The 121,896-nt window shown below is 44.1% G+C and overlaps 4 protein-coding genes and 1 pseudogene across 6 annotated transcripts in view; 2 read left to right on the plus strand and 3 right to left on the minus strand.

Annotated features, from left to right (window-relative positions):
• Positions 1–3,749, minus strand: part of SYF2 (SYF2 pre-mRNA splicing factor) — a 5,599-nt gene extending 1,850 nt beyond the window's left edge. The window contains exons 1-5 of the mRNA XM_055398449.2: positions 3,663–3,749; positions 3,333–3,443; positions 1,749–1,874; positions 1,223–1,340; positions 817–907 (exon numbers count right to left, since the gene is read on the minus strand). Of these exons, the coding sequence (XP_055254424.1) occupies positions 817–907; positions 1,223–1,340; positions 1,749–1,874; positions 3,333–3,443; positions 3,663–3,689 (473 nt within the window). The 5' untranslated portion in view covers positions 3,690–3,749. The remainder of the gene's footprint in view (positions 1–816; positions 908–1,222; positions 1,341–1,748; positions 1,875–3,332; positions 3,444–3,662) is intronic.
• Positions 3,750–18,544: 14,795 nt separating this feature from the next.
• Positions 18,545–22,487, minus strand: RSRP1 (arginine and serine rich protein 1). 3 transcript variants are annotated; one of them, XM_088843605.1, is made up of 5 exons: positions 22,331–22,487; positions 21,600–22,135; positions 21,060–21,211; positions 19,527–19,610; positions 18,545–19,011 (listed from the first exon to the last, which is right to left on the minus strand). In XM_088843605.1, the coding sequence occupies exons 2-5, from the start codon at positions 22,084–22,086 to the stop codon at positions 18,892–18,894; spliced, it is 843 nt and encodes a 280-aa protein (XP_088699731.1). In that variant the 5' UTR covers positions 22,087–22,135; positions 22,331–22,487; the 3' UTR covers positions 18,545–18,891. The 3 variants fall into 3 exon arrangements, with proteins under 3 accessions (XP_088699731.1, XP_088699736.1, XP_088699735.1); XM_088843610.1 differs by having other exon boundaries at positions 22,267–22,480; XM_088843609.1 differs by having other exon boundaries at positions 22,285–22,479.
• A 4,570-nt stretch (positions 22,488–27,057) lies between these two features.
• LOC148778465 (mitochondrial import inner membrane translocase subunit Tim22 pseudogene) lies at positions 27,058–27,642 on the plus strand (annotated as a pseudogene).
• A 34,452-nt stretch (positions 27,643–62,094) lies between these two features.
• On the plus strand, positions 62,095–78,046 carry TMEM50A (transmembrane protein 50A). Its single transcript, XM_055397962.2, has 7 exons — positions 62,095–62,254; positions 64,407–64,511; positions 66,228–66,340; positions 67,406–67,473; positions 69,599–69,691; positions 72,493–72,553; positions 77,539–78,046. Exons 2-7 carry the CDS (start codon positions 64,419–64,421, stop codon positions 77,582–77,584), a joined length of 474 nt encoding a protein of 157 aa, XP_055253937.1. The 5' UTR covers positions 62,095–62,254; positions 64,407–64,418; the 3' UTR covers positions 77,585–78,046.
• A 1,952-nt stretch (positions 78,047–79,998) lies between these two features.
• Positions 79,999–119,385, minus strand: RHCE (Rh blood group CcEe antigens). The gene is made up of 10 exons (XM_055397961.2): positions 119,238–119,385; positions 108,907–109,093; positions 103,669–103,819; positions 100,419–100,566; positions 98,436–98,602; positions 97,574–97,711; positions 94,632–94,765; positions 87,692–87,771; positions 83,264–83,337; positions 79,999–80,123 (listed from the first exon to the last, which is right to left on the minus strand). Exons 1-10 carry the CDS (start codon positions 119,383–119,385, stop codon positions 80,097–80,099), a joined length of 1,254 nt encoding a protein of 417 aa, XP_055253936.1. The 3' UTR covers positions 79,999–80,096.
• Between the last annotated feature and the right edge of the window lie 2,511 nt (positions 119,386–121,896).

Below are 121,896 nucleotides of genomic sequence, written 5' to 3' on the forward strand. Positions count from 1 at the left end.
ATAACCATGTGGTCAGCTTAACTGCTGTGGACGAGCAGTAAACAGGGTCATCAAGACCTGAAACTATCCTCATACCGTTGATGAGCATTTCTCTGGTGGTCCTGCTGCTGCTGCTGCTAAGTCACTTCAGTCGTGTCCGACTCTGTGTGACCCCATAGACGGAAGCCCACCAGGCTCCCCCGTCCTTGGGATTCTCCAGGCAAGAACACTGGAGTGGGTTGCCATTTCCTTCTCCAATGTGTGAAAGTGAGGCCAGTCAGTCGCGTCTGACCCTTAGCGACTCCACAGACTGCAGCCTACCAGGCTCCTCCATCCATGGGATTTTCTAGGCAAGAGTACTGGAGCTCTGGTGGTCCAGCAGTTAAAAATCTACCTGCCAACGCAGGGGACACAGGTGTGATCTCTGGTCCGGGGAAGACTCCATATGCCACGGAGCAACTAACCCCATGCCCCGTAACTACTGAAGCCCACATGCTCTAGGGCCCATGTGCTGCAACTACAAAGCCTGAGTGTTGCAATTAATGAAGCCTGTGCACCGAGAGCCAGCCACCACAATGAGAAGCCCACACACCTCAATGGAGAGTCGCTTCAATGGAGAGTAGCTCCCACTTGCTGTAACTAGAGAAAGCCCCCCTGCAACAAAGACCCAGCACAGCCAAATACTAGCAACAACTAAAAAAACCCAGCTACTGATAATCCATGCCTGAGCACTACAGTGTGTACTTATGCATATATGTTTATGTAAACACACAAGTTTTAACACATCAGTATCACTTCAGGATGAAAACAGGGCTTGCATTAATCCTGCCAACTTACTGTTTTTCTCTCAGTCTCTCATATGTTTCCATGTCTGGTTTGATCTGTTTGGTCAGCCGATGATATTGGCGAAGTTGGGCAGCAGCATAATCTAAAAATAAAATGAGAATTGGAAGTGATATATTACTTTATTTGATCATTACTATTCAGAGAAAAATCAAAATTATTAGCATAGCCTGTATCCTGAAGATTCTGACCAAACAGGCTTTAATATTAGCACTGAATAAAGGAATCCAGCTGATTCAAGTTGTTCACTTCTGCCATATATGATATATTTGTATTTTTCTTAGGAATATAAGTGTATTATGGAATATTCCACAAAGAGGCATATCCTTTCTTAAAACCAGAAACACTGAAGGCATGCTTATCTCAGAGGCCTATTCAATAAAGTAAAGTTCAGTCTTACCTGAAAATCCCAGGTCGGGGTTTTTCCTCCTCTTTTTTCTCTCCCATCTTTCTGCATCTTCTGCACTGATTTCTAGCAACTTCACTTTCTCATAGTCTTCCCCCCTCGCTGCACATTCCTAAAAAGAAAGGGAAAAAAGCTAATGCTTGCCCTTATGATACAAGCAATTATTTGCTCTATTTTAAGTGAATATCAAGCAATACATTTAAAATAACCATTACTATGTGAAGGAGAAATTTGGTTATCTGCTATTGTATATAAGAAGTGAGTATATCAATCTAAAAAATAATAATTATTCAACATTTATCCAGTGTCAGACCCTCTCTTAAATGTTCCAAATGCACTGACTCATTTAATTCATAATTAACTCAAGTAATTATTACAGATCCCATTTTACAGATGAGAAAACACAATCACAGGGAGATTAAATTACTTGCCCAAAGTGGTGCAGCTGATAAAGAGCTTTTTTTACTATCTCAATACAACAGAACAGATCACTTATGAAGACAACAGAGCAGTTCCTAACCTTTTTCTTTTCTTCTTCCTGTAGTTCCCATTCCAAACGAGCTTTTTTGGCTTCCCAATTTGCAGGTAACTTAAGTCTTTTATCTTCTTCAACAACTTCCTGGTGATTTAATTTACGAGCTTCATTCTAAAACCATAAACACAAAAAGGTTGTTGGCTGAAACATAAAAATAAATCCGAACAAATTTTTCCCACTTTAAGGAAGGCGAAGTAGACACATTAACAAAGGACTCCATTTATCCTAAAAGCAAGAGGACCATCAAAGGATTTTAAGCAAGGTCTTACATTTGTATACAGTCAAAAAATGTGCTGAGCTGTACTGGAGTGCTATTCCAGATGCCTGGGGGTTAATGTCTCACATTATGAAAAAAAATATTCTACTTTCAATTCCCTTTAAATCCTGACTAATTCAAGGAAGAAGCCTCAATTTGAGGCTTGCCCTTTAATACCTATCATAGTATCTCTAACCTTTCCCAAGTACTCCTGCTCTTTAGATATTTCAGCAGTTTACATTATGGCAAATGAAAGGCACTCCCCATTTAAATTACTGTATGAAGAGTCTGTTTTAAAATAAATTTAACTGCATAAACCAAAACAAGTATACTATCTCAGGGACAACTTAAGTTAGATGTTTGTTGGGTCACATGCTGGAGGCAGTTAGTCCAGGAAGATGCGTCTTAATTTCCAACCCCATGTTCTTTACACAGTCCCTCCAAGTAAATATATAAGTGTGTTTGATTCTGTATCAAATTTTTCTGGGAAAGAAACAGACTTCTCTCAACCTGTCATTCCTGCCATCCAGACACCAAGAACACATGTGTGGTCAAAGCTGAAGGTGCTACGCTGAAGCAAACAGCAAACCACGGGGAACTGGAGACATTTCAGTGAAAAGGTGTTAGGAGGAGCTACCTATGGAATCTGAGTCTTATCAGGTGACTGCAGGGAAAGGTTCAAGGAAGCTCTGGCTTAGGTAGGGTCAGAAAGTCAGGGCATACTCTGATTGTTTTTATGAACGTACTTAAGTTTCCATACAGGAGGCAGGAGTAAGGGAGTGAGGCTAGGGCCGTATTTGTCACTGGTCTTAGCAGAAGACGGTGCTGTGTGGTCATTTCTGTGGTTTGTACAGCTTTGTTTTTGTCACACTGTGGTAGTCAGTGTGGGTGAGGATTTTGTGAAACCATGGCCAAGCTCTCAGTCAAGACCCTCTAAGTTGAAACAGTCAAGAACTGCTTTTTTGCTTCTTGGCTCCAACTGCAGCCAGCTGTTTGCTGGACTCTTACCCCTGACATGAATTCCTTTCCTTTGCATGCGTTCCCTCTGTTTGGAAGAGTCTACTGGGGTCATACTGCAGAGAGGCTGTTAGTGAGAGACCCCCCCCCCCGCCAAACTCGAAAAAAGGTTTGGAGAAAGTATGCCCGTTTCAAAAAGTGACTCCAATGTCCTGCCAAGTTGAGAACCACTGGGACAGAACTTCACCCAGCTCTGCCGATGTGTCACACGCACAGATGCGCCTTCCTCTTCCCTCCACAAACGTGCACGGGCCTGGCCAGGTGACAAGTGTCAGGTGGCCTCCGGGACAACTCACCCGCTTCAGGTGCAGCTCCCGGAACTTGCGCAGTCTCTGTTCGCGCTTCTGGGCGGCCAGCTCCTCGGCTCCTGTGGGAGGCTGCTGCTCCTCCGCTCCACCCACCGGCACCTATATGGCGGAGGAGAGGCTGAAGTAAGGGCCGGTTCGGCTCTCCCGGTCAGCCCAGGTGAGTCCCCGCGGGCCGGGCCAGGCGCTCATCGCCGATCCAAGCCCCACATTATCTGCGCCTTCCTGACCCGGCACACAAGCACTTCCTCCACTTCTCGCCCCTGCTGCCCTCAGAACCCTCCCCAACTAAGAACCCTGGGTAGAACCAGCGGCACGTACCTGCTCCGCAAGGGTCGCAGCCGCCATCTCAAGCTTTCCTTGCCCACTTCCGGAAACAACACCGAGCACTTCCGCCGACCTTTGGACTGCCGCGTCAATACATAATAATAGCCTACCATAAACCCCGCCTCTTCCGGCAGCCTCAGGAATTTAGGGCCAATCCCTGCCCGCTTTGGTAGTGAGCCATTCCCAATTGGGCAGAGTATTGCGCAGCTGCAAAAGGCCGTAGAGGCGGGGGCGGGCCCGGGGGCGGGCCCGGGGGCGGGCCCGGGGGCGGGCCCGGGGGCGGGCCCGGGGGCGGGGCGAGGCGGGGCGGGAGGGTTTCGGTAGCCGGCGGGTCGGGGAGCATAGCCAAGCAAGGAGCCTTGTGGAATGTTACCTCAACTGTGTACCTCGCCCTCAGGCAGAAAGTGTTTTCCCTTCAGCGCTTAGACTGTGTCACCTCCTCCAAGGCAGGTGTTCCGCTGACTACCTTGTCTCTCATAGACCCTTAGTACTGTCGTATGGCACCATTTTCATTCTCTTCATTGTATACAAGAGATTTTTCAAGTCTGTTTAATTTTTTTCTCCCCAGTTCAGTTCAGTCGCTCAGTCGTGTCCGACTCTTTGCGACCCCATGAATCACAGCACGCCAGGCCTCCCTTTCCATCACCAACTCCCGGAGTTCACTCAAACTCATGTCCATCGAGTCCGTGATGCCATCCAGCCATCTCATCCTCTGTCGTCCCCGTCTCCTCCCGCCGCCGCCCCATGCAGGAGAGCAGGGCGCATCCCATCCTGTTCGTTCCAACGTGCTTAACGGTGAAACTGCGCCAGAATTAGTAATAGTGCCAAAAAGTTAATATAATTCAGTAAGGTGCTGGATACAAGAGGGGTGCATGAAAATAATTTTTTTCTTTACTTCAACCATTAATTGGATGTGGAAATGAAAAAGTAGTCCCCTAAAAGAGTGATACTGTATAAGACTTAAACGGTAACATGAGGAAAACTGCAAAATAGTTTTAACTTTAAAAAATTTCAATAAGTGAATAAGGATTTTCTGGTTGGAAGAAAAAAGAAACATGTATTATCACTAAGGAGTATCTCCAAAAAGTATAAATGTTATTTAATCAGAATCTCAGTGGATTGTTTTTATTTTAGAGATGAACCTGTGACAAAAATCTCATAGTTCAATGACACACTATTGGTGAGCCTTTGAAGAAACATGAATTACTATATGGCCGGTAATATTACAGACCAGGAAGGGTTCTTGGACTCTTTTAATCAATAGAAATTGGTAACAGGCCAGATGAATTCAACCAAAGCATTATTGGAAATCTTGATGCATAAGGGGGAAGTGGAAACAAGTAACAGGTACACTTCCTGGCTCCCTGAGGTGGGGAGAGCTGAAGTGAAATGAAGTTGGAAGTCCCTCAGTCGTGACCAACTCTTTGCAACCCAATGGACTATGGAGGCCATGGAATTCTCTAGGCCAGAATACTGGGGTGGGTAGCCTTTCCATTCTCCAGGGGATCTTCCCAACCCAGGGATCAAACCCAGGTCTCCCTCTTTGCAGGCAGATTCTTTACGAGCTGAGCCACAGGGAAGCCCAAGAATACTGGAGTGGGTAGCCTATCCCTTCTCCAGTGGATCTTCATGACCCAGGAATCAAACTCAAGTCTAATTCTTTACCAACTGAACTGTCAGGGAATCCCTGATGATGAAAAGGACGTCTTTTCTTGGTGTTAGTTCTAGAAGGTCTTTTGGTCTTCATAGAATCGTTCAGCTTCTTTGGCATTACTGATTGGGCATAGACTTGGATTACTGTGATACTGAATGGTTAGTTTAGGAAACAAACAGAAATCATTCTGTCATTTTTGAGATTGCACTCAAGTACTGCATTTCGGACTCTTGTTGACTATGAGGTCTACTCCATTTCTTCTAAGGGATTCTTGCCCACAATAGTAGATACAATAGTCATCTGAATTAAATTCGCTGTTCCAGTGCATTTTAGTTCACTGATTCCTAAAATGTCGATGTTCACTCTTGCCATCTCCTGTTTGACCACTTCCAGTTTACCATAATTCATGGACCTAACATTACAGGTTCCTATGCAATATTATTCTTTACAACATCAGTTCAGTTCAGTCGCTCAGTCATGTCCGACTCTTTGTGACCCCATGGACTGTAGCATGCCAGGCCTCCCTGTCCATCACCAATGCCTGGAGTTTACCCGAACTCATGTCCATTGAGTCGATGATGCCATCCAACCATCTCATCCTCTGTCATCCCCTTCTCCTCCCACCTTCAATCTTTCCCAGCATCAGGGTCTTTCCCAATGAGTCAGCTCTTCGCATCAGGTGGCTTGAAGCTCAACATTCAGAAAACAAAGATCATGGCATCTGGTACCATCACTTCATGGGAAATAGATGGGGAAACAGTGGAAGCAGTGTCAGACTTTGTTTTTTTGGGCTCCAAAATCACTGTGGATGCAGATTGCAGCCAGGAAATTAAAAGACGCTTACTCCTTGGAAGGAAAGTTATGACCAGCCTAGATAGCATATTAAAAAGCAGAGACATTACTTTGCCAACAAAGGTCCGTCTAGTCAAGGCTATGGTTTTTCCCGTGGTCATGTATGGATGTGAGAGTTGGACTGTGAAGAAAGCTGAGCGCCGAAGAATTGATGCTTTTGAACTGTGGTGCTGGAGAAGACTCTTGAGAGTCCCTTGGACTGCAAGGAGATCCAACCAGTCCATTCTAAAGGAGATCAGTCTTGGGTGTTCATTGGAAGGACTGATGCTAAAGCTGAAACTGCAATACTTTGGCCACCTCATGTGTCGAGTTGACTCACTGGAAAAGAGTCTGATGCTAGGAAGAATTGGGGGTGGGAGGAGACGGGGACGACAGAGAATGAGATGGCTGGATGGCATCACCGACTCGATGGACATGAGTTTGAGTGAAGTCCAGGAGTTGGTGATGGACAGGGAGGCCTGGCGTGCTGTGATTCATGGGGTCACAAAGAGTCGGACACGACTGAGCAACCGAACTGAACTGAACTGAATGATGGGCCTATACAGATGGCCATATAAGTGCTGTTAATAAAGGTATATTCAGTGTACTGTACTGTGAATAGGGAAATTGTAACACTGGTACATTCATACAATTAAAGAATGAGATAGATCTACACTGATGAGATGCTCTTATCTATATAAAGAGGGGTTTGTCCGGACATAAAAAATCCAGGATGTATATCATACTATTTACAGTGATTGCCTCTGGAGAATGGGAACAGAAGTGGTAATTTTACTTAGACTAATTTTTTAACTTAATATGACACAAATGCACAGCCAGGCAGCCCAATCTTATCAAGAGTAATGAAATGACAGTTTTTTTTTTCTCCAGTATTTTCAAAGAAACATTTAATACATTTCAACTAAGGGAAAAGGAGCTGAGGGAAAAATTAATAGGTTTCATAGACATGATACTGACCTGGGTTTAAAAGACAAATAGATTTCTACAGAGGAGAAAAGCACTCCCAAGAGCCAACCAAAAATCAGATGTCAGTATGATCTTTGATGGAGAAGGCAATGGCAACCCACTCCAGTACTCTTGCCTGGAAAATCCCATGGATGGTGGAGTCTGATAGGCTGCAGTCCATGGGGTTGCTAAGAGTCTGACGACTTCACTTTCCCTTTTCACTTTCATGCATTGGAGAAGGAAATGGCAACCCACTCCAGTGTTCTTGCCTGGAGAATCCCAGGGATGGGGGAGCCTAGTGGGCTGCCGTCTATGGGGTCGCACAGAGTTGGACACGACTGAAGCAACTTAGCAGCATGATCTTTGAAGGCGACTGGGTGCATGGTGAAAGCCACTAATTCAAACAGGCAGTACTGTAATAAGCTCGGTATAGGAAAGGTTCATTTTGAAGCACTGAGGCAAGCATTGCAAACTGGAGTTCAGAAAATTGCTAATCCTCAGTTAGTAGATGATAGTTAAAGGCAGAATGGAGGAAACTGGCAACAGAGGTTAAAGGAGTAGGCCAAGGATAGAATCCAACAGTGGGCAAAGAACAAAGAGCCACTGTAGACAATAGAAGAGGTCAAAGACAAATGTATAGCAATCTGCCTGAATGACAGAAAAATTTGAGAAAGGTCTCCATAACGAAATAGTGAAAAGTGAGCCCTCATAAGAACAAGTTTTATTTTACTTGGTAAGCTTGATGTTTCAGCAAAGAAAACCAAAGGACAGCATGCTGTAGTTAGTTCAGTAAGCATGACTTCTCTGCTGCTGCTGCTAAGTCACTTCAGTCGTGTCCAACTCTGTGTGACCCCATAGACGGAAGCCCACCAGGCTCCCCCATCCCTGGGATTCTCCAGGCAAGAACACTGGAGTGGGTTGCCATTTCCTTCTCCAATGTATGAAAGTGAAAAGTGAAAGTGAAGTTGCTCAGTCGTCTCCAACCCTTAGCGACCCCACGGACTGCAGCCTACCAGGCTCCTCCATCCATGGGATTTTCTAGGCAAGAGTACTGGAGTGGCTTGCCATTGCCTTCTCAAAGTATTACAGACCGAAGGGCTTTCCTGGTGGCTCAGAGGTCAAGAACCCACCTGCCAATGCAATGCAGGAGACGTGGGTTCCATTTCTGGGTTGGGAAGATCCCCTGGAGATGGAAACGGCAACCTACTCCAGTATTCTTGCCTGGGAAATCCCATGGACAATGGAGCCTGGTGGCTTGGACATGACTTAGTGACTAAACAACAGTATTACAGACCTGAACCTAACATCTAGGGCTGTGCTTTTTTTTCATAAGCACAGTAGCCATCTACCATATGTGACTAGCTACCAGCTGAAATGTGGCTAGGGCCAACTGAGGTGTACTTTAAGTGTAAAATACACATTGAATCACACCACCTTACCAAAAAAAGGTAGGATATCACCTCTTTTTACATTAAATGTTGAAACATTTTTAAATATACTGGGATAAAAAATGAATTGACCTCTTTAATCTTTTTCATTGAGGTGAGGCTTTCCTTTATATTGGACAGCACTGAATCTAGTCTCTTGGTACAATTTCTCACTGTCAGCACCTGCTTGCTATTTGTTCACAGTTTATGATGACATGGTTTATCACACCTAGGCAACTGCATCCCACTTACATAATGACAGTCTGGGAATATGCAGTTATCTTTTGTTATAAAGCTTCCGTTCCGTCGCTCAGTCGTGTCCGACTCTTTGCGACCCCGTGGACTGTAGCCCAACAGGCTTCTCCGTCCATGGGATTCTCCAGGCAAGAATACTGGAGTGGGTTACCATTTCCTTCTCCAGCTTAGAAGAGACTGAACACAGTAGTCATGGCCACACCCAAACAAGGTCAACTTAAAGACTGACAGGACTTCATGGGGTGATTATGAAAAAATGGAGAAAGTATATTCTTTTCAGCATTAGGAGTTAGGAGTATTAGTCGCTCAGCAGTGTGTAACTCTTTGTGACCCCATGGACTGTAGCCCGCCAGGCTTTTCTGTCCATAGAATTCTCCAGGCAAGAATACTGGAGTGGCTAGCCTTCTCCAGGGGATCTTCCCTACCCAGGGATCCAACCCAGGTCTCCTGAATTACAGCCAAATTCTTAATTATCTGAGCCACCAGGAAAGTCCTCTTTTCAGCATTCAGTTCAGTTCAGTCGCTCAGTCGTGTCCAACTCTCCGTGACCCCATGAATCACAGCACACCAGGCCTCCCTGTCTGTCACCAACTCCTGGAGCCCACTCAAACTCATGTCCACAGAGTCAGTGATGCCATCCAGCCATCTCATTCTCTGTCGTCCCCTTCTCCTCCCACCCCCAACCTTTCCAGCATACCAGATAGTAAAAAGAAAATAAGACAAGATATTTGGGTCATGGTGGCGAGTTCTGTCTAAATGTGGTCCACTGGAGAAGGGAATGGCAAACCACTTCAGTATTCTTGCTTTGAGAACCCCATGAACAGTATGAAAAGGCAAAAAGATATCACACTGAAAGATGAACTCCCCAGGTCCATAAGTGCCCAATATGCTACTGTAGAAGAGCAGAGAAATAGCTCCAGGAGGAATGAAGAGGCTGAGCCAAAGCGAAAACAATGCCCAATTATGGATGGGTCTGGTGGTGGAAGTCAAGTCTGATGCTGTAAAGAACAACATTGCATAGGAACCTAGAATGTTAGGTCCATGAATCAAGGTAAACTGGAAGCGGTCAAACAGGAAATGGCAAGAGTGAACATCGACATTTCAGCAATCAGTGAACTAAAATGGACTGGAGTGGGCGAATTTAATTCAGATGATCATTGTATCTACTACTGTGGGCAAAAATCACTTAAAAGAAATGGAGTAGCCCTCAAAGTCAACAAGAGTCCAAAATGCAGTACTTGGGTGCAATCTCAAAAACAACAGAATGATCTCTGTTTGTTTCTAAAGCGAACTATTCAATATCACAGTAACCCAAGTCTATGGCCCAACCACTAATGCCAAAGAAGCTGAACAGTTCTATGAAGACCTACAAGACCTTCTAGAACTAACACAAACAAAAAGATGTTCTTTTCATCATAGGGAACCAGAAGGCAAAAGTAGGAAGTCAAGAGCTACCTGGAGTAGCAGGCAAGTCTGGCCTTGGAGTACAAAATGAAGCAGGGCAAAGGCTAACAGAGTTTTGCCAAGAGAACACACTGGTCATAGCAAACACACTCTTCCAACAACACAAGAGACTACTCTACACATGGACATCACCAGATGGTCGATACTGAAATCAGCTTGATTATATTCTTTGCAGTCGAACATGAAAAGACTCTGTACAGTCAGCACAAACAAGACCAGCAGCTGACTGTGGCTCAGATCATGAACTCCTTATTGCAAAATTCAGACTTAAATTGAAGAAAGTAGGGAAAACCACTAGACCATCCAGGTATGACCTAAATCAAATCTCTTACATTAGATAGTGGAAGTGACAAATAGATTTAACAAATTAGATCTGATAGAGTGCCTGAAGAACTATGGACGGAGGTTCATAAAATTGTACAGGTGGTGGTGATCAAAACCATCCCCAAGAAATGAAAAAAAGGCAAAATGGTTGTCTTAGGAGGCCTTAAAAATAGCTGAGAAAAGAAGAGAAGCTAAAGTCAAAGGAGAAAAGGAAAAATATACCCATCTACATGCAGAATTCCAAAGAATAGCAAGGAGAGGTAAGAAAGCCTTCCTAAGTGAACAATACACAGAATACACAGAACTATACAAAAAAGATCTTCATGACCCAGATAACCACGATGGTGTGATCAGACATCCTGGAATGAGAAGTCAAGTGGGCCTTAAGAAGCATCACTACGAACAAAGCTAGTGGAGCTGATGGAATTCCAGCTGAGCTATTTCAGGTCCCGAAAAATGCTGTTAAAAGTGCTGTACTCAATATGCCAGCAAATTTGGAAAACTCAACGGTGGCCACAGGACTGGAAAAGGTAAGTTTTCATTCCAAACCCAAAGAAAGGCAATGCCAAAGATTGTTCAAACTACCACACAACTGCACTCATTTCACATGCTAGCAAAGTAACGCTTAGAATTCTCCGTGCTAGGCTTCATCAGTACATGAACCATGAACTTGGAGATGTTCAAGCTGGATTTAGAAAAGGCAGAGAAACCAGAGATCAAACAGCCAACATCCAATGGATCATAGAAGCAGCAAAATTCCAAAGGTCTGTTTCTCTTTCATTGGCTACGCCCAAGACTTTGACTGTGTGGATCACAGCAAACTGTGGAAAATACTTAAAGAGATGGCAATACCATTCCATGGTATTCCCACCTTACCTGCCTCCTGAGAAATCTGTATGCAGGTCAAGAAGCAACAGTTAGAATCTAGCATGGAACAAAGGACTGATTGAAAATTGGCAAAGTACTACATCAAGGCTGTATACTGTTGCCCTATTTAACTTATATGCATAGTACATCATGTGAAATGCCAGGGTGGATGAAGCACAAGTTGGAATCAAGATTGCCAGGAGAAATGTCAGTAACCTCAGATATGCAAATGACACCATCTTTAAGGCAGCAAAGAGGAACTAAAGAGCCTCTAGATGAAGGTGAAAGAGTGAAAATGCTGGCTTAAAACTCAACATTCAAAAACCTAAGATCACGGGTTGAGAAGATCCCCTGAAGGAGGGCATGGCAACCCACTCCAGTATTCTTGCCTGAATAATCCCATGGACAGAAAGGCCTGGTGGGCTACAGTCCATAGGTCGCAAAGAGTAAGACATGACTGAAGCAACTAAGCACAGCACAAGATCATGGCACCCAGTCCCATCACTTCATGGCAAACAGGTGGGGAAACAATGGAAACAGTGACAGACTTTATTTTCTTGGGCTCCAAAATCACTGCAGATGGTGACTGCAGCCATGAAATTAAGACACTTGCTCCTTGGAAGAAAAGTTGTGACCAACCTAGACAGCATATTAAAAAGCAGAGACATTACTTTGCCAACAAAGGTCCATCTAGTCAAAGCTATGATTTTTTCAGTAGTCATGTATGGATGTGGGAGTTGGACCATAAAGGCTCACCACTGAAGAACTGATGCTTTTGAACTGCAGTGATGGAGAGGACTCTTGAGAGTCCCTTGGACTGCAAAATCAAACCAGTCAATCCTAAAGGAAATCAATTCTGAATATTCATTGGAAGCACTGATTCTGAGGCTCCAATACTGGCCACTTGATGTGAAGAACTGACTCATTGGAAAAGACCCTAATGCTGTGAAAGATTGAAGGTAGAAGGGGACAACAGAGGACGAGATGGTTGGATGACATCACTGACTCAATGAGCATGAGTTTGAGCAAGTTCTGGGAGATGGTGAAGGACCGGGAAACCTGGCATGCTGCAGCCCATGGGGGTCACAAAAAGTCGGACAAGACTAAACGACTGAACAAGACTGAAAGGCAAGATCACTGCAGAAGGGAAACTCAGAAGTGGTACACATCCATAGCAACAGATTTGGCTAACCTGTTATATAGGATTGGTTAAAGAGGTTACATGACTTGTATACTTAGCTATTAAAGGCTGTATTTGAACACAAATCACAATCAAAGCAGGTGCTTTTCTATAACCAGCTAAGTGAAGGTGAAAATCATCTCAGCGTTGTCATCAGCTTATTGCAAAAATCTCCCTTAGAAAGAATACCTTGGAGAGCTGTAACCTTGCTAAGGATATACCAACAAATTATACTAACTGGGTGTTCATGTTATCCACATTTTCAAAAAATTACAAACCCTAAAACCAATCCTGTTTTCTTATACTTTGATGTAACTAGGCCAGTCTTATCGATATTCTCAGGTCTCCTTAGAATAAAAATGAACCTACTATTTAAACTCTCACGGATTAGAAGCAAATTACCCTCCCAATAACCACTGTTAAACTAAGTGGAAAAGAAACCAGAAAAACCCTTTCTCCCAGGAAATTCCTTGTTCATATCAAGTGCTGCTGGCTTAAAGGATGAGAATGTGACCAAGACTACCTAAAAGATAGTAACAAATTTGATGTCCAGGGACATATATACCCAAGTCTTTGCACATTTACATTTTTAATAGGGTCAAATTTAAGAGCAGCTCTTATCCAATACGATATTCTACACAGAAGTATTTATTATCTGCACTTCCAGTAAATGGTTACTTAAAATTCAGTTCTAAGCTTCCGGTTCAAGATGGCAGACTAGGATATACGCTCATCTCTTTCTGCAAGAGCATCAAAATCACAACTAGCTGTTGACCAACCATTGACAGGAGGATGCTGGAACCGACCAAAAAGATACCCCACATCAAAGACAAAGAAGCCACAGCAAGACAGTAGGAGGGGCGCAATCATGATAAATTCCATACCTGTCAGGTGGGTGACCCACAAACTGGAGAACAGTAATACTGAATTAGTTCTCCCACTGTTGTAAAGGTTCTGGACCACACCTGAGACTTTCCAGGCTGGGGATCCGACAAAGGGACTGGGAATCCCCAGGAGATCTGGCCTTGAAGGCCAGCGGGATTTGATTATCGGATTTCCACAGGACTGGGGAAAGAGACTGCAACCTTGGAGGACACAAACAAAATGCTGCATGCACCAAGACCCAGAGAAAAGGAGCAGTGGCCCAAAAGGAGAGCTGAGCCGGAGCTACCTCTCAAGTACTGGCAGCGTGTCCTGCAGAGGTGTGAGTCAGCAGGGGCTCACCACAGGAACAGGGCCACTGGCAGCAGCAGTCCAGGAAGTTACCCCTTGGCAGAAACCCTCTTGGAGGTCGCCATTAACCCAAAGAGCCCTAACAGGGAGGAAGTCCAACCCCACCCATCAGCCAAGAACTGTATCAAAGCTTTACTGAGCGAGAAGGCCCTGCCCACCACAATAAGACCATTTTTTCCCACGCCAGTCCCTCTCATCAGGAAGCTTACTCAAGCCTCTTAGCCACCTCCGGCGGGCAGACAGAAGCAAGAAGAACCACAGTTTCACAAGAGCTAGAACAAAAACCACATTATTGAAAGCTAATCAGCATGAAAAAGCACAAAGTTATATCCCAGAGGAAGGGACAAGATAAAACCCCAGAAAAACCTCTAAACAAAGTGGATATCCAGGCAATCTTCCAAAAAAAAAAAAAATTAAGAATAATGACACTGAAGATGACCCAGGATCTCAAGAAAACAATGGAAAAGATGCAAAAAACATTTACCAAGGACCAAAAAGAATTAAAGAACAAATAGATGAATAATATACTAGAAGGAATCAATAGAATAATGAGGCAGAAGAAAGGATAAATGACCTGGAGGACAGAATGGTGGAAATCACTGCCACAGAACAGAATATAGAAAAAAAGAATGAAAAAGAATGAAGACAGCCTAAGAGACCTCTGGGACAATAAATGCACGAACATTTGCATTACAGGGGTCCCAGAAGGAGAGAAAGTACCTGAAAAAATATAGTAACTGAAAACTTCCCGAACAAGGGAAAGGGTAATCAACCAAGTCCAGGAAGCATAGAGTCCCAGGCAGGAAAAACCCGAGGAGGAGCACACCAACAGCAAGACATGGTAATCAAATGGACAAGACTGAATGACAGAGATAAAATATTAAAAACAAGGGGAAACAACAAATAACATACTAGAGAACCCCCATCAGGTTATCAGCCAAAAGGGAATGGCAAGACATATTTATCAGTGATGAAACGGTAGGACCTACAACCAAGAATACTTCTACCTGGCAAGACTCTCATTCAGATTTGATGGAGCAGCTTTCCAGACAAGCAGAAGTTAAAAGAGAATTCAGAACCACTAAACCAGCTTTATAACAAATGCTAAAGGAACTTCTCTAGGCAGGAAACAAACAAGAAAAGACTTACAGAAAATCAGTTCAGTCAGTTCAGTCGCTCAGTCGTGTCCGACTCTCCGCGACCCCATGAATCACAGCACGCCAGGCCTCCCTGTCCATCACCAATCCCCGGAGTACACTCAAACTCATGCCCACAGAGTCGGTGATGCCATCCAGCCATCTCATTCTCGGTCTTCCCCTTCTCCTCCCGCCCCCAACCTTTCCCAGCATCAGAGTCTTTTCCAGTGAGTCAACTCGTCGCATGAGGTGGCCAAAGTATTGCAGTTTCACCTTTAGCATCAGTCCCTCCAATGAACATCCAGGATTGATCTCCTTTAGAATGGACTGGTTGGATCTCCTTGCAGTATAAGGGACTCTCAAGAGTCTTCTCCAACACCACAGTTCAAAAGCATCGATTCTTCGGCGATCAGCCTTCTTCACAGTCCAACTCTCACATCCATACATGACCATGGGAAAAACCATTGCCTTGACTAGACGGACCTTGGTTGGCAAAGTAATGTCTCTGCTTTTTAATATACTATCAAGGTTGGTCATAACTTTCCTTCCAAGGAGCAAGTGTAATTTCATGGCTGCAATCAGCATCTGCAGTGATTTTGGAGCCCAAAAAAATAAAGTCTGACACTGTTTCCACTGTTTTTCCATCTATTTCCCATGAAGTAATGGGACCAGATGCCATGATCTTTGTTTTCTGAATGTTGAGCTTCAAGCCAACCTTTTCACTCTCCTCTTTCACTTTCATCAAGAGGCTTTTGAGTTCCTCTTCACTTTCTGCCATAAGGGTGGTGTCATCTGCATATCTGAGGTTATTGATATTTCTCCCAGCAATCTTGATTCCAGCTTGTGCTTCTTCCAGCCCAGCGTTCCTCATGATGTACTCTGCATATGACAATATACAACCTTGACGTACACCTTTTCCTATTTGGAACCAGTCTGTTGTTCCATGTCCAGTTCTAACTGTTGCTTCCTGACCTGCATACAGGTTTCTCAAGAGGCAGGTCAGGTGGTCTGGGATTCCCATCTCTTTCAGAATGTTCCACAGTTTATTATGATCCACACAGTCAAAGGCTTTGGCATAGTCAATGAAGCAGAAATAGATGTTTTTCTGAAACTCTCTTGCTTTCTCCATGATCCAGCGGATGTTGGCAATTTGATCTCTGGTGCTTCTGCCTTTTGTAAAATCTGCTTGAACATCTGGGAGTTCACGGTTTACATACTGCTGAAGACTGGCTTGGAGAATTTTGAGCATGAAATAAACCCCCAAAAATTAAGAAATTGGTAATTGGATCAAAATATCAATAATTACCTTAAATGTAAATGGATTAAACACATCAACCAACCATACTGGCTGGATGGATGAAAATACATGTATGCACTTTCACTTATCACTACACTTTGACTCCCTCAAACTGTATGTAATTATTTTATATTGTTAATCATGTTCCCATTATGGCTTACAATTGTAATGATCTTTTACTTTTTGTCTGGCTATTGATTGTGAAACTGATAAACACCTTTTACTACAGTGATTATGTAACTATTACTCCCTAACACATTGTATTACCAAAACTCCATTTACTAGAAAAACCTATAATCCCTTTTTAATATCCAGATGTGTATCAGCATCATCCTGGAATTTTAGGCTCACTGTATAGCACAGGGAACTATAGTCAATATAACCACCTACAATGGAAAATAACTTCAAAAATAATATATGTGTATACATACAACTCAATCAATTTGCTGTGCACCTGAAACATTAACTCAATTGTATTTCAATAAAATACACAAAGGAAAAAAATTCAGTTCCTCAGTCATTCTAGCCAACTTCCAAAGTAGTAAAAAGCACACATGGGGCTAGTGGCTGTCTTAATGGTACGTGCATGTAAATACTGGATAGCACATTTTTAGTTAATACAGTATTACATCCCACTTGAGGATCTTCACTATCTTTTTTTTAAGCTGACATCTTACATTTAAATTCAAACACTTATGCAATTAGTCAAATGCTTGGAGAGACCATCTAAAAATGGCTTATATATTTCTAGTTCTGGTATCCACTACTATATTAAGAGGCAAAATTACAAAAGTCTGTAGCTAATGTTTAAACCAACTGTCCAGATCTTTAATGTAACACTCATTTTAAAGTTTTTACATGCTTAGTTAAGTTCCTTCTCAGCTATAGTAAGAAGCATTCAAGAATTTCAAATCAATGAATATTTATTAAAACATGATGGAAAAAAATAAATGCAACTAAAGCCTCTGATTTTCTAGCTCATTGGGCAACTCCATTTCAACCTCTCTTGAGTTTACTGCCCTGATGCTCAGTTCAGGACAACACTGTGCTAATATGAAGTCTTTAAGGCCAAACTTTTCAGATTTTAATGAGGATCTACATCAACGGAGAACACGGTTGTGATTCAGTTTCTAATTCAGATCTGGGGTAGAGACTTGAGGTTCAATATTTCTCACGAACTCCCAGGGAAGGTCACTGAGCTCTATGGTATCAATCCATGGATTTGGACCTGGGAGCAGGAAGGTTTTAAAGGAGATACTGCCTCATTCTTCTTCATTAAATAAAAGCCCATTATGTAAAATATACACAATCAAGAGATCGTGCAGTCCTCCTGGGGCACAGAGACAATCAGAACCTTCCTAGGAGTTCTTAGAAGGGTCACAACGAGCCGCGTGGCACTTCCCACATCCAGTTTCCACGAGAGACATCGAATCCTGACGTTAATGGGGACTCTGGCTTCACATTCCCTAATGAAATCTTGCAGGAGAGACAGAAGTATTCCTTGAACAGTAATAAGCAATCGGTCAAGTGTCAACACCCACACAATATGGCAGCAGCACTATCTTAAGAGTCCTGCACGAACTCTCCCAGGTCGGGTTATCAGATACCTGGGACACCCCCACGGCCCCACAGCGGAGCCCAGACCGGAAGCAGCAGCAGGTGGCGGCGGACGCCCTGTGTTCAGTCTGCCTTCCAGGTGACCACCCATCTCCTGTGTGCAGATCGACTTGACCTCCAGACCAAGGCAGGCAGGGTTACAGTCGGCCACGTCCCTGGTGTCCTGATTCACGCCATCCTGGGTATGAAGCCTTTTTACCGTCGCCCTTGGAAATCGGCCACCATAGGCCTAGGTTCCCTTAAGGTTTGTACCTATACGTCCTTCAGCTTCAGTTAGTCCTTGTGACAACACCCTTCGCCCCACCGCCCTTGCTCAGGTGACGCGGCTGCTTAGCACAGAGTGCCTGGCGGTAAGAACCTGAGAGAGGAGACCCCCTCCACTGTCTGCGGCAGACGAAACAGCAGGATCCCAGCCAGCCTCTGCCTTAAAGGAGATCTTTATTAATCATGTATGGTTCACAGATGTTCTTTAAAAAAAAAAAAAACCCGACTTTCTAGAGAAGCACAATCCTCATGAGTGGCTTCAGCTTTGCATTGAGTCTTGTTTTAAAAGAAAATCAAAGTGGTACAATTTGTTTACACTATGACACTTTCTAAATAAACTCTTTTTAAAAAAAATACACAATCAAGAGACTAAAATAATAAATTTATTAACAAAATGTTTACAACACAAACAGTTCAATTACTGTTTGCTTTTAAAAATTTCACTTCTACGTAACAGATCCATATTATATAAAACATTTACAAGTGTAAATATACAAGAATCCCACCTGTGTGTAACCTGTGGTCCATCTGTGCTATCTCCCATCTGCAAGAGAAATCTAAGACATTATTTAAATTAAGTATTTACATATTTTTGTGTTGTCATTTGCAACACCACCACTAAATGGTTCACAAGAATGGAATAATGCTAGAAACACAAACTTGCACAAAAAAAAGTGCATTTCAGGCAACCTTAGCTGTTGGCTTTTTTTAGACAGGTATCCACAGTCCATATGGACTTTTCTTCTTATCTATTTTTGGGGATCCTGAAGAATTCTCTTCAGCAGTAGCTTTAGGTGATTTCTGAAGCATAGGCTTTGCTACAGAATTCTGAAAGAGAATAAATTCTTAAGTCAGCTTCCAAAACACATACATTATATATTTAAAATACCACATTAAATAAAACACACCAACCAAATGCAAAGCCACAGACCTCACTTGCAACTTGATTCCATCAAACTGTTAAGCCAAGACACTAGTGGGGGAAATCAGATACGTGCAAGGCATACTGCAATAGGGAGATATTAAGACAGTTTTGAAATTTTATTAAGCCTTTAACTATTCTAATCACAGGATATTCTGAGATTTTATTTTAAAATATTTCAACAATCAAAAAGGACAAAGGGAACAGTTAAAAGGGGAAAACTCTGAAACTGAGAATGTGCATATATTAGAGTAGGAACCTATTAGTCACTTGTGAGGACCACATAAAAAAAGTATTAAAAATTCTATTTAGTGGCTTAGTAGGCCTCATATCACCACAAGTAAGCCAACAAAAATAAAACCCCCTTAACAAATACATTCCAAGTCTAGTTTTTGAGTGATCAACGCTTAGATATACTTACGTTAGAGCTAAAAGTGATGCCTTTTTGCTGATAAGACTTTTCATTGGCATTTTTTGTTCCATCTTCTGTTAGCTTGTCCGATAACTAGACAGGTAAAAGAAAGTAAATTTTAGAAGTTATACCCTTGGAGGTATAAAAAGTAGTCCAAATGTATTATAAATTTACTTGTAGAGACATAAATCAAGCTTGATCTAACCAGGCAACATCCTAAAATAACATATTGTTAAGTTTTTCCCATAACAAAATTGATTCAATGATTTAAGACACCTTTCTCCATAAAGCAGTATTGTATGTATCTCTCTGATCTAAATTCAAGTAACTGTGAAAATAAAATCATACCAAAAAATACCTAGTTTCAAAAGAACTAAGGCATTTGCCCATCCAGTTGGGTACCTAATCACCTGAAAAATCAACTCTTATTTGTCTACCACTAATGCGTCGAGTTGACTCACTGGAAAAGAGTCTGATGCTAGGAAGGACTGGGGGTGGGAGGAGACGAGGACGACAGAGAATGAGATGGCTGGATGGCATCACCGACTCAATGGACATGAGTTTGAGTGAACTCCGGGAGTTGGTGATGGACAGGGAGGCCTGGCGTGCTGTGATTCATGGGGTCGCAAAGAGTCGGACACAACTGAGCAACTGAACTGAATGCTTAGGCAAACCCACATCTGGGTCTGCATGATAGGAGATAACCCATGGTTCCTATGTTAACTGAATGTATCAATTCCTAAATTATTGTAAACCTTTAAAGCTATGCATTTTATGCTGCACATTTCCGGAGAATTATAATAAACTTATCTGCAAATGAAGCAGGCCTCTTCTTCTGTAATCTCTCAAAACATCTGGAATATATTGCATATATTATGAAAGGGACATCTATATCAGATGCCCCGCCATTACAAAGTACACTTTCATTTAAAAATTGTCTTTAGTATCTTATCCAAATAGTGCTTGTCCCAAATTCTAGCATGCATCGGAATCTACCAACAAAAAACTAAACTTTCATTGTGTCAACACAGACTTCAAATTAGTTTAACCTCTGATGCTTTTGCGCATGTATCAATTACCAACAGACTTTCTTCATCAATGTCTGGAGACCACATTCATGATTTCTATAAGACAGAAATAAAGCAGATAAACTATACTGTATATTGAGTACAGAATCTGTGGGAACATAACCCTGAAAATGAAAATTACAGATACTCTAAAAAACTAGCTAGAAAAACTTGGTAACTACAAAGAAATCACCAAAGTACCAGCTACAATTATGGAAGTAATCAGGATTATGGCAATTCAAAATAAAGGTCATTAGTCTCCCACTTTCATGGGAAAGACCCTATCTAATATTGTCAGGTCTGTTATTTAACTCATATTAGCTAGCCATTCCAAGAAACAGTCTAGGGTAAATGAAACAAAAATGGATAATCAGCTCTTTCTGGTAGTAGTCTTCTGAAGAGCTTATTTAACATTAAGTTTAAAGATGAAGTTTGAAGATTAAGTTTATTTTTAAAGTAAACTTAAAATACTTACCTCAGACTTTGCACCCTTATTCAGTACAGCTGTTTCCTGGTTTCTTTCTTTAGATACAGGAACACTTCTGAGACTAGCTGGCAAGTCAAAGTTGGCTGTTCCTAATGCTTTTGCTGCATTGGCTTTGGCTATTTCTAACAGCTCCATTCGATCTACAAAAAGAAACACAAAATGTTCATTTATCCGGTAGCATTTATCCAGAAAAACTCAAAATCACAAAGTGTTCTTACACTAGTAATATAAAGATATTTAAAAGGTATCTCCACGTATAAAATATATTTCTATTTATGGAAAGCGAATTCTACCTCTTTTGTTTAGAAAAGTAAGCTTCCCTCAATAATCAAAGCTTGGTCAATAATTAAATAACATTATGAGAGCTAGTCCACCCAGAACTGCCCTCCACCGAGCCATTTAACACGCACGGTGTTAAGCCCTAGGCGGAAAGAAAGCGGTCCATTTTAAAACTGCGTGCCAACGGTACCGGAGTTTTAAGCCGGTGGGATCCTTCCTCTTTCCCCGAAGGCCTCTCCAACGACTCACCTTTCTCGCTCAAGCGAAAGGGGGTTGGGCTCCGCGATCTGCTCCGGGATCGCCCCCTCCAGCTTCTGCGCTCCTCGGGGTAGACGGTGCGGCCGAAGCCGTAGTAGCGGCGGCCTCGCGCGACGGCGTAGGCCCTCCGGTAATACAAGCGGCCGCGGGAGCGGCTGCGGGACCGGTAGGACCTCCAGGAGGAGCCAGAGTGTCTCTCCCGGTACCGGCGGCTACGGGATCGCGAGTGGCTCCGCGAGTAGGAGCGCGAGTAGCGCCGGTACCTCCTCTGGTGGCGCCTTCGGGAGCGAGACCCGGAGCGGCTCCTCCGCCCGGGCGGGCTGCGGCTCCGGGACCACGACCGGCTCGAGACGCTGGAACGGGACGAAGAGCGGCTCCCGGAGGCCGACGACGGCCGGCTGCACCGGCCCGACCGCGAGGACGAGGGCGAGGCCTTGGGCGGCGAACCCGGCCACAGGTCGTTCACGTAGCTGGACATCTCGGCCGGCAGTTAATTCTAGGAGTATCCCTTCCCAGAAACTCAGTTCCTGAAAACAAACAAGAAAAACAGGTTCCGGAAGTGAGTCGCGAGGGCTGCTCCGGGTGGAGGAGAAAATTAACCTCCTGGCCTCTAGGCCTTCCCGCCCGGCCACCTTCCTTCCCCACCCGCGGGGCTCACACAGGCCGGGGTACACACACGTCTTGAGGTACTCGCGGGGGCGCCCTGTGACCAGAAGACCCACCACAGGCCGTCGACGCCTCACGCAATGAGAGAAAGGCCCAATGCACGCCTTCCTGTAGAAGCTAAGGACGAAAAGGGTTTCACTGTTCTTCCCCGAAGGTTGCCAAGAATCCTCCCCGTCCGACGTCCTGACACGATTTGAACAGGGCGACAGCAGACGCGTCTAAAATACCAGGAGCGTGCGCTCGGCGCGTGCGCAGAGACGTTGCGTGGTGGGCGTGGCTCGTCTCGTCCAACTGCCGCTCTCCTCTCCGCCCGCCCGCCCCACCCTCCGCCTCGCCCATTGGCCTCTGGAATGCGCATGTGCGCCCAAGCAAGGAAGGCGGTCGCGGGCACGCCTTCGTTCCATCCGAGTATCAGCCTCTGGCTGATTGAGTTTTCGGCTTTAAGTAGGGGGAAATGAGGCAGCATCGCTCGGGTTACACTAGTCGCTGGGGCTTTTTGGCCGGTCAGTGTTGACTGGGGCGTGCTCTCTTCTGGGAAGCTGCAGGCTCGGGCTGTGCCTCTCGGGACCCTATTGGCCACTTCCTCCTGACCCGTGTCCAGAAGGTGGGCCGCCGTTCTGAGGCGTCACAGAAATCGTGTCATTGCATGCATTATCTTAGAAAATGTGTCTTGGCTAGAAAAAGTAAGAAAGGTAAAGACAGAGATACTCATAAATGACGTTCAGAATGACGTCTGAGATTATTCCAATTATTATTTTGGTGCTAGGGATTAAACACTGATGACTTTTATTTCCAAGAATGCATAGTAGGATACATGTTAGATGTCAGTCGCTCAGTCGTGTCCGACTCTGCGACCCCATGGACTGCAGCACGCCAGGCCTCCCTGTTCATCACCAACTCCTGAAGTCCACTCAAACTCATGTCCATTGGGTCAGTGATGCCATCCAACCATCTCATCTGTAGTCTCCTTCTCCTCCCACCTTCAATCTTTCCCAACATCAGGGTCTTTTCCAGTGAGTCGGTTCTTCACATCAGGTGGCCAAAGTATTGGAGCTTCAGCTTCATCATCAGTCCTGCCAATGAATATTCAGGACTGATCTCCTTTAGGATGGGTTGGTTGGATCTCCTTGCAGTCCAAGGGACTCTCAAGAGTCTTCTCCAACACCACAGTTCAAAAGCATTAATTCTTTGGTGCTCAGCTTTCATTATAGTCCAATTGTCACATCCGTACATGACTACTGGAAAAACCATAGCTTTGACTAGATGGACCTTTGTTGGCAAAGGAATGTCTCTGCTTTTTAATATGCTGTCTAGGTTGGTCATAGCTTTCCTTCCAAGGAGTAAGCGTCTTTTCATTTCATGGCTGCAGTCACCGTCTGCAGTGATTTTGGAGCCCAGAAATATAAAGTTAACCACTGTTTCCACTGTTTCCCCATCTATTTGCCATGAAGTGATGGGACCAGATGCCATGATCTTAGTTTTCTGAATGTTGAGCTTTAAGCCAACTTTTCACTCTCCTCTTTCACTTTCATCAAGAGGCTTTTTAGTTCTTCTTCACTTTCTGCCATAAGGGTGGTGTCATCTGCATATCTGAGGTTATTGATATTTCTCCTGGCAATCTTGATTCCAGCTTGAGCTTCATCCAGTCCAGCATTTCTCATGACGTACTCTGCATATAAGTTAAATAAGCAGGTGACAATATACAGCCTTGACGTACTCCTTTCCCGATTTGGAACCAGTCTGTTGTTCCATGTCCAGTTCTAACTGTTTTTTCCTGACCTGCATACAGATTTCTCAAGAGGCAGGTCAGGTGGTCTGGTATTCCCATCTCTTTCAGAATTTTCCACAGTTGATTGTGATCCACACAGTCAAAAGCTTTGGCATAGTCAATAAAGCAGAAATAGATGTTTTTTTCTGGAATTCTCTTGCTTTTTCGATGATCCAGCGGATATTGGCAATTTGATCTCTGGTTCCTCTGCCTTTTCTAAAACCAGCTTGAACATCTGGAAGTTCACAGTTCACATGTTGTTGAAGCCTGGCTTAGAGAATTTTGAGCATGACTTTACTAGCATGTGAGATGAGTACAACTGTGTGGTAGTTTGAAAATTCTTTGGCATTGGCTTTGTTTGGGATGGAATGAAAACTGACCTTTTCTAGTCCTGTGGCCACTGCTGAGTTTTTGAAATTTTTTGGCGTATTGAGTGCAGCAGACTGACCCAGACTCTCCTGTGAGTGTCCAGGAGTCCCCAGTGGAGGCATGGGTGGTGGTGGCCTCCTGCAGGGTTGGAGCACTGAGTGTAGCAGTGCATGCACGCGATGTTTTGAGGATCACCATTACCTTCATTACCTCCGCCAGAGTTTGGCCCCAGGGCTTCCCTGGGCGCTCGGAGGTTAAAGTGTCTGCCGGCAATGCAGGGTTCGATCCCTGGGCTGGGAAGATCCCCTGGAGAAGGAAATGGCAACCCACTCCAGGATTCTTACCTGGAGAATCCCATGGACGGAGGAGCCTGGTGGGCTACAGTCCACAGGGTCGCAAAGAGTCGGACAGGACTGAGTGACTTCACTTTCACTTTCAAATAGCAGGGAGGGTGTTCTACTTATCAGTGGAAAATTGGATTAAAGATTTACTGAGCATGGCCCCACCCATCAGAATAAGACCCAGTTTCCCCCTCAGTCAGTCTCTCCCATCAGGAAGCTTCCATAAGCCTCTTATCCTTCTCCTTCAGAGGGCAGACAGACTGAAAACCACAATCACAGAAAACTAACCAATCTAATCACATAGACCACAGCCCAGTTCAGTTCAGTTCAGTCGCTCAGTCGTATCCAACTCTCTGCGACCCCATGAATCACAGCACGCCAGGCCTCCCTGTCCATCACCAACTCCCGGAGTTCACTCAAACTCATGTCCATCGAGTTGGTGATGCCATCCAGCCATCTCATTCTCTGTCGTCCCCTTCTCCTCCTGCCCCCAATCCTTCCCAGCATCAGAGTCTTTTCCAGTGAGTCAACTCGTCGCATAAGGTGGCCAAAGTATTGGAGTTTCAGCTTTAGCATCAGTCCTTCCAATGAACACCCAGGATTGATCTCCTTTAGAATGGACTGGTTGGATCTCCTTGCAGTCCAAGGGACTCTCAAGAGTCTTCTCCAGCACCACAGTTCAAAAGCATCAATTCTTCGGTGATCAGCTTTCTTCACAGTCCAACTCTCACATCTGTACATGACCACTGGAAAAACCATAGCCTTGACTAGTCGAACCTTGGTTGGCAAACGAATGTCTCTGCTTTTTAATATGCTATCTAGATTGGTCATAACTTTCCTGCCAAGGAGTAAGCGTCTTTTAATTTCATGGCTAAAGTCAGCATCTGCAGTGATTTTGGAGCCCCCGAAAATAAAGTCTGACACAGCCTTGTCTAACTCAATGAAACTATGAGCCATGCCATGTAGGGCCACCCAAGATGGACGGGTCATGGTGGAGAGTTCTGACAAAACGTGGTCCACTGGAGAAGGGAATGGCAAAACAGTTCAGTATTCTTGCCTTGAGAACCCCATGAACAGTATGAAAAGGCAAAAATATAGGACACTGAAAGATGAACTCCCCAGGCTGGTAGGTGCCCAATATGCTACTGGAGATCAGTGGAGAAATAACTCCAGAAAGAATGAAGAGACAGAGCCAAAGCAAAAACAACACCCAGTTGTGGATGTGACTGGTGATGGAAGCAAGGTCTGATGCTGTAAAGAGCAATACTGCAAAGGAACCTGGAATGTTAGGTCCATGAATCAAGGCAAATTGGAAGTGGTCAAACAGGAGATGGCAAGAGTGAACATCGACATTTTAGGATCAATGAACTAAAATGAACTGGAATGGGTGAATTTAACTCAGATGACCATTTTAGACACATTAACTGTTAATAATAAGGACTTCCCTGTAGCTCAAGTGGTAAAGAAGCTGCCTGTGATGCAGGAGACCAGGGTTCAGTCCCTGGGTCAGGAAGATCCTCTGGAGAAGGGAATGGCAATCCATTCTAGTATTGTTGCCTGGAGAATTCCATGAACAGGGAAGCCTGGTGGTCTACAGTTCATGGGGTCATAGAGTCAGACACGACTGAGTGACTCACACACAGATTGTTAATAAACATGACAGTTGCCTTAAAGTAAGTTTTCATCCAATGAATATACCACTTCTGTAAAGAGAAGTATTAATAGTTATATTAGCTGCTTTGCAATTCAAGGGTGAGATTTTTACAAAGGCCACTCTTTTTGGAGGGAAGATGCAAAATCATATTCTGGATTATATAGGGTAGCCCAATCTAATCAGAGGAGAGATTCAAAGCAAGAGAAAAATTCCACCCTTCATTGCTGCTCCTGAAATGTTATGGAATATATGCAAGGACTCAGAGATGTCTGTGGGAACTAAGGGTGGCTCCCTGCTGACAGCACCAAGGAACTAGAGCTCTTAGTCCTACAGTCTCAGAACTGAATTCCTCCAATACCTGACTGAGCAAGATGTTGGGGATTTGCCCCTAGGTCTCCTGAAAGAATGCACTGGCAGCCCTGCTGACACCTTGACTTTAAACCAGGAACCCATCTCACAGAACTGTTAATAAATTGGGGTTGGTTAAGACACTATTAAGACTATTTTCCTGGGGTCCAAAAATCACTGCAGATGGTGACTGCAGCCATGAAATTAAAAGACACTTGCTCCTTGGAAGAAAAACTGTGATTGCCTAAATAGCATATTAAAAAGCAGACATAAGAACGCCAGGTTTCCGGGGCAGCCACAGTCATGGCGGCGGCCGCCCCCAGTGGTGGGGCCTCCACACCTGAGGCGGTGGCTTCCGCCGAAGCTCCGCTGCAGTACAGCCTTCTTCTGCAGTACTTGGTGGGCGACAAGCGTCAGCCCCAGCTCCTGGAGCCTGGGAACCTGGGCGGGATCCTGAGTCCCGCCAAGAGTGAGGAGCAGAAGATGATCGAGAGGGCGATGGAAAGCTGTGCCTTCAAGGCTGCGCTGGCTTGCGTGGGAGGATTTGTCTTGGGAGGTGCATTTGGGGTGTTCACCGCTGGCATTGACACCAACGTGGGCTTTGACCCTAAGGATCCTTACAGCACGCCGACAGCCAGGGAAGTTCTTAAAGACATGGGCCAGAGAGGAATGTCCTATGCCAAAAATTTTGCCATTGTGGGTGCCATGTTTTCTTGCACTGAATGTTTAGTAGAATCTTACCGGGGAAAATCAGATTGGAAGAACAGTGTCATTAGTGGCTGCATCACTGGAGGAGTCATTGGTTTCAGAGCTGGCTTGAAGGCTGGGGTCATTGGCTGTGGCGGTTTTGCCGCTTTCTCCGCTGCGATTGACTATTACCTACGGTGAGAATGCTGGTGTCCGGCATGGATGGTGGCAGACCAGGATCAAGGCTGCTCTGTGAAGGGCAGTTTCTGCACGGCTCCAGGGCACTTGCTCCAGAGACTGAAGACATTTGTTTTCTCTCACATAGTTGGTGTCGCGAGGGAGCCGCCTGGCTGCAGTCGGCCACCTCTTAGCAGCCATGCTTTCTGAACCTGGACCCGAGCCAGGCCATGCGGGGTGGAGTACCATGCCAGACTCTCTCTCTTGGGCAGTCAGGGAGTCAGTGCATTGACCTGGAGGGACTGAGTTCCCCAAAGGTTCAGTCCACAGCCTCTGGTGCTGTGGGGATGGGGGTCTTTACACACACCTGGACTTTACACTTCTACCTTGTGTGTCCACGCAGTCATCCATCTCATGCGTCAGGGCAGGGCAGAGTGGAATCATGCCATCCGACCAGTTATGTAATTTTGTTTCATGTTCTGCTATCCTTGTTATATATGTATTTATATTACAGTTAAAAAAAAAAAAAGCAGACATTACTTTGCCAACAAAGGTCCATATAGTCAAAGCTATGGTTTTTCCAGTAGTCATATATGGATGTGAGAGTTGCACCATAAAGTCTGAGCACTGAAGAATCGATGCTTTTGAACTGTGGTGTTGGAGAAGACTCTTGACAAGAGTCTCTTGAACTGCAAGGAGATCAAACCAGTCCCTCTTAAAGGAAATCAATCCTGAATATTCACTGGAAGGACTGTTGCTGAAGCTGCAATACTTTGGCCAACTGATGCAAAGAGCCAACTCATTCGAAAAGACCCTGTTGCTTGCTGGGAAAGAATGAAGGCAGGAGGAAAGGAGGATGAGACAGTTGGATGGCATTGCTGACTCAATGGAATGAGTTTGAGCAAGCTCCAGGAGATGGTGAAGGACAGGGAAGCCTGACGTGCTGCAGTCCATGGGGTCGCAAAGAGTAGGGCATGACTGAATGACCACCACCAACAAAAAGACACTACGTTTGGGGCTGGTTGTTGCTGAAGAAGTAGAATGCTAACACACTAAAGTTTCATAGCCTTCATCCATACATATCTTACACTTCCCTTGCTAAGTGTTTCCTAAGATATTGTGATGATGTTTGTGGATCCTGAATAGGGTCCTTCTTGTTGAGTGTTCAGTTTGTTTTATGTGTTTGAAAGGCACACAACATCTAGCTGTGCTGGGTGAGTAACACCTAGGTCAGTTTTTACACCCAGCGTTAAAGATTTGTTTCATTTAACAGGTAAATTCAACCAATTTACATTCATCAGAGTAACTATATTATTGACCTTATCTCTTCCATTGGAGCCTATTGTTTATTTTACTTTGCCTTTTTCACTTTTTCCTATTTTATTTTGCCAACCTGATCAAGTCTCTCTTCCTCACACTGTTCATGTAGAGGTTCTGCAGTGTTTCATCATACCATTAAAGATTTAATAGTTATCTTTTTCTCCCTATGAAAGATATTTAAACCCCATCTCTCCTTCTACAAATATTTATAGAATGTTTATCATATTAGATGCTGTTGGATATGTTAAGAAAATTTTAGTACCAAAATTAAATTTTATCATTAATTTTAATAACAGCTGATTTTGTAACAAGCAAGGAAATCCAAAGATCTATAACATAAAAGCTAATAATACATTTCCTATAAGTATGGAATCCTATAAAAGAGGGCCACATTGTTTTCCCCATAACTTAGAAAGCATGTTAACGTATTCAAACTATTTCAAACTCTCTCAAATATAATATGCTATTTTTTGTGACTACCACACAGTTGCACTCATCTCACATGCTAGTAAAGTCATGCTCAAAATTCTCCAAGCCAGGTCTCAGCAATACGTGAACTGTGAACTTCCACGTGTTCAAGCTGGTTTTAGAAAAGGCAGAGGAACCAGAGATCAAATTGCCAACATCCGCTGGATCATCGAAAAAGCAAGAGAGTTCCAGAAAAAACATCTATTTCTGCTTCATTGACTATGCCAAAGCCTTTGACTGTGTGGATCACAATAAGCTGTGGAAAATTCTGAAAGAGATGGGAATACCAGACCACCTAACCTGCCTCCTGAGAAACCTGTATGCAGGTCAGGAAGCAACAGTTAGAACTGGACATGGAACAACAGACTGGTTCCAAATAGGAAAAGGAGTACGTCAAGGCTGTATATTGTCACCTGCTTATTTAACTTATATGCAGAGTACATCATGAGGAATGCTGGGCTGGAAGAAGCTCAAGCTGGAATCAAGATTGCCAGGAGAAATATCAATAACCTCAGATATGCAGATGACACCACCCTTATGGCAGAAAGGGAAGAGAAACTAAAAAGCCTCTTGATGAAAGTGAAAGAGGAGAGTGAAAAGGTTGGCTTAAAGCTCAACATTCAGAAAACGAAGATCATGGCATCTGGTCCCATCACTTCATGGGAAATAGATGGGGAAACAGTGGAAACAGTGTCAGACTTTATTTTTTTGGGCTCCAAAATCACTGCAGATGCTGATTGCAGCCATGAAATTAAAAGACACTTACTCCTTGGAAGGAAAGTTATGACCAACCTAGATAGTATATTAAAAAGCAGAGACATTCGTTTGCCACCCAAGGTCCATCTAGTCAAGGCTATGGTTTTTCCAGTGGTCATGTATGGATGTGAGAGTTGGACTCTGAAGAAAGCTGAGCACCAAAGCATTGATGCTTTTGAACTGTGGTGTTGGAGAAGACTCTTGAGAGTCCCTTGGACTGCAAGGAGATCCAACCAGTCCATTCTAAAGGAGATCAATCCTGGGTGTTCATTGGAAGGACTGATGCTAAAGCTGAAACTCCAATACTTTGGCCACCTCATGTGATGAGTTGACTCACTGGAAAAGAGTCTGATGCTAGGAAGAATTGGGGGTGGGAGGAGAATGAGATGGCTGGATGGCATCACCGACTCTGTGGACATGAGTTTGAGTGAACTCCGGGAGTTGGTGATGGACAGGGAGGCCTGGCGTGCTGTGTGATTCATGGGGTCGCAAAGAGTCAAACACGACTGAGCGACCGAACTGAACTGAACTGATGGTCTCTTTCTGAACAAACTGATTTGAAATTTGCTTTTACAATCAGTATCCTTTAATATAAGGCATATAGATCTAATTTATTTCTAATCAGCTATCTAATATTCTATAGTCTAGAAAGACCAGAAATTAATCTATGCCTTATTCATGAACATTCATGTTTATCCAGTTTTTCCAGCACTAAAACCTATGCCTTGGACCCAAAGTCAGATTCCAAAAATGTCAGAGCATTTGCAGAGCAGAGCTCCTCCACTGGATCCTAATACATGGCTTCAGGGTCATCAGAGCCAGAATACAACCTGGATGAGCTGATTGCAATTAAAACCCAGCACTACTCAAAGGATTACTTCCGAAACACCTGAGGTAGTAGCTCAGCGGGTAAGCTTAGCTTTCTCAGAAACAGGATAAGATGAGCTTGCCACTATGGAGCTCATCTAGAGGGTGAGAATTGTGAAGAGGAAAATGGAGCTCTGAGTAATCCTGACACAGAAGACGTACTCATTTATCTTAGAGATGAGTTGAGATGAGACATCTCTGTTATTAGAGCTGCTTTAGAACCATTAGCTATAGTCAAGGCAGTTAGCACAAAGATCAATAAACTCCAGTCTGATGTGACATTCCTGTCTTCCAGGGTCTCCCAAAGAACTCCTGCCATTGGTTCCTACATTACCCCAGGTGAGCTCGCCCTTAATTGCCTGTGATAACTATTCTGTTCTGTTCAGTCCCTCAGTCGTGTCCGACTCTTTGCGACCCCGTGGACTGTAGCCTACCAGGCTTCTCCATCCATGGAATTCTCCAGGCAAGAATACTGGAGTGGGTTACCATTTCCTTCTCCAGGGGATCTTCCCGACCCAGGGATCGAACCCGGGTCTCCCGCATTGGAGGCAGACGCATTAACCTCTGAGCCACCAGGGCCGCATATAACTAGGCTGTTATTCCTACTATTCCTCCTTTTTTGAGTTTTGACTGTTTTTTGAGTTGGTAATTCTGGCATGGAAATACCAGGCTTCAGTACTATTTGGGAGGCACCCCTTGATGTAGCAACTTAGCAATTCTGCATCCTGCCGTGAGAATGTTACCTGCGGTATCACCGTGGAATCTGACCACCATGACCCCATTGCAGCCACCATCAAGAGGTGTTAGGAAGTCTCCTGTACGTGTTATTTAGCTTCTGGGTTAGGGCCAGGAAAAGCAAGCAAGCAGCACACAGATCCAGATGTGTGCCTCCCAGTGTCATTCCCGATAACCCAGAAAGCTATGATTCCTGGTGGTGTCATTACAAGATAAAGACTGATCTGTGCCTCTGCTAACTAGGAATGTGACATTTGAGCCCATGCCCAATGGCCACCTCTATTGTTCATTTGAGGCCTGTTCTACTCTGCACAGCAATAGGGCTCGTCAGTGCACACTTTTGCTCAGCAGACTGCTGTTCCTGAATCAGATGAGCTGTCTCGGCCATACTCACCTGAACATCAGAGGAACCATGACTAATCCACGTCTGTGGATCATGTTACAAGGCCTGCACAAGGAATCTGACCTCAGTAAAGGCACGGTAAGAGGCAATGTAATAACGAGAATGTCAGCAGGTCAAGAACAGAAAAAGGAGAAATACTGCACAAGGCTACTAAATAGATACTATAAGAGATTTCCTTTTCAAACTTTACATGTCTTGCAATCTACTCTGTGTCCTGCTCCCTCAAGTCCTTCGCAGCCTTTATTGACCATGCTCAAGTTCTTGCAGCTTTGGTTCAACAATAACACAATCACAGATATTACCTCACGAGACTCAGCACTTGTCTTGCCCTATGTAAAGATGATCTATTCTGCCCTCAGTCTAACAACAGGTGACCTTTATTCAAGGTACAAAGCAGTGCAACTGTGATGTTTTACCAACAGAACAGGATCTTAGACAGCAAATTGCCTCCAAATAGGCAAAGGACCACACATCGGCCGGTTTGGCCAGCTATGCTCCGAGAAGCTAGGACTGGCTACTGCCCCATGTTCAACAACCATTTCACCAAACCCTATTAATGAATAAGTCTTTACTGGGAGACTTCCTCTGAGACCTTATAGCAAGCTTTCATATGCTGGACCTAAATCTGAATTCTCTGGAATGTCCTGTGCATCTCATGATGAGACCACGTACTTGAATATTTCTTCATGACACACTGGATTACTTTCACTTCCTTTCCTCAATCCACCAGCCTGGCTTTGCAGGATAGTACACATTACATTGCTTGCAACTTCACTAGGAGCCAGGGTCACACTGAGCCACTTTAAGTACTGGTACTTTTAATGTTATATGATAAAGTCTCAAAAGTGGGATTTCTGGATTAAAAGTTCTGTGTAATTTAATATATCATCATTCTGTGTGATTTAATATATCGCTGCATTGTTTCCAAAAAGCAACAATGTCTGAAAGAAACCCTTTCTGATCCCCCAGACCAGTTAATTTTCCCCATTATATGTTTATCCTGTTTTCCTGTGCCTCATATTTGTAGCACTTCTCACAATTGTAATAAAATTTTAATTCATTTTGTAATATGTCATTTTCCTGCTGGAATATAAACTACATAAGTACAGGCTTGTTTCCACTGTATCCCAATATTCCAGACACCATATTGCACATGGAAAACACTCAATTGATGTTTACTGAATAAACAAATGAAATAGCCTTTCAAATAAACCTTGAAGGGCAGGCAGAGGGAAAGGAGAAGAAGTATGTATTTGTTCATTTATGTATGTATATATGTATGCTTTGGCCATGCTGAAGCTTGTGGGATCTTAGTTTCCCAAGCGGATCAAACCCAGGCCCATGGCAATGAAAGCACAATGTCCTAACCACTGGACCACTAGGGAATTCCCAGGAAAGGAAGGGAAATTTTTTTTTTTTTTTTGGCTGTGCCACATGGCATACAGGATCCTAGTTTCCCTAGTTTCCCAAGTTTCAACCAGGGATCGAACACACACACACACCCGGTATGGGGTCTTAACCACTGGACTGCCAGGAAGTACCAGGAATATTTTAGACATGAACAAAGCTCTTAGCAAAATGTTGGAAACAGAATTGCCCATTTTATAATTTGCGTACAGAAAATAAACCAGCATGGCTACAGCAAAGAGTCTGTGGTGGGGGATTCTGGAAGATAAAGCTGCAGAGTTAGGGCACATTATGGGGAACCATGAATGTGAACATTGTCAAGCAACAGGGGCCTAGTTTGTCAGAAACAGGTAGAATGAGGAGGGGCAGAAGATATGAAAGATCTGAAGAGGAAGAAGGCCCAATGCCATGTTTTACACTGAAAGGACTAGACAGAGCAGGACAGCTCGGTATTACTTGAAATGAGTGAGCATGAGTTCAAAAGGAGACCAGTTAGTATTACTTTTTTTCTGCAGCATCATCTCTCTCACCATAGAGATTTTCAGTATTTATGTATTTATTTGATTTTCAGTATTTAAATGAATGAAAAATAAAGTGAGTTAATACTGAATTTATGTTGCATGCCCAAAAAGAAATGCTTTATGCCAGATTTTTTTGGCGGGGGGTGGGGGTGGGGTGCCTAGAGGCTTGTGGGATCTTAGTTCCCTGACCAGGAATTGAACTCAGCAGTGAATGTGACAACTCCTAAACACTGGACGGCCAGGGAATTCCCAAGGCAGATATACTTTTATTTGAACCACTTATTTCAGAGAATTAGGATTGGAGAAGGCAATGGCACCCCACTCCAGTACTCTTGCCTGGAAAATCCCATGGACGGAGGAGCTGGCAGGCTGCAGTCCATGGGGTCGCTAAGAGTCGCACACGACTGAGCGACTTCACTTTCACTTTTCAATTTCATGCACTGGAGAAGGAAATGGCAACCCACTCCAGTGTTCTTGCCTGGAGAATCCCAGGGACGGGAGAGCCTGGTGGGCTGTCGTGTATGGGGTCGCACAGAGTCAGACACGACTGAAGCGACCTAGCAGCAGCAGCAGCAGGTCCTATGTAGCGTTGCATAAAATTAACATGGATAATGAGAGAATATTATGAAATTTGTAAAATAAAAAGTTCAAACATTAATAAGTTTAATAAACAATATATAAAGTCTTTCTGGCAGAGCTTCTACTTTTTTTTTTTAACAGTAAATATGTTCTCATAGGGCTTCCCTGGTGGCTCAGAGGTTAATGCGTCTGCCTCCAATGCGGGAGACCCGGGTTCGATCTCTGGGTTGGGAAGATCCCCTGGAGAAGAAAATGGTAACCCATTACAGTATTCTTGCCTGGAGAATCCCATGGATGGAGAAGCCTGGTAGGCTACAGTCCACGGGGTCGCAGAGTCAGACACGACTGAGCGAATTTACTTACTTCAGTTCAGTCGCTCAGTCGTGTCCCACTCTTTGCGACCCCATGAATCACAGCACGCCAGGCCTCCCTCTCCATCACCAGCTCCCGGAGTTCACTCAAACTCATGTCCATAGAGTTGGTGATGCTATCCATCCATCTCATTCTCTGTCGTCCCCGTCTTCTCCCGCCCCCAATCCCTCCCAGAATCAGAGTCTTCCAGTGAGTCAACTCGTCGCATGAGGTGGCCAAACTATTCTCATAAAGACTGCTTGCTGCAACCACAGTTACGTGCTTCGTGAAATTTTAGCTAGGATACACTACTAGTCAAGATTTTTATACTTCCCTTTTTGAAGTCTATTTGGTGTTTTGGCAGAATTACCAGCCCTATGAGCCTAGCAGTGCTTGTGATCAGACTTTGGGACCAAAGGCCCCTGTAGTCGGTCGACTGCAGCACACGGGGATGGACGCTGTGTGGCAGTGTTTAAATGCTCTTCTGTAAGCTAACGCCCCAGCTCTGTGCATTGACTGCAAACGCATCCCAGCATTACATTTTTCTTTTCTATTGCTCTGTCTCATTTTGTTTAGATAAATGGTCAAAATGAACTCCATTCCTTAATAAAAGCATAAAACAATTTAATCACTGAATATGGCTGTATGTAGGTTATTACTGTGGGGAAACTTGGTTTGGCCAAAGTGTTGTTTCTGTGAAAAACTCTGACAGACCAAGGTCTTTAATGTTTCCATAACACTTAAAAAAAAAATTAAAAATGAATGAGCTACCCAGTTACCAAGATTTCACTTACATTAATGTAGCTGCACATGTGACATTTGAGTGTAAATTTATTTTTCCAAAATTTTAAAATGATGAACGTTATTTGAATTAAAGAGAACCAATCTATTGATTATTTACAACTGATAATACGATTTTATTTCATGGATTTTTTTCCTATACAGTACATAAAACAATTAATATGAAGCCACCCACAAAACACGATGGGGATGTTTTCCTCACTACCCTTCATTTTCTAAGATGATACCATTTATAGTGATTTAAATGAGACTGAGTGGCTTAAACCACAGAAATGTATTTGTTCACAGTTCTGGAGGCTAGGCGTCCGAGATCATGGTGTTAGCTGGGTTGGTTTCGTGAGACATCTCTTGCTAGCTTGCAGATGGTTGCCTTCTCACTGTATAGTCACATGGCTTTTTCTCTGTGTGCATCTGTCTCTTCCTCTTTTTAATAATGACATCAGTCCTATTAGAGTCCCACTGTTATGACCTCACTTAACCTTAATAATTTCCCTAGAGGCTCTGTTTCCAAATATAGTCATAATGAGGGTTAGGGCTACACAGGGGGTGGGCATAGAGATATAATTCAGTCCATAACAATAGTTATTAACAAACATTATAAAATTTTAATGGATCAGATATTAGTGGACTCCCCCTGGTTACAGTGGTTAAGAGTCTACCTGCCAATGCAGGGGACATGAGTTGACCTCCTGGCCCAGGAAGACTCCACGTGCCCATGGAGCAACTAAGCATGTGCGCCACAGCTTTGAGCCAGAGTGCTCTAGAGCCTGCACACAGCAATGAAGAGTAGCCTCAGCTCGCCAAAGCTAGAGAAAGCCTTTGCCGAGCAAGGAAGATGCAGTGCAGCCAAAAATAAACAAATAAAATTATATATACATAAAGATATCTAGGATTTCAGGAGTCCCAGAACGTGAACCCACCTTACCTAACCTTACCTAACTCCCCTTACCTAACATCCAACTTCCTTGTAAAAAAAAACAAAACTATTTTATTCAGTAATTAATTTAACCAATATTTATTGAGTGCTAACTTTGAGCCTAAGATACAGCAATAAACAAACTGTACTACGTGCTTGACCTCATGAAGTTTGTTTTCTAATATAAGAGACAGACAATAAACAAATTAAGATGTAGATTGTAATGTCAGGTAGTGATACATATTTTGAATTTAAAAAAAAAAGCAAATGAGGAAGTGGACAACTTACGTGTGTAGGGGCGGCTGCTATGCAAGACAGGGTGGAGGTAAGGCCTCTCTTAAGAGGTAACATCTGAGCAGAGACTAGAAAAGAGTGAAGGCATGAGCCTGTGGCTGTGCAGAGGAGGAACATTCTAGGTAAAAGACAGGGCCAAAGGTTCTAGGGCAGGAGGGCAGTGTGTTTCAAGGGCTGCAAGGAAGCCAGTGTGATGGAGCAGAATGAGCTGGGGGCGAGTGATAAGTGATAAGAGCATGAAGCCTCTCACAGCATCCAAGTCGACAAGAGAAGAAGCCACTGAAGCATACGGAGAACAGAAGAAATAGAAACCGACTGACATTTTAAAGCCTCTCTGGCTGCTGTGTGGAGTAAAGATGAGGGAGTGGAGACCCAATATGGAACAGAGAGACAACTGCCCAGTGCCGGGCTGAATGAATCACAAGCTGGAATCAAGATTGCTGGGAGAAATATCAACAACCTCAGGCATACAGATGATACCACTCTAATAGCAGAAAGCGAAGAGAAACTAAAGAGCTTCTTGATGAGCCTGAAGTGAAAGTCACTCAGTCATGTCCAACTCTTTGTGACCCCCATGAACTATACAGTCCATGGAATTCTCCAGGCTAGAATACTGGAGTGGATAGCTGTTCGCTTCTCAAGGGAATCTTCCCAACCCAGGGATCGAACCCAGCTCTCCCACATTGCAGGCAGATTCTTTACCAGCTGAGCTACCAAGAAAGCCCGATGAGAGTGAAAGAGGAGAGCAAATAAGCTGGCTTGAAACTCAACGTTAAAAAAGCAAAAATCATGGCAACCAGTCCCATCCCAGAAGAGTAGAAAGTGGAAACAGTGACAGATTTTCTTTGGGGAGGAACTTCTTTTCTTGGGCTTGCGGACAATAACTTCAGCCATGAGGTTAAAAGATGTTTGTTCCTTGGAAGGAAAGACATGACAAACCTAGACAGCATATTAAAAAGCAGAGATACCACTTTGCCAACAAAGGTCCGAATAGTTAAAACTATAGTTTTTCCAGTAGTCATATATGGATGTAAAAGTTGGACCATAAAGAAGGCTGAGTGCCAAAGAACTGATGCTTTTCAATTGTGGTGCTGGAGAAAACTCTTGAAAGTCTCTTCGACTGCAAGGAGATCAAACCAGTCAATCTTAAATCAACCCTGAAAATGCATTGGAAAGACTGATGCTGAAGCTCCAATACTTTGACCAGCTGATGCAAAGAGCTGACTCCTTGGAAAAGACCCTGATGCTGGGAAAGATAGAAGACAAAAGGAGAAGGGGGCAGCAGGGGATGAGATGGTTAGACAGCATCACTGACTTAATGGGCGTGAATTTTGAGCAAACCCTGGGAGATAGTAGAGGACAGAGGAGGCTGAAGTGCTGCAGTCCATGGGGTTGTAAAGAGTCAGACGTGACTGAGTGACTGAGCACACAAGCCCAATGTTGTATATATTTTACTGCAATTAAAAAAAAAGATGTTTGCCATTTTTGCTTCAATTCTTTTTTACCGTTCACAAAGTTTAGAATTAGGTGATCTGCTCATAGTATTAGAGGCTACAGAGCTGATATCTGAACCCAGATCTGACTGCCTCCAAAGCCTATACTTTGACCACCCTGCCTTACTGTCCCTCCGATAGTGTCCCTGGGACCCCCTCCTCCTCTTGCATTTCACATATTCCAAGGTCTTATCTCCCTCAGAGAGCTCTTGAGATTACTAGCTCTCAGCAAATATCCACTGAGCTTTTCCTTGGTACCAGGAACTATGAAAATCCCTTTTCCACACTCATGTAATTCTCATCACAGCCCACAGTGGAAGGGGTAGAGCTTAGACCCAAACAGACTGCAGCTTGGAGAGGTTACACCACATGCTCAGTATTACAGGCCTAGTCAGTAACCAAGGCAGGCACTAAATTCAGGTACGCCTAGCTCCAAAGACAAAGCTTTCAATGACCTCTCTCTTCACTGGAAGCTACAGTATTGTTTTTCTTATTTCTGGCATTGTGTTTACCACGAGGGAAAGGTCACATCCACACTGTTAGTAGGTTGAGTCACCCTTATTCTCTGTCTACACCTGATAAATGCCTCTGGTTAATATTTGTTCTGTTTATGTCTTTTCTCTCCCCCAGAAGATCTGTGCTCCATATTTGGGGAATTTCTTTTTCACCTCGGCACCCAAGCATCTGAAGCTAGAAGGAAACTGAGTGTTCTTTCCCAAGCCTCTGTCCTCCCAGGAGTTATTTCTCAAATATGAGATCACCCAGGTACTCAGGGGAGCCAGGACTACAACTCTGTTTACATCGCGGAGGGCACGTGATGCCACAGGGCCTCAGTTTAAAGGTGGAGGAAAGTTAAGGGAGTCGATGGTGTGTGAAAAGGTCCATAAGACACCTTTAAATCTCTTTCATTAATCTTTTAATAGAACCATTCTCCCTTTTTTAGTGGGGGCGGTGGGGGAAGGCTGTGCGGCATGCAAACTCAGTTTTGGCATGATGTGTGGGATCTAGTTCCCCACCTGGGATCTAACTCTGCATTGGGAGTGCAGAGGCTTAGCCACTGGAGCACCAAGTCCCAAGAGGGAGCTCTTTTTAGTTGAAAGTTATGAACCCAGGGTTCAACACTCGGTAATCTGACTACCATCTGATAGGTTAAAAGAACCTGATGGGGCTCTTTCCATCAAGGTTCAAGTACAGTTTTTGGTTGCTGTCTTTTCTTGAATACTGTCACTGGGTTCCAGTGTGTGGGGTAGACCCTTATCAAGTGGACAGTCTCTGAAGGCCTCTTTGACATGTTGGAAATAAGCTTCTAATACAGTACAGGGTCATATCAGAGTTCATAAGAGCGGGTTGAGCATGTGTGGTTCTATCATTAAGGGCATGGGTTGCCTGGTAATGATTTCATCAGATATCAACTTCTGTTTCCCAAAAGGTGCTGATCTTACTGTCTTAAGAGTTAAAGGTAACACTTTCAGTTCAGTTCAGTCGCTCAGTCGTGTCTGACTTTGCGACCCCATGAATCACAGCACGCCAGGCTTCCCTGTCCATCACCAACTCCCGGACTTTCAGTACAGTTCAGTCGCTCAGTTGTGTCCGACTCTCCACGACCCCATGAATCACAGCACACCAGGCCTCCCTGTCCATCACCAACTCCCGGAGCTCACTCAGACTCAAGTCCACAGTGGCGGTGATGCCATCCAGCCATCTCATCCTCGGTCGTCCCCTTCTCCTCCTGCCCCCAACCCTTCCCAGCATCAGAGTCTTTTCCAGTGAGTCAACTCGTCGCATGAAGTGGCCAAAGTATTGCAGTCTCAGTTTTAGCATCAGTCCTTCCAATGAACACCCAGGATCAATCTCCCTTAGAATGGACTGGTTGGATCTCCTTGCAGTACAAGGAACTCTCAAGAGTCTTCTCCAACACCACAGTTCAAAAGCATCAATTCTTCGGCGATCAGCTTTCTTCACAGTCCAACTCTCACATCCATACATGATCACGGGAAAAACCATAGCCTTGACTAGACGGACCTTGGTTGGCAAAGTAATGTCTCTGCTTCTTAATATACTATCAAGGTTGGTCATAACTTTCCTTCCAAGGAGTAAGCGTCTTTTAATTTCATGGCTGCAATCAGCATCTGCAGTGACTTTGGAGCCCAAAAAAATAAAGTCTGACACTGTTTCCACTGTTTTTACATCTATTCCCAGACTTTAGGCCAAGGTAATACTGTGGTTTCAGTTAGTTTTGCAAATTTTCATTTTAGAATGCCATCACTACCATCAGCCATTCTTGAAGATTGAGGATGATGGTCCCAATAGTAGTGCCATTACCCTCCATCTAGTTGTTTCATAATTTGTCCAGTAAAGTGAATCTATCACCTGAAATTAAGTTTCAGTTCAGTTCAGTCACTCAGTCGTGTCCGACTCTTTGTGACCCCATGAACCGCAGCATGCCACGTCTCCCTGTCCATCACCAACTCCTGAAATCCACCCAAACCCATGTCCATTGAGTGGGTGATGCCATCCAACCATCTCATCTTCTGTCGTCCCCTTCTCCTCCCGCCCTCAATCTTTCCCAGCATCAGGGTCTTTCCAATGAGTCAGCTCTTCACATCAGATGGCCAAAGTATTGGAGTTTCAGCTTTAGCATCAGTCCTTCCAATGAACACCCAGGACCGATCTCCTTTAGAATGGACTGGTTGGATCTCCTTGCGGTCCAAGGGACTCTCAAGAGTCTTCTCCAACACCACAGTTCAAAAGCATCAATTCTTCGGCGATCAGCTTTCTTCACAGTCCAACGCTGAGCACCGAAGAATAGATGCTTTTGAACTGTGGTGTTGGAGAAGACTCTTGAGAGTCCCTTGGACCGCAAGGAGATCCAACCAGTCCATTCTAAGGGAGATTGGTCCTGGGTGTTCATTGGAGGGACGGATGCTGAAGCTGAAACTCCAATACTTTGGCCACCTCATGCGACAAGTTGACTCGCTGGAAAAGACTCTGATGCTGGAAAAGGTTGGGGGCGGGAGAAGAAGGGGACGACCAAGAATGAGATGGCTGGATGGCATCACCGACTCTGTGGACATGAGTTTGAGTGAACTCCGGGAGTTGGTGATGGACAGGGAGGCCTGGCGTGCTGTGATTCATGGGGTCGCAGATAGTCGGACACGACTGAGCGACTGAACTGAACTAAACTGAACTGACTAGATGGACCTTGGTTGGCAAAGTAATGTTTCTGCTTTTTAAGAAGCTATCTAGGTTGGTCATAATTTTCCTTCCAAGGAGTAAGCTCTTTTAATTTCATGGCAGCAATCAGCATCCGCAGTGATTTTGGAGCCCAAAAAAATAAAGTCTGACACTGTTTCCACTGTTTCCCCATCTATTTCCCATGAAGTGATGGGACCAGATGCCATGATCTTAGTTTTCTGAATGTTGAGCTTTAAGCCAACTTTTTCACTCTCCTCTTTCACTTTCATCAAGAGGCTCTTTAGTTCTTCTTCACTTTCTGCCATAAGGGTGGTGTCATCTGCATATCTGAGGTTATTGATATTTCTCCTGGCAATCTTGATTCCAGTTTGTGCTTCCTCCAGCCCAGCGTTCCTCATGATGTACTCTGCATATAAGTTAAATAAGCAGGGTGACAATATACAGCCTTGACGTACTCCTTTTCCTATTTGGAACCAGTCTGTTATTCCATGTGCAGTTCTAACTGTTGCTTCCTGACCTGCATAAAGGTTTCTCAGGAGGCAGGTCAGGTGGTCTGGTATTCCCATCTCTTTCAGAATTTTCCACAGTTTATTGTGATCCACACAGTCAAAGGCTTTGGCATAGTTAATAAAGCAGAAATAGATGTTTTACTGGAACTCTCTTGCTTTTTTGATGATCCAGTGGATGTTGGCAAATTGATCTCTGGTTCCTCTACCTTTTCTAAAAACCAGCTTGAACATCTGGAAGTTCACGGTTCACATATTGCTGAAACCTGCCTTAAGATGAGTGCAATTGTGCGGTAGTTTGAGCATTTTTAGATAGCATAGTAAAAAGCAGAGACATTACTTTGCTAAACAAGGTCCATCTAGTCAAGGCTATGGTTTTTCCAGTGATCATGTATGGATGTAAGAGTTGGACTGTGAAGAAAGCTGATCGCTGAAGAATTGATACTTTTGAACTGTGGTGTTGGAGAAGACTCTTGAGAGTCCCTTGGACTGCAAGGAGATCCAACCAGTCCATCCTAAAGGAGATCAGTCCTGGGTGTTCATTGGAAGGACTGATGCTAAAGCTGAAGCTCCAATACTTTGGCCACCTCATGCAAAGAGTTGACTCACTGGAAAAGATTCTGATGCTGGAAAGAATTGGGGGCAGGAGGAGAAGGGGACGACAGAGAATGAGATGGCTGGATGGCATCACCGACTCAATGGAGGTGAGTTTTAGTGAACTCCAGGAGTTGGTGATGGACAGGGAGGCCTGGCGTGCTGTGATTCATGGGGTCAAAAAGAGTCGGACGTGACTGAGCGACCGAACTCAACTGAACTGATTGAGCATTCTTTGGCATTTCCTTTCTTTGGGATTGGAATGAAAACTGACCTTTTCCAGTCCTGTGAGATTCCCTAAAGGGGAAAAACATTTTCTAGTAATTTCTTTACTACAGTGGTAGCATCAGCTTTCCTACATGGAAAAGCTTCTACTCATCCAGAAAATTCCATCCATGGGATTTTCCAGGCAAGAATACTGAAGAGGGTGCCACTGCCTTCTCTGAGGCATACTATTAATCACATATTGATGGCCCACAGAAGGAGGCAAAGGAATGAAATCTAAATGCAAATGTTCAAATGGTCCAGATGGTGAGGCAGAAGTTCTGGAGCCCCTTTCCTGAACTCACCCAGGTCCTGGGATTGGCTGGTTAAGCATTATGCTTCACACCATCTTAGAACAGTTATCCCAGCAGTATTGTTTCCTAATTTGAATCATTTGGTCAATCCCACAGTGAACAATTGGAGTGCTTATAATAATAGCAATCTGAGGGATTCAGGAAGCACCAGATGACCATCCAGGGCCTTCCCAAGTCTTCTTTTCATATTAAATTTGCATCTGTTCTTGGTGCTGAAGAAGGAACTCATAGGGCCTGGACTCCATCTTAGGCCTGTTCATGCTGATCATGCTCGGTCACCTCTCCAATGGACTCTGAACTCTGTGCTTAGTGCCCATGGAAACTACAATAGAAGGATAAGACCCCCTCTGGACAGGAGAGTCTTGAAGATCACATCCAGGTCACTCATCGCCTAAGAGAAAACATACTCTAATCACCCCTGCCTTAGGACAGATCATAAATTCTTTCTGTGTCTATTGGGAGTGTAACCAGGCTTATTGATTAACTGTTTGAACACCTAACACATGAATGATGGGATTATCGTGATTGTATTCACCCTTCCTTTGTTTATGTAAGTCTCAAGGAATTTGGGGTGGTGGGTTTGGACACATACACATGGGGTATAAAGATTTTCACAAATGCTGGTCGGGGTCCTTGGCTAAAAGGAGACTCTGCCTTGGGCCTGCCAGTGTAATAAACTGCACTCCACTACCTGCATTGTCCTTCTGAATGAGTTTGTTTCCCAGAACGTGTGGCTACAACAGTGCCACTCTTGTTTCCTAATACAGATACATTTGCTTGTCTGTCAAATAAGTTATCTTAAGTGATTTGGTTTGGATCATCTTTGTGGAGTTCATTCATTACAGAGTTTTGGAATATTAGGAATCTCATGAGTCGCAGCCTTAGCATCAAAGTCGTCTATAACATTTCCTTGATATTCACAGTCTGATTTGCATGAGCTTCAATTTTTATGATAGCAATTTACAAAGGCAGTAATTGAAGGAGTCTTTTGGGCCTAGAAAAGAAAACAACAGTCTCAAAGGCCCTTGCTGAATCTAACTTCGGAGAAAACAAAACAGAACTTTAGGTTGCCGCCCTGATGCTCCAGGCCGGTTGTATCTATCTGGGACTTATCACCCCCTGTCCAGAAACCTTCCAATCCCTACACCTGCCCTGAAGACTTATCACCCCCTGCCCGAAAACTTTCCACTCCCTGCACATGTCCAAAAGACTTATCATCCCTTGCCCTGTTAGGGTCCGGAGTCGCCCTTCCCTCAAAGGAACAGAGGACACTCAGGATAATGCAAGACACACAGCGAGGTTTATTTCCAGCTAGCTGGGGTCCAAGTGTCTGCCCAACGCAGCGGGTTTCAACAAGGACCCCGAGCACTCAGAGCCAAGGGGTTATACAGCATTTTCAAATCATGATATTTCTAAATTACCTAACTCACAGCTGTGCATATCTCTATCCTGGTGTCTTAACGAGATAAACTTATCAGACCTGTTTACCTAATTTTCAGTGTCGCAGCCGCCCACATTCTTGGTACTTAAGATTAACTTGTCTCCCGGGTTTTATCTAGTTCTTCTTCCCTCAAGTCACATACTCAGTAAAAATGGTTTTTCCAGCCTCTAAGATGGCCGTTCTTATGCTAACCCATTCTTACATTCCCCCCTTTTCTGTTGTTCAAACGGAGGAATCTTCCTCCGTGGGTAGAGTTTGATCCAGGGATCATTATACATCCTTATTCAAAAACAATTTTAGGAATATTTACTTAAAAACAACCTTATCTTAAAATGGAGTAACTTCGGTTTTACAAGCAGCAAGCAAAGTACAGAAGCAAAAATGCATTACAGGAGCATTAAGTTCTACATTAGGTCACAGCATCTAATCTGAAATCACACCCATAATCTCATTTTTCAGGATATCTGGGAAATAGTTATTTCCCAGGGTGTCTGAACCATAGCTACTCTATTTTGAGTTTTAATTGTAAAAAAAAAAAATTTTTTTTTTTAATAGCCAAAGCAGATGTCACCATTAATGATGTTAGTGTTTTTCTAGGTATGAGAAGATGCAAGAATTGGAACTCATAAAACCTTTTTCAGAAAAGATCTGACTATCTGAAGGCCTGTTCTGCCAGGTTTTTTTTCAGAGCACAGAGTGCCTCATTCCTGATTTTCACCCTGAACTTCTTTCAGGGGGTGTTGAAGGTCAGCAGCTTGCAATGGTCGTGACGTAATCTTTGTAGAGGCAGCTGGCAAGTACCAACTTCCAGTCAGCAGGGTCCCTTCATAGCCACATATCTGACCATGTGACACCATTTCATGGCCATTGTGTCCCACGATGCTGGGAAGGCTCATTCCCAGGTCTAGGGAAGTGATGGGCCACTCAGTGTGCTAAAATTGGACCAGGCCTTGCAAGTAGCAAAAGTCTCTGGACCACTGTCTTACTAGCCTCCTGGTCCAGGAAAATATTCCCTCTTGTTGCTTTTTCTCATACCCAGAGTCACATTATTACAATTATTGATCTCATATGGAACTGCATATCAGCATTATATCACACGCTCAGTGAAACAAGTGACATAGAAAATAATATAGCCATAGCTAGCAGTTATTAGTAAAATAAGAATTATAAGTCAAGAACTTTTATTAGATAAAGCCTGGTATACCCCAAGTCACCTGACTTCATTTGTTAATTGACTATCAGTTCAGTTCAGTTCAGTCGCTCAGTCGTGTCCGACTCCTTGCGACCCCATGAATCACAGCACGCCAGGCCTCCCTGTCCATCACCAACTCCCGGAGTTCACTCAAACTCATGTCCACAGAGTCGGTGATGCCATCCAGCCATCTCATCCTCCGTCGTCCCCTTCTCCTCCCGCCCCCAACCTTTCCCAGCATCAGAGTCTTTTCCAGTGAGTCAACTCGCCGCATGAGGTGGCCAAAGTATTGCAGTTTCAGCTTTAGCATCAGTCCCTCCAATGAACACCCAGGATTGATCTCCTTTAGAATGGACTGGTTGGATCTCCTTGCAGTATAAGGGACTCTCAAGAGTCTTCTCCAACACCACAGTTCAAAAGCATCGATTCTTCAGCGATCAGCTTTCTTCACAGTCCAACTCTCACATCCATACATGACCACGGGAAAAACCATTGCCTTGACTAGACGGACCTTGGTTGGCAAAGTAATGTCTCTGCTTTTTAATATACTATCAAGGTTGGTCATAACTTTCCTTCCAAGGAGCAAGCGTCTTTTCATTTCATGGCTGCAATCAGCATCTGCAGTGATTTTGGAGCCCAAAACAATAAAGTCTGACACTGTTTCCACTGTTTTTCCATCTATTTCCCATGAAGTGATGGGACCAGATGCCATGATCTTTGTTTTCTGAATGTTGAGCTTCAAGCCAACCTTTTCACTCTCCTCTTTCACTTTCATCAAGAGGCTTTTGAGTTCCTCTTCACTTTCTGCCATAAGGGTAGTGTCATCTGCATATCTGAGGTTATTGATATTTCTCCCAGCAATCTTGACTCCAGCTTGTGCTTCTTCCAGCCCAGCGTTCCTCATGATGTACTCTGCATATAAGTTAAATAAGCAAGGTGACAATATACAACCTTGACGTACACCTTTTCCTATTTGGAACCAGTCTGTTGTTCCATGTCCAGTTCTAACTGTTGTTTCCTGACCTGCATACAGGTTTCTCAAGAGGCAGGTCAGGTGGTCTGGTATTCCCATCTCTTTCAGAATGTTCCACAGTTTCCAACAACACAAGAGAAGACTCTACACATGGACATCACCAGATGGTCAACACCGAAATCAGATTGATTATATTCTTTGCAACCAAAGATGGAGAAGCTGTATACAGTTAGCGAAAACAAGACCAGGAGCTGACTGTGGCTCAGATCATGAACTCCTTATTGCAAAATTCAGACTTGAAGAAAGTAGGGAAAACCACTAGACCATTCAGATATGACCTCAATCAAATCCCTTATGATTATACAGTGGAAGTGAGAAATAGATTTAAGGGACTAGATCTGATTGATAGATTGCCTGATGAACTCTGGACGGAGGTTCGTGACATTGTACAGGAGACAGGGACCAAGACCATCCCCATGGAAAAGAAATGCAAAAGAGCGAAATGGCTGTCTGAGGAGGCCTTTCAAATAGCTGTGAAAAGAAGAGAGGTGAAAAGCAAAGGAGAAAAGGAAAGATATAAGCATCTGAATGCAGAGTTCCAAAGAATAGCAAGGAGAGATAAGGAAGACTTCCTCAGTGATCAATGCAAAGAAATAGAGGAAGACAACAGAATGGGAAAAACAAGAGATCTGTTCAAGAAAATTAAAGATTCCAAGGGAACATTTCATGCAAAGATGGGCTCGATAAAGGACAGAAATGGTATGGTCCTAACAGAAGCAGAAGATATTAAGAAGAGGTGGCAGGAATACACAGAAGAACTGTACAAAAAAGATCTTCACGACCAAGATAGTCACGATAACGTGATCACTGACCTAGAGCCAGACATCTTGGAATGTGAAGTCAAGTGGGCCTTAGAAAGCATCACTACGAACAAAGCTAGTGGAGGTGATGGAATTCCAGTTGAGCTATTTCAAGTCTTGAAAGATGATGCTGTGAAAGTGCTGCACTCAATATGCCAGCAGATTTGGAAAACTCAGCAGTGGCCACAGGACTGGAAGAGGTCAGTCTTCATTCCAATCCCAAAGAAAGGCAATGCCAAAGAATGCTCAAACTCCTGCACTATTGCACTCATCTCACATGCTAGTAAAGTCATGCTCAAAATTCTCCAAGCCAGGCTTTAGCAGTATGTAAACCGTGATCTCCCAGATGTTCAAGCAGGTTTTAGAAAAGGCAGAGGCACCAGAGATCAAATTGCCAACATCCGCTGGATCATGGAGAAAGCAAGAGAGTTTCAGAAAAACATCTATTTCTGCTTCATTGAATATGCCAAAGCATTTGACTGTGTGGATCACAATAATTGACTATAGCTTGGTGTTAATCTCCTGGTTGTACATTATGGAGCATCTGACCTTTATCTGAAGATTGGTTACTGAGATAAGCCTTAGAAACTAACCTAGAGTGTCCTTTTTAATAACTTAATTAAATCTTTTCGCAGTATCACGTAACAAGGAACTGTCTTAGCAGTGAGTCTTAGTAAACACTAGACCTTAATTAACAAAACTAGAAACTTAATTTAACAATTTACAAAACTTAATATTCCATGATTTTTCATTATGGAGGCATTAACCCTGTAGCCAGGAAGGCTTTAACCCATCAAATAAAAAATGAGGTTTGTCAGGGAGCTGGGAAAAGCCAAGCAGCCCTCTTGGATTTCCCATAGTCCTGACTCTGATTTCCAGCTATTTTTTTTAATTTTCCAATTTAGAAGCAGACTGTTGCCATGGTTTAAGGACATTAGGATGGCACAAGTCTAACAGAGTTTTTGTATAAGCAGAATGAGCTTTTACATGTCTACAAACCCAACAATTGGATTAATTTCTAAAACTAGCATAGGATCAGGCCTATGGTAGAAAAGCATTTGATTTATATGCAGAGGTCTAAGAAGTCAAGAAAACATTATAAATGATCATACGAGTCAGGTCCAGCATCTTGGGCAAGCTGTCTACCTCTGATGTCGTCGTCTTCTCATCCTGGTGTAGTGTAGTTTCTTCTGGAAAAAGTCCTTCCATCGAGGTTGGAGACAGTCCCTTAAATTATGTCTTTTTCTAGTCCTAGTTGCAGGTCATGAGGCATCTGATCTTCATTGAAAGATAGATCACTGAGACAAGCTTCAGAAACAAACCTAGGGTGCTCTTCAAGAACTCAACCAAATCCTATATTAATATCACATAACAGCAAAGATCCATTCAAGAAATGAATCCTAGTAGATACAGATTTCCATTAACAAACTGGGATATAACACTCATTGAAACACCTTTTTTCCCTAAAATTACTCTCATTTTTATAAAATATAACCAAATTAAGACTTGTTTACAAAATAGATCTGTTCTCAATAAACTTGACCTGATTATTTATATAACCATAGACTTTTCTTTTTTTTTTGCTTTGCTTTGCTGAAACTTTTATGGAGTCTCAAACTTAACTTTAAAAACTTTCAGGGCTAGGAAAGTCATCTCAAAGGCTTATCACAGATTTTGCCTAACAGATGTGAGTGAATTCCTCCCTTTCTTAAGGTCTCCAAAACTGAGATTTCTGTACCTGTTAGTGAGATAACCTTCTTAGTTTATCTGATAAAGTTACTGGAAGCCTAAGAGTTTCCAGTCTCTGAAGAGGTCAGATAGAGAAAAATGTTAAATGCTTCAATTTGTCTATTAAATACCATTTTACCAAATTACTGTTAAGTCATAATTAGTTTGAGGAGAAGGTTTCCTAAAATCTGGAAAACACAGATTCAAACCAGTAATTTTTCAGAAACCATTAAAGTTATAAGCATATTTGCCAGTTCATTTGGTCCTTTTGTTAACCTTTGTACAGTCATCAGGTTTCTCACTAGACTCTTTTAATTTCTTACCCAGTTCAGAAACTTGTATTTATCCAAAAGTCCTTTTTATAAATCTTCTCGAAGAGGAAGCATTTTCACAAGAAACTTGGTTAGTGCTGTGACACCACTTTAAGATAGTAATCAGAATTACGGCAACATTTTACCTGAATATATCAGAATTTGTATATAAATTGTTTCTAGGATATCTGTATTAGTAACATTTACCATACAATATACCTGAGACTTATTATTCACTTGACAGTACTTCCCATGTAATTTAACATGGAAGTTGAACCCAATTAGTGTAATATCTCCCTTTGGGATGTTTCAGGGGCCCTCTGAAGCATCCCAAAGTCAGGTAGAAGCTAAAAGTGCTTCATCAGATTGATTTAGGAAGTTTTGTCAACAAATATCAGAAAGGTTTAGAGCACTCAGTCAGATGGGATTATAGGTCACTGTGAAACAATAGCTATTCACTCAACCATAGTAACAATATAGGATTTCAGAGGCAAATATAGAACAGACAACTTAAGAGGCAAATAAACTTAAATCTATTGTCAAATGCAGTTTAACATCTCAAGAAAACGTTTATTTATACACAAAACTCTTTCCTTGGGGTCTACTTTCCACAAAACCATTTTATCACTTTCTGTACCCATTTGTTTTCCCATCCTGGAACAGCCAACTGTAAGTCAGACCTACTACCTTTTTCCTTCATAAAAGGTAACTTCATTCTTCATACCTTCTTTACTGAACACACACATCTTACTTCCCTTAAGCAACCAAGAATTGACCTTTATATTAGCATTCTATAAATTGGTGAACATAAATACCAGTGATAACTTAAAAAATTTAGCGAACATCTCAGGATGGCATCAAACATTATTTATTATTAGTCTCAAATCTCTTTAGTTTCTCTGAAAAAGGAGATTAGTGTTTAGTAGTAAATGTTTCAAAATCTTATTTTATTTGGAAATGACCTAATTATTTAGTAGACTTCCAACACTTAGCACAACCCTTAGAAATTCAAGTTATGCCAATCTGGAGAGACTATTTTAGACAGATATTCCTAAAGAATATTCTTAATAGAGCTTATCTAAAAGCTCATGTCTCATTTACATTTTTTAAAAGTTTTTTTTTCTTCTTTTTTTTCACTCAAGGTAATTTCTTTGTCGACAAACTTGTGACAGATATAACAATATGACAACATTTAACTTAAACCTAGGTACAGTGAGAATATGCTTAATGTTGATGACTCTTGCTGCTGCTGCTGCTGCTAAGTCGCTTCAGTCGTGTCCGACTCTGTGCGACCCCACAGACGGAAGCCCACCAGGCTCCCCCGTCCCTGGGATTCTCCAGGCAAGAACACTGGAGTGGGTTGCCATTTTGTCTATATTAGATAGATCAACAAACATTAATATCAGGTATTTAATACTGAATATTTTCCAGTTTACATGAACCTGGAATTTATTATTTAATTTAGAATTATTTGATTTGTAAGCGCTTACCCTTTTTTAAGCCAATTAAATAGAGCTCATTTACAAATTAACTTCAAAAATATTACTCAGAGACAAAGACATACCAAGACATATTAAGACACAGTGCGAGTCTTTAGTCATGAATTAGATATTACAATATAAAATTTACTAGTTTATAAAAACAGTTGGACCTATTCTATAGGGGGTTGGCAGAGGGGCCCCATAAACAATAAAAGGGCATAAGGAAGGAGAGTCACCCAGTCCCCGCCAGTCTCTATTGCCAATTTTGCCAATGTTTCAGCCAGGAGGGAGGATTTTCTGCCAAAGTCTGCCATATCAAAATATAGGGATATTGGTCCGGGTGGCCCTGTAATCCAGGCCGGTTGATTACGTCTCAGATCTTCTTAATAATGTCCAGGGAAAAGGTCCCCTGGGGTGGCCAGCCCACGTTAAAAGTAGGCCATTCTGCCCAGCAGAGGGTACCAAACTTACCTTTTTACTTCCACGCCGCCATAATTGCGAGCCATGGCGCGGATTTCAGGGAAGTGGTTCAGGAGCAGGGTCTTAGGTGTTACCTGAGCCTGTCCCATTATTGTTACAAAAAGAAGCCAGAAAAAGACAAGGGATACAATTCCAGTGAACACACAAATTTGAACCGAGCTTTTCAACACCCACTGGCCGGTCCGCCACACCACATTCACAGGCGCCGTCTCATTCACACACACTCAGGACCCTTACCTAGGGTTCCAAATGGCGTCCACTGTGGACGTTGTTCAGGCACCCCTTCGTCGGGGACGTCTCCCCCACGACTTCCAGTAATGGAGCCTCCAGGGTCGTAACCCGCTCCTTCCCTTCCACGAGAATTCTCAATTGGGACCAGGCAGAGGCCTGTTTCAGTCCTCCCCTCTAGGAGGTGGCCAAACCTCCTGCCGCTGCTTTTGTGCAAACCTCAGTATCGGAGGTTGTCTGTCTCTTTGAGGAGGGGTCTTGGGATCCCGGACGAGCCCCCAGATGTTAAGGTCCGGAGTCACCCTTCCCTCAAAGGAACAGAGGACACTCGCGATAATGCAAGACACACAGCGAGGTTTATTTCCAGCTAGCTGGGGTCCAAGTGTCTGCCCAACGCAGCGGGTTTCAACAAGGACCCCGAGCACTCAGAGCCAAGGGGTTATATAGCATTTTCAAATCATGATATTTCTAAATTACCTAACTCACAGGAATTTTCCACACACACACACACAGCTGTACATATCTCTATCCTGGTGTCTTAACGAGATAAACTTATCAGACCTGTTTACCTAATTTTCAGTGTCGCAGCCGCCCACATTCTTGGTACTTAAGATTAACTTGTCTCCCAGGTTTTATCTAGTTCTTCTTCCCTCAAGTCACATACTCAGTAAAAATGGTTTTTCCGGCCTCTAAGATGGCCGTTCTTATGCTAACCCATTCTTACAGCCCAAATACAAATGCCATCTCAACTAAAGAATACTCAGACCATCCCGCCTGATTAACATTTTCCTTATCGCTTCCACAAACCTCCCTATAAATATGGAGCCTCCCTGATCCCTCTCGGCACTCAGCCTGATCGTTGGGCCGACTGTTGCCCCCTCCTTGCCTGAATCAAGGTAACCTACTTCTGTTGAGGTTGTCTTTCCTTTTTCTGCCTCGGCCCGAACTATAACTTACAGTAATAATACAGACAGGCTCAGCAACCTGTGGTCCGTTTTATATAGGCATGCCATTTGATGTTAGGAATTCCTTCTGTTTCTGCAGTATACCAAAATCATAGATTAGTCCAAAATCATAGCTGACTGGTATACTTATTTATAGTTTATCTTTGGTTAACTCACAGGCTTGAGTCAGAGTAACCAATTCTGAAACTTGTGCTGAATTAAGTTGGGGAAGAACTTTCCTTTTTAATTTTGGGTATTATAATTCATCTCGGGTATTAAAAACATAAGAGTCTGATATTTTCTTGCAGAATTTTTGGCATAAGAACCATCAGCATAGAGTATTAATTCTGGATTGGCTGATGGGTTTCCTGTAAATCTAATCTAGGAGTCAAATTCTGAGGAACCATTTCGACACAGTTATACATCTCTCTTTCGTTGGGTAAATGTAGGAGAGTAGTAGGGTTTCAAGAGTTACAGCAAAGAATACACAGGCTTGAAGGAGATAAGAAGGAACAGAATCTCATAAAATGTTAGTCTCCTGATTGAGAAATTCAGTGAACGCTTGGTATGTAGTAAGCTTTCCACAGCACGAGGAACCTGTGGATATGAGTCATTTCCCTGAAAAAGTTCTGAGGACTCTACAGTTTTAGTGGTTGCAGCTGAAAAAACAATTTTTAAGACTTTTTTTTTTTTTTTTTGGATGTGGACCCTTTTTGAAAGTGTATATTGAATTTGTTACAATATTGCTTGTGTTTTATATTTTGGTTTTGTGGCCACCAGGCATGTGAATCCCAGCTCCCGAACTAGGGATTAAACCCAAGCCCTCTGTATTGGAAGGTGAAGTCCCAACCACTGAACCTGCAGGCAAGTCCCCTGTGGCTACCGCTTTCAAACAATTTGGGTCTGACTTGGTTCATGGGTCCAACTGCAGGCCATAATAGGCTATAGGTCTTTTTTTTTTTTCTTCACATTCTTGAGGACTCCTAAAGCCCAATCATTCCATTCATGGATGAACAATACAAAAGGTCTAGAATATTCAGGGAGCAATAATGTGGGAGGATTTTACAAAGCCCATTTTAATTCAGGACAGGTTTCCTCACGTTTTATTTTCCGAGGAAGAGACTTCCGAGTGCTATTTTTAGCTCACAGAGTGGGGAAGCCGATCAAGATGTTTGAGACTCAGGACCTACAATATCCCACAAGGCAAAGGAATCCCTACAGGTCTAGGATAATTCTGAATGGTATTTATACTTTCTAAAGACAGAGAGATTCCTTTTGCAGAGAATTCATGACCTAGATACTGAAGTACCTCTTTTGAGAACTGTCACGCGTGTGTATGTTCCTTGGTTCTTTGTCTCGTCACAACAAAAGTTTGGAGTGACGGACATTAAAGCCCCGTCAGCGTGTCACAGCTCTCGGGTCTTGGACAGACCGTGTTATAGCTCTTAGACAAATCAGTGTTACAGCTCTATTTTATTTAGGAGATAGCAGGAAAATCCATCTTCAAGGCGTGAGGGCACGTCGATCCAAAGACGCAAAGAGAAGAGCGCCCAGCGCATGGGAGAGAGAGCGAGCTAGCTTTGGCTCCTCTTTTTATATGCTTCCCCCCCCGCCCCCCCGCCGGGCCTGCCCTATGTAAATTGGGCCAGCCAGGAGTGTTGTTTGTTTTACCTAAAGTCCTCATTCTGGTCCTCGGACCTTCCTTTTTCTATTTTTGCGGGCTTTTCCCCTCCTTGTCTTTTGGCCACTGCCATTTTGGGCTCCTTTTCCCTATTCTACCTAATAAGAACTGAGGCTTATCTTGAGGTCTTACAGCTTTTTACAGGAGCCCCTGGTGGTTCAGATGGTAGAGTCTGCCTGCAGTGCAGGAGACCCGGGTTCCAACCCTATGTCGGGAAGATCCCCTGGAGTAGGAAATGGCAACCCACTCCAGTAGTCTTGCCTGGAAAATTCCATAGACAGAGGAGCCTGGTGGGCTACAGTCCGTGGGGTCACAAAGAGTCGGACACAACTGGGCGACTTCACTACAGATTTTATAAGCCAGTCATTGTAACAGATATGTTGAATTGATTCCGGAGTTCTCCAGGGATGAGGAACAAACAAGCACATCATTTACATATTAAATCAAGGCAGAGTCTCTGAGAACTTCCAGAAGAGTATTTAAATCCTGATGTTAAATTTGTGAAAAGTATGAGGGAGCCTCAGTAAACCCCTGATGCACTGCTGTCCAGTAAGACTGTTGGTTTCAAAGCAAACATTGACTTACTTTGTCCACAAGGATGCTGAAGAAAGCACAGCATAAGTCTACAACTACTAAAGCATTTGGACTTGGCTAGTATATTTGCCAACTAAGTAATTAGATTTGATTCCCCTAGAAACTTCAGTATCACAGTGGCTTTTGCTTATGGCTCTAAGATCTCATACAAATCTCCATCCAAAATAAAACAAAACAAATCTCCATCCCAGTCTACAGGGTTTCTTTAAAGTCAAGATAGGAACACTGCAAGAACTGATACAGGGGATAATAAGCCTCTGACTTAGTACATCTTCTGTTATGGGGTGAGCCTGTGTATGGCTTCAGGCTTCAAGGAGTACTGAGGTGAATTAGGAAGTGGTTTAGAAGGATCATTCTGAATTTTAATGAGTTTGGGACTTCTTATTGTTTCTACATCCATGGAAGAAGCCCATAGAGTATCAGGGATTTCAGAGAGATCTATCAGCTCAGTTCAGTTCAGCCGTTGTCATGTCCAACTCTTTGCAACCCCATGGACTCCAGCTCGCCAGGCTTCCCTGTCCATCACCAACTCCCGGAGTCCACCCAAACCCATGTCCATTGAGTCAGTGATGTTATCCAACCATCTCATCCTCTGTCGTCCCCTTCTGCTCCTGCCTTCAATCTTTCCCAGCATAAGGAATTTTTCTGAAGTCAATTCTTCTCATCAGGTGGCCAAATAGCATCCTTACTTTATAGAATTTAGTAGTCTCCTCAGGACAATCAGTTTGGGCTTGGAGAATACATAACGCCTCAGTGTCAGATGAGTCTGGAAATTCTAAGGTTATTTCTCCTGATGAAACTTTTACTTGGCTTTATAATGCAGAAAGCCGGTCTTCCCTCCACCCAAAACAAAAAGCTTTTTATTGAAGTATAGTTCATTTACAAAGTTGTGTTAGTTTCAGGTATACAGCAAAGTGATTCACTTATAGATATACACTGTTTCAGATTCTTTTCCATTATAGGTTATTACACGATGTTGAATGTAGTTCCCTGTGTCATAGTAGGTCCTATTGTTTATCTCTTTGTGTATAGTAATTTGTATCTCTCAACCCCAAACTCCTAAATTATTCCTTCTCTCTTCCTTTCCCCTTTGCTAACCGTAAATTTATTTTCTGTGAGCCTATTTCTGTTTTGTGAAAGCGAAAATGAAAGTAAAAGTCACTCAGTGATGTCTGACTCTTTGCAACCCCAAGGACTGTCCATGGAATTCTCCAGGCCAGAATACTGGAGTGGGTAGCCTTTCACTTCTCCAGGGGATCTTCCCAACTCAGGTCTCCCATATTGCAGGCAGATTCTTTACCAGCTGAGTCACAAGGGAAGCCCAACAATACTGAAGTGGGTAGCCTATCCCTTCTCCAGGAGATCTTCCTGACCAAGGAATCGAACTGGGGTCTCCTGCATTGCAGGGGGATTCTTTACCAACTGAGCTATCAGGGAAGCCCATTTCTGTTTTGTAAATAAGTTCATTTGTACCACTTTTTAAAGTTCCATATATAAGTGATATCATATGATATTTGTCTTTGTTTGACTTACTTCACTCGGTATGATAATCTCTAGGTCCATCCATGTTGCTGCAAATGGCATAATTTCATTCTTTTTTACAGATGAGTAGTATTCCATTGTGATCGACACAGTCAAAGGCTTTGGCATAGTCAATGAAGCAGAAATAAATGTTTTTCTGAAACTCTCTTGCTTTCTCCATGATCCAGCGGATGTTGGCAATTTGATCTCTGGTGCCTCTGCCTTTTCTAAAACCTGCTTGAACATCTGGGAGTTCACAGTTTACATACTGCTGAAGCCTGGCTTGGAGAATTTTGAGCATGACTTTACTAGCGTGTGAGATGAGTGCAATTGTGCGGTAGTTTGAGCATTCTTTGGCATTGCCTTTCTTTGGGATTGGAATGAAGACTGACCTCTTCCAGTCCTGTGGCCACTGCTGAGTTTTCCAAATCTGCTGGCATATTGAGTGCAGCACTTTCACAGCATCATCTTTCAAGACTTGAAATAGCTCAACTGGAATTCCATCGCCTCCACTAGCTTTGTTCGTAGTGATGCTTTCTAAGGCCCACTTGACTTCACATTCCAAGATGTCTGGCTCTAGGTCAGTGATCATGTTATCGTGACTATCTTGGTCGTGAAGATCTTTTTTGTACAGTTCTTCTGTGTATTCCTGCCACCTCTTCTTAATATCTTCTGCTTCTGTTAGGTCCATACCATTTCTGTCCTTTATCGAGCCCATCTTTGCATGAAATGTTCCCTTGGAATCTCTAATTTTCTTGAAGAGGTCTCTTGTTTTTCCCATTCTGTTGTTTTTCTCTATTTCTTTGCATTGATCACTGAGGAAGTCTTTCTTATCTCTCCTTGCTATTCTTTGGAACTCTGCATTCAGATGCTTATATCTTTCCTTTTCTCCTTTGCTTTTCGCCTCTCTTCTTTTCACAGCTATTTGTAAGGCCTCCTCAGACAGCCATTTTGCTCTTTTGCATTTCTTTTCCATGGGGATGGTCTTGGTCCCTGTCTCCTGTACAATGTCACGAACCTCCGTCCAGAGTTCATCAGGCACTCTATCAATCAGATCTAGTCCCTTAAATCTATTTCTCACTTCCACTGTATAATCATAAGGGATTTGATTGAGGTCATATCTGAATGGTCTAGTGGTTTTCCCTACTTTCTTCAATTTAAGTCTGAATTTCGCAATAAGGAGCCTCTTGAGAAACCTGTATGCAGGTCAGGAAGCAACAGTTAGAACTGGACATGGAACAACAGACTGGTTCCAAATAGGAAAAGGTGTACGTCAAGGTTGTATATTGTCACCTTGCTTATTTAACTTATATGCAGAGTACATCATGAGGAACGCTGGGCTGGAAGAAGCACAAGCTGGAGTCAAGATTGCTGGGAGAAATATCAATAACCTCAGATATGCAGATGACACTACCCTTATGGCAGAAAGTGAAGAGGAACTCAAAAGCCTCTTGATGAAAGTGAAAGAGGAGAGTGAAAAGGTTGGCTTGAAGCTCAACATTCAGAAAACAAAGATCATGGCATCTGGTCCCATCACTTCATGGGAAATAGATGGAAAAACAGTGGAAACAGTGTCAGACTTTATTGTTTTGGGCTCCAAAATCACTGCAGATGCTGATTGCAGCCATGAAATTAAAAGAAGCTTGCTCCTTGGAAGGAAAGTTATGACCAACCTTGATAGTATATTAAAAAGCAGAGACATTACTTTGCCAACCAAGGTCCATCTAGTCAAGGCTATGGTTTTTCCCGTGGTCATGTATGGATGTGAGAGTTGGACTGTGAAGAAGGCTGATCGCTGAAGAATCGATGCTTTTGAACTGTGGTGTTGGAGAAGACTCTTGAGAGTCCCTTATACTGCAAGGAGATCCAACCAGTCCATTCTAAAGGAGATCAATCCTGGGTGTTCATTGGAGGGACTGATGCTAAAGCTGAAACTGCAATACTTTGGCCACCTCATGCAACGGGTTGACTCACTGGAAAAGACTCTGATGCTGGGAAAGGTTGGGGGCGGGAGGAGAAGGGGACGACAGAGAATGAGATGGCTGGATGGCATCACCGACTCTGTGGACATGGGTTTGAGTGTACTCCGGGAGTTTTTGATGGACAGGGAGGCCTGGCATGCTGTGATTCATGGGGTCACGGAGAGTCGGACACGACTGAGCGACTGAATGGAACTGAGTATTCCATTGGGGTGGGTGCATTTATGTGCTGTGTATACACATACCACAACTTCTTATCCATTCAACTGTCGATGGACATTTAGGTTGCTCTCACATCTTGACTCTTATAAATAGTAAATAGCTGTATAAATAAATAAATAGTGAATAGCTGTATCTAGGAAATTCACAGGGGTAGTATCATATAATAGTAAAATATCACTTTCAGAGAAAGAGCTGACTGTTATGGGTTCCAATAAAGGAATTCTTTGAACTTGACATTACTTCAAGGAAGTTCTTCATGTATCATGTGGCTTTATTTCTTTTTATTTTAATATTTTAGAAAATTTTATTTATGTATTAGCTGTGCTGGGTCTTCATTGCTGCGTGGGCTTATCTCTAGTTGTGGCAAGTGGGGGCTACTCTGTAGGTGCAATTTGTGGGCTTCTCATTGTGGAGCAGGCTTCAGAAGTTATGGTTCCCAGGCTCCAGAGCACAGGCTTAATAGTTGTGGCACATGGGCTTAGCTGCTCTGCTGCATGTGGGATCTTCCTCCTGGACCAGAGATCTAACCCATGCCTCCTGCATTGGCAGGTAGATTCTTTACTGCTGAGCCACCAGGGAAGCCGCCATGACAGTTTTAAAGTAAATAGAGTTGGGGGGTGGGGGGCGGGAAGGAGCTCCCTGTGGGCCTAGTGGTTAGGATTCGAGGCTTTCACTGCCATGGCCTGGGTTCAGTCCCTCATGGGGAACTGAGATCCCGCCAGTCATGTGGAACAGCCAAAACAAAAAGAAAGAAAAGAAATAAGTAAATAGAGCTGCTCTGGTATCTATCAATATGGTGGAAATTCTCTATCTAAGTTTACTTTTAATTTTCATTCTTAAGTTAAAGGAATTATTGAAAGTAGCTTACTGGGCAACTTCTTGGAGCCTTATCATTGTTGACAATCATCACAAGAATCTGGGAGTGTGGGCTCTCTTACAGGGCAACTGGATTGTTAAAAGTGGGCCAATCTACCAATGTCCCTTTTGATTACAAGTATCTCTACCAATAGGGTCAAAACATGGAGTAGGAATGCACCTCTTGAAGTTGGATCAGGATTGGTATCTTGAATTTATTTGCCTGATAGCCTTTCTCTGTTCTACTGTTCTTTGAAAATGTTCAGCAAAATGTTGAAGCTCTGGGAGGGAAGTGATTTCCGATTCTAATTTATGTTCCTGTAACAAAACAAAGAGCTCTGGGTGAAGCCTATTAACAAAATGGGCACACAAGGCAAAACTAGTCCCTAGATCTTTGAGACCAGAGTATTGTCTGTGTATGCTAAGTCACTTCAGTCATGTCTGACTCTTTGTAACCCTATGGACTGTAGCCCTCCAGGCTCCTCTGTCCAAGGGGTTTTCCTGGCAAGAATACTAGAGTGGGTTGCCATGCCCTCCTCCAGGGGATCTTCTCAACCCAGGGATCAACTGAAATAGATAATCTTGTTTAGACCTCAGAGACAAAGGAGAGCAGGCCTCTGATCTTGTTTGTTAACCTTCCTGGGCCGCCTGAGGTGGGTGCATCTTGAGATTGTTGAGCCCCTAGAGGGAGTCTGGTAAACCAAGTCCCAGGCTTAACAACATTCCAAGTTTTACACGACAAAACAAACAGCATTAACAAGAAACCAGAGCTGCAATTTGCTTACAAATTGATGATGATATCAGTTTATGTCCTAGGATTATAAGTGAGAACTCCAAACTGCAGTTTTTGAAGTCTCACCCCAAGGACTGCTGCCTAGTACCTTTTCCCAACTGGGATGCCAGATGTGCTGTCACGGGACTTCCCAGCACTGTTTAAGTCTGTATGTTGGTCAAAATCCTATTTGGTGATGTATCCTTTATTAGTTCTCTTTTCTTTTAATGTTAGTATATTGAAAGAAAGCTAGATAATTCTCTGATAAGTATTAGTATTATCTATTTGTATAGAAAGAGGGGCTTATTTTGTTAACAAATCCTTTGAACTTGAGACGAAAGTGAAAACTTTCTGCAAAGCAGGGTCTTTTCAATATATTTCTTAAAGCCAATTTAAAGCATTTCCTGGACTTAGTATTATGTTAACAAACTACCTCAGCAGGTAAAGAATCCACCTGCAATGCAGGAGAACCTGGTTCGATTCCTTGGTCGGGAAGATCCACTGGAGAAGGAATAGGCTACCCACTTCAGTATTCTTGGACTTCCTTAGCGGCTCAGCTGGTAAAGAATCCACTTGCAATGTGGGAGACCTGGGTTCAATCCCCGGGTTGGGGAGATCTCCTTGAGAAGGGAACGGCTACCAAAAATGAGGATCATGGGATCCAGTCCCATCACTTCATGGCAAATAGACGTGGAAACAATTGAAACAGTGAAAGACCTTATTTCCTTGGGCTCCAAAATCACTGCAGAAGGTGACCGCAGCCATGAAATTTAAAAATGCTTGTTCCTTGGAAGACAAACCTAGACAGCATGTTAAAAAGTAGACATTACTTTGCCGGCAAGATGTCTGTATAGTCGAAGCTATGGTTTTTCCAGTAGTCATGTACGGATGTGAGAGCTGGACTATAAAGAAAGCTGACTTTCCCAAAATTGATGCTGTCCAACTGTGGTGTTGGAGAAGACTCTTGAGAGTCCCTTGGATTGGAAGGAGACAATCCAGTCAATCCTAAAAGAAATCAGTCCTGAATATTCATGGAAGGACTGATGCTGAAGCTCCAATACTTTGGCCACCTGATGCGAAGAACTGACTCATTTGAAAAGACTCTGATGCTGGAAAGATTGAGGGCAGGAGAAGGGGACGACAGAGGATGAGATGGTTGGATGGCATCACCGACTCGATGGACATGAGTCTGAGTAAGCTCCGGGAGTTGGTGATGGACAGGGCGGCCTGGAGTGCTGCAGTCCGTGGGGTCGCAAAGAGCTGGACACGACTGAGCGACTGAACCGAACCGAACTGAACTGACGTGAACAGCGAGCCGGCCCGGGCGGGCGTGAGCAGGAACTCGGCGCGGTGGGCTTGGCTCTCTCCGGCCCTCCTCCAGCGGGTCCTCCTTTACCCACGCCCCGCTGTCTCCGCCCGGTCTCCGCATGCGCGACTGAGCCTGGGGGCGGGGCTGCCCCATCCGGGTATCCGGCGGCCTGTGGGTGTTTTGTTTTCTCGGCTGGAACTTGGAGCGGTAGGTCGTAGGCTCGGCCCCGGCACAACAGCGGGCTCCGGACTTACTGCACCGGCCAGGCTGGACTGAAAATTGTAAGTACCAGGCCGGAGTCGGGGGAAGGGGAGGGGCCGGCCGATTGAGGCCGGAACCGTCTGCCCTGCTGATGCTGCCTGGGTCGTTGCGTCCATCCTCTTGGGGAAGCTGCAGGCTCAGGCCAGCGCCTTGCTGGACCCTTCTTTCCTGCCCACTTATTGCTGACCTGTGTTCGGCCGGGGGCGCGAGAGGGCGACCACCTCTGCGTTCCGGACAGTGCCCTCCCTGGACGTCGCAGGATCCCTGAAAATCGAAAATCGCCATGCTCCTCCCCCCCGCCCCGGCACCTTTAGATCTGGGGACGCTGACACCCGGGAAGGAGTTTAAGCCGGCTGGTCCCCTCGGCGAGGGACATGGCCGAGCTAGAAGAGCTAGATCTAGTTCCCACGTCTTCCCAGTCGCTGGCCTCCCTCTACAGCTCACATCCCGGAGTCTGGAGGGGCGGAGTTTGGGGTTGATTGTGCCGGTCGTAAACCTAAGAAAAACGGAGGATTCGGGGTGGCGTCATCGGGGTAGATCGAGAGCAAAAGATACTGGATTGCTGTTCCTCCCAGGGAAGAATTTTTTTAAAAAAGTTAATTTTCAAAATTAAACTTGTCCTCAAGGCCTATTAGCACAGCTTTTAATTTAATTTTTAAAAGGGAGTTTCCAACTGGATTCGTTACTTTTGTAACAACCCTGGTTGCCAACTACAGAGTAGCTTCAGAGAGGATAAGATTCACTGTAGGAATTTGTATGTTTGCTTGATTATTAGCAATTTACCCTTAAGGCAGGCTTTTTCATATTCTGAGACAGAGATGATATGGATGTGTCTCACACCGGCTCTGTATAGCCCAGCGCAAAGGAATGTTTTGTGTGATTGCCTAGAAAATCCCATGGATGGAGGAGCCTGGAAGGCTGCAGTCCGTGGGGTCGCTAAGGGTCGGACACAACTGAGTAACTTCACTTTCACTTTTCACTTTCACACATTGGAGAGGGAAATGGCAACCCACTCCAGTGTTCTTGCCTGGAGAATCCCAGGGACGGGGGAGCCTGGTGGGCTTCCGTCTATGGGATCACACAGAGTCGGACACGACTGAAGTGACTTAGCAGCAGCTGTCTGACTGCGACCTTTTGGACTGTATCCCACCAGGCTCCTCTGTCCATGGGATTCTCCAGGCAGGAATACTGGAGTGGGTTGCCATGCCCTCCTCCTCCAGAGGATCTTCCCGACCCAGGGCTCCAACCCGCGTCTCCTATGGACTCCCGCATTGCAGGCGGATTCTTTACCCTGTGATCCCTCGTGGAAGCCCCTCCTTCCTTTCCTGTCCTTTCTTTATTCCTTTTTTCCTTTTTTAATGGTCTGAATTAGTACTGACTTCAGTTTTGTCCTTTCTTTTGGCTGGAACACATGTTAGAGGTAGAGATTATTAAAATGAAATGGCTGCTCTTTACATAGAGGGCTTCCCTTATGGTTCAGCTGGTAAAGATTCTGCCTGCAATGCGGGAGACTTAGGTTTGATCCCTGGGTTGGGAAGATCCCCTGGCGAAGGGAAAGACTACCTACTCCAGGATTCTGGACTGTATAGTCCATGGGGTTTCGAAGAGTCGGACACGACTGAGCGACTTTCACTTTCACTTTTACATAGAAATGAAGCCAAAAGACAGGCTTGGGGAAAAAAATAATGAAGTGAAAGGACTGGATGTGAAGAAACATGTTACAGATAAAATGTGTAAATTGCTAAGAGAAGTATTTTTCATCTGAGTCCATACTTTAACTCAGGACCAAATTTTTATCATTTGTCTCTTCACTGTGCTAGTGCTCCTGGACTCTGAATGTCTAAAGCACATAATAACTTCGTTTCGAATTAAAGTTAATAATCATTATAAATTTGTTTCAATATTTGGATACGCACTTTTGCTTGAAATCATCTTTTAAATTAAAAAAAAAAAAACACAAGTAAATGAGTCCACACTTTGTTTTCCAGAGTTTTGTGGAAATTCATCAAAAGCTGAATCTCAAATACTCTGAAGTATATGTAGCACGTAAAGTATTTGTAACTTCATTTGTATTAAATTATTCCTGAACTGTTATTTTCTGGAAACATAAGTCAGGTTTGAAGCAATTCACTGGAAGTACTGTATTGAGTTGGTTTTGTTTGTTTGTTTCAGTGGCCTGCAAACATGTCTGGATTTCTGGAAGGCTTGCGGTGCTCAGAGTGCATTGACTGGGGGGAGAAACGCAATACTATTGCTTCTGTTGCTGCTGGCATTCTCGTAAGTGTCCTCAGTCATTTGGGCCTTCCTTAATTTGATGTGTGTGTTTTTATGTATTTTGTTTTTTGTTTTTTTTTGTTTTTATGTATTTTGAATTCTGTGTGATTTCTTTAAGTATGTACTACTTATTTTATCTTTGACCACTGAATTTTTTAAATAAATGTTGATATTTTTATTTATCAGAGGATTTAGGTATTCCATTTAAAGAGTTGACATTATGGCTTAAAATTTGATATTATTATTTTTCTTTTACTGCATAAAAAATAGTATAGTGAGACAGTATATTTTATATATTGATTCACAACATGGATTATGCCTCCTCTTAATGAGTACATGAAGTTACCAAGAAGTGTTCAAGAAGCAATCAGGTCAAAACCATTCAAAAGATATGACTGCATTGCTCCATAACTTAACTTTTCAGTCTCATTAGATAAATAAAGAGCTCATTAAAATATATTGTTGAGAAGTAATTTATAGAATAAAATTCTTATTTATATTACAAATCCTTCAAGGCATGTGATTTTTTTTGTGCTTTAATGTTGACATATACTCTAAAGAGTGAATTTCAAGTAAACAAACAAAAATCTAAGTTTAAATGTGTCTCTTTGCCTAGCCTCTTGACAGTTATAATCTATGAAAAATAATTGTCCTAAATTTTTCCAGAGTAATGTCGAAATATAAAACTACTGTGAAAATTCTGCTTTTATATTAAAAAAAAGCTTTGAATTTCAGTCTCTGAAGAAAATATCTTGAGTATGTTGGGCTCAAAGGGTTAAAAAAAAAAGGCAAAAGAATACTTGTGTTACCCAGTAAAAATGTCATTAATAGAATATAGATCTGTCTGTAACCTGATAAAAATAACTTGATTAACCTAAAATAGTTACTTATAAATAATTGCCCAAAGATGGCAGTTCCCAGAGCTAACTAGGTCAAGATTGGAAGTGGGACTAGAGAAGGGGGTTACTTTCCAAGTCTGCTAAACTACATGTCAGAATTTGGTTAAGTGATTTGTAATCAAATCAATTTGTAAGTGTCTGCTCAAGTGATAAAAAATATTTATGCAGTTTTAATGTCTTTTTTCATTTTATGTTTGCCCTTGATAATGTCCAGAGCCAAATTCAATTAAGATAAATTATAATTTTGTGTTTTAATTGAATTTAGCATCACCGCTGAAACCATCTGTAGACTGCACTATAGTTCATCAAAAGAGAAAGCAGTACTGCGCAGCACATTGTTTATTTCATAGCACCAAGAGGCTAGCTAAAATTCTATCAACAATAATTATTCCCCATATTATTTTGACTACTGTTTTTTTCATTTTCAATAATATCTTTCTGGAGGCTTTTATCATCAGCAACAGGCCACTCCTCTTGTCAGTTCAAGTCTAAATGACTTTTTTCCTTTCTCCTGCCGTGAAATATAATTTACTTCTAGTTCACAAAAATTAGATCACAGACTTTTTAAATGACAGTATAAAAGAATGATTGTAATCATCTTAGAAAAGAAGTTTGTGTTAATAAATAATAGCTGTGGGACTTTAGGGTATCTAATCTTTCATCAGATACTAAGCCAAGTACTAATTATATGCAAGAAACTGCTGGAACATTTAAGAAAATTTTGGACTTTATTAGAAGGGATCTCTTCACTTAGATTCTTTGCTTTTTAGCCAGTAAGATATGCAATAACTGTCATTTCTCCTCCTGTGGTTTGTTTTAGTTTTTTACAGGCTGGTGGATTATCATAGACGCAGCTGTCATTTATCCCCGCATGGACGAATTCAATCACTCCTACCACGCGTGTGGTGTTATAGCAACCATAGCCTTCTTAATGTAAGTGTCATCGCTAGTGACATGACTTGCACAGATTGTCCCAAGAGAAATGTGTTTTACATATAGCTGAGTAGAGTTAAGATTTTTAAATGTTACCAAATTAACGTATGGGTTGTGGTTTAAAAGTCAAATCACAGAGAAGGACTTAGGAAGAAAAACAGCGGTCCTCTTTTCTGTTCCTCTTTTTTTAATACTTATTTATTTGGCTGAGCTGGGTCTTTAGTTGCAGCATGGGAACTCTAGTTGCAGCATGTGGCATCTAGTTCCCTGACCAGGGATTGAACCCAGTCCCCCCACCCCCAAACACTGGGAGTATAGGGGCTTAGCCACGGAACCAGCGGGGAAGTCCCCAGAGCAAACTTCTAAAGAAAGCAAGGCTGTCTCAATATAGAAGGTATTCTGTGAAGCTCAGTGAAAGACGTTTTGTGTGTGGAACATGTGTCAGGGATTGACAGAGTAAGATTTTACCACTTGCATCTCTTCGTGCTGAGTATGTCTGATGTGTCCAAACAGAAAACTAGATAGGACCCAGCTAAAGATCACTCCAATCTTAGCAAGATGTAATTCTAAGAATTTCACTTTCAAATTTTGACAAGAATTGGAATCATGTAAAGGATTTGTTCAAATTCAGATTGCTGGCCCTATACCCAGAATTTCTGCTTCAGTGAACTTGGGGTAGAACCAGGGAATTCTCATTTTAAAGCATGACCAGGTAATGCAGATTCTGCTGGCCTGGGGACTATATTCAGTGCTTTACAGGATACTGATTGAGGGCCTTTCCTGTTTTTGTCGGAACCCATTACTCAGGGCTCCTGAAGACTTAAATTTGCAGAACTCTATGGTTGGATAGCATCACAAACTCATGAATTTGAGCAAACTCCAGGAGATAGTGAAGGTCAGGGGAGCCTGGCATGCTGCAGTCCATTGGGGTGGCAAAGAGTTAGACCTGACTTAGCGACTCAGCAACAACAACAACAGCTTATTGTACCTGGCAGTTTGACGTCATGGATAATTTCCTCTTAGAGTCAGAGACCCTGATCTCTTGGTTTTATTTTGTTCACACAGGATTAATGCAGTATCAAATGGACAAGTCCGAGGTGACAGTTACAGTGAAGGTTGCCTGGGTCAAACAGGTAAATAGATGCAAACAACATCTTATTGTGCACTCTTAAAATAAGAATTATACATGTAAGGGCCACTTGTCTGACTTCTTCAGATCAGGGATAGGATGGAGATGTGTCTAAGGAGAGGTTGTAGGTTCCCAGGCCTAAGATAAAAGTCACATTTGGTCAATGGTTGCCAAATAGTTCAGAATACAAAGTTTTGAGTGTATAACCCTGTCCAATAATAGTACTATGTAGATATAAATGTATACAGTGTATAGTAAAGAACAGTATATAATAAATAATACATTATACAAAGTGCAAAATAGACTTTTTAGTACTTGAAGCTTTACTATATAAAGTATTTTCTTCCCTTTTTTGACAACCTTACTTAATTGAATTAACATTTTGATTCAGCTTAGATTCTTGTTTTTTGGCATATTTCAAAATACACAACATAAAATTTACTGTCTTAACTATTTTTAAGTGTACAGTTCAGTAGTAGGTACATTCATTTTTATTGTGCAGCCAGTCTCCAGAGCTCTTTTAATCTTGCAAAACTGAATAGGATAATAGAGTTGTAGTGCTTAGATTCACCCAGGCCTGCCTTTCTCCACTAAGGAATTCATGTCCCCTGGACCCCATGGCCATGTGCCCAACGTAGGCAGAGTATAGGATGTGTGTAGCACAGCTTCCTGTAAGGTCCAATTTAATCAAAGATTTGAGGAGACAGATACTTATTGAGCATTTTAACTGATAAACTTATATCCATACAAAAATAACCCTAAATATAGGCAAGTTTCAGGTGACTTTTTTCCCCCACCCTAATGAAATAAAAAGAACTGCAGTGGTCAGTTCTGGTCTGTGTTTTCAGACTCCCTCTGGTTCACTCTCTGTTATCAATAGAGGAATTTAAGTAGAAGCAATACAGATAGACTGATACACTGTGACCTTGTAAAATCTAAATGAAGAGATAAATGTCAGCACAGCTCGGGGGTCCAGAGCTGATTGTATTTGTGTATCATATCACATCTATAAATAAGAGCTTATTATTTCAGAACTATTGTTTTATATCTTGGGTATGAAATAGAAATTTACATATAACATTATTTGCTGTGCTTTATTGAGCAAGGCAAGGTTTTTATTAAAATGCGTTTGTGCTAATTAGATAAACTCATCTCAGAATGAATTCACTTTCAGCACGCTAATGACTCTGTTTCAGTCAGACAGTTCAGTTGCTCAGTTGTGTCTAACTCTGCGACCGCATGGACTGCAGCACGCCAGGCTTCCCTGTCCATCACCAACTCCCAGAGCTTCCTCAAACTCGTGTCCATCGAGTCAGTCATGCCATCCAACCATCTCATCCTCTGTCGTCCCCTTCTCCCGCCTTCAGTCTTTCCCAGAATCAGGGTCTTTTCCAGTGACTCAGTTCTTTGCATCAGGTGGCCAAAGTATTGGAGTTTCAGCTTCAGTATCAGTCCTTCCATTGAATATTTAGGACTAATTTCCTTTAGGATTGACTGGTTTGAGCTCCTTGCAGTCCAAGGAACTCTCATAAGTCTTCTCCAACACCACAGTTCAAAAGCATCAATTCTTTGGTGCTCAGTTTTCTTTATAGTCCAACTCTCACATCCATGCATGACTACTGGAAAAACCATAGCTTTGACTAGATGGACCTTTGTGGGTAAAGCAACGTCTGCTTTTTAATATGCTGTCTAGGTTGGTCATAGCTTTTCTTCCAAGGAGCAAGCGTCTTTTAATTTCATGGGCTGCAGTCACCATCTGCAGTGATTTTTGGAGCCCAGGATATAAGGTCTGTCACTGTTTCCATTGTCTCCTTATCTATTTGCCATGAAGTGATGGGACCGGATGCCATGACTCTGTTTATTTTATGGTAAATCTTCATAAATATTATATAAATGTGATTTGTAAGTTGATTGTCTTTCCCTGTTAACGTAATTTTAATGCAGTCTAGGCACTTAGGATGTGAAGACAAAAGTCGACAGGGAAACGGCCAGTCCTTAGCACAGTTCCCACTGTTCTTGCTTTAGACTCTGATGGCAACTGCACATGTTTTTGTCTTCTTTTGGAAAGCTAATTGAACTGAGTGCTGCCATATAAGAAACAATTCTGGTAAAATATTATTTCTCTTAAGGTGCTCGCATTTGGCTGTTCATTGGTTTCATGTTGGCCTTTGGCTCTCTGATTGCATCGATGTGGATTCTTTTTGGAGGGTATGTTGCTAAAGGTAAGAGAAAACGTGGTTTACCTTTTACTTCAGTGGAATTTTGAAATTTTGCATTAAAGTTGTTTTTTTTAGAATAAAGTTTTCTTTGTATAGTTCAGCCAACTACTAGCAATGCATTTGTGCCCAGGAACCCGCCTCCCTAATCTGTATTTGTATTTGTTTTTTTGTTTGCTATGTTTTTAGTATTCCTTTGTCCTGTATTTTTTCTTCTCATCTAGAGCCTGGAAGGAATGGAACACAGCTCCATACCTTGTTTCTGTTTGGCTTCCAAAAACCTCAGAAGCAGAACACATATCTTGTCAAGCTATTTGGCAAGTCTGCACTTGCTGAATAATATTCAGGCAAAGCTTTAACATCCTAGAATTGAAATTTATTGAGCTTAGCCTCCTTGATAATATATTATCATCTTCTTTTAGATAAAAAAGTGAATTAACACTTCATGCTTATCTGCTATATAAGGCCAGTTTGAGACAAACTAGGAAGAGACCTACTCTTAGGTCCCTGGTTGAATTTTTGCCTTGAGGAACCCCAGAAAAATATGAAATTCATTCAGTGTTCTAGGTAAAATTGACTATGCTTATCATAGTAAAAAATAAAATATTAATGATTTGCCAAACCAGACCAGCAGAAATCTAATGTAGCTCATATTTTAACACTTCACTTTGTTGTCTAAGATGTAATTTCTTGGATTAAAATAATTGGTTTCCTGATTTTTTAATTCAAATTGTTTAAATCTTGCAGGTAGGAATGATAGGCAGTTTTAAATATTTGTAGTTCTTCTTTTGTTTATGTAATTTATTATAAAACCATGTTGCTAGAAATATAGAAAAGAAAGAGAAGAAAAACTAATGATCTTACTGCTTTAAATATTTTGGTATATTTTCTTTGGTTTCTTTTGTTTCTTAAATAGTTGTGATCATAGTATAAATATAGTTTTGAACCTAGCCTTTTGCCTATCATACAAAATTCCCTTGCTGCTACAAAATTTATCACCATCATATTTTAAAAACAAAAAATGTTACTTTTTTATCATGTGAATTGCATAATTCTTATTCATTGTAGAAAGCTGAGAGTATAAAAGAGCTCAAAGAGGAAAGTGAAATTACTGATAATTCTTCTATCCTGCTGCTGCTGCTGCTAAATCGCTTCAGTCGTGTCCGACTCTGTGCGACCCCATAGAGGGCAGCCCACCAGGCTCCCCCATCCCTGTGATTCTCCAGGCAAAAACACTGGAGTGGGCTGCCATTTCCTTCTCCAGTGCATGAAAGTGAAAAGTGAAAGTGAAGTCGCTCAGTCGTGTCCGACTCATAGCGACCCCATGGACTGCAGCCTACCAGGCTCCTCCGTCCATGGGATTTTCCAGGCAAGAGTACTGGAGTGGGGTGCCATTGCCTTCTCCATCTTCTATCCTAGATAACAGCTATTAATACAGAGCCCCATTTTGTAGGAATGTGTTCATCTCGTAGACTTTGAAGTTATTTTCCTAAAGGCTTCTGAAGCCAAGTTATGCTTTGAGAATTATTAGCAGCAAATCTGTAATTTTATGAAGCGCCTTTATATAGAATCTTTTTGAGTCATTCTAGTGGTAATGGTTATTTAATGTGGCTTTCTAGTACAGAGGGCCTATACAAACCAGCTATTATGGTAGTCAGATTCATTTAAAACTCTTAGGAGGAAAAGTTGCTATTCATCACGCCTCGGTTTGTCAGTGAGTGGTCACTGACAGCTCCAATAGTAAAAACTTAGGAGAATTTCAACCTCAGTCCAGGATAAAATTGAGACAGAATGGTCCTTTGGCAGTCTTTCCTATCTTAGTGGCTACTTTCTTCATCCAGGTGTTTAGGCCCAAAACATGGGTGGTTAAGGCCTATCAAAGACGACACCCCTTTCTCTTACATCCCACAGCCTAATCCGTCCTCAAATTCTGTTGGTTCTGCTATTAAAATATATCCTGAATATGACCGCTTTTTACCTCTGCTGTTGTGGTTCCATCCATGCTAGTCTCTGGCCTGGTTTCCTAAAACAGCTTGTTTGTGTGCCCCCCTCTCCCCTCACCCTGCTTTAGTCTACCAGCAGCACTGCAGCCAGAAGATCCTGTTGCAGTGTGTCAGCTCAAGTCACTTTTCTGCTCAAAACCAATCATGATTTTTTGTCCTCTCACCCAGACTGAAAATCAGAGTCCTCACCACAACTGTGAAGCTGTGAAGGATCTGCACTGCACCCCCCACCCTGCGCCTCGTCCTCCTTTGATCTGTCTCCTGCTTCCCTCTCTTGTGCCTGTGTGACTACTCCTCTAATGTACTAGGCGTGCTCCCACCCAGGGCTTTTGCACTTGCTGTTCTGCTGCTTCTGCGCAGCTCCTGCTCTCACTTTCTTTGTGTCCTTATACCTTTCCACGTGTCACCTTCCCATGAGGTCTTTCTGGCCACCTATATAATATATCATCATTCAGTACCCTTCCAATACCTTTCCTGCTTTACTTTTTCTTCTTTCTTACTCTCAACAGTGATTAGCTCCACGAAGGCAAACATTTTGCCTGTTTTATTTACTGTGTTATCCTCAGCACGTTCAGCAGCACTAGTACACAGTATGTGCTCGGTATTTATTAAATAAATGAAGGCAGCTACCGTTTATTAAACCAGAACTACAGTCTCATATGTGCTGTGTCATTTAATACCCACACCAATCATAGTTGCCAGAAAAATCGATTATGTTACGCGGGAAAACTGATATTCACCAGTTTATCAGAAACTGAATGTTTTGAGATCATGCACCTCTAACTGTTACAATTACTTTTATAGAAAAAGCCGTAGTATACCCTGGGATTGCTGTATTTTTCCAAAATGCCTTCATCTTTTTTGGGTAAGTTTGTTTTGCATTCTTCATCCTTTTTTTTCTTTTTTTAAAATAATACTTACTTTTATGTCATTTACTGTATTTAGTTGCTTAATTTCCCCGTCTGATGCCTCTCTCCCATGTTATTGTTGTAAAATATGAAGAATGAGCCTGAGACAGATATTTTTAATACATGGGTTGTTTTACTGCCAACCTTGGAAACATACATTGATTTTTTTTTTAATGCCACCACCTCCCCTTTAATGAAGAATTGTGATTCATATAAATTTAGTTATCTAGCACTGGCACTGTTCATTTAAAATTCATCTCTCTAACAGTTGCTTTTAATGAAAGCCTGCTTAAAACCATTTCTCCTTAAAATTTTGTTTCTGGATGCATTTTATGGTTCTTTCTGTCCTTCGTGCCACTAGAATTTGTGTGTGATATTTGAGGTGTAAAGCCTTGACCTTTTTTTATCCTTCTGATGTAGTGACAAATTAAAAGATTACTTAGACCCTAAAATCACCGACTCGATGGACATGAGTTTGCGTAAACTCCGGGAGTTGGTGATGGACAGGGAGGCCTGGCATGCTGTGATTCATGGGGTCGCAAAAAGTCAGACATGACTGAGCGACTGAACTGAACTGAAAAATCTTAATACTTTTATCACTAATCTTTTCTAATGTTCATTCTTTTCTGGACATATAGGGCTTGCCCTTTCTTTCCCTAGCCTCCCTTTTCACCCCATCTCCCAAAAAAACAACAGAAACTTCTCTTCATCCTGTGTATCAGGAGTTCTTAATTCCCATTCCACGGTAGGCTTCTAAAGATTGGGAACCACCAGACGTGTCTGCATGCAAGACATTGGTTTTTCTGTTGATTTCTGTGAAGAGAGCCTATGGCTTTCATCAAATTTTCAAAAATGTCCTTAATCCAGAAAAGGGTTTTTTAAAAAATAAAACAAAACTGCTGTATGTTCTAGGACAGTCTATTCTAGGACTTTTCCTTTGCTTCCTTGTCCCTTCCCACCCACCTCCTGAAAGGAAATAGATAACCCCTGTCTACTTGAACCACTCATGGAATGCTAATAGTTACCCTTAACGATAGCCAGCAGTTGGTATTCACACTTTTTCCATTCCACCACAATGCATTTTTGCAATTTTATAAAATCAGTTTAGAAATAAGAAAAATGTTAACTTACATGTGGCAAGATATATAGCCTCTTTGGGTCACACCTTGCATTTTGAAACTAGTGGAGGAAACCCAAGAGTTTTTTTTTTTTTCCTGATGTTAAGCCATTGATTTTTGTGCAGAAAATAATAACGTGCAAAGTTTCTTGAGCACTTTTTATGTGCAAGGCACCATCCTTAGTGTGTTTCACGTGTGCTCCCAGTTGATTCCCAAAGCTCTGAAAGTGGCTCCATCATTACCGTCATTTTATATGTGAGAAATAGGCACCGAGATTGTGTTCCAGACTGTGTGGCTAATATTCAGGCTATCTGACTCTGAAGTTCAGGCTCCAGGAGGATGGAATTTTGAATGAGTTTAATTAACATTTTCTCCTTCGTTGAGTCTTCAACCAGTTGCTTAATATTAGTTCTGTTTCCTTCCTGCCCTCCCCCCTCTTTTTTTTTTGAAGAATGTAATACTGTACTTGAAAAATAGCAAGTGACCCAACCTCACTCCCCAAGTTATGTAAATTTGGTAAATATGGGTAGATTTGTTATTTTGTAAGGTGATGTATTATAGCATGTGTTTATTAGAGGGACCGTGTCGATGTTTAGAATTTCCTTCCCTTTCAAGCTATAACGCTGATGCTTGAGCATCTTTAAAGAAGGACCAGGCATCTGAGCTTAGTACTCCAGAATCTCCACAGGGTTAGAGGTGCTCGTGGGAATTCAGTGTCCCACAACTTCAGCCAATGGAAGGTAGCGTAACAGGGTCAGAGGCAGGGGTCAGAAAGCTTCAGGATGGAGTGGTGGGGAGGGGATTTACCTAGAACCAGCCAGGGAAGGGCAAACAGCAGCCTTCTGTGTTATAATCATTATTTACTCTAGCAGAGGTGGAGGATAGAGTAAGTTCCACCTTGAGATGCTGTTTCTGGCAGAGAAGTTCCTCTGTCAGAGCAGGGAGGAGGAGCCAGAGGATTGAGAGATTTGTGGGAAATTTTTATCTTTTCCAATGAGGGAAGAAACATATAAGTTCATACAGTAGTTATCACATTTCACAAAACCTTAAAAATCAGTTGCTGGCTTGTCTCAAATTAGTTATAATATGTTATTTTTCTATGCAACAAGTTTGGTTAATTTCTCATGTATTGCTATTTTACTCATTAAATCCAAAAACTAATTTGGTTTTGTGAAAATATTCTAAGTGAATAGAAGTTGAATCCAGCTAATAGACACTGTTGTCAGAATAGTTGTAGCAGATTGCCTACCATTTTTGATTTATAACAGGACAGTTCTCAGCAACAAACTTAGAAACTGTTGTTTCCGAAATCAGGAACAGAAATCAGTACCAAAGGTAACCATCTGACAACGCAAGAGGGACTGACTCTTGCCTAAGAAACTCTTAAGGCTGCAGTTTGCCTCTGGTGACAAGGGTGTAAAGTTAAGCCATGCCTCTTTTAAGCTCTCTGTGGAGTAGGGGCCCCTCATACCCAACTCTGGTTTTTCTTTTTTTGTAGCAGTAGTTTTGAAATTACCTGGAAGAGCACAGATCACTCGCTTTTTGGAGGTTTATGAAATCCTTTATAAAGGAAAATTCCATGAGAGGGTATAGATGACTTCCTGGTTGCATTTTTTTTCATCAAAAAACACTCAAATGCTTACCTTTATAAAGGCCTGTGAAACCTATTTTGTTTTGGCTATGCTGAACGGCTCACAGGATATTAGTTCCCCAACCAGGGAGCAAACCCAGGCCCCCTGTACTGGAAGTGCAGAGTCCTAACCACTGGACTGCTAGGGAATTTCCTATGAAACCTTTTAAAATTGACCATTTTGATTGAGTGTATATCTTTGAGTATACACTGGAAATTGGAAAACAGATGAGAAAACAAATGAAAACCAGCAGATGCCATTGTAGTATCTACTTTTCATTTCTCCCTTGCCTTAGCCCCCCAGCATCCAAGCCCTGATGAGTTTGCTTCTGATTTGTCTTAACCTTCTTCTCTTTGTGTCCATTTCCTTCATTAGGTTCGGTCATTCTCATCCTTTCGTGAGCGCTTCACACTCTTGACTGATATCTCTCTTGGGTTCAGTTTTCCTGTGTCAGTGTTCCTTCTAAAACACTAGGAAATGGCAGCCCACTCCAGTATTTTTGCCTGGGAAATGCCATGGTCAGAGGAGCCTGATGGGCTGCAGTCCATGGGGTCACAGACAAGTCTGGCACCACTGAGTGAATAGCACTTCCATAGAAGAGATTGCCAGTTGGGGCCATCCAGCAAAATTCAAAATAGTATTGTTTTGTTTTATTGAGCTGACATTTAAAAATGAAGGTATTTTACCTAAAAATCTGAATTCTTGAAAAACCAGAGGATCTGCCTGCCCTGGGCCCTGGTTCAGCAACAATCATCTGGAGCTGAAGTTGTTTCTTTTACCCGGAGATGCGTCTCTGCGTAGTCCCAGATCCTGCATTGCCTGGGCCCAAGCTGCCTTTAGTAGATGACAGACTGGTGCCCGCCCACTTGACTCATCTGAGGCTCCCGAAGACCCTTGTGGGCAATTTGGCACTCTGGTCAATTGGCTTGCCAAATCCTGGCCACTGCCATTTCTCATTCTCCTTGTCTCTTAAACTGTACTCTAGCCATACCAATATGGCTCTCCCCTGCTCTACTACACCAGAGGTATTTATATTGAGGTATAGATGAATTAGCCAAAAACTTTGTTCAGGTTTTTCCTTAAGATCATACAGGGAAACCCAAACGAACGTGTGTGTGTGTTCTTATGCATCCGCCCTCTTAAATTGAAGCCTTAAATAGCTCTAGACACTTCCCCAAATAAAATCTAGAGTGTAGGCTCTGTGAGGGCATTTCCTGACACGTCCGTCTCTGGGGCTTTGCCTGAGGACCTGTGGTCTTTTATCCCTCTTTGCCTTTTGATGTGCCGTTTCCTCCCCTGAAACATCTTCACCATCCCACCAGCTCCCGCTTCTCCCACCCTGCCATTCAAACTCCTGCTTATTCTTCCATGCTCTAATATCACCACCTCTGTAAGTCCTTTCCTGACACATTCAGGCAAAATAAATCCCCGTACAGGATTTCCTGGTGGTCCAGTGGCTAAGACTGTGCTTGCAATGCAGAGCTCAACCTGGGTTCAATCCCTGATCTGAGAACCAGATCCCAGATCCCACATCACAACTAAGACCTGGCACAGCCAAATAAATAAATATTAAAAAAAAAGACAAACCCCCATACGTTCTCTGCTCCTTTAACATGTGGTATATGTGCCTCTCCCCACCCCCGACCCCCTTTACCTACCGGTTGTGTCATCAAGAGCATAAGCAACTTGAAGGCTGGGACTGTATCTTTACCTTTGTAACGCTAGCTTCTCGCACTGCCATCTTGACTCAGAAAAGGCTTGTTAAAGGAATTAGATAATATCAGACATATAATGGTTACAACGCTAAACACTGGTTAACTTCTTAAGAGGGACAACAGAAGTTCAGGTTGCAGGATGGCTTGTGGGTAAACAGCGCAGCTGAGTGCGTTGGCAGAGCTCACCGCCACAGAACGATCCGTTTCTGTTCTGATTCCTCCCGTGGGTTTTTTCCGTACAGCTCGTCAGTTTTTCTTTGTTGCTGAGAGAGTGAAGTCGCTCAGTCGTGTCCGACTCTTTGCGCCCCTTTAGACTGCAGCCTACCAGGCGCCTCTGTCCATGGGATTTTCCAGGCAGCAGTGCTGGAGTGGGGTGCCATTTCCTTCTTTGTCGCTAGTTCCCCACAATTCTAAATCTCTCACCGTCTTTTTTTCCCAGACTCAGCCAGTCGTGTGATATTTCTTGTTCTTTTCACAGAGGACTCGTTTTCAAGTTTGGCCGCACTGAAGACTTGTGGCAGTGAAGGCTTCTGACCCGCCACTGCCCAGCAGCCCTGCGTGGGCTTTGTTTCTCTTTGTTTTGGTTCGTTTTTACTACTCACTCCCAGTCTTTTGTAATGCCATTTTCTAAACTTCTTTCTGAGTATAGTCTCAACTTAAATTTGTATGATACTAAAATCATGAGAACTCTCTCTTTAAACAACCACCCCTGCAAAATCTATTGTGATATGTATTTGATTACATTTGATTAACTTGTAAAATGTTGAAGAAAAGTATCTCACATGAGAAATTTTTATTACATTTTATCATGTTTATAAAAATAAATCACAAAAGAAATCACGGCAGCATCTTATGAGTATTTGTCATATCCAAGGTCCAAAACTGCAATTAAAATGTTCTGAAGATTTAATGTGTTTATTTAAATGTGGCCTGTTCGGTGTCAAATATTAGATGAAATATAAACACGTTCTTGTTTTTAAAAACTATTCAGTGGTCAGAATTCTTTCTCACTGTCCTTTGTGTTTGGTTTATTAATGTATGGTTTTGCCAAACATTCTGTAAATATTTCAGTGTGAGTAGTTAATTGAGGGTCTCCCAAGGGGTGAGTGAGTGTGTTGAAAGAGAGAAGTCCCATAATCTAGCCACCAGTTTGCTCAGCAGTGGGGCAGGGCAGCAGTAGTGGCTCAGCTGTGGCCCTGGCCTGGTGGGCGCTGACAGTCACACCACCACCACCGTGGGAGGAGAGAGGAAGCGGACGGGGCGTGCTCTTCACTCCGGTGACTGACTCTCTTGTTGGTTTGGTAATAGATTGAATTCCATTTCGTTGTATCGCTACTGAACCACTAAGTGCAAAATAGATTGCCGCTGCTGGTGCTGCTAAGTCGCTTCAGTCGTGTCCGACTCTGCGCGACCCCATAGATGGCAGCCCACCAGGCTCCCCCATCCCTGGGATTCTCCAGGCAAGAACACTGGAGTGGGTTGCCATTTCCTTCTCCAATGTGTGAAAGTGAAAAGTGAAAGTGAAGCCTCTCAGTCGTGTCCGACCCTTAGCGACCCCACAGACTGCAGCCCACCAGGCTCCTCCATCCATGGGATTTTCTAGGCAAGAGTACTGGAGTGGGGTGCCACTGCCTTCTCCGCAAAATAGACTAAGTGAGGTCAATTGTAATGACAAGTTTTCAGCTACTGGGAACCCTTAGTCTGTTCCTCTTTGGAATTCTTTTATCCCCCAGGCTCCCCACTTTGACATAATAGGAATTTTTTCCCTTAATTAGCTAGCTATGTGGGTACATGTTCTTCAGAACTAATGCTTGAAATGGTCTGTCATAGTAATAAAGCTTGCAACAATTAGCAGCTGTTCATTAGCCACCAAATGCCTCTCAGATGATTTAGACTATGGTACCCTTTCTATGTCAGCCACGGTTTTCTCCCAGTGTGTATGCTTTATTTTGTTTGTTTTTAATTTTTCGTTTTTGGTTACACTGTGTGGCATGTGGGATCTTAGTTCCCTGAACAGGGATCGAACCTGCACCCCGCTACATTGGAAGCACTGAGTCTTAACCACTGGACGGACCACCAGGGAAGTCCCTACTGTGTATGTTTTGAATGTTGCCTGGTCATCAGCTACTCAAGGAAATGACTGTATCGCTGTCATCTCACCATCAAATCACTGTTTTTTTAGATCCACAGGTGTGAGAATTGGAGGAGATCTTAGGGACTGAAGTTTACCTTCTCTTTTTACAGATAAGAGAATCCAGACCATGGCGGTTTAAATGATATCCTCAGGGTCATAGGACTAGTTTTTAAATCTTGAGGCAGTCTGTCTCCATGTTGGATCACAGATGTCTTCCCTACAGTTAAATTCAGGATGTGCTCAGGGAATAAGAACTCCTTGTAAAACCACTGGAATAAAAGCATAATGTCAGCAAGGATTAAATCTGAGTCTTCAGTTTTTCCCTGTTTTACATCAGCTGCTCTGCTGATATAAGTGAGTTAGCCATGTAGCTTAATACTTTATTAAGCACAAGAAAGAATCTGGAAATTGTCAATAAAATTGAACCAAAACCTTAATGTCTTTCCTCATAGTTCATTCAGTAAAGAATCTGCCTGCAATGCAGGAAACTGGGTTCGATTCCTGGGTCAGGAAGATCCTCTGGAGAAAGAAATGGCAACTCACCCCAGTATTGTCATCTGGAGAATCCCACGGACAGAGGAGCCTGGCAGCTATAGTCCATAAGACCGTAAGAGCCAGACACGACTTAGCAACTACACTGCCACCACCATGTGTCTACCCAAGACAGTATTGATAGCATCATCTTTCATGAAACTAAACATAATGATTTAAAATCATAAGATTATTAAGTTTTTAGTCTTTTATTTTTAGTATCAAATCTATCTGACCTGCCTCATTATACATAAGGAGACTTTGCTATAACAAGTGGTTGTTGCACGCACACACACGCACACACACAAATGGGCAATGGTGAAAAGTTGTCTTGTTTTCAAACAGGCCTTGTTTCTCTTGGATGCTTTCCCTTAATATCCAACAGCCAAACGTGGAAACTGTAAAAGGAAAGCAAACTTTTTTTATTATAGATGAACCCTTACACACTCAACATTGCACACATATTGATTCTGATTTGATCTTTTGAAACTTACCTTGCCCAAAACGTTACTTTATCACAAAGGCCTTATCACAAATAAAGAAACTTTATCACAAAATTCTTTCAAAAAATCTGAATTGGAAGAACTCTTAGGTAAATCTCATTTCATACAGCTCTTTACATGGATCGTTCATGGTCAAACTGGCTTTTGTTTGAATACCTCCAGTGAAAGGAGACTCATCACCATGTGAAGTAGTTCTTTCCATAAGATCTTATGGAAAAACCTGGATGAACTTAATTGGCCAACCCAACAGTGTCATCTGTCATCCAAGGATGAGATATGGGTATCCTTGGGGTTGGTGAGTGTCCCACCCTAGGGAGCGCTGAGCATGATCTGGGCAATCAGTGAAGGGATGTCCTTCCTAACCTCTAGTAGTCTGCTTCTATGACATACAATAAGGGCATTTCATAATGTTTAAGATGTCTTTTTGGATGGTTTACCAAAAAAAAAAAATCATTCCTGGATTTATCAGCTTGGGAAGTTTATATTCTTGCATTTGAAATGCAAGCTGTAAGTATTATCCTGCTGAAAAAATGGTTCTACTCAGCTGTTAAAAAAAAAAAAAATCAGAAGATTAGGGGAGAAATAGCCGTTCTCTAGCAGCTGACCATAACACATACACACACAAACGTGTCTCTGGAGCCAGACAGACACTGATTCAGCTTCTTCTTGTAGCATTCACTAGCTCTGTCATTGTGGACAAGTGACTCATCTTTAGATGGGGAGACTTTTCTTACGCAGGGTTTTTGTGAGGATAAAATCAGATAATGTTGAAAAGCATCCAGCACAGACTCAAACAGTAGGCCTGCAGTAAGCGATAGCTGTGAGACTTAACACTTCCACTGTGGAATGTCATAAACTTTCACGTTCACATGGTGGTTTGCATTAGACACAATGTAGTCACAGATATCATGACTTCATTTGACTTTCAGAAAAACCCCCTGATGTAGAACAAAGGTTACTGTTCTTTTTTTAACCAGTGAGAGAATTCAAAGGTCTTGCCTACATCAGACCTTGCAGAGTGGTGACTAGAATCCAGGTCTTATTGTACCAGGGACATGCTGTATTTCACCTGCTCCCGCAGGGGCTAGTTAGTGTTAGATGGGGTTCCCCAGTTTCCCTTTATTTGTTCAGCAAGTATTTACTGCAGCTCAAATAACTGAGGTGGATATTTGTCCCATTTGTGGTATCTCTTCATGAGCAGAGTGCTTCCTGTAGAATAGTTGCTCAATAAATACTTGTGGAATGAATGGATAGATTAAACCAGTTTCCTGAGTCCTTTCACAGGATTACCCTGCTTCTGCTAAAGGGAAAAGAGCACTTGCAGGAGAGACTGGCTGTTGGGAGAAGCCAGTGGCTATAGAGAGAAGCTGGTTCAAGACGAGGCAGGTCAACCTCAAGACAACCACGTGGGTGATCCCAGGATAATTACACTGGGTAAAGGAAGACAGACAAGAGTACATGCTTTGTGGTTCCATTTACGTAAAGTTATAGAAAGGGTAAGTTAATCCATAGGACAGAAAGCAGTTCAGTGGTTGCCTGGGGATGGAACAGGGTGGAGTTGGGAGGAAGCAGTTTCTAAGAGGTAGGAGGAAATCTTTGGTGGTGATATGTTCTTTTGCTTCAACACATTATTTATTTATTTGGCTGTGTCAGGTCTTAATTGTGGCATTCAAGATCTTCATTGTTTATGCGAGATCTTTCACTGCAGCGCACAGCTCTTAATTGTGGCATGCGGCCTCTCTAGTTGTGTCAGGAGGGCTCAGTAGTTGCAGCACATGGGCTTAGTTGCCCGGGGACATGTGGGATCTTAGTTCCCTGACCAGTGATTGGACCAGCACCCGCTGCATTGGAAGGTAGATTCTTAACCACTGAGTCACCAGGGAAGTCCAGATACATATGTTCTTACCTTGATGTGGTCATGGTTTCAGGGGTGTATAAATATGTTTAAAGATATCAAATTATATACTTAATATGTGCAGTTCATTGTCAAGTATACCTCCAGAAAGCTGTTTCAAGAGGAAGAGGAGCACAGAGATAAAGGAAAAGGAGAACAGGTGGGTTTTCTCTGCAGGTTCTCTCAGTCTGGCCCCTACAGACCTGAACACCAAGGTCTGTAATAAGGCTGGTTCTCTGTCCCCCTAGTGGTCAGTATCTTGGCCTGCTGGATGGAGAGAGGATTGGTCTGGGACTCAGAAGGCCCACTTTCATTCACAAAGGCATCAGTAGCGCATTCATCTGCCCTCTGTTGGCCCCTACTTCCCATTTATAACTTGGCCATATGGGTCCCTGCTTGCCCAGCCAACCTCAGCATCAGTTGGAAGACTGCCTAAGGCGACACACATCAGAGTACCTGGTGAACTGCGAGTTCAGGTCAAAGGGAGGAAGGCAGTCTCAGGGCATGAACCCTGAGCTTCCTAGCCCAGTCGTGACAACAAACCCTACGGTGTCACCTAGACTGTCAGTGGCCACCAAATTATTTGAGCTTTCTTTCTCTTGACTCACTGACCCCAGATCCCTATACTGCAAGCTTTCTCATGTCCACTAGCTGTAATTTATCCCACTCCTCTCAGAACATGACTCCGCTCGGAAGTCTAGCAAATGAGGGGACTGGACTTGCTGGCCCCTGTGGGCCTTCTGGCGTTTGCAGTGCAGGATTCTGTCACCTTCATGGAGAACTATTAGCCCACTTCGGTGACTCCAGATGGGAGGAGATGTGGCCAGTGTCATTTCTCACATCCCTGACCCTCAGTGGTTTTGAGGCATCAGGGAAATGGGAACATCTACTACCTCCCCAACACACACACACACACACACACACACACGTATCAGGGAAATGGGAACATCTACTACCTCCCCAACACACACACACACACACACACGTATCATGGATTTCCTTCTCCTCCAGTGCTCCTTACTTCATTTTCATTTGTTTTTTACTTTCCTCTCCATAAACACCAAGTTAACATACATACCCCAGGGATCTTTTTAGGTCCATTCACTCCAAACCTATGACATTAATAGGTTAAAAATCTTACCTTCCAGAAAGACTGGTCATCAAAATAGTGAATCTTGTGAGTTGATTTCCATATGTTGAGGTTTAAGAGCAAACCTGTTAAAGTTCATAAATAAATGTTACACATTTAGAGGATTGCATTTATCTCAGTTAATCAGACTATCATATCTCACCTATGACAACTCAACAGAAATCTTTTTATCTTCCACAACAAGGAGATAGACACATTGAAGCACTGTCCTTCCTGGACCAGTTTAATTAATTCTACAGAGTTGCCAACCAAGGTCCGTCTAGTCAAGGCTATGGTTTTTCCCGTGGTCATGTATGGATGTGAGAGTTGGACTGTGAAGAAAGCTGATCGCCGAAGAATTGATGCTTTTGAACTGTGGTGTTGGAGAACACTCTTGAGAGTCCCTTGGACTGCAAGGAGATCCAACCAGTCCATTCTAAAGGAGATCAACCCTGGGTGTTCATTGGAAGGACTGATGCTAAAGCTGAAACTCCAATACTTTGGCCACCTCATGCGACGAGTTGACTCACTGGAAAAGAGTCTGATGCTGGGAGGGATTGGGGGCAGGAGGAGACGGGGACGACAGAGAATGAGATGGCTGGATGGCATCACCGACTCAATGGACATGAGTTTGAGTGAACTCCGGGAGTTGGTGATGGACAGGGAGGCCTGGTGTGCTGTGATTCATGGGGTCGCGGAGAGTCGGACACGACTGAGAGACTGAACTGAACTGAACAGAGATCTTTTAAAAGGAACTGTTAAGAACAATTATATCCAAAGGGTTTCGATTGCACTGAGAGGTGTATGATAGTCATGGATCTAACATGCTTCCCAAGACAGAGAAGAAGGACCCTGTTGGACAAAGCCCCACTTAAAAGCTGATTCGTTTCAACACGAGAACGACCATGGAGAGCGGCTCAAACAGTCACCTGTGCAGGCTCATGCTCCCTGGTCCAATAAGGTCCCAGTGACCTCGGCTCCAGATTCCACTGGTTAGGAAAGCAGGTAATAACATGTGCTTCTGTGCTTGTTCTTGTCAGCCATCCCACCTCTGCCCAGAGAGCTAGGGCCCTATGCATTCCCCCAGCTGCTCAAAGTGGAATTTCCAGTATATAAAGTCATGCTTACCTTTCATGTGAAGCAGGGAAATGCCACTGATAGACTTGTCTGTGCATTTTTAATGATGATCCATCCCAATGTATCAAACGGTAAGATTAACAAGAGTAGGCGTGCGCTCATTCACACTTGCCTCTTACAGTGCGTGCCTTTAACTGATCTTGGCATGGAGAGTGTAGTCGACACACCTCATTTAGCTGGAATTACTCATAAATGAACCTCTGTTGCCTACATATTATTTTTCAGATATTTCAGGCTTACTCATCACTGATGAAAATCCATCTAAAATATATTTTCTTGTCTTGTGAGACAACACTGAACACATTTAGACTTTAAAAAAAAATTGGAGCTGTTGATAGGAATATCCGTTTATCAAAGGCGCTGTATAACGTGGAGAAGGGCCACAGCTGCTGAGAGTTACTGGCCTGTTCTCTGGCAGCCCAAGCTTCTCATGTTCTTGTGCCTGGTTTTAAGAAGTCATTTTCTCCTGCTCGGCTCTTTGCTCTCACTGCTAACTTCTACCAGTGTGTCTTACCTCTGGAAACCTACCTCTAATCTGCTATTTTTAATCTGCCTGAACTGGGAAAACCCTTAACCATACTTGATAAGATTGTTTTTTTTCTCTCTCTCTCTTTTGGCCGTACCACACAGCATGTGAGATCCTACTTCCCTGACCAGGGATGGAACCTGTGCCCCCTGGATTGGAGGCACAGAGTCTTAACCATTGGACCACCAAGGAAGTCGCCAAGATTGTTTCTTACCTAAGTGCCTATAGGAGGGCTTCACAGAAAGGGGTCTCTTCACGGGTGAAATGTTTGATTTTAGGGGGTCAGTTTGGTGCCATCCTGGCTTCTTGGAGGCCTCTTTCCCCTTACATTATCCAAGGAAATTTTTTTTTAATTTGGAAAAATATTAGGGAATGTCTTTGTGGTGCACAACACATGGAAGGCTGTCTTTCTTTTTCTTTTTTTGGCCAAGTGGCATGCAGGATCTTAGTTCCCCGACCAGGGATTGAACCTGTGACACTGAAGTGGAAGTGCAGAGTCCTAACCACTGGGCAACCAGGGAAATCCTGTCCAAGTACTTTTTAATCATCAGTTTCCTCAAGTAGAAAAGAACATTTAAAGATGAAAGTTCACTGTTCTTAACTCTTAGAGGAATAATAGGAGCGTCTTTATTCTCTTTCTTGATCTCAGTGAAGCATGGGAAGCCCTCTCAGTTGCTTTACAAGGCAGCACAACTCAGCGTCATTTTGTCTATACTGGTGACAGTGGTAACTGGCGTGGGAGCCCAGGTGCAAAACTGCCAACTAAAATGCAGGATGCTCAGTTAATTCTGAATTCTGAATTGGGTGCCTTGTGTTTTCACTTGTCAAATCTGGCAACTCTCTTTACGGTTGGACTGCCCCCACCAGTAGAATGTAAACTTACGGCAGGAGGCCTTGTCTTCATCAGCATTTAATCAATCATCTCAGACTCTGTTGAAAGCTGAGGCCAATTGGTACATTAAAGCAATTCTAGCCAATCTCATTCTCAAAAATTCCAGAAAGTACTTTTGGGACTTTCCTGGTAGTCCAATGCTTAAGACTCCGTGCTTCCAATGCGGGGGATGTGGCTTCAATCCCTGGTCAGGGAACCAAGAATCCCCATGCATTGTTGTTCAGTCACTAAGTCGTGCCTGACGCTTTGTGACCCCATGGACTGCAGTATGCCAGGCTTCCCTGTCCTTCACTATTTCCCGAGGTTTGCCCAAACTCATGTCCACTGAGTCGCTGATGCCATCCAACCATGCCATGCAGCCCAAAAAAAGTACTATACATGTTTTAGGGCTGAAAGGATGCCAAATGATTAGTTATTATAATCCATCCACTTTACAGAAAGCCAGCCAATGCCCAGAAAGAGTAAAGTGACATGGTCACACCTTTCACCCAAGGTCATACCATTTTTTAGTGTCTGCTTTGGCTATTTTGTCTCTTATTTGGCATTCATTCCCTGCTTAGACACACAATATGTGAGAGTCTAACCAAGAAAAAGTATTTACCTGTAGAATAACAGTGAACAATTCTAGACAGAATGCATGTTTTCATCTTGCGTATAAGTAAGACAGGCAAATTGATGTCTCCCCAAGATTCTTTTGGGACTTCCCTGGTAATCCAGTGGCTAGGACTCTGCACTTCCAGTTTGATCCCTGGTCAGGGAACTAGATCCCACATGCCATATGTGTTTTGGGGGCTTCCCTGGTGGCTCAGATGATAAAGAATCTGCCAACAATGTGGGAGACCCAGGTTCAGTCCCTGGATCAGGAAGATCCCCTGGTGAAGGGAATGGCAACCCACCTCAGTATTCTTGCCTGGAGAATTCCATGGACAGAGGAGCCTTGTGGGCTACAGTCCACAGGGTCGCAAAGATTTGGACATGACTTAGCGACTTTCACACTCACAAGATTCTTTGCTCTTCTGTCACATTGCAGAAGTAAAAACATACTTCAGCCCTCTGCCTACAGATCTCTAATGGCCTCCATCTTCAGAATGATCTGGTTCCTTGCTACCACTCTGTCTCCAACCCCTTCCCCTCTCCTCATCTCTTCAGCTACATCAGCTACACTGACATCCTTGCTATTCCCTGAACAGGCAAAGGATGCTCCTGCCTCAGTGCCTCTGGCCTTGTTGTCCCTTTTCATGGAAAGTTCTTCTCCCAAATAAATACACAATATGTCTCCCTCCTTCTTTGCAGTCAAGTCCTTGCTTAAAGGTCAACTTCTTAGATCAGCCTTCCTTACCACCCTTCCTAATGAGCACCCCACTCTCACCATGACTCTGCATTTCCCTACCCTGATTTATTTCTCTTCATAGTGCTTATCACCATCTGATGTACCATATTTTTTTCTGTTTATGGTGAAAACTCCCTCTCCACCTAGAATATCAACTCGGTGTGACCAGGGAGTTTGGTTTGTTCACTGCTGTGTCCCTAGTACCTGGTCTATTTGCTGAACAAAATAGCAGTTTAGGTATTATCAGGGAATAAAAGGTAAGTTGTGTAAGCATCAGGGTTTCCTTAGTCTTCTGTACAAAATTCAGTGAAATCACCAGTCCTGAGCTCAAGAGGCTACAGTGTCCAGGTGACCTCATTGAAATTTTGTGATTCTGTGTTCATTTGTTTTTTTAAATCAAGATCTGAGCCCTTCACCTCATTTGGCTGGAGCTGTGGGGAGTGGGTTCACGGGGAAGGAGATGGGCACATACATGTCCAACCATGGGGCAGTTGCAGTCTTGGTCCAGACCCTGTGCCCTGGACAATGGTGGAAGAAGGTTGGTCTCACACTGACCTGTCAAGAGACCAGAGGTCACACCCATGATGATGGTGAAGCCCAGCGCCCCGACATTGATGAGTACCTGGTAGCCAAGCCTAGAAATGACAAAGCAGAGGTGGTCACATTTGGGCATTGGGCTGCAAAGGTCACTGGGGACCAAAAGGACTATGTGCATCAGTAGTGATACTGTCAGCAAGGGCCACCAGGAGGACAAATGTCCCCTCCCCAGGCAGTACCTTCCCATCATTCTCCTGCAAAACTGCTCAGACATGTAGAAGGGGAAGAAGGGATTTCAAGATCCTCTTTGGCTTACTTTAGTTCGTGGATAAGGAACTAGACCAGAATCAGAAAACCCAAGTTCAAGTCCCAGTTCTGTCACTAGCTGTGTGACCCTAGGCGCTTAAGCTTGGAGTCCTGAGTTTCCTCATTAGGCAATTAAAGATAAAGGTTTTATGTCTATCAGGGCAAGAAAAAGAAAGGTTTTATGTCTATAAGGGCAAGATAGGGTATAACTTGGCCAACAGACCCATCTCCCCTGCCCACCCCCATTGAGCATACTTCCCTGTCTTCTCTCCTTCAAAGCAATCCCAAGGCTTCACTTTAAACTATTAAATGGTGGGGTGGAGAGGGAGGTGGAGGGGGGTTCGGGATGGTGGGACACATGTACACCCATGGCTGATTCATGTCGATGTACTACAAAATCCACCACAATGTTGTAAAGTAATTAGCTTCCAATTAAAATAAATAAATAAACTATTAAGCAGCACTTGGAGGACATCTATGTGACCCTGTAACAGGCAAAAATTTCTTAAACAGGACACATAAAAACTCAACATAGAGGGAACAATGATACACTGAACTATAATAAAATTAAGAACTTTTGTTCATCAAAAGACATCATTAAGAAAGTGAAAACTAACCCACAAAATTGAGGAAGCTATTTACAGTACATATATCTGACAAAAGACCTATATCCAGAATTTTTAAAGAATTCCTAGAAATCAATAAGAAAAGGTCAGAACATACAACAGAAAAGTAAGCAAAAGAAACTGAACAGACATTTCAAAAGAAGAGGTATTCAAATGTCCAAAAAAATACTACACTTAAGTAGTCATCAAGGAAATGAAAATTAAAACAGTAAGTTTGATGTCTAGATTATATATTAGGTAAAGGAAGCACTCCGTTTCTACCCTATAAACCACAATAGAAAACTGAAAGTATCCACTGAAGCAGATTGTATGAAAACTGTATGATCCAACAGCTCAACTTCTAGGCATATATTCAACAGAAGTGCATTTGTAGGTTCAAAGAAAACTGCTAGACCATTCATAACAACAATACTAGCTCCGAACTAGAAACTACCCAAATGCTCATTGACAATGGATAAATTGTGCTGTGTTCGTATAGTGGAACTCTGTTCTATGTTTTCTTAAATTTTGTGTTTGCCACTCATTTATTGCAGGGCCAAACTAAGTGTCAACATTGTTTACCTTTCTCTCTCATGAGTCAACTTTCATTTCAAGCCCCCAGCTGCAAGCTCCAACATTTGTGTTTTCACTTCCGGCCTGTAGCGGCGTCCCTCTGTCCCTCCCCTGCCACTCTAGTCCTAAAGACATAGTCTCTGCTCCCGTCTCTCTCTGCTGCCTGGTCCCTGCATGTGGTAAGCTTTCACGTGGCCCTGCGTGGTATGCCATGCCTCTCGTTTCCAGGGCAATTGGAACATTGAAGTTTCCGTTCAATGACGCTGACCTCTCCATGTTGTCATTCAGTTGCTTTTATCAGTTAAGCCCAAGCACAAATCAATGTTATCCGCCAATGAAAATGAACAATCTACAGGATACTCAGCGACATGGATGGATCTCACAACTTCAAAGTTGAGTAAAAGAGTCCAAGAAGAACACAAGAGCAGACCTCCTATATGATTTTATGCATTTAAAGGACAAAAACAGACAAGACTGATTGCTGCTCTTAGAAGTCAGGTTAGTGGTTGCCCTGGGACAGGACACAGAGTTCTGTGTGCTGGTTATTGGCCATCTCAGAAGTCTTTAAGTGGTATTCTAATGATATATTTTTAAAAATTTTTGGTTATTTATTTTGGCTGTGCTGGGGCTTTGGTGCTACCTGGGCTTTTCTCTAGTTGCGGCGAGTGGAGGCTACTCTCCGGTTGCAGTATGCGGCCTTCTCATAGCAGTGGCTTCTCTTTTTGCAGAGCGCAGGCTCTAGAGTGCTGGCTTAATAGCTGTGGAGCACAGGCTTAGTTGTTCTATGCCAAGTGGGGTCTTCCTGGACCAGGGATGGAGCCTGCGTCTCCTGCATTGGCAGGTGGATTCTTTACCACTGGACCATCAGGGAAGCCAACCCTTATAATACTTGACTATTCTGGAAGCAGATTGTATTACAAGAAAAAAGTTTCTTAAAAAAGTAGAAAGTGGTAGAATAAACACGAAAAGCGAAAGTCACTCAGTCGTGTCGACTCTTTGCGACCCCATGGAATAGTCCATGGAATTCTTCAGGCCAGAATACTGGAGCGAGTAGCCATTCCCTTCTCCGTGTGATCTTCCTGACCCAGGAATTGAACCAGGATCTCCTGCATTGCACGTAGAATAAAGGCTAAACCCAAATCTGCTACTTACAACCCAAATTCCCTCTACCCTGCTGCCATCTGAGAGTAGAAATGGATGAGGCAGAAATGGCTCTGTTAACATTCCCTACACAGGGTGGGCTCCTTGTGCCAGGGCTTCAGCCTCTACGGTTTACCATCTGAAAGTCCCTCTTTCACAAATGGGAGGTGCAGGTCAGGAAAGTGAACCAAGGGTCCCATTGCCATGTGGCTTGGAAAGGGTGTTTCTAGGGATTCAAACCAGGCAGTTCTGTCTACCCATAAACGTGGCCAAATTTCAGCACCGGTGGGCTCCCTTCTCAGATTTGGCCAGATCTGCATTCCAGGAACACTATTATTTATTTGTTTATGGCCACGCTGGGTCTTCATTGCTGAGTGTGGGCTTTATCTAGTTGTGGCGAGCGGGGTCTACTCTCTAGTTGCGGTGTTCAGGCTTCTTGTTGCAGTGGCTTCTTTTGTGGCAGAGCACAGGCTCTAGAGCGCAAGGCTTCAGCAGTGGCAGTTCCTGGGCTCCAGAGCACAGGCTCAGTAGTTGTGGCGCTCGGGCTTAGTGACCACCCAGCATGTGGATTTTATCTCCTTCCTTGGCAGGCGGATTCTTTTCTCCTGGACCACCAGGGAAGTCCCAGGGATACTATTTTGTTTTTAATATTTTTCTTTAAAGTGAAGTCGTTCAGTCATGTCTGACTCTTTGCAACCCCATGGACTATAGCCTACCAGGCTCCTCTGTCCATAGGATTTTCCAGGCAGGGGTACTGGTGGGTTGGCATTTCCTTCTCCAGGGGATCTTCCCGACCCAGGGATCGAACCTAGTTCTTCCGCATTGCAGGCAGATGCTTTACCATCTGAGCCACCAGGGAAGCCCATATATTTTTCTTTAAGTAAACTTTTAAAAAAAAATTTAAATAAATCTATGTAAAAGGAACTTTGTGTCACTAGCTTAAATGGAAGAGAAATAGGAGGTAACCAAGATAGAATGAAAAAAAAAAATTGCTTTAATCTCCTTTGGATGCAGCAGCCGGGGCAAATCTCAGACTGAGGTTTCCTCTGCTGTTCAAGTTGGAGGTCAGCGAGGGTGGAAAGAGTGTGGAGACACGGGAGCCCTTTTCCCTGATGTAATCAACAGATGGCATGAGAACTGCAAAAGGGCGCCTGCACCTTGTGATCCGGTGCTCTTTAAGTGTGTCTTCACACCACTTAAAATCCCACAATTGGTGAAAAACGCTCCATCCAGGCTCCAAGCACAGCATCTGACTCATTTACATTCACTCATCCGAATAGGGAAATGGGCAAATACTATTCGTGGAATGAATGAAAAGTCATTCTTTGGAATGACGAGTCCGATGACACAGAGCTACTAAAGCAGCTGATCCACACTTCCTGGGAAGTGCTCTGACAACCAGCTCAGTCCTCTCACCATTTTTCCATTAAGTCCAGATGCCCTTCTTATGGAGGCAGCAGCATCAGTAACTATCCTAAAGAAAGGGGCCGTGTGTTGAGTGTTTACTACATGCCAAGCACTGTCCTGAGCCCTTTCTTGTAAGAAAGTGAAAGTGTCAGTTGCTCAGCGGTGTCAACTCTTTGTGACTCCATGGACTAGAGCCCACCAGGCTCCTCTGTCCACCGGACTCTCCAGGCAAGAATACTGGAGTGAGTTGCCATTTCCTCCTGGGATTGAACCCAAGTCTTCTCCATTGTAGGCAGATTTTTTACTGTCTGAGCCACTAGGGAAGCCTTGAGCCCTATCTTACATGTTGCTGAATCTTCACAGCAGCCCTGGGACGTGCATCTTATCATCCTATTTTACAGATAGAAAACTGAGACTTTAGAGAGAGTTTGAATACCATGCCCAAAGTCACACAACTGTTAAGTGTGACCTTGCTCTATTTGGCCCCAAAGCCTGTGCCCTTTACTTCCAGCAGACCAGAGGCCACCCGAGAGAGGTCCTTGCTGTCACTGTGCCCTTCCCTTTGCCAAGTTCCTGCAGAGGAGAGAAGACTAATATAACCAATACTTGGTCCTCAGCTATCTCATCCTGATGAGACTCGACTCGCAGACGGTGCTGGAGTCAGGCTCACGCAGACACACAGGACAACAGCTCTCATTTCCTCTCAAATCCATGCTGGGAGTGTCACTTTGGTGGCTTGAAATTGGCCACGGCGAGAGTATTGGCACCGGAGAAATCAGTAAATGCGCTAAGTCAGGGCTTTGTTTCACCAGAAAGCCAGTTGCTAATCCTTTAGCAGCGGACTGGTTGCTTGTTTTGCTTTGTTTCTATTTTTTTGCTATAGGCCAATAGTTCTCAAACCTGAACTTGCAGGAGAAGCACATATAGATAGGACTTGAGAAAACAGACTGCTGGGTCCTGCCACCAGATTTCTAATTGTGTGGGTCTGGGGTAGGGGAGGATTTGCATTTTTAACAAATCCCAGGAGATGCTGTTGCTGTTGAGAACCATTGTTCTGGGAGAGCCAGAGAATCACAGAATTCCGGGGAGGGTAGGGCAAGAGATCCTGAAGTTCCAGGTCAGCAGCCCATGAGCAGAATTTGGTCCACACATTGTTTCTAATGGGGGCATTTCCCTGTAGCTCAGATGGTAAAGAATCCGCTTGCAATGCAGGAGACCCAGGTTCAATCCCTGGGTCAGGAAGATTCCCTGGAGAAGGAAATGGCAACCCACTCCAGTATCCTTGCCTGGAGAATTTCATGGACAGAGGAACCTGGCAGGCTACAGTCCATGGGGTCGCAAAGAGTTGGACACGGCTGAAGCAACTTAGCACTCACGTGTTTCTAATGATTTTGAATCTTTTGCCAATTCTTGGGGGAGTATGTGCATAACTCTGGATTTCTGCCTTCTCTTAAAAAGTCATTAGATCTGGCAATACTGATCCCGAGTCTCTGGATGGTTTAAGCTGCCTGGCACTGAAGAACAAATGCCCATGGTTTCCTCCCCCTGCTGGTCTCATTTTTAACCTTACCTGTCTGGCCCCTACGGCATCTGAGTGTAGGACCCTGATAGATCAACCCGTCATTTTACAGAGGGGAACTCAGGGCCCCGGAGAGAGGAAAGGGATTGCCGACAGTCACACAGTTATTAAAACAGCGGCAGGAACATCTTTGGAGTCCTTTACTGAGATGTCTTGTTTCACATATACCATCCTCTCCTCATCCCCAAATGGGATCCTCGTCATCCCTAAGCAGCTCAAGGATGTATGTCTCATTTGCTCACAGATGATTCCTATAATTTTGGGCTATGGTTGTCTCTGTTGTTGGAACTATAAGGGCCCTAGCGCTCCATGATTTCTCTGAGATGCTTCCAAACACAATTCCTCATCACCCACTACTGGTGCTCACCACCTCTGCAGCCAGCTTCCAGCCACATGACTGCAGACAGCTAACTCCCCCAAAGTAAAGCTAATAACACCTCACCAGAGAGTTGTGAGGATTAAATAAGATGATGTACCTAATGATTTTAGCTTAATGCCTACTACTTAGAAAGCAGTCAATAAATAGTACTGATTGTCGTCAGTAATTTTATTGTTATCACTATACGGGTTCATCTGGAAAAATCTATTCCTGTATCATGCCCAAGTCACTCTTTCATTATGTGTGAGCCACATTCAGAAGATGAACAGCTTCAAAAGAAAAACCCAGAAAACGAGAACAAGAAGATAAACAACTTTCAGAGAGCTGTGGTCAGAGTTCTGATCATTGCTGTCTATCACCTGGGGGGCACAGGACCTGACTCTGATCCAGGGGCCCACATTCCCACCTCACAATTGAGACATAACCACACCCTTTCCCTCTCTGGGTCTCAGGCCTGAGCAGTATTCAGCATTTTCCTACATGAACATATCACATATCAAATCCTCTTAACCATACAGTGCCTAGATTCCAACACCTCTATGCGGGAAAGTACTATCATTATCTTCATTTGCCATGGGGCGACAGAGGCTCAGAGAGGTTAGGTAGCATGGCCCAGGTCAAGACCTCATGGTTATTTCACCACCACCTAAATCACCAGGGGCCAAAAAATGGACTCACTTGGTTTGGGCCTGACTGCCTCCTCTGTCTACATTTGGGGAGGCCTCAGGACTATCAGCTTTTTCTCTCACTTAAGCTAACTGCTTTAGAAAGAAGTGACCTGGGCAGGTGATAAGTCCATACAAGGTGGGGACTTATCTGGAATTTTGGAATAAATTAGCCAACAGATATTCACTGAGGCCTTCTGACTGCCTGGCCCCTAAGGTATGCCCCTCAACCCCAGGCAAGGACTCTGGGCACACTCCTTCCTGAGATGGATGGGGTGATAGGGGGCTGAGCCAAGTGACCCACGTGGACTTATCGGTCCCCTGGGCCTGAAGCACCATCAGCACGATGTGGACGATCCCTCCGAGCAGACCTGGCAAGCCGAAGGTGTAGTGTACGCCGTAGGTGTCGTGGAGTTCCAGAGTTCGCTGAAGACACACCTGGGGACAAACACCATCATCAGCAGAGCGACATGTGGGACTGCTACACCTTCCCCACCCTTTCCCAGACCCCTGGCATCCAGGGCATCCAGGGGAATGGGCACTAGGGCTCAACAAAATAAGTGCTTCTCAGATTTGCATGTGGGATGGGCAGCTCATCCAAATGCAGAGTTGGATTTAGTAGGTCTGGAGCCTGTGATTCTACATTTCTAACAAAGTCCCGGGTGATACCAGTGCTGCTGGCCATGGTCCACACTGCTCACATTTGGGGCTGTGTTGGGGGAACTCAGTTGGTAAAGAATCCGCCTGCAATGCAGGAGACCCTAGCTCAATTCCTGGGTCAGGAAGATCCCCTGGAGAAGGTGTAGGCTACCCACTTCAGTATTCTTGGGCTTCCCTTGTAGCTCAGCTGGTAAAGAATCACCTGCAATGCCGGAGACCTAGGTTCGATCCCTGGGTTGGAAAGATCCCCTGGAGAAGGGAGTGGCTACCCACTCCAGTCTTCTGGCCTGGAGAATTCCATGGGGTCGCAAAGAGTTGGACATGACTGAGCGACTTTCACTTTCACTTTCTGTCACTGAGGGGCCCTCCTGTGCATTATAGGAGGTTCAGCAGCATCCCTGGCCTATACCTTCTAGATGTCAGAAGCAGCCCTCTCCCAGGTATATCCACCAAAACTGTCTCCAGACATTGTCCATGTCCCCAGTGGTAGATTGAAACCTACTGGTTCAGCTCAAACTTAACTCCATCCACAAGACTACATGGCTGATTGAAAGGTAAGAAGCTGACCACTCCACTAGAGTCCCAGTCAGCACTCCTTCCATTTCATCACTGGGCCTCCCAGATGTCCGTGAGCCAACAGATGTGGATGCCAATGCAAATTAAAAAATGTATCTGTTCATTTGGCTGCATTGGGTTTTAGTTCCAGCACACAGGATCTTCCACTGCGGCACACAGACACTAGTGGTGTGCAAGCTCAGCAGTTGTGACACACACAGGCTTAGCAGCATGTGGGATCTTAGTTCCCAGACCAGAGACTGAACCCATGACCCGTGCATTGTAAGGTGGAATCTTAGCCACTGGACCGCCAGGAAAGTCCTCCAATGCACATTTTATCTGGCTAGTTCCCTCCTCAGAATCCTCATTGTGTTCAGATTAACAATTCAGACTCTTCAGCTCCCCCAGGAGGTGTTCCTGAGCACCAGCCGTCTCTCAAGGCTCTGGTGAGAGACACACTCCCTGATGAACTTCGTGCTTCAGCCAAAAGAACAGCCTTCTGTTTCTTGGTTGGGTCACATGCTCGTCTCACCACTGAGCCTTTGAACACACTGTTCCTTCTACCTGGAGGACATTTCCCACTTCTTTCCCTGGTGAATATTAGTTCCCTGTCAATGCTTAGCTAAGACATCCTCTGCCCTGGGAAGCATTTCCTGACCCATCTCAGGCCAGCTTAGATGTGTTCTAGTAGCAGTTCTTAAACTGTGCTGTGTTTATTTATCCATTTTCTTCACTACACTATAGCTTGGAATGCAGGATGACTGTTCAGCCAATGAATGAAAAAAAATCAGTGTGTCATCTTTGAACCCTTCCCCTGGTGACAGAGTCGAGCAACCTGAGGCACAGAGAAAATGACGGACACTGAGCCTGGTGAGTTCTGGCCACACCTTATAGCTTGTGGGATCCTAGTTCCCCAACCAGGGAATGAACCGGGCCCTTGGCAGTGAAAGTTCGGAGTCTGAACCACTGGACTTCTAGGAAATTCCTGTGATACATGTTTGGCTGTACACGGCTTACTTTCATCAGAAGGCCTCAAAGTCAGAGAAGATAAAAGATGTGTCTTTCCCCTTCAAAGATGAAAAGCAGACTGCCCCATCTGTGGTCAGATTGAGCTGTTGGTAACTTCTTCCCCATTTGGGATTGAAACTGCCTCCCTGAATTTCCATGGTTCATTCAAATTCAGCTTCTTGTATCAACCAAGAATCTATTCCTTCTTCCTCCATCAAGTCTTCAAACCTATGAAGATTTGTTGCTCTTAAATATTTTTCTTAGAAGTGTGTTGTAACAAATGGGCTATGATGGAGCATTGTGATCTTATCTGTTGAATATTGAAGGAGGATAAATCCATCTGCTTAGAAGAAGAACTAAACAATCAGAAGTGAAGATGACCTGGATAATCAACCCAGCATCCCTCTTTTGGGTGCTTCCTTTCCCAGCCCCCTTCACATGGTTCATGGACAAAAGCCACAGATGTATCACGTGCCCTATCTCTCACCCCTGCCAAAGATGGGCACATTATCCAAGTTAAACCAATGAACCCCTTCTCCAAAGAACTTGCAGTTGGTACCAAGAAATTTCACCTGGCTGCCTTCTTGAAGAGAAAGATGACATTCCACCATATGGAATAGAAGAGGAAGGAAGAGTGAAAAGAAAAAAGGTGTTCAGGAAAAGCAAAAAGGAAGAGTAGGAACTTCTTGGGATCTCCACAACACTCCCACCCCTGGTGCCAGTCATCTCTGGGCTCCCAGCAGCATTCCTATCCTTGGGTTCAGTGGTGTCCCAGTAGCCTTATAATAAATCCCCCTTATTCCTGAGCAAGCTTGAACAGGTTCTGTTACTTGCTCCCCAGATCTTAGCAAAAGCACCATCCAACTTGGATGGGTCCCTCACCCAAGCTCTGAAGCTAAATTGAGAAGTTGCCAACCAGTGCCTAATGCAGCCTATGGCAATACGTGATGGCCCATCATGTTCTAGGGGCCTGGATCTTGGCGAAAGGTCAAAGCAGGAGGTATTAGTTGCCCAGCTCCTTACCTGCAGGTATTTGACTCCCCCGATGGAGATCACCCCAGCCACAAATCCCAGCACCATGGCAAGCCAAGGAGAATGGATCAGGTAGGAAGGGGCACCCACAACCACACCTCCTGCCAGCACTGCATTGTGGATGTGAGTCTGCAAAGGAATAGCTTGTGGGTGAATAAAGTAAGCTAGAGGACAGCATCTCTCTAAGTTACTTGGTAAAATGATAGCAAGACAACACTATAACATCCTCCCTGCCTCTCTGACCCTGAAACCAGCCCCTCCCCTCTGCTGAGACTTCATCAATGGTCTTATCTCACCCCACGTCTCAGGCTCAGGGAGCAGTCACCCTGATCGGGAGTCATTTAGCTTGGAAGCGCCGTTACTCAATATCCTAACCATGTTCACACTTAGTTGTGATGTATCCTTGGGTGCTTAGCCATTCAGGGCTTTAACTTTGTCACCAGAAAAAGGGGGCTTTGATTTTAACTGTTGTTGTTTAGTTGCTGAGTCATGTCTGACTCTTTTGCAACCCCATCATGTGTAGCCCAACAGGCTCCTCTGTCCATGTGATTTTCCAGGCAAGAATACTGGGGTGGGTTGCCATTTCCTTCTCCAGGGGATCTTCCCGACTCAGGGATTGAACCCACATCTCTGGTATTGGCAGGCAGTTTCTTTACCAGAAACACCAGGGAAACCCTTTGATTGTACCTACTGTTAATGGCTATTGTAAGAATTAAGTGAATTAAGAATTATGTAAAACTATGAGTCCAATGCTGACAAAGAACATGAGTAAATGCCCCCCAAAATAGAAGCCAATGAGTGAATATGGCCTAGAAGACCCAAGTGTTGCCCAAGGGACAGCCCCTTTCCTCACCATATTGATCTTCCCTTGAGGGTGAGTCAAGGCTGACATTAGGGTGGCGGTCACCGTGCTAACCGCCAGGGCATAGTAGGTGTTGAGCACGGCCTTCTTTCTTTCATCTGCAATGTCCAGCAGAGCAGAGTTGAAACTCGGCCAGAACATCCACAAGAAGAGGGTGCCTGTGAACCAGAAAGGGTCAGTGGCCGGAACCAGTATTCCTGCTCCAAAGCCTCAGTCTCAGGGGACTTCAGACAGAGGCTCCCAGACCTGGCCAGTCTCATCTCTGTCACTTTCTTGCTCACCGACTTTGGTCTCCTCTCTGAATTCTTAAGTCGGCAGGGCCCAGCTAACATACTTTATGGGCAAGGAAAAGTAGGGCCCAGAGAGTTGAAATCACCAAAACCCAAGCCTCCTGACCCTAGCCTATGATGGCCACATGCTTATTTTTTACAAAATTAATGGAACTCTACCACTTGGCCCAATGGCCTGGTATTCAGTTGCCTGCTGGCAGTCTCACTGCCTGATTTCCTTCCTCTAAACCTCTCCCAGCCTTCAAGTTCATTGCTTTTACTGAAACTCTTCAAATTAGACATTATTACTTCTCTCTTCTGGCTCCTATTCTTTTTTTTTTTTTTTTTTAGTTATTAATAAAATGATTTTAATTTATTTTTTCTAGTTTATTAACACAATCGAAAAGAGTCTGATGCTAGGAAGAACTGGGGGTGGGAGGAGATGGGGACGACAGAGAATGAGATGGCTGGATGGCATCACCGACTCGATGGACATGAGTTTGAGTGAACTCCGGGAGTTGGTGATGGACAGGGAGGCCTGGCATGCTGTGATTCATGGGGTCGTAAAGCTGAACTGAACACAATCAGACCATGCTTTTAGAGTTGCTTTCTCACTGAGTCTCAAATGAACTCTATTTGCTAAATCTGATGGCTACTTATCTGTACTTTTGTTGTCTTCTCAGCAGCATTTAATACTCCCATTCACTCCTTTCTTGAATCTTCTTTTTCCATGGGTTTCCATGTCTGCTAACTCTCTTGGTCCTTCTCCGCTCTCCCTGGTCATTTCTTCATCAGTCTCCTGTCTTTTCTTCTGCCAGTGCCTAAAATGTTACTATTCCCCAGGTTTTCTTCATAAGTCCCTTTCTCTTCTCACTGGATGATTTCATCTACTTCCATGTTTTCAGCCTCTCTTGCAAGGAAAACACAAACTTATGCTTTTACTCCCAAATTTTTCTTCTGAAAGTCTAACATGGTCTTTACTTTGTAGTCTTCCAGAAATTTATCTTGATTTGGACTTCCCTCCTTTGCCAGACTGAATGAACTTCCCCAGCTCTGGAGCAAGCTCTGCCCAGTGGTGATCTTTTTTCTGTCTCCTTTTCTTAGGGACTGGCTCCATCATCATCTCAGAAGTTCAAACCAGTCACCTGAGCAGCATCTTTGACTTTCTTTTTCATAATGTCTTTTTCCAAATCCATCTGACTGTGTTCTGGCTCCTATTCTTTCCTCCACTCTCAAGTCTGCCTTTTTCATCCATCCAATTCCCTTCATTAAGTTAAGGACAAAAGGATTGGATGATCTAATCTTATTTATTTATTTTTTAAATTTAAGTTTGGCTGCATCAGGTCTTAGTTGGGGCATGTGGGATCTTAGATCCCCAACCAGCAATTGAACCCTCACCCCTTTGCATTGTAAGGAGGATTCTTAACCACTGGACCACCAAGGAAGTTCCTGGGTAACCTCATTTAAACTGAGATGTAACAAGTCTCTCCTCTCCTTTGGGTATCAATGAAGAGAGGTTCCCTAAAGGGGAATGCTTCCTTCAAAGATGTGAATTCATCAAACACTGCTTGAGGAAATGGATCGTTACCAAGGGGCTTCAGACACCCAGGGAAAGTTGGAAGAGCAGAGAGATTTTTCTGCAGAGCCCTTTTGGAGCCTCCTTCTCAGCCCAGATCTGAGCCCACCCACATCACCTTGTCCTCACCCAGCATGGTGAACAAACTGGGGCTTGTTGCTGTCTGATCTTTGTCCTCCGATGCGCTGGGCAGAGGCTTCTGGAGGCAGCAGACCACAGTCAGCCCAAAATAGGCCGCAAACATGTGGATATACATCATGCTTACATGGTTGTCCATCTGCAACAAAACCCATTGGGAGCAGTGAGCATCAGCAGCCGCTGCTCCCAGGGAAATCCCTGTGTTCCATTTAGGAAGTTCTGCCTTCATGCAAGAGGCATGACTTGAAGTCAGGAGACTGACTCCACCCAGCAGTCCCCCTTTCAGAGGAGCCCCGTGAGTTGCTGTGTATTTATTTATTCCTGGCAGTTTTCTGGTTGGCTTTATTTATTTAATTGGCTGTACCTCTCAGCTTGTGGGATCTTAGTTCCCTGACCAGGGACTGAACCCAGGCCACAGTCGTGAAAGCGCTGAGTCATAACCACTGGACCACCAGGGAACTCCTCTCTGGTTGACTTTGCTTTGGGCCAAAGTCCACTTACCTGGGGAAAAAGCCACATGAACATGTACCCCACTGCTTCTTGCATTTTGGCAGAATTTCAACTCTTTGTATGGAGTATGGGTGACATAAACTTTGCAACAGGAAGCTGCCAGAGATTTTATAATACCAAGCTAAAGTCTTCAGAAAATTCAAGCTATGTGCTAATTTTGCATTACAAATGTTAGGTAGATAGAATAGGAAAAAGGAGTCCAGAATGGTGGTGGCCAAAAGACAAAGAAGGGAAAAGCCCTCGAAAATAGAACAAAGAAGTGAAGACCTCAAGTTAAACAAACAGCCCTCCTGGCTAGCCCAGTTTACATAGGGCAGGCTCAGAGGGAGGAAAAAAGCATTTAAAAAGAGGAGGGAGGGACTTTTCTTCTCCTGTCTTTCAGGTTGACCTGCCCTCAAGGATGTATTTTCCTTTGCTTTCTAAATAAAACTGTGCTATAACATGGACCTGTAACACTGGTCCGACCATCACTTCAAATGTTTGCTGTGGCAAGACTGAACCGAGGAAATTCCACACTCCCCCGACACAAATATCAAATTTAGTAATCCTTCATAGCTCAGTAGGCTACTGTTAAGTCCTGTCCATTGTGCCTTCAAAAAAATATCCAGATTTGGCAGAATTTTTACTGCCATGCCCCAGTGACCCCCACCTTGGTTTAAACCAACTTCAATACTTGCCCAAACTGTTGTGATAACCTTCTAACTGGTCTCCCTATTTCCACCCTTGTCCCCCAACTGACTCTTCTCCCCGTAGCAGCCAGAGCGATCCTGTTAAAATCTAAGTCAGCTCATGGCACATTTCTGCTCTGAATCCCCCAATCGCATCTCTCTTCCCCAGTGTCAAAGTCAGCATTCTTGCTATGACTAACAGGACCCTGTGTGACCTGCTCTCCTACAACCCCTCTGACTCCACCTCCTGCTCATTCCCTTGCTCTTCCTCAAACCCACAGCCATGCTCTCATGTCAGTACCACTTTGAACAGCCTGTTCTACTGCCTGGAGTACAGAGCAGAGGGAGTGGTCCATTCTGGGTACAGGCAATAAGGGGATGCGTCGTCTGTTGAGAATTTAAAACAATTATAAAAGCAACTAAAAGTCCATCTCCTTTTTATTACCACTGAAAGTGAAAGTGTTAGTCGCTCAATCATGTCTGACTCTTTGCAACCCCATGGACATGACTCTTTACGACCCCAGGTTCCTCTGTCCATGGAATTCTCCGGGCAAGAATACTGGAGTGGGTTGCCATTCCCTTCTCCAGGGGAACTTCCTGACCCAGGGATGGAACCTGGGTCTCCTGCATTGCAGGCTTATTATCATTATATACCATCATTCTAAACAGTGTATCAGTGGACTTCATTGGTGGTTCAGTGGTTAAGACTCCATGCTTTCACTGTAAGGAACACAGGTTATATTCCTAGTCTCCCTTGCTAGGGAAGTTCCACATGTCATGATGCAGCCAAAAAAGAATAGCAATAAAATAAAAAATGAAAAGGAATAGTGTCAGTAAAAAGACCCTACTCTTGAAAGAGGCAGACCACTCCCACAGCTCTGATCTGCCCCTGTCCTCAGATACTCACGTAACTTGCACACCTGCTGCCACCTGCTCTTTACTCAAAAATTGTTTGCCTGATGAAGCCTTCCCTGGCCACTCTCTCTAACACCTTATCCCCTCTCCCAACTATTCAGATCTTCTTCCTTCATTGTATTTTTTCCTCCATAGTACTTATCACTATCTAACATGTTATAGAGCCCTGCTATAGAGCAGATGGCAAAGAATCTGCCTGCATGCAATGCAGGAGACATAAGAGATGTGGGTTCAATCCTTGGGTGGGGAAGCTCCCCTGACCCAGGGAACTTGTAACCCACTCCTTGTAATGGAGTGGAGAATTCCACGGACAGAGGAGCCTGGCGGGCTACAGTCCATGGGGTCAAAAGAATTGGACATGACAGCGACTAATACTTTCACTTTCAGCGTGCTATCTCTTTTGCCTATTTTATTGATTATTGGCAGTCTTTCCCTCTGCTTAGAAGAGTGCCTGGTACAGAACGGGCTCAGAACAAATATTTGTGAAATGAATGAATGAAAAAGTAAGGAACACTTAATCACACGTAAAAATGCAAGTCTGTGGAATTCTCTCGTAAGAATGGAAGAGATCTTGCATTTTTAATCTCTTTGAGGTCCCCCAGGAATCGAAAAAACACATTTGGCAACTGTCAAATTGGAATCCTCATTTCTTGAGTTGCGTCAGAGCTGAAATAGCTCTGGTCTCTGGCTCTGGTTTCCCCCGAGGCCTTCCACAAAAGAAGCCCAGGCTGAAATGAAGTTTTTAAGGCGAAGACGTGAACTCTCAAAATCAATGCTGAACCCTTTCCTGGACCAGCTAAACTAACACATCGCAGAGAAGAGAGGAGATGGCTTTGACTTAGTGCAGCTTTCTAAAGCAACCAGTATGAGAACCGTAACAAAGCAGGAGAAGGCTTATAATGCGCTGCCTATGGTGAGGAACTGACCTCTTTCCTTGACAGCGGCGTTTTTATTGTGGGAACCCCCTTCCATAGCATTTGCTCAGTGTGTTTAAATGCTGAGCAGACACCACAGTTTTGCAACCCCATTTTGGCCTGTCTCTAATATTTTTTTCATCACAGAAGCTTTATCAAACGGAGATGGAGCCCTCCCCTTCCACCTGCTCATCCCTTATCCCAGAGGTCCCTCCTCACATCACCAGGACTCACACTGAAGTACTTCAGGCCAACCAGCCTCGTGGCACTAAGGGCTGTCACCTCTATCAGCGTCATAAACACCAGCTGCAGCAGATTGACCTTCCCAAGGACGACACCCGCGGAGATCAGCACAGATGTAGCGCTCATGGTGGCTTTCTGAATACTGGGGAAAGTGGGCGAGACAGGGGTGACAGAGAAGGAGCAATGCCTCTCATTCATTCATGCATGCAACAAACACTTGCTGAGGCCCTACTCTCTGCCTGACACTTTTCAAGAAACTGGTACAGAACAGGAGAGCAAATACACAACATTTCTACTCTCATGGGGATGGATGCTGCCCAGTCTGGAATCTCTTTCATTCCCTTCCCCCATCAGGGTGGCAGCCACACGCTGAGAGATTGATCTGGACACACTCTTCCAAACTAAGGATGCGCTGAAGTTCTCATAGGAACATCTGACTGCTAGGATTCTGCCCTGGGCTTCTCTTTGGCCATCATCACACACAGATCCTCAATAGAGGGCGCTCTTCACCTGCCATCCCTAGGGTGATGCAGGCACCGCTTCGGACAGGGAAGCCTGGCTGTGCTGCAGTCCATGGGGTCCCAGAGAGTTGGACAAGACTGAGCGACCGAACTGAACTGAACTGAATCCTCATCTCTCCCTCTCCTTGTAGTGGAAAAAAGACTGGGTTTAGAAGTAGGACAAGTCTGGCTTCCAGTTCCAGCTTTTCCACTTGAGCAGCTATTTCATCTCACTGAGCCTGTTTCTTCATCTGTAAAACAAGAATGATGGTAGTACTCATCTCATGAAAGTGGGGTGAGGGATTCGAAGGAATGGCCATCCCGTGTGCGGAGCACACCAGGACTGGCACAAAGAACTAACTCAGTGCTGCTACTGACTATTTCCTTCCCTTGACAAGTGAGCAAGCTTAGGGCGGGGATCTGGAAGGAGAAAACAGCTGGTTTCAAGGCACTTATGACTGGGCCGAGGAGACAAAGCGGACATCACGACCCTGTCAATTAAGACGATCTGTGATATCATGCAGCTTCCCAAGTGGCTCAGTGGGTAAAGAATATGCCTGCAATGCAGGAGCTGTAGGAGACTCTCAGGTTCAATCCCTGGGTTGTGAAGATCCCCTGGAGAAGGGCATGGCAATCCACTCCAGTATTCTTGCCAGGAGAATCCCATCGACAGAGGAGCTTGGCAGGCTACAGTCCATGGGGTCGCAAAGAGTCAAACATGGCATGTGATACCACAAGGCAAGAGGGGTTCATTGGAGGAAGAGAGCACTGTGAACCGGACCCATCAGGGAGGGCTTCCTGGGGGAGGTGGTACCAAACTGGACAATCCATGGTGGTTAAGCCAACCCACCCTCCTCTGCGCACCTTGTTGAGACCACCCTTCCCCCTAGGAGTTGATGGTGATGCTACCACCACTGCCACCATCATCACCATCATCATCTGTTGAACATTATGGGTAATAGTCTTCTAAACATCATCTCATTTAAATTTAAATCCTCCAAGTAATCCTCTGTAAAGTGATGGTGCTAGGTACCATCCAGTACATCCATTTTACAGGTCAGGACATTGAGACTAGATGAGGTGACTCTTTCGGTAATGGCCACACAGCTAGTTAATGACAAACACAAGGTTCAAACCCACCCAGCTGGCCTGGATCTAAAGCCTGGGCTCTGAAGTTTGGACACAGCCTTCCCACTGTATGCTGCCAAAGTAGTGTCCTGCTGAAGGCTCAAAGATTTTGGAAGAAAGGCCAGAGGAGGGCGAAGGCTATGGGGCAAAAGTCTCAGAGGGACCAGGAATTATTGGAAATAATGGGTCACTCAGTGTTTCTCTGTGGCTGGCCATGTTATCTTCGGGGAGAGCACTCATTTCATTCAGTTCAGTTCAGTCACTCGATCGTGTCTGACTCTTTGCGACCCCACGGACTGCAGCATGCCAGGCTTCCCTGTCCATCACCAACTCCCAGAGCTTGCTCAAACTCGTGCCCATCAAGTCGGTGAATTCATTGGCAAAGGGCTAATTCAAGAGATTCTGTGTCAGTGGCAGGATTTCAGACCCCAGGGATGGGGGAGGTGTTGAGACAGTGAAGTGCAGTGCTTAGGACAGTCTCTCTGCAGGCTGCCAAGGCTGGAGTCCGGACTCAGCCACTGCCTGGCTGTGTGGCCTTGGGCAAATGACTTAACCACACGACGTTCCCATTTCCTCATCTGTAAATGTAGAGGCAAGGCCTTTGGAGCTGTTGGGAGGGCAAAGGGAGTCAAACACAGTCGGGGGGGTAGTTATGGCTACAATAGACCCTCAGTGTACAGCAGTAAAAATGTCACATATTTTAGGGTTCTTTTTTATTTTCATCTTTGTTTCAATAACCAATTACTAAATCCTTACGATGTGAGGAAAACAAAGGAGGAGAAGAGTGAATAAGACAGGCCCCTGCCCTGAAGGGACTGGTCATCGATGACTCAAGGCAGAACTGATTTAGAGCCAAGTCAGTCTGCACCGGTGGGTGAGGCCTCAGGACAGGGAGAGGAAGAGGCCCGGCTGGGAGGCAGGCCTAGGCACCACCCACCACCCCAGTCAGAGCAGGAAAGGTCAGAAAGGAGTCCATTGTTCAACTCTGTGAAGCCGGTCCCGTTGGGGGTCACAGCCAGGAGGACCCAAGTGGTCAGGGTGGGGCAGGGGTGTTCACTCAGGCAGTAAACGGCCTCTTCTTGTCTTTCCAGACTGAATCAAGAGCAAACAGATTCCTGCAGGCAGGACGTCAGAAGAACGGGGCAGCCTGGAGATGCCTAGAGACTCAGGTGCAGGAGGCCAGAGGCTTGTGTGACTTAAGCCAAGGCTGCAGAAACCCCAGGCCAGGACCACCCTGTCAGGGTTCCCCCAGAACGCCCTTTGTCCCTTCCTAGGTGGTTAGTGGGGTGGGGGTGGGGCTATAGAGTCCCCCTGGGGATCAGCTCTAAAATAGTTTAAAAGAAAAAATGTGGAGGGGACTTCTCTGGCAGTCCAGGGGTTAAGACTCCACACTTCCAATAAAGGCAGTGAGGGCTCCATCCCTGGCTGGGGAACTAGGATCCTGCAGGCTGCACATCGTGGCCAAAAAATGAAAAAAAAATAATAAATTTTTTTTTTTTTCTAATAAAAGAAGCACGAATTAAAAAAGAAAAAAGGTGGAGGGTTATTTTCAGGGCCAATGGGGAGCTGGCTAGACTGTGTTTCTTATCATGGCCACTTTGCAGTGTGTGGGAAGGCTACAGAATGCAAACTGAAGCCACTTCTACCACTTAGCTGTGCGACCCTAGGCAAGTGTCTGGTGAGCTCTGAGCATCTCGTTCCTTGATGGTACACCACATCAGACCCCTCCATGAGAGAATTAAACGAATAATGTTTATGAAGTGCCCAGCACAGAGCCTCGCTCAGAGAGAGGTGTTTAACATTAGTGCCCGGAGTTTTAGCAGGGTATCAGAGGGGAGGGTAGAATGGCCTTGAAAGGTGATGGGGTCCCCAGATACTTGAGATGGGATTTACCATCATATGGGCGAGAAAAAGTTTCTGAACTGGATAAACCAAAAAGCAATTAAAAACATTTTTTTTTTACCTTGTTCCTCCTATTGACTGTGAATGACTTATTTCTGCAGATATGTACAACTTTATGGATGTGCATATGTGTATATATGGGCTTTCCAGGTGGCTCAGTAGTAAAGAATCCGCCTGCCAATGCAGGAGACACACAAGATGCGGGTTCAGTTCCTGGGTCAGGGAAGATCCCCTGGAGGAGGAAATGGCAACCCACTCCAGTATTCTTGCCTGGAAAATTCCATGGATAGAGGAGCCTGGCTGGCTATCGTCTGTGGGGTCACAAAGAGTCACGACTGCGCATGTACTGCCATGTGTATATGCGCATATATACTCTTGTGTAACCCTCACCCAGAATAACATAGAGAATGTTTTTGTTATTGAGTCACTCAGTCGTGTCTGACTCCTTTGTGATCCCATAGACTGTAGCCTGCCAGGCTCCTCTGTCCATGGGATTCTCCAGGCAAGAATACTGGAGTGGGTTGCCATTTCCTTCTGCAGGGGATCTTTCTGACCCAGGGATTGAAACTGCCTCTCCTGCATTGGCAGGCGGGTTCTTTACCACTGAGCCACCAGGGAAGCCCAAGAGGATGTTTACTGCATCTGACAGCATATTAAAAAGCAGAGACATTACTTTGCCAACCAAGGTCCGTCTAGTCAAGGCTATGGTTTTTCCAGTGTTCATGTATGGATGTGAGAGTTGGACTGTGAAGAAAGCTGAGGGCCGAAGAATTGATGCTTTTGAACTGTGGTGTTGGAGAAGACTCTTAGGAGTCCCTTGGACTGCAAGGAGGTCCAACCAGTCCATTCTAAAGGAGATCAGTCTTGGGTGTTCATTGGAAGGACTGATGCTGAAGCTGAAACTCCAATACTTTGGCCACCTCATGTGAAGAGTTGACTCACTGGAAAAGACTCTGATGCTGGGAGGGATTGGGGGCAGGAGGAGAAGGGGACGACAGAGAATTAGATGGCTGGATGGCATCACCGACTCGATGGATATGAGTTTGAGTGAACTCTGGGAGTTAGTGATGAACAGGGAGGCCTGGTGTGCTGTGATTCATGGGGTCGCAAAGAGTTGGATACGATTGAGCGACTGAACTGAACTAAACTGAAGCTTCTTTTGAGCCTTTTCCTAATCAATAAACACCTCAGGTAACCATTATTCTGACATCTAGCAACACAGGTTAATTTTGCTAGTTCTTCTAAAGGCATCTAAATAGATCAAAGTTAATTTAAAGAAACTAAAGGCATGGCTATTTCTTGTCCACCAGCATTTGAAGACTGAAGGTACTTCCTTCTTTTCAAGAGACTACCTTTCTGAGTGTGAGATTTCTTTCTTTTTGTCTAATCTCTATTATTTTTTTCTTTGAAAGAGTATTCACTGTATAAGTTTTCAAAATCAATAAAAAAAAAAGAAAGGACACAAGGAGGGCTGTAGATCTGGGTCTCTTGTAGTGCCACAGAGGAGGGTTGTCAGATTAAATAGAGGGATGCCAGTTAAACATGAATTTTAGACAATGTGTAACTTGTTAGCTTAAGTAAATCCTGAATATTGCATGGCGTTGGCACTGGAAAGAGACATCCCAGCACTTCTAGAATCTGCTCTCTTGGACCCCAGACTCCCAAGAACCCAAGAGTGATCTAGCAGCCATCTAGTTACCTGGACATATCGAGGACCATCTTCCTAAAGGAGAGTTGGATCAGGAAGCCATCCAGCAGGACTGCCAGCTGCACCCCAAGGGCCAGCAGGAAGAGATTGAAGGCTATGCTGCTCCAGCAATGTCTCCGCAAAGAAGTATTGAGGAAGCCGAAGCCAAGGGTTGCCATGATGAACACATCCTGGAAGGCTGCTCAGGGAAAAGAGGCCGAGAAGTAGGAAGAGAAGCAGGCAAGGTGGAGGGTTGTGTTAGAGTTTTACGGAACGGCAGCTGGAAGGGACTAATTTAAGAATCATTGAAGAGAGCTTGGTCAATTTACTTCCCCTCTTTAAGCCTCAGTTTTCTTATCTGAATAATGGGGATAACACATACAGGGTTGAGGGAAGGAATGACAGCTAACACAGAGCCTGGCCCACAGTGAGTGTTCAACAAAGGTAGCAATTATTGTTATTATTAAACACAATAATATGAACACGCTTAGGGAGTCAGGACCCGTCCTTGGCACATAGCTAACACTCAGTAAATGTACTGATCTCTTGCTTTTTGAGAATGAGGTTTAACCTCCTGATCATGTGTGAGTGAAAATAAGGCCACATAATTTGGTGACTTAGCTCAGGTCATTCAGAAAAGAAGGGGCAGTAGCGGGTCTAGAGGTTCACAGGCAAGAACCAAATTATCTTTGCAAAAAACAGTTTTCTCCTTTGGCTCCTGCTGAGGGGGACCTGGGGGGCCATTGGAAAGCACCAGGACCACCTGGGTGACCCTCCCTTTCCCAGCCTCAGACTTTGTGCGGTGGCTGCCATGGCAGAAGGGTGAGAGGGACTTAGTTGATGTTCCGGAGGGGACCAGGAAGAGGAAAGGGCGGATGCTTTGAATCAGCTCCAACTTTGCAAAATGGGTAACGGTTTGGGCTCTGGAAGTAGATAAGCTTGGGGTTCTATCAGGGCTCTGGCACTGTCCAGCTGTGTGGTTTAATCTAGCTATTTAACGTCTCTGAGCTTTAATAACCGCCTACACTTATTAACGGAGAAGGCAATGGCAAGCCACTCCAGTACTCTTGCCTAGAAAATCCCATGGATGGAGGAGCCTGGTAGGCTGCAGTCCGTGGGGTCGCTAAGGGTCGGACACGCCTGAGCGACTTCCCTTTCACACATTGGAGAAGGAAATGGCAACCCACTCCAGTGTTCTTGCCTGGAGAATCCCAGGGACGGGGGAGCCTGGTGGGCTTCTGTCTATGGGGTCACACAGAGTTGGACACGACTGAAGTGACTTAGCAGCAGCAGCAGCACACTTATTAAATGTTTGCCAAATGCCAAGGCTGTTTAAACCACTTCATGTAAACTATCTCTTTAGTTCTCACAAGCGTCCTTCACCGAGGGTGCTGTTATTATCACCATTTGCATATGAGAAAACTGAGGCATGGAGGAGTTATCATTCGCTCCAGCCGATAGAGTTGGGATTTCAGCCTAGAGGGTCTGCTCTAGAGCCTGTGCCTCGAGTTACCACACTATCTGCCCTCTTGGTTTTCACTTCTATCAAGTGGGAAAAATAATTATACCTCCCTCATCAGGTTGCCAGAATCAAATAGTATAATACACGTAATTGCTCCAGAATAGTAAAGATTATTTTATCAACAAACACCAACTAGGTTCACATGTGTGCAAATGCCTGGAGAGAAGTCTTAAAGGAATTCCGCCCCCCACTCCCCGCCCCCACGGAGATTATCTCTGGAGATAATCTCTGGAGTTCTATTTTTTAAAAAAAAATTAGTGTTAAAATTTTCTACAACTGTTATGAAGAGACTAAGTGATTTTTTCTTAAAGAAAAAAAGCCTGTGCTTTGAGGTCAGACAATTCTGTCTGACCCCAACTCTATCATTCTCTATTAGGTTAAATCATATTAAATTGCCAATATCTGACCATTTGACCTATAAGAATGGCAATTTGTATGTTTCAGCTTCTTAGGTGCATGGCCTTTGGGTTGCTTACTCCCCTCATCAGCTAAATAAGGGCAATTATCCCCACTCAGAGGGTACTGGGAAATCCAAAGGAAGTAATGTTTTGTTCGAGAGCTGGCACTGTCCCTGACACATGGAGAAAGCTCAGTAAACAGTGGCTGTTCACCACCAGCAACATCATCACCTTCACAGAGGTAAGGAGCCTCCTGGTCTCCAGCCTTGGGTCTGATAGCAACAAGGAAATTTTTCTTTCCAGAGCTCTCCAAAACCTCCTCAACTTACATTGAAATTTACTTTCATTGAAAACTACAGGTAGCTAGGGTCTTGCACACAGGACTCAGGTGGATAATAATCCCAGGCCAGCCGGATTACAGGGGACCCAGGCTTCTCCATGGGATCTGGGGGCTTGTGGAGCGGGCGAGAAGTGGACCATCAAGAGGATTCGACTTCTCGCACCTTCTTCTCTGACATAAGGGAGGGGGAGGGGAGGCAGTATTTCAGTCTCCTGCTTGCATCCCCTTAGGAATGGGGGTGGAATGAGCACATTTTGTCTAGGGGCTCCTCTTGGGACTGCTTGAATTCCTCCAGGAGCTGAGCAGGAAACTATGTAATGAAGGTCATAGCGTATACTGGGGAGCGGTGAGGCCTGTGGCCAATTGGAGATGTCACACCCCACTTTAGATATGCAAATTATTTTTTAAATTAATTTATTTATTTTAATTGGAGGCTAATTACTTTACAACATTGTGGTGGTTTTTGCCATACATGGACATGAAGCAGCCATGGGTGTACATGTGTCCCCCATCCCGGACCCCTTCCCACCTCCCTCCCCATCACATCCCATCCCATCCTTCTGGAGTGTCCCAGTGCACCAGCTTTGAGTGCCCTGTTTCTAGATATGCAAATTCAATCTTTCCTTAAAAACTGCTGTTAAAAAAACACAACAGTTCCCCCATTTTGCAGCAAAGCTATGTGTAAAGGGTCCAGACTTACTGAAGATTCCATGAATAGGGGAACCGTTCCATTTCCCTCTCAATCTACAGAAGGGATCCAGAGACAGCCTGTGACTTCCTCAAGAGCGTGCAGCATGTCTGCAGCAGAGCCAGACTCTGGACTTCTGGGGCAGTGCCCGCCCCTCAGTGCTAGGCTGTCTCTTGCTCTTGTTTGCCTACACCTCTCTAAGGGACCTGAGGCAAGTCCCTTGCCTTCTTTGAGCCTCAGTTTCCCTATCTGTAGCTCATGGGAGTTGGACCTCACCACTGTGGTGTATTCAGAGGAGGGGGCAGCGAGTGGGAAGGGCAGGGAACCAGGATTAGGTCAGAGGTGGGGCTCTGAAGAGGGCTTCCCTGGTGGTTCAGATGGTAAAGTGCCTGTGTGCAATGCAGGAGACCCGGGTTCGATCCCTGGGTTGGGAAGATCCCCTGGAGAAGGAAATGGCAGCCCACTCCAGTGCTCTTGCCTGGAAAATTCCATGGATGGAGGAGCCTGGTCCTCCATGGGGCTCTGAAGATAAAAAGTCCATGGGGCTCTGAAGATAAAAAGTCAGAGGCTCTTGGTTGGGGGCTTTATCAGGCACAGCTGCCACACACAGCTCAGAACCCTCCTCCTACGACCCCACACTGTCCCTGGGTGGGGAGGTGGGATTGGGCTTGTGCTTCAGCCAGGGGGATAAAATTAGGGTGGCAGTTTCTTGGAGCTGTTGACAAAGATCATTCACCCCAAACTGGTCAGTAAATCACGTTTGAGTTCAGGGACCCTCTACTCTCACCCCCTGCATGCTCCCACTTCCTCTCCCAGCCTCGCAGGGCTCTGGCCCACCCCCGCTCCTCCCATGTCTCACAACTGGATCCCAACTTCAACGCTGGATCCCAGATCAGAGCATCATCCCCACTGGTATCAGCCTCCGCCTCTCAGAGCCTGTGCTGTGCCCTGCATTAGCTGCTGGTCTGATAAGATAATGGACCTAAGGTGTCCAGGGCTGATAAGGAGAGGATCGCTCCAGGGGCCCCATACCCGGGCCTCAGAGAGGAGTTTTACACACGATCTAAGATGGGCCTTCCGGAGAAGTTTATGCAAGTCCCTCGACTTGGAGCCAGTCTAACCTGGGAGTCCTGTAGGGCATTAATCAACATCATTTTAACAGTGGGCACATATACGGTGCCCTTCACAAACTAGGCACTCTTCCAAGTGCCTGCCGGCCTTAGACTACAAGCCCACACAGGAGGTATCTTTGATTATCCCCATTTCACAGCTGGGGAAAGGGAGGGAGAGTTGCTGGAATTATCTCAGGTCACACAGCTAGCAAATGGTGGTGGCAGACCTGAATCCTAGCTCAGGGTTTAATCCTGCCTCCCCCTCCATCCTTCACTCTCCATAGTGTCAAATTTGAGTGTGGGCCTCTGAGTCTGGCTGTCAGAATTCAGAGCCTGGTTCAACCTCCATGTCCCCGCTTCCTAGTCTGTAAAGTGGTCTGAAATAATGGCAACTGCTCAGAGGTTTGCTGTTAGTAGTGAGTTCCTTGGCTCCTGTGAATCGTTTAGCCAAGCACTGGTGCATGGTAAATGTTAGGGACTATAAATTATCTCAGGCCTGCCACTTGTTAGCTGTGGCTTTGGACAAGACCGTTCCCCACTCCTTCAGCCTGGCTGCCCCTGGGAGTCTCCACCATTCCCCACATACCCTTCCAAGTCCCTCCGACCTATAGACACTTCATCAGCTCTGAAGCCTGGCTTCTGTCCCTCGGGCCCTGGGCTGGACCTCCACACTCTGCTCCCCACCACTGACTTCGCACAGTACCTCTGCAGCCTTGGTCTGGAACCATCCATGGAGCCTCATGCTGCCTTCCCCTCCCCTACAATCTCCCACCCCACCCTTACCCCTACAGCAGTATGGGAAAAGAAAAAGAGGTTTCCCAATCAACAGGGCCATGAAGGCTAAGATGTGTGCTTCCCAGGTGGCACAGTGGTAAAGAATCTGCCTGCCAATGCAAGAGACACAAGAGATGCTGGTTCCATCCCTGGGTCAGGAAGATCCCCTGGAGGAGGAAATGCAACCCATTCTAGTATTCTTGCCTGTAAAATCCCATGGACAGAGGAGCTTGGCAGGCTACAGTTCATGGGGTCGCAAAGAATCAGACACGACTGAAGCATGAACAGTGTACAATGAGTGCCAATGATGTCAGTACACATCATTGGCAAAGCCCTTCTTGTCTTTTAATAGCTCTCCTTCCTGCTTCTAAGGAGTATGGGGGTAATTGGGTGGTAGCCACAGTGCAGGGCCCAGGATGGTCCCCCAATCTGGCAGCATTCAAGCAGGATCTGTGTGACAAATGGTCACAGTAATGGACCCCAATGAATCATGCCTTCCAGTATAGACCCCTCCCACCTGAGCTAAGCTTTGTGATTGGCTTTGGCTAATGGGACATCCGGAGAAGGCAATGGCAAGCCACTCCAGTACTCTTGCCTAGAAAATCGCATGGACAGAGGAGCCTGGTAGGTTGCAGTCCATGGGGTCGCTACTAGTCGGACACGACTGAGTGACTTCACTTTCACTTTTCACTTTCACACATTGGAGAAGGAAATGGCAACCCACTCCAGTGTTCTTGCCTGGAGAATCCCAGGGACGGCAGAGCTTGGTGGGCTGCCATCTATGGGGTCACACAGAGTCGGACACGACTGAAGCGACTTAGCAATGGGACATCCCCAAACACAACACGAGCAGAGGGTTGAAAAGCACCTATGCAATGGGGCTTGCCCTCTGTTACTGCTGTAATTCCTCTGCTGTCACGTGAAAATCTGGGCTAGTCTGCTGGACTCACATGGGCTAAGCGTCCAGCCAGCATCAACTGACAAACATGTGAAAGAGGCGATCAGAGACTGTTCAGCCCCCATCAAAGCTCCAGGCTGGAGATATATGGTATGTGCCTGGATGCTTAGTTGCTCGGTCGTGTCTTACTCCATGTGACCCCATGGGCCTGCCAGGCGTCTCTGTCCACGGAATTCTCCAGGCAAGAATACTGGAGTGGGTTGCCATTTCCTTCTCTAGGGGGTCTTCCTGACCCAGGGATCAAACCCCAGTCTCCCGCATTGCAGCTGGAGTCTTTCCCCGGAGATGCATAGTGACCCTAGGTGAAATTGACAGAAGAACTGCGTGACCACAGTACAGCTGAAATGCTGAACCACAGAATCACAATCCAGAGCAAATTAGATGATTGCTATTTTGAGCCACTAAGGTTGGGTGGTTGGTTTGTTATGCAGCAATAGATAATGGATACAATTGCTTTCCCCTGGCATCTCACTGGCACCTCAATCCCAAGCCCAGAATGAACATATCATTGTTCATTTATCCCACAATCTGCCCTTCCACTTGTGCCTCTCATCTCAGAAATAGGCACCTCCATCTACCAATCACACATCTGAAGCCATCCTTGACTCCTCTGTCATTTTCTCCAAGAACAGCCAATTTTATCTCCTAAATAACTCTTGAATCTGACTCTGCTTCTTCTTTACTGCCCCTGCCCATTTGACCTCATCACAGATCATCCAGGCCAGTGGTCATCAGGGTAGGGTTCACACCCCTCAGAAGATTCTCCAGACAATCCATAGGGGCTGCCAGAAGAAGGGATATTAGCACTGCTATTTCTATTCATTTTTTCTAAAACATTTAAGAAATTAAAGTTTATTCATAATAAAAAGCTAATACTTTTTTTTTGGCAGTGCTTTATTGTGGCATGTGGGATCTTAGTTTCCTGACCAGGTATCCAACCCAAGCCCCCTGCATTGGAAACATGGAGCCTTAACCACTGGACTGCAAGGGAAGTCCAAAGCTAATACTCTTTATCAGTTTTCGTATGTGCTCATTCTTTCAAGCATTTCAACAACTTAGTAAGTACTGTCATCATGTGACAGAGAGAGGCTGAGTGCTTTGCCCAGGGTCTCACAGCTAAGAAGAGGCAGAGCAGAGATGTGAATCCGTCTAGCGCCAGCAGTCCTCAAACTTCTGTGCATTTGAGTCACTCAGAGGGCTTGGTAAAACACAGACTGCTGGCCCCCACCCTTGAGTTTTGGATCAGTAGGTATGGATGGGGGCCCAGGCATTTTCTTAGGGGATGCTGAGGTGGCTGGTCTGGGGACCACATTTGAGGACCACTGATCTAGGCTCTTCTCCCCCTAAAGGCACTTGGTCACGTTTGCAACTCTGCAAGCATTTAATGTCCAGATGAATCCAGGAGACTCCTCCGATTTGCTTAGGATCTCAGCTCAGTCCCCTAGCTTTGGAAGGTGTCCTGAGGGAACACTAGGCCCCTGAATAGGGGGTGACATGTATTTCTCCGTATTCATCCTGTTGCAACTAAAGACAGTGTTTTGTTTTGCTTAGCTGACAGCTTTATTATGGAAAATTCTAAGCACACACAAAAACAGTGAGTAGCATGGTGAACATTATGTGCCATTCCCAGCTTGGGTGACTGTCACACGGGGTCAATCTTGTTTTTATTTTTATTTATTTTTATTTTTTTCAATCTTGTTTTTAATTATCCTTCTCCCCTTGTTTTCTTTCTTCTTCTTTTGTTGTGTTAGTTTCAGGTGTGTGGCAAAGTGATGCAGTTGCACATATACACACATCCATTCTTTTTCCAGATTCTTTTCCCATAGAGATTAACACAGACTATTGAGTAGAGTTCCCTGTGCTAAACCAGTAGGTCTTGTGGATTATCTATTTTATGTGCAGTTGCATGTTTATGTTAATCCCATTCAATCTTGTTTTTATTATCCTCCTCCACCTGTTTCCTTCCTTAGCCTTTCTTTTTTTCTTCCCCTCCTTCTCTTTCTCCTTCTCCTTCTTCCCCCGCCCCCCTCCGCCTTCCCCCTCTGTCTTCCCTACCTCTTTCTCCTTTTTCTTCTTCTTTTTGGCATGAAACAGATCCCAGACATTGTTCTATTCCAGTATGCTTCTCTAACAGATAGGGCTCACTATTTGTTAAACTGTTAAACCTACTTCTAAATAGGTTTAAAACCATTCACTATGCTATTATCACACCTAACGAAACTCACAATAAAGCCTGTGTGTTACATAATAGTCACATTTTATTCAGATTTCCAGGTTGTCTCAAAATTGTCTTTTTTTAGAATTGGCTGGTTTAAACGACTTATTTTCGTTTACGTGGACTGGATTAGATTAAGTAGATTGACAGATTGCTGCCTAACTTTAACTCAACTAACCTTCATCGGAGAAGGCAATGGCAGCCCACTGCAGTACTCTTGCCTGAAAAATCCCATGGACGGAGGAGCCTGGTGGGCTGCAGTCCATGGGGTCCCTAGGCACTAGGAGTCGGACACGATTGAGCAACTTCACTTTCACTTTTCACTTTCATGCATTGGAGAAGGAATTGGCAACCCACTCCAGTATTCTTGCCTGGAGAATCCCAGGGACAGTGGAGCCTGGTGGGCTGCCGTCTGTGGGGTCGCACAGAGTCGGACACGACTGAAGCGACTTAGTAGCAACTTTCACAAAATGGACTAACAGCTCAAACACCTGCCAAAACCCACAGATTGAAGGCAAAAGAATAATGTCAGGGAAGCGCAGAAACAAAGGGCAGAAGAATACTCCTTGCTCATGCTCTCTGTCAGTCACGTTCAGAGTTAGACAAAAAAGCCCATCTAATCACATCGGACAAGAACTCAAGCAAGATAATTTGAAATTATCTAGAAGAGCCTGAGGAGTGAATTGCCACTATCATTCACGGCAACAATGGACCTTGCCTGGAGTGACTGACAGCATCACAATCAGTCATTTGAAAATATTTTTCTATTTCCTTTTGATTTCTTTCCAATTTTCTAATTTATGTACATCTATGATAATGTGCAAAATGTATTACTGCAGCAGGATTTAAGTAGAACATAGAAATACGGGGCATGCTTGAAAAATTTGAAGCCCCCCAGTCCATACAACACTACAATCTCCACACTGGCTTCTACCTCAAGTCAGGCCCCTTCCCCACCCCCATGCCAGTCCTGGAATGGCTTTCTCCATAACCAAACCCAAACTGATCACACTCCTGCTTCCTAATAGATCAAGAGAATGAAGGGCAGCCTGCTTACTAAAGGGAATGGGTCCACCCACTGCTTCCCCCTTTATGCTTCAACAGCACTGTAGGGTTAAACTCCAGCCTGATCCAGTCAGATGAACACGATGGTTCCTGCTGTGCTCAAGACCTTCCATTTTCATATGGCTACTCTACCTGAGCCTCTGAGGCCCGACTGGGCAGTCACTTCCCTCCAGAGGCCTTTCCTGACATCCCCATCTCCCTGCCTGGGTTGTGGGCCCTCCTCTGTGCTGCCATAGGGCATGAGCATCTGAGGACACCTATGTCTATGTTAGCAGCACAGCCTAGGGGTAAAGAATGAATGAATGGATTGAATTACATTGTACCCGATTAAAAAGAATTACCGTAAGTTGAAAAGAATGAAAACCGTGCCCAGGCCTTGCTTGTTCGGTACTGAGCATCGTCTCTGGGCTAGCTCATGAAGCAGTGTAGGGACGTCCCTCCCCAAGTCATCTCCTTGTCCTTCTTTCTACCGCTGAGGGCCCAGGGATGCCTTCCCTTTGCTTCTAGGTAACTAGCTAATATCACTGAGAAACAAGCAAGCACTCAGCCAGGCTCATGTTTCTGCTTCGTCTCAGGGACCTCACTCAAGGAGGTCCTTCCATTATCATAAACAACATCTTGACCCTCTGAGGTACCTGAAAACTCCTCTCAACTTTTTCAAAAAAGCAGAAGCCACACCACTGTGGATGTCTATCTTGTTGAGAGTCATTCTCATCACAGTCTATGAGTAATTTTAGCTGCATATATATAAAATAACAACCATCCTACATTCCCGTCAGCCAGAGCTTATGCCTCAGGATTTGGAGGCAGAAAGCAGACTTCCAAGCCCCTAAGAAAGAAGGAAGCTTCCAAAAGGAAGGTGGTACAGAAATGAGAAAAAGAGACCAAAAAAAAAAAAAAAAAAGGAAACAAAATCCCTCAAATCCAACAACATCATGAAATTCCTTGCTGTTAAGGAAAGAGAATAGGGGGCAGTGGAGGCAGAGAATTGTGAAGACCTTTTAGCAAAGGGAAATCTAGGAACAGAGAAAAGGAGGCCCCTCCCTCTGCCCTGACAAATCAAGGAAGGCTTCATGGAAGAGGTGATGGCCACATTGGTCCTAAAGAAGAGACGACAGGTTTGGCTGGGTCTTTGTGCAACAGGCCGAAGAGGATGAGGGAACCCCTTTCCTCGGAGACTTTGTGGAAAGGAGGCCCTATGCCCCTGGAGGACCTGCTCTTCCCTGCGCCTGCTGTTTGCCTCTGTGGCCACCTCCCCTCTGGACACTCACCTCGGTAGTTCCTCAAGAGCTTCTTCTGTTCACCTGCAGAAGCTGGATGGGAGGTGAAAAAGAAGAAGACGACGATGAAAATCACCTCCAGCGTTAAGGCCCACAGGGGCAGCCAGACCCGCACAGACTTTGGGTACTTGGAGCCCATCCTGTGTCCGTCTCTGTGCAGCGTTTCCACCAGCACCGCACATTACCCTTCAGCCCCACACCCACTAAGGGGAGGGATAGGAGGGATAGCCAGGGAAAGCCTTATCTCAGCTGCAAGGCTGGCCCTGCCGGCATATCTGTGGAGTTAACACAGGAGCAGAGGGACAGTGACAGGGAGGAGGAAAATGCATTTATTCCAACATTAATTGATTCATTCAATCATTTATTGATTCGACAAGTAGTTGCCACATTCCTACCACAGGGCAGGCACTGTGTCCGGTTGAAAAGAGGGCTTTCATTCACTCGACCCTCAAACACGAGAATCCTCCTTCACCCCTTTTTCACTTACCTTCACCACATCTTGCAAGAAAGGCAGAGAATAGATCAACACCCTTATTTCACAAACGGGGAAACGGATGCTTCCATAGAGCTTTGGATTGGCAAAATTTCTCTTTAAAACCTTACCACAGGTCAGAGAGGGCACCAAGTGGGCTCTTAAAAACGATATAGCAAATGAATGAATGAAAGCAAAGAACAATATTAAGTCCTGGGGAGGACCTAGGACCCGCAGAGAACTCACTCCTCAGAGCCACATCGTTGAAACTAGTTTTGTCTGAATCTGTATTTAAATACAGAATCTGACCTGTTTCTCAGTCTTTCAAGGGCAGGTGTGACAGATGAAAGGAGAAGGTGGTCCATCTCTGGGAAAGCCCTGGTGGAGGTCCCGCTCGAGCCTGAGGCCAAAGTTGTCCCCCACTCTGGTCACCTGCTCATGGAGCAGCCCAGGATTGCCTAGGGCATGAGCACTGCAGTGTATTTGACGATGGTCACCAGCCTCAGTATCCCCACCCCACAATGGAGGACTGTTCCCTGGAATAGGATTTAAGGCACCTGGGATCTAGTTCTGCCCCTGCAGCTAACTTTTCCTCTGGCCACATCCATTTGCTTAGCAGAAGATCTGAGACATAGAGAAAGGGAGAGAAGGAGGAATCAACATTTTTTACCTTCTACACTGGCCCCAGTCACTGGCCACTGTGTCTAGACTGAATTTATGAGGGCTCAGAGACTAAAACCTGGCTAGGAGTAGCAGGGAGGCAGACTGTAGCCCAACATGAGTGGATCATTTATTGACCATTCATGTGGTAGTGAGCATCCTGTCACTAGGGGAATGCAAGCAGAAGCTGATGGTTAGTTGTCAGAGATGTCTTGTGAGTGATTCATATGTGGATTATGGGAGATGTTAATCACCTGGTAGAATCTTGTCTTTTTTCAGATGAAACTAAACCCAGAAGGTCACACCCAAGGTCATACGGTCATTGACATTAGTCATTTCTTGCTCAGCACAGCTTTACTTACAATAAAGAAAAAAATTGAGAATAACCTAAATGTACAATAGTAGGGGACTGGTTAAGTAAACTACAGGACACATGATCTGCCACCAATATAATCATTCTGAACATGCAGAAAAATCCAGAAGAAAATGCTTTTAAGGTTTATCAAAAATGGCAGAGGGGATATATTATTTGGTGAAGGAAGTTACAGAACAGTGTGCATGTTCCCACTTTTGTGAAATAATAATAACACTGTATGTTAACACATGCATTAGGAAAAAAAATTGGCTACAAAGCACTCCTGGTTACTTTCGGTTTAGGTATCTCAGGGAGCTAAAATTTACTAAGTACTTTAGTACACTAGGCACTGTTCTAGACACTGTACATGTATGAACTCAGTTAATGAGCCTGTGAGATGCGACTGTTAGCCTTTCTACAACAAGCTGAGACACAGCAACGTCAGGCGACTTGCCCAAAGTTGTGGGGTTAGTAAGTGTTAGAGCTAGGATTTCAACTTGGGCAGTCTGTCTTGGGCACCTGAGTGTTTAACCACCTAACTTTAGCCCAGATAACTCCTAAGTCTTCTTCTACTTCTGAAAGACTAGCAACAAAGGATTCCAAGCCTTCTGCTATCTCAACAGTAAATAAGGCAGTAAGTACCAGTTTCTAGAGCTCAGCCCTCATGGTCAGCCTCGGTTTTGATTTCTAGCCTTTTTCTGGCCATCAGTATTTCTTTTTTTTTTTTTAAACTTTAAATTTTGTTTTGGGGTATAGCTGATTAATGATGTTGTAGTTTCAGATGAACAGCAAGGGACCCAGCCATATATATACATGTATCCATTCTCCCCAAAACTTCCCTCCTATCTGGGCTGCCACATAACACTGAGCAGAGTTCCACGTGCTATACAGTAGGTCCTTGTTGGTTATCTATTTTAAATATAGCAGGGGGTACATGTCCATCCCAGACTTCCTAACTGTCCTTTCCCCAGATCCTCCCCCCCTACCCCAGAAACCATAAGATTGCTTCTAATTCTGTGAGTCTCTTTCGTAAGTTCATTTGTACAATTCCTTTCTAGATTCCACATATAAGGGATGTCATTCGCTATTTCTCCTTCTTTGTCTGACTTAATTCACTCAGGATGAAAATCTCTAGGTCCATCCATGTTGCTGCAAGTGCCATC

The sequence above is a fragment of the Moschus berezovskii genome, chromosome 2 (genome assembly GCF_049115385.1).
Source record: "Moschus berezovskii isolate FMDL1 chromosome 2, NW_MosBer_1.0, whole genome shotgun sequence".
NCBI classification, from domain to species: Eukaryota; Metazoa; Chordata; class Mammalia; order Artiodactyla; family Moschidae; genus Moschus; species Moschus berezovskii.

Excerpts from the sequence above, each read along its gene's own strand:
- RSRP1 (XM_088843605.1), bottom strand. The coding sequence starts at position 22,086 with ATGTCCAGCTACGTGAACGACCTGTGGCCGGGTTCGCCGCCCAAGGCC. Across the intron at positions 21,212-21,599 it reads CTTTCGCTTGAGCGAGAAAG|ATCGAATGGAGCTGTTAGAA; the intron begins GTGAGTCGTTGG and ends TTCTTTTTGTAG. Across the intron at positions 19,012-19,526 it reads GCATCACTTTTAGCTCTAAC|AATTCTGTAGCAAAGCCTAT; the intron begins GTAAGTATATCT and ends ATTCTCTTTCAG.
- TMEM50A (XM_055397962.2), top strand. The coding sequence starts at position 64,419 with ATGTCTGGATTTCTGGAAGGCTTGCGGTGCTCAGAGTGCATTGACTGG. Across the intron at positions 64,512-66,227 it reads CTGTTGCTGCTGGCATTCTC|TTTTTTACAGGCTGGTGGAT; the intron begins GTAAGTGTCCTC and ends GGTTTGTTTTAG. Across the intron at positions 67,474-69,598 it reads AGGTTGCCTGGGTCAAACAG|GTGCTCGCATTTGGCTGTTC; the intron begins GTAAATAGATGC and ends ATTTCTCTTAAG.
- RHCE (XM_055397961.2), bottom strand. The coding sequence starts at position 119,385 with ATGGGCTCCAAGTACCCAAAGTCTGTGCGGGTCTGGCTGCCCCTGTGG. Across the intron at positions 103,820-108,906 it reads ATGGTCCTCGATATGTCCAG|TATTCAGAAAGCCACCATGA; the intron begins GTAACTAGATGG and ends CACTTTCCCCAG. Across the intron at positions 83,338-87,691 it reads GACCTCTGGTCTCTTGACAG|GTTTGCTCTTAAACCTCAAC; the intron begins GTCAGTGTGAGA and ends GAACTTTAACAG.